The sequence below is a fragment of the Eurosta solidaginis genome, chromosome X (assembly GCF_040869045.1).
Source record: "Eurosta solidaginis isolate ZX-2024a chromosome X, ASM4086904v1, whole genome shotgun sequence".
Taxonomy (NCBI): domain Eukaryota; kingdom Metazoa; phylum Arthropoda; class Insecta; order Diptera; family Tephritidae; genus Eurosta; species Eurosta solidaginis.
This window is the reverse complement of record NC_090324.1, coordinates 51,882,120-52,026,298: the sequence shown is the minus strand read 5'-3', so window position 1 is coordinate 52,026,298 and position 144,179 is coordinate 51,882,120. Positions and strand designations below refer to the sequence as shown.

Sequence of the window (144,179 nt, the reverse complement as noted above, 5' to 3'; positions counted from 1 at the left end):
TGGAGCACATAATACATACATGAACATAAAGCGACGTATGAAAAAAATCGCCGCTAGGTGGCGCAAAGATCGAGATATTCACAAAAATCGTATTTGCGGTCCGATTTAGCTCATATTTGGAACACATAATACATATAAGAAAGAAAGCGAGCCATGAAAAAAATCGCCGATAGGTAGCGCAAGGATCGAGATATTCCCAAAAATCGTATTTGTGATCCGATCTGGCTCACATTTGCAAAAGATAATACATACATGAATAGAAAGCGACGTATGAAAAAACTAGCCGGTAGGTGGCGCAAGGATCGAGATATTCACAAAAATCGGATTCGTGATCCGATTTAGCTCATATTTGGAACACATAATACATATAAGAATAGAAAGCGAGCCATAAAAAATCGCCGCTAGGTGGCGCAAGGATCGAGGTATTCACAAAAAAAATGTATTTTTGATCCAATCTGGCTCATATTTGGAACACACAATACATATATGAATAGAAAGCGACGTACGAAAAAAATCGCCGCTAGGTGGCACAAGGATCGAGATATTCGCAAAAATCGTATTTGTGGTCCGATTTGGCTCATGTTTGAATCACATAATACATTCAAGTATAGAAAGCGGCCTATGAAAGAAAATCGCTGCTAGGTGGCGCAAGGATCGTATATTCACAAAAATCGTATTTGTGGTCCGATTTGGCTCATGTTTGAAACACATAATACATACCAGAAGAGAAAGCGACATATGAAAAAAATCGCCTCTAGGTGGCGCAAGGATCGAGATATTCACAAAAATCGGATTCGTGATCCGATTTAGCTCATATTTGGAACACATAATACATATAAGAATAGAAAGCGAGCCATAAAAAATCGCCGCTAGGTGGCGCAAGGATGAGGTATTCACAAAAATCGTATTTTTGATCCGATCTGGCTCATATTTGGAACACACAATACATATATGAATAGAAAGCGACGTACGAAAAAAAGCGCCGCTAGGTGGCAGAAGGATCGAGATATTCGCAAAAATCACATAATACATTCAAGTATAGAAAGCGACCTATGAAAGAAAATCGCTGCTAGGTGGCGCAAGGATCGTATATTCACAAAAATCGTATTTGTGGTCCGATTTTGGCTCATATTTGGAACACATAATACATACATGAACATAAAGCGACGTATGAAAAAAATCGCCGCTAGGTGGCGCAAGGATCGAGATATTCACAAAAATCGTATTTGCGGTCCGATTTAGCTCATATTTGGAACACATAATACATATAAGAATAGAAAGCGACGTATGAAAAAATCGCCTCTAGGTGGCGCAAGGATCTAGATATTCACAAAAATCGGATTCGTGATCCGATTTAGCTCATATTTGGAACACATAATACATATAAGAATAGAAAGCGAGCCATGAAAAAATTCGCCGCTAGGTGGAGCAAGGATCGAGGTATTCACAAAAATCGTATTTGTGATCCGATCTGGCTCATATTTCGAACACAGAATACATATATGAATAGAAAGCGACGTACGAAAAAAATCGTCTCTGGGTGGCACAAGGATCGAGATATTCGCAAAAATCGTATTTGTGGTCCGATTTGGCTCATGTTTGAATCAAATAATACATTCAAGTATAGAAAGCGACCTATGAAAGAAAATCGCTGCTAGGTGGCGCAAGGATCGTATATTCACAAAAATCGTATTTGTGGCCCGATTTTGGCTCATATTTGGAACACATAATACATACATGAATATAAAGCGACGTATGAAAAAATCGCCGCTAGGTGGCGCAATGATCGAGATATTCACAAAAATTGTATTTGTGGTCCGATTTGGCTCATGTTTGAATCACATAATACATTCAAGTATAGAAAGCGAACTATGAAAGAAAATCGCTGCTAGGTGGCGCAAGGATCGAGTTATTCACAAAAATCGTATTTGTGGTCCGATTTGGCTCATATTTGGAGCACATAATACATACATGAATAGAAATCGACGTATTTAAAAAATCGCTGCTAGGTGGCGCAAGGACCGAGATATTCACAAAAATCGGATTCGTGATCCGATTTAGCTCATATTTGGAACACATAATACATATAAGAATAGAAAGCGAGCCATGAGAGAAATCGCCGCTAGGTGGCGCAAGGATCGAGATATTCACAAAAATCGTATTTGTGGTCCGATTTGGCTCATATTGGGAACACATAATACATACATGAATAGAAAGCGACGTATGAAAAAAATCGCCGCTAGGTCGCGCAAGGACCGAGATATTCACAAAAATCGTATTTGTGATCCGATCTGGCTCATATTTGGAATACATAATACATACATGAATAAAAAGCGACATATGAAAAACCTCGCCACTAGGTAGCGCAAGGATCCAGATATTCACAAAAATCGATTTAGCTCATATTTGGAACACATAATACATATAAGAATAGAAAGCGACGTATGAAAAAAATCGCAGCTAGGTGACACAAGGATCGAGATATTCACAAAAATCGTATTTGTGTTCCGATTTGGCTCATGTTTGAAGCACATAATACATACAAGAAGAGAAAGCGACCTATGAAAAAAATCGCCTCTAGGTGGCGCAAGGATCGAGATATTCACAAAAATCGTATTTGTGGTCCGATTTGGCTCATATTTGGAACACGTAATACATTCAAGTATAGACAGCGACCTATGAAAGAAAATCGCTGCTAGGTGGCGCAGGGATCGAGATATTCACAAAAATCAGATTCGTGATCGGATATGGCTCATATTTGGAACACATAATACATACAAGAATAGAAAGCGACCTATGAAAATAATCGCAGCTAAGTGGCGCAATGGTCGAGAAATTCACAAAAATCTTATTTGTGGTCCGATTTGGCTCATGTTTGAAGCACATAATACATACAAGAAGAGAAAGCGACCTATGAAAAAATCGCCTCTAGGTAGCGCAAGGATCGAGATATTCACAAAAATCGGATTCGTGATCGGATTTAGCTCATATTTGGAACACATAATATATATAAGAATAGAAGCGAGCCATGAAAAAAATCGCCGCTAGGTCGCACAAGGATCGAGGTATTCACAAAAATCGTATTTGTGATCCGAACTGGCTCATATTTGGAACACATAATACATATATGAATAGAAAGCGAAGTACGAAAAAAAGCGCTGCTAGGTGGCACAAAGATCGAGATGTTCGCAAAAATTGTATTTGTGGTCCGATTTGGCTCATGTTTGAAACACATAATAATACAAGAAGAGAAAGCGACTTATGAAAAAATCGCCTCTAGGTGGCGCAAGGATCGAGATATTCACAAAAATCGGATTCGTGATCCGATCTGGTTCATATTTGGAACACATAATACATTCAAGTATAGAAAGCGACCTATGAAAGAAAATCGCTGTTAGGTGGCGCAAGGATCGTATATTCACAAAAATCGTATTTGTGATCAGATCTGGCTCATATTTGGAACACATAATACATATATGAATAGAAAGCGACGTACGAAAAAAATCGCTGCTAGGTGGCACAAGGATCGAGATATTCGCAAAAATCGTATTTGTGGTCCGATTTGGCTCATGTTTGAATCACATAATACATTCAAGTATAGAAAGCGACCTATGAAAGAAAATCGCTGTTAGGTGGCGCAAGGATCGTATATTCACAAAAATCGTATTTGTGATCAGATCTGGCTCATATTTGGAACACATAATTCATATAAGAAAGAGAGCGAGCCATGAAAAAAATCGCCGATAGGTCGCGCAAGGATCGATGTATTCACAAAAATCGTATATGTGATCCGATCTGGCTCATATTTGGAACACATAATACATATATGAATAGAAAACGACGTACGAAAAAAATCGCCGCTAGGTGGCGCAAGGATCGAAATATCCACAAAAATTGTATTTGTGTTCCGATTTAGCTCATATTTGGAACACATAATATATATAAGAATAGAAAGCGACGTATGAAAAAAAATCGCAAGGATCGAGATATTCACAAAAATCGGATACGTGATCCGATTTAGCTCATATTTGAATCATATAATACATTCAAGTATAGAAAGCGACCTATGAAAGAAAATCGCTGCTAGGTGGCGCAAGGATCGTATATTCACAAAAATCGTATTTGTGGTCCGATATTGGCTCATATTTGGAACACATAATACATACATGAATATAAAGCGACGTATGAAAAAAATCGCCGCTAGGTGGCGCAAGGATCGAGATATTCAAAAAAATCGTATTTGTGGTACGATTTGGCTCATGTTTGAATCATATAATACATTCAATTATAGAAAGCGGACTATGAAAGAAAATCGCTGCTAGGTGGCGCAAGGATCGTATATTCACAAAAATCGTATTCGTGATCCGATTTTGGCTCATATTTGGAACATATAATACATACATGAATATAAAGCGACGTATGAAAAAAATCGCCGCTAGGTGGCACAAGGATCGAGATATTCGCAAAAATCGTATTTGTGGTCCGATTTGGCTCATATTTCGAACACATAATACATACATGAATATAAAGCGACGTATGAAAAAAATCGCCGCTAGGTGGCACAAGGATCGAGATATTCGCAAAAATCGTATTTGTAGTCCGATTTGGCTCATGTTTGAATCACATAATACATTCAAGTATAGAAAGCGACCTATGAAAGAAATTCGCTGCTAGGTGGCGCAAGGATCTTATATACACAAAAATCGTATTTGTGGTCCGATTTAGCTCATATTTGGAACACATAATACATATAAGAATAGAAAGCGACGTATGAAAAAAATCGCCTCTAGGTGGCGCAAGGATCAAGATATTCACAAAAATAGTATTTGTGATCCGATCTAGCTCATATTTGGAACACATAATACATATATGAATAGAAAGCGACGTACGAAAACAATCGCCGCTAGGTGGCACAAGGATCGAGATATTCGCAAAAATCGTATTTGTGGTCCGATTTGGCTCATGTTTGAATCACATAATACATTCAAGTAAAGAAAGCGACCTATGAAAGAAAATCGCTGCTAGGTGGCGCAAGGATCGTATATTCACAAAAATCGTATTTGTGGTCCGATTTTGGCTCATATTTGAAACACATAATACATACATGAATATAAAGCGACGTATGAAAAAAATCGCCGGTAGGTGGTGCAAGGATCGAGATATTCACAAAAATCGTATTTGTGGTCCGATTTGGCTCATGCTTGAATCACATAATACATTCAAGTATAGAAAGCGACCTATGAAAAAAAATCGCTGCTAGGTGGCGCAAGGATCGTATATTCACAAAAATCGTATTTGTGATCCGATCTGGTTCATATTTGGTACACATAATACATATATGAATAGAAAGCGACGTACGAAAAAAATTGCCGCTAGGTGGCGCAAGGATCGAGATATCCACAAAAATTTTATTTGTGATCCGATTTAGCTCATATTTGGAACACATAATACATATAAGAGTAGAAAGCGACGTATGAAAAAAATTGCCTCTAGGTGGCGCAAAGATAGAGATATTCACAAAACTCGGATTCGTGATCCGATTTAGCTCATATTTGAATCACATAATACATTCAAGTATAGAAAGCGACCTATGAAAGAAAATCGCTGCTAGGTGGCGCAAGGATCGTATATTCACAAAAATCGTATTTGTGATCCGATCTGGCTCATATTTGGAACACATAATACATATATGAATAGAAAGCGACGTACGAAAAAAATCGCTGCTAGGTGGCACAAGGATCGAGATATTCGCAAAAATCGTATTTGTGTTCCGATTTGGCTCATGTTTGAATCACATAATACATTCAAGTATAGAAAGCGACCTATGAAAGAAAATCGCTGCTAGGTGGCGCAAGGATCGTATATTCACAAAAATCGTATTTGTGGTCCGATTTTGGCTCATATTTGGAACACATAATACATACATGAACATAAAGCGACGTATGAAAAAAATCGCCGCTAGGTGGCGCAAGGATCGAGATATTCACAAAAATCGTATTTGCGGTCCGATTTAGCTCATATTTGGAACACATAATACATATAAGAATAGAAAGCGACGTATGAAAAAATCGCCTCTAGGTGGCGCAAGGATCTAGATATTCACAAAAATCGGATTCGTGATCCGATTTAGCTCATATTTGGAACACATAATACATATAAGAATAGAAAGCGAGCCAAGAAAAAATTCGCCGCTAGGTGGAGCAAGGATCGAGGTATTCACAAAAATCGTATTTGTGATCCGATCTGGCTCATATTTGGAACACAGAATACATATATGAATAGAAAGCGACGTACGAAAAAAATCGCCGCTGGGTGGCACAAGGATCGAGATATTCGCAAAAATCGTATTTGTGGTCCGATTTGGCTCATGTTTGAATCACATAATACATTCAAGTATAGAAAGCGACCTATGAAAGAAAATCGCTGCTAGGTGGTGCAAGGATCGTACATTCACAAAAATCGTATTTGCGGTCCGATTTTGGCTCATATTTGGAACACATAATACATACATGAATATAAAGCGACGTATGAAAAAAATCGCCGCTAGGTGGCGCAATGATCGAGATATTCACAAAAATAGTATTTGTGGTCCGATTTGGCTCATGTTTGCATCACATAATACATTCAAGTATAGAAATCGACCTATGAAAGAAAATCGCTGCTAGGTGGCGCAAGGATCGAGATATCCACAAAAATTGTATTTGTGGTCCGAGTTAGCTCATATTTGGAACACATAATACATATAAGAATAGAAAGCGACCCATGAAAAAAATTGCCGCTAGGTGGCGCAAGGATCGAGATATCCACAAAAATTGTATTTGTGGTCCGATTTAGCTCATATTTGGAACACGTGATATATATAAGAATAGAAAGCGACGTATGAAAAATCGCCGTTAGGTGGCGCATGGATCGAGATATTCACAAAAATCGGATTCCTAATCCGATTTAGCTCATATTTGGAACACATAATACATACATGAATAGAAAGCAACGTATGAAAAAAATCGGCGCTAGGTGGCGCAAGGATCGAGGTATTCACAAAAATCGTATTTGTGATCCGATTTGGCTCATCTTTGAAACACATAATACATACAAGAGGAGAAAGCGACCTATGAAAAAAATCGCACCTAGGTGGCGCAAGGATCGAGATATTCACCAAAATCGTATTTGTGGACCGATTTGGCTCATATTTGGAACACATAATACATTCAAGTATAGAAAGCGACCTATGAAAGAAAATCGCTGGTAGGTGGCGCAACGATCGAGATATTCACAAAAATCGGATTCGTGATCCGATCTGGCTCATATTTGGAACACATAATACATATAAGAAAGAAAGCGAGCCATGAAAAAAATCACCGATAGGTAGCGCAAGGATCGAGATATTCCCAAAAATCGTATTTGTGATCCGATCTGGCTCACATTTGGAACAGATAATACCTACATGAATAGAAAGCGACGTATGAAAAAACTAGCCGGTAGGTGGCGCAAGGATCGAGATATTCACAAAAATCATATTTGTGGTCCGATTTGGCTCATATTTGGAACACATAATACATATATGAATAGAAAGCGACGTACGAAAAGAATGGCCGCTAGATGGTACAAGGATCGAGATATTCACAAAAATCGTATTTGTGGTCCGATTTGGCTCATGTTTGAAACACATAATACATACCAGAAGAGAAAGCGACATATGAAAAGAATCGCCTCTAGGTGGCGCAAGGATCGAGATATTCACAAAAATCGTATTCGTAATCCGATTTAGCTCATATTTGGAACACATAATACATATAAGAATAGAAAGCGAGCAATAAAAAATCGCCGCTAGGTGGCGCAAGGATCGAGGTATTCACAAAAATCGTATTTTTGATCCGATCTGGCTCATATTTGGAACACACAATACATATATGAATAGAAAGCGACGTACGAAAAAAAAACGCCGCTAGGTGGCACAAGGATCGAGATATTCGCAAAAATTGTATTTGTGGTCCGATTTGGCTCATGTTTGAATCACATAATACATTCAAGTATAGAAAGCGACCTATGAAAGAAAATCGCCGCTAGGTGGCGCAAGGATCTTATATACACAAAAATCGTATTTGTGGTCCGATTTAGCTCATATTTGGAACACATAATACATATAAGAATAGAAAGCGACGTATGAAAAAAATCGCCTCTAGGTGGCGCAAGGATCAAGATATTCACAAAAATCGGATTCGTGATCCGATTTAGCTCATATTTGGAACACATAATACATATAAGAATAGAAAGCGAGCCATGAAAAAATCGCCGCTAGGTGGCGCAAGGATCGAGGTATTCACTAAAATAGTATTTGTGATCCGATCTAGCTCATATTTGGAACACATAATACATATATGAATAGAAAGCGACGTACGAAAACAATCGCCGCTAGGTGGCACAAGGATCGAGATATTCGCAAAAATCGTATTTGTGGTCCGATTTGGCTCATGTTTGAATCACATAATACATTCAAGTATAGAAAGCGACCTATGAAAGAAAATCGCTGCTAGGTGGCGCAAGGATCGTATATTCACAAAAATCGTATTTGTGGTCCGATTTTGGCTCATATTTGAAACACATAATACATACATGAATATAAAGCGACGTATGAAAAAAATCGCCGGTAGGTGGTGCAAGGATCGAGATATTCACAAAAATCGTATTTGTGGTCCGATTTGGCTCATGCTTAAATCACATAATACATTCAAGTATAGAAAGCGACCTATGAAAGAAAATCGCTGCTAGGTGGCGCAAGGATCGTATATTCACAAAAATCGTATTTGTGGTCCGATTTTGGCTCATATTTGAAACACATAATACATACATGAATATAAAGCGACGTATGAAAAAAATCGCCGGTAGGTGGTGCAAGGATCGAGATATTCACAAAAATCGTATTTGTGATCCGATCTGGCTCATATTTGGTACACATAATACATATATGAATAGAAAGCGACGTACGAAAAAAATCGCCGCTAGGTGGCGCAAGGATCGAGATATCCACAAAAATTTTATTTGTGATCCGATTTAGCTCATATTTGGAACACATAATACATATAAGAATAGAAAGCGACGTATGAAAAAAATTGCCTCTAGGTGGAGCAAAGATCGAGATATTCTCAAAACTCGGATTCGTGATCCGATTTAGCTCATATTTGAATCACATAATACATTCAAGTATAGAAAGCGACCTATGAAAGAAAATCACTGCTAGGTGGCGCAAGGATCGTATATTCACAAAAATCGTATTTGCGATCCGATCTGGCTCATATTTGGAACACATAATACATATATGAATAGAAAGCGACGTACGAAAAAAATCGCTGCTAGGTGGCACAAGGATCGAGATATTCGCAAAAATCGTATTTGTGGTCCGATTTTGGCTCATATTTGGAACACATAATACATACATGAACATAAAGCGACGTATGAAAAAAATCGCCACTAGGTGGCGCAAGGATCGAGATATTCACAAAAATCGTATTTGCGGTCCGATTTAGCTCATATTTGGAACACATAATACATATAAGAATAGAAAGCGACGTATGAAAAAATCGCCTCTAGGTGGCGCAAGGATCTAGATATTCACAAAAATCGGATTCGTGATCCGATTTAGCTCATATTTGGAACACATAATACATATAAGAATAGAAAGCGAGCCATGAAAAAATTCGCCGCTAGGTGGAGCAAGGATCGAGGTATTCACAAAAATCGTATTTGTGATCCGATCTGGCTCATATTTGGAACACAGAATACATATATGAATAGAAAGCGACGTACGAAAAAATCGCCGCTGGGTGACACAAGGATCGAGATATTCGCAAAAATCGTATTTGTGGTCCGATTTGGCTCATGTTTGAATCACATAATACATTCAAGTATAGAAAGCGACCTATGAAAGAAAATCGCTGCTAGGTGGCGCAAGGATCGTATATTCACAAAAATCGTATTTGGGGTCCGATTTTGGCTCATATTTGGAACACATAATACATACATGAATATAAAGCGACGTATGAAAAAAATCGCCGCTAGGTGGCGCAATGATCGAGATATTCACAAAAATAGTATTTGTGGTCCGATTTGGCTCATGTTTGCATCACATAATACATTCAAGTATAGAAAGCGACCTATGAAAGAAAATCGCTGCTAGGTGGCGTAAGGATCGAGATATCCACAAAAATTGTATTTGTGGTCCGAGTTAGCTCATATTTGGAACACATAATACATATAAGAATAGAAAGCGACCCATGAAAAAAATTGCCGCTAGGTGGCGCAAGGATCGAGATATCCACAAAAATTGAATTTGTGGTCCGATTTAGCTCATATTTGGAACACGTGATATATATAAGAATAGAAAGCACCGTATGAAAAATCGCCGTTAGGTGGCGCATGGATCGAGATATTCACAAAAATCGGATTCCTAATCCGATTTAGCTCATATTTGGAACACATAATACATACATGAATAGAAAGCAACGTATGAAAAAAATCGGCGCTAGGTGGCGCAAGGATCGAGGTATTCACAAAAATCGTATTTGTGATCCGATTTGGCTCATCTTTGAAACACATAATACATACAAGAGGAGAAAGCGACCTATGAAAAAAATCGCACCTAGGTGGCGCAAGGATCGAGATATTCACAAAAATCGTATTTGTGGACCGATTTGGCTCATATTTGGAACAGATAATACATTCAAGTATAGAAAGCGACCTATGAAAGAAAATCGCTGGTAGATGGCGCAACGATCGAGGTATTCACAAAAATCGGATTCGTGATCCGATCTGGCTCATATTTGGAACACATAATACATATAAGAAAGAAAGCGAGCCATGAAAAAAATCACCGATAGGTAGCGCAAGGATCGAGATATTCCCAAAAATCGTATTTGTGATCCGATCTGGCTCACATTTGGAACAGATAATACCTACATGAATAGAAAGCGACGTATGAAAAAACTAGCCGGTAGGTGGCGCAAGGATCGAGATATTCACAAAAATCGTATTTGTGGTCCGATTTGGATTATATTTGGAACACATAATACATATATGAATAGAAAGCGACGTACGAAAAAAATGGCCGCTAGATGGTACAAGGATCGAGATATTCACAAAAATCGTATTTGTGGTCCGATTTGGCTCATGTTTGAAACACATAATACTTACCAGAAGGAAAGCGACATATGAAAAAAATCGCCTCTAGGTGGCGCAAGGATCGAGATATTCACAAAAATCGGATTCGTGATCCGATTTAGCTCATATTTGGAACACATAATACATATAAGAATAGAAAGCGAGCCATAAAAAATCGCCGATAGGTGGCGCAAGGATCGAGGTATTCACATATATTCATACATATATGAATAGAAAGCGACGTACGAAAAAAATCGCCGCTAGGTGGCACAAGGATCGAGATATTCGCAAAAATCGTATTTGTGGTCCGATTTGGCTCATGTTTGAATAACATAATACATTCAAGTATAGAAAGCGACCTATGAAAGAAAATCGCTGCTAGGTGGCGCAAGGATCGTATATTCACAAAAATCGTATTTGTGGTCCGATTTTGGCTCATATTTGGAACACATAATACATACATGAATATAGAGCGACGTATGAAAAAAATTGCCGCTAGGTGGCGCAATGATCGAGATATTCACAAAAATCGTATTTGTGGTCCGATTTGACTCATGTTTGGAACACATAATACATATAAGAAAGAAAGCGAGCCATGAAAAAAATCGCCGATAGGTAGCGCAAGGATCGAGATATTCCCAAAAATCGTATTTGTGATCCGATCTGGCTCACATTTGCAACAGATAATACATACATGAATAGAAAGCGACGTATGAAAAAACTAGCCGGTAGGTGGCGCAAGGATCGAGATATTCACAAAAATCGTATTTGTGATCCGATCTGGCTCATATTTGGAACACAGAATACACATATGAATAGAAAGCGACGTACGAAAAAAATCGCCGCTGGGTGGCACAAGGATCTAGATATTCGCAAAAATCGTATTTGTGGTCCGATTTGGCTCATGTTTGAATCACATAATACATTCAAGTATAGAAAGCGACCTATGAAAGAAAATCGCTGCTAGGTGGCGCAAGGATCGTATATTCACAAAAATCGTATTTGTGGTCCGATTTTGGCTCATATTTGGAACACATAATACATATAAGAATAGAAAGCGACGTATGAAAAAATCGCCTCTAGGTGGCGCAAGGATCTAGATATTCACAAAAATCGGATTCGTGATCCGATTTAGCTCATATTTGGAACACATAATACATATAAGAATAGAAAGCGAGCCATGAAAAAATTCGCCGCTAGGTGGAGCAAGGATCGAGGTATTCACAAAAATCGTATTTGTGATCCGATCTGGCTCATATTTGGAACACCGAATACACATATGAATAGAAAGCGACGTACGAAAAAAATCGCCGCTGGGTGGCACAAGGATCGAGATATTCGCAAAAATCGTATTTGTGGTCCGATTTGGCTCATGTTTGAATCACATAATACATTCAAGTATAGAAAGCGACGTATGAAAACAATCGCCGCTAGGTGGCGCAAAGATCGAGATAGTCACAAAAATCGTATTTGCGGTCCGATTTAGCTCATATTTGGAACACATAATACATATAAGAATAGAAAGCGACGTATGAAAAAATCGCCTCTAGGTGGCGCAAGGATCTAGATATTCACAAAAATCGGATTCGTGATCCGATTTAGCTCATGTTTGAATCACATAATACATTCAAGTATAGAAAGCGACCTATGAAAGAAAATCGCTGCTAGGTGGCGCAAGGATCGAGATATTCACAAAAATCGTATTTGTGGTCCGATTTTGGCTCATATTTGGAACACATAATACATACATGAATATAAAGCGACGTATGAAAAAATCGCCGCTAGGTGGCGCAAGGATCGAGATATTCACAAAAATCGTATTTGTGGTCCGATTTGGCTCATGTTTGAAACACATAATACATACCAGAAGAGAAAGCGACATATGAAAGAAAATCGCCTCTAGGTGGCGCAAGGATCGAGATATTCACAAAAATCGGATTCGTGATCCGATTTAGCTCATATTTGGAACACATAATACATATAAGAATAGAAAGCGAGCCATGAAAAAATCGCCGCTAGGTGGCGCAGGGATCGAGGTATTCACAAAAATCGTATTTTTGATCCGATCTGGCTCATATTTGGAACACGCAATACATATATGAATAGAAAGCGACGTACGTAAAAAATCGCCGCTAGGTGGCGCAAGGATCGAGATATTCGCAAAAATCGAATTTGTGGTCCGATTTGGCTCATATTTGAATTACATAATACATTCAAGTATAGAAAGCGACCTATGAAAGAAAATCGCTGCTATGTGGCGCAAGAATCGAGATATTCACAAAAATCGTATTTGTGGTCCGATTTTGGCTCATATTTGGAACACATAATACATACATGAATATAAAGCGACGTATGAAAAAAATCGCCGCTAGGTGGCGCAATGATCGAGATATTGACAAAAATCGTATTTGTGGTCCGATTTGGCTCATGTTTGAATCACATAATACATTCAAGTACCGAAAGCGACCTATGAAAGAAAATCGCTGCTAGGTGGCGCAAGGATCGAGATATTCACAAAAATCGTATTTGCGGTCCGATTTAGCTCATATTTGGAACACATAATACATATAACAATAGAACGCGACGTATGAAAAATCGCTTCTAGGTGGCGCAAGGATCTAGATATTCACAAAAATCGTATTTGTGGTCCGATTTGGCTCATGTTTGAAACACATAATACATACCAGAAGAGAAAGCGACATATGAAAGAAAATCGCCTCTAGGTGGCGCAAGGATCGAGATATTCACAAAAATCGTATTTGTGGTCCGATTTGGCTCATGTTTGAAACACATAATACATACCAGAAGAGAAAGCGACATATGAAAGAAAATCGTCTCTAGGTGGTGCAAGGATCGAGATATTCACAAAAATCGTATTTGTGGTCCGATTTGGCTCATGTTTGAAACACATAATACATACCAGAAGAGAAAGCGATATATGAAAGAAAATCGCCTCTAGGTGGCGCAAGGATCGAGATATTCACAAAAATCGGATTCTTGATCCGATTTAGCTCATATTTGGAACACATAATACTTATAAGAATAGAAAGCGAGCCATGAAAAATCGCCGCTAGGTGGCGCAGGCATCGAGGTATTCACAAAAATCGTATTTTTGATCCGATCTGGCTCATATTTGGAACACGCAATACATATATGAATAGAAAGCGACGTACGAAAAAAATCGCCGCTGGGTGGCAAAAGGATCGAGATATTCGCAAAAATCGTATTTGTGGTCCGATTTGGCTCATCTTTGAATCACATAATACATTCAAGTATAGAAAGCGACCTATGAAAGAAAATCGCTGCTAGGTGGCGCAAGGATCGTATATTCACAAAAATCGTATTTGTGGTCCGATTTTGGCTCATATTTGGAACACATAATACATACATGAATATAAAGCGACGTATGAAAAAAATCGCCGCTAGGTGGCGCAATGATCGAGATATTGACAAAAATCGTATTTGTGGTCCGATTTGGCTCATGTTTGAATCACATAATACATTCAAGTATAGAAAGCGACCTATGAAAGAAAATCGCTGCTAGGTGGCGCAAGGATCGAGATATTCACAAAAATCGTATTTGTGGTCCGATTTTGGCTCATATTTGGAACACATAATACATACATGAATATAAAGCGACGTATGAAAAAATCGCCGCTAGGTGGCGCAAGGATCGAGATATTCACAAAAATCGTATTTGTGGTGCGATTTGGCTCATGTTTGAATCACATAATACATTCAAGTATAGAAAGCGACCTATGAAAGAAAATCGCCGCTAGGTGGCGCAAGGATCGAGATATTCACAAAAATCGTATTTGCGGTCCGATTTAGCTCATATTTGGAACACATAATACATATAAGAATAGAAAGCGACGTATGAAAAAATCGCCTCTAGGTGGCGCAAGGATCTAGATATTCACAAAAATCGGATTCGTGATCCGATTTAGCTCATATTTGGAACACATAATACATATAAGAATAGAAAGCGAGCCATGAAAAAATTCGCCGCTAGGTGGAGCAAGGATCGAGGTATTCACAAAAATCGTATTTGTGATCCGATCTGGCTCATATTTCGAACACAGAATACATATATGAATAGAAAGCGACGTACGAAAAAAATCGCCGCTGGGTGGCACAAGGATCGAGATATTCGCAAAAATCGTATTTGTGGTCCGATTTGGCTCATGTTTGAATCACATAATACATTCAAGTATAGAAAGCGACCTATGAAAGAAAATCGCTGCTAGGTGGCGCAAGGATCGTATATTCACAAAAATCGTATTTGTGGTCCGATTTTGGCTCATATTTGGAACACATAATACATACATGAATATAAAGCGACGTATGAAAAAAATCGCCGCTAGGTGGCGCAATGATCGAGATATTCACAAAAATCGTATTTGTGGTCCGATTTGGCTCATGTTTGAATCACATAATACATTCAAGTATAGAAAGCGACCTATGAAAGAAAATCGCTGCTAGGTGGCGCAAGGATCGAGATATCCACAAAAATTGTATTTGTGGTCCGAGTTAGCTCATATTTGGAACACATAATACATATAAGAATAGAAAGCGACCCATGAAAAAAATTGCCGCTAGGTGGCGCAAGGATCGAGATATCCACAAAAATTGTATTTGTGGTCCGATTTAGCTCATATTTGGAACACGTGATATATATAAGAATAGAAAGCGACGTATGAAAAATCGCCGCTAGGTGGCGCATGGATCGAGATATTCACAAAAATCGGATTCCTAATCCGATTTAGCTCATATTTGGAACACATAATACATACATGAATAGAAAGCAACGTATGAAAAAAATCGGCGCTAGGTGGCGCAAGGATCGAGGTATTCACAAAAATCGTATTTGTGATCCGATTTGGCTCATCTTTGAAACACATAATACATACAAGAGGAGAAAGCGACCTATGAAAAAAATCGCACCTAGGTGGCGCAAGGATCGAGATATTCACAAAAATCGTATTTGTGGACCGATTTGGCTCATATTTGGAACACATAATACATTCAAGTATAGAAAGCCACCTATGAAAGAAAATCGCTGGTAGGTGGCGCAAGGATCGAGATATTCACAAAAATCGGATTCGTGATCCGATCTGGCTCATATTTGGAACACATAATACATATAAGAAAGAAAGCGAGCCATGAAAAAAATCGCCGCTAGGTGGCGCATGGATCGAGATATTCACAAAAATCGGATTCCTAATCCGATTTAGCTCATATTTGGAACACATAATACATACATGAATAGAAAGCAACGTATGAAAAAAATCGGCGCTAGGTGGCGCAAGGATCGAGGTATTCACAAAAATCGTATTTGTGATCCGATTTGGCTCATCTTTGAAACACATAATACATAAAAGAGGAGAAAGCGACCTATGAAAAAATCGCACCTAGGTGGCGCAAGGATCGAGATATTCACAAAAATCGTATTTGTGGACCGATTTGGCTCATATTTGGAACACATAATACATTCAAGTATAGAAAGCGACCTATGAAAGAAAAGCCCTGGTAGGTGGCGCAAGGATCGAGATATTCACAAAAATTGGATTCGTGATCCGATCTGGCTCATATTTGGAACACATAATACATATAAGAAAGAAAGCGAGCCATGAAAAAAATCGCCGATAGGTAGCGCAAGGATCTAGATATTCCCAAAAATCGTATTTGTGGTCCCATCTGGCTCACATTTGCAACAGATAATACATACATGATTAGAAAGCGACGTATGAAAAAACTAGCCGGTAGGTGGCACAAGGATCGAGATATTCACAAAAATCGTATTTGTGGTCCGATTTGGCTCATATTTGGAACACATAATACATACATGAACATAAAGCGACGTATGAAAAAAATCGCCGCTAGGTGGCGCAAGGATCGAGATATTCACAAAAATCGTATTTGCGGTCCGATTTAGCTCATATTTGGAACACATAATACATAAAAGAATAGAAAGCGACGTATGAAAAAATCGCCTCTAGGTGGCGCAAGGATCTAGATATTCACAAAAATCGGATTCGTGATCCGATTTAGCTCATATTTGGAACACATAATACATATAAGAATAGAAAGCGAGCCATGAAAAAATTCGCCGCTAGGTGTAGCAAGGATCGAGGTATTCACAAAAATCGTATTTGTGATCCGATCTGGCTCATATTTGCAACACAGAATACACATATGAATAGAAAGCGACGTACGAAAAAAATCGCCGCTGGGTGGCACAAGGATCGAGATATTCGCAAAAATCGTATTTGTGGTCCGATTTGGCTCATGTTTGAATCACATAATACATTCAAGTATAGAAAGCGACCTATGAAAGAAAATCGCTGCTAGGTGGCGCAAGGATCGTATATTCACAAAAATCGTATTTGTGGTCCGATTTTGGCTCATATTTGGAACACATAATACATACATGAATATAAAGCGACGTATGAAAAAAATCGCCGCTAGGTGGCGCAATGATCGAGATATTGACAAAAATCGTATTTGTGGTCCGATTTGGCTCATGTTTGAATCACATAATACATTCAAGTATAGAAAGCGACCTATGAAAGAAAATCGCTGCTAGGTGGCGCAAGGATCGAGATATTCACAAAAATCGTATTTGTGGTCCGATTTTGGCTCATATTTGTTACACATAATACATACATGAATATAAAGCGACGTATGAAAAAATCGCCGCTAGGTGGCGCAAGGATCGAGATATTCACAAAAATCGTAATTGTGGTCCGATTTGGCTCATGTTTGAAACACATAATACATACCAGAAGAGAAAGCGACATATGAAAGAAAATCGCCTCTAGGTGGCGCAAGGATCGAGATATTCACAAAAATCGTATTTGTGATCCGATCTGGCTCATATTTGCAACACAGAATACACATATGAATAGAAAGCGACGTATGAAAAAATCGCCGCTAGGTGGCGCAAGGATCGAGATATTCACAAAAATCGTAATTGTGGTCCGATTTGGCTCATGTTTGGAACACATAATACATATAAGAATAGAAAGCGAGCCATGAAAAAATCGCCGCTAGGTGGCGCAGGGATCGAGGTATTCACAAAAATCGTATTTTTTATCCGATCTGGCTCATATTTGGAACACGCAATACATATATGAATAGAAAGCGACGTACGTAAAAAATCGCCGCTAGGTGGCGCAAGGATCGAGATATTCGCAAAAATCGAATTTGTGGTCCGATTTGGCTCATATTTGGGACACATAATACATTCAAGTATAGAAACGACCTATGAAAGAAAATCGCTGCTATGTGGCGCAAGGATCGAGATATTCACAAAAATCGGATTCGTGATCCGATCTGGCTCATATTTGGAACACACAATACATACAAGAATAGAAAGCGACCTATGAAAAAGATCGCAGCTAAGTGGCGCAATGGTCGAGATATTCACAAAAATCTTATTTGTGATCCGATCTGGCTCATATTTGGAACACATAATACATATATGAATAGAAAGCGACGTACGAAAAAAATTGCCCCTAGGTGGCGCAAGGATCGAGATATTCACAAAAATCTTATTCGTGATCCGATCTGGTTCATATTTGGAACACATAATACATACATGAATAGAAACCGACGTATGAAAAAAATCGCCGCTAGGTGGCGCAAGGATCGAGATATCCACAAAAATTGTATTTGTGGTCCGAGTTAGCTCATATTTGAAAACCATAATACATATAAGAATAGAAAGCAACCCATGAAAAAAATCGCCGCTAGGTGGCGCAAGGATCGAGATATTCACAAAAATCGGATTCTTGATCCGATTTGGCTCATATTTGAAACACATAATACATACATGAATAGAAAGCGACGTATGAAAAAAATCGCCGCTAGGTGGCGCAAGGACCGAGATATCCACAAAAATTGTATTTGTGGTCCGAGTTAGCTGATATTTGAAACACATACTACATATAAAAATAGAAAGCGACCCATGAAAAAAATCGCCGCTAGGTGGCGCAAGGATCGAGATATCCACAACAATTTTATTTGTGGTCCGATTTAGCTCATATTTGGAACACGTGATACATATAAGAATAGAAAGCGAAGTATGAAAAAAAGCGCCGCTAGGTGGGGCATGGATCGAGATATTCACAAAAATCGTATTTGTGGTCCGATTTGGCTCATATTTGGAACACATAATACATATATGAATAGAAAGCGACGTACGAAAAAAATGGCCTCTAGGTGGCGCAAGGATCGAGATATTCACAAAAATCGGATTCGTGATCCGATTTGGCTCATATTTGGAACACATAATACATACATGAATAGAAAGCGACGTATGAAAACAATCGCCTCTAGGTGGCGCAAGGATCGAGATATTCACAAAAATCGGATTCGTGATCCGATTTAGCTCATATTTGGAACACATAATACATATAAGAATAGAAAGCGAGCCATGAAAAAAACCGCCGCTAGGTGGCGCAAGGATCGAGGTATTAACAAAAATCGTATTTGTGATCCGATCTGGCTCATATTTGGAGCACATAATACATATATGAATAGAAAGCGACGTACGAAAAAAATCGCCGCTAGGTGGCACAAGGATCGAGATATTCGCAAAAATCGTATTTGTGGTCCGATTTGGCTCATGTTTGAATCACATAATACATTTAAGTATAGAAAGCGACCTATGAAAGAAAATCGCTGCTAGGTGGCGCAAGGATCGAGATATTCACAAAAATCGTATTTGTGGTCCGATTTTGGCTCATATTTGGAACACATAATACATATAAGAATAGAAAGCGAGCCATAAAAAAATCGCCGCTAGGTGGCGCAAGGATCGAGGTATTCACAAAAATCGTATTTGTGATGCGAGCTGGCTCATATTTGGAACACACATTACATATATGAATAGAAAGCGACGTACGAAAAAAATCGCCGCTAGGTGGCACAAGGATCGAGATATTCGCAAAAATCTTATTTGTGGTCCGATTTGGCTCATGTTTGAATCACATAATAAATTCAAGTATAGAAAGCGACCTATGAAAGAAAATCGCTGCTAGGTGGCGCATGGATCGAGATATTCACAAAAATCGTATTTGTGGTCCGATTTTGGCTCATATTTGGAACACATAATACATATAAGAATAGAAAGCGACGTATGAAAAAAATCGCCTCTAGGTAGCGCAAGGATCGAGATATTCACAAAAATCGGATTCGTGATCCGATTTAGCTCATATTTGGAACACATAATACATATAAGAATAGAAGCGAGCCATGAAAAAATCGCCGCTAGGTCGCGCAAGGATCGAGGTATTCACAAAAATCGTATTTGTGATCCGATCTGGATCATATTTGGAACACATAATACATATATGAATAGAAAGCGACGTACGTAAAAAATCGCCGCTAGGGGGCGCAAGGATCGAGATATTCGCAAAAATCGAATTTGTGGTCCGATTTGGCTCATATTTGGGACACATAATACATTCAAGTATAGAAAGCGACCTATGAAAGAGAATCGCTGCTATGTGGCGCAAGGATCGAGATATTCACAAAAATCGGATTCTTGATCCGATCTGGCTCATATTTGGAACACACAATACATACAAGAATAGAAAGCGACCTATGAAAAAAATTGCAGCTAAGTGGCGCAATGGTCGAGATATTCACAAAAATCTTATTTGAGATCCGATCTGGCTCATATTTGGAACACATAATACATATATGAATAGAAAGCGACGTACGAAAAAAATGGCCTCTAGGTGGCGCAAGGATCGAGAAATTCACAAAAATCGTATTCGTGATCCGATCTGGTTCATATTTGGAACACATAATACATACATGAATAGAAACCGACGTATGAAAAAAATCGCCGCTAGGTGGCGCAAGGATCGAGATATCCACAAAAATTTTATTTGTGGTCCGAGTTAGCTCATATTTGAAACACATACTACATATAAGAATAGAAAGCGACCCATGAAAAAAATCGCCGCTAGGTGGCGCAAGGATCGAGATATTCACAAAAATCGGATTCGTGATCCGATTTGGCTCATATTTGGAACACATAATACATACATGAATAGAAAGCGACTTATGAAAAAAATCGCCGCTAGGTGGCGCAAGGACCGAGATATCCACAAAAATTGTACTTGTGGTCCGATTTAGCTCATATTTGGAACACGTGATACATATAAGAATAGAAAGCGACGTATGAAAAAAATCGCCGCTAGGTGGCGCATGGATCGAGATATTCACAAAAATCGTATTTGTGGTCCGATTTGGCTCATATTTGGAACACATAATGCATATATGAATAGAAAGCGACGTACGAAAAAAATGGCCTCTAGGTGGCGCAAGGATCGAGATATTCACAAAAATCGGATTCGTGATCCGATCTGGTTCATATTTGGAAAACATAATACATACATGAATAGAAAGCGACGTATGAAAAAAATCACCGCTAGGTGGCGCAAGGATCGAGATATTCACAAAAATCGGATTCGTGATCCGATTTGGCTCATATTTGGAACAAATAATAGATACAGGAATAGAAAGCGACGTATGAAAACAAACGCCTCTAGGTGGCGCAAGGATCGAGATATTCACAAAAATCGGATTCGTGATCCGATTTAGCTCATATTTGGAACACATAATGCATATAAGAATAGAAAGCGAGCCATGAAAAAAATCTCCGCTAGGTGGCGCTAGGATCAAAGTATTCACAAAAATCGTATTTGTGATCCGATTTGGCTTATCTTTGAAACACATAATACATACAAGAGGAGAAAGCGACCTATGAAAAATCGCACCTAGGTGGCGCAAGGATCGAGATATTCACAAAAATCGTATTTGTGGACTTGGCTCATATTTGGAACACATAATACATACATGAATATAAAGCGACGTATGAAAAAATCGCCGCTAGGTGGCGCAAGGATCGAGATATTCACAAAAATCGTATTTGTGGTCCGATTTTGCTCATGTTTGAAACACATAATACATACCACAAGAGAAAGCGACATATGAAAGAAAATCGCCTCTAGGTGGCGCAAGGATCGAGATATTCACAAAAATCGGATTCGTGATCCGATTTAGCTCATATTTGGACACATAATACATATAAGAATAGAAAGCGAGCCATGAAAAAATCGCCGCTAGGTGGCGCAAGGATCGATGTATTCACAAAAATCGTATTTGGAACACATAATACATACATGAATAGAAACCGACGTATGAAAAAAATCGCCCCTAGGTGGCGCAAGGATCGAGATATCCACAAAAATTTTATTTGTGGTCCGAGTTAGCTCATATTTGAAACACATAATACATATAAGAATAGAAATGAAAAAAATCGCCGCTAGGTGGCGCAAGGATCGAGATATTCACAAAAATCGGATTCGTGATCCGATTTCGCTCATATTTGGAACACATAATACATACATGAATAGAAAGCGACTTATGAAAAAAATCGCCGCTAGGTGGCGCAAGGACCGAGATATCCACAAAAATTGTATTTGTGGTCCGATTTAGCTCATATTTGGAACACGTGACACATATAAGAATAGAAAGCGACGTATGAAAAAAATCGCCGCTAGGTGGTGCATGGATCGAGATATTCACAAAAATCGTATTTGTGGTCCGATTTGGCTCATATTTGGAACACATAATGCATATATGAATAGAAAGCGACGTACGAAAAAAATGGCCTCTAGGTGGCGCAAGGATCGAGATATTCACAAAAATCGGATTCGTGATCCGATCTGGTTCATATTTGGAAAACATAACACATACATGAATAGAAAGCGACGTATGAAAAAAATCACCGCTAGGTGGCGCAAGGATCGAGATATTCACAAAAATCGGATTCGTGATCCGATTTGGCTCATATTTGGAACACATAATACATACAGGAATAGAAAGCGACGTATGAAAACAATCGCCTCTAGGTGGCGCAAGGATCGAGATATTCACAAAAATCGGATTCGTGATCCGATTTAGCTCATATTTGGAACACATAATACATATAAGAATAGAAGGCGAGCCATGAAAAAAAGCGCCGCTAGGTGGCGCTAGGATCAAGGTATTCACAAAAATCGTATTTGTGATCCGATTTGGCTCATCTTTGAAACACATAATACATACAAGAGGAGAAAGCGACCTATGAAAAATCGCACCTAGGTGGCGCAAGGATCGAGATATTCACAAAAATCGTATTTGTGGACCGATTTGGCTCATATTTGGAACACATAATACATACATGAATAGAAAGCGACGTATGAAAACAATCGCCTCTAGGTGGCGCAAGGATCGAGATATTCACAAAAATCGGATTCGTGATCCGATTTAGCTCATATTTGGAACACATAATACATATAAGAATAGAAAGCGAGCCATGAAAAAAATCGCCGCTAGGTGGCGCTAGGATCAAAGTATTCACAAAAATCGTATTTGTGATCCGATTTGGCTTATCTTTGAAACACATAATACATACAAGAGGAGAAAGCGACCTATGAAAAATCGCACCTAGGTGGCGCAAGGATCGAGATATTCACAAAAATCGTATTTGTGGACCGATTTGGCTCATATTTGGAACACATAATACATACATGAATAGAAAGCGACGTATGAAAACAATCGCCTCTAGGTGGCGCAAGGATCGAGATATTCACAAAAATCGGATTCGTGATCCGATTTAGCTCATATTTGGAACACATAATACATATAAGAATAGAAAGCGAGCCATGAAAAAAATCGCCGCTAGGTGGCGCTAGGATCAAGGTATTCACAAAAATCGTATTTGTGATCCGATTTGGCTCATCTTTGAAACACATAATACATACAAGAGGAGAAAGCGACCTATGAAAAAAATCGCACCTAGGTGGCGCAAGGATCGAGATATTCACAAAAATCGTATTTGTGGTCCGATTTGGCTCATATTTGGAACACACAATACATATATGAATAGAAAGCGACGTACGAAAAAAATGCCGCTGGGTGGCACAAGGATCGAGATATTCGCAAAAATCGTATTTGTGGTCCGATTTGGCTCATGTTTGAATCACATAATACATTCAAGTATAGAAAGCGACCTATGAAAGAAAATCGCTGCTAGGTGGCGCAAGGATCGTATATTCACAAAAATCGTATTTGTGGTCCGATTTTGGCTCATATTTGGAACACATAATACATACATGAATATAAAGCGACGTATGAAAGAAATCGCCGCTAGGTGGCGCAATGATCGAGATATTGACAAAAATCGTATTTGTGGTCCGATTTGGCTCATGTTTGAATCACATAATACATTCAAGTATAGAAAGCGACCTATGAAAGAAAATCGCTGCTAGGTGGCGCAAGGATCGAGATATTCACAAAAATCGTATTTGTGGTCCGATTTTGGCTCATATTTGGAACACATAATACATACATGAATATAAAGCGACGTATGAAAAAATCGCCGCTAGGTGGCGCAAGGATCGAGATATTCACAAAAATCGTATTTGTGGTCCGATTTTGCTCATGTTTGAAACACATAATACATACCACAAGAGAAAGCGACATATGAAAGAAAATCGCCTCTAGGTGGCGCAAGGATCGAGATATTCACAAAAATCGGATTCGTGATCCGATTTAGCTCATATTTGGACACATAATACATATAAGAATAGAAAGCGAGCCATGAAAAAATCGCCGCTAGGTGGCGCAAGGATCGAGGTATTCACAAAAATCGTATTTGGAACACATAATACATACATGAATAGAAACCGACGTATGAAAAAAATCGCCGCTAGGTGGCGCAAGGATCGAGATATCCACAAAAATTTTATTTGTGGTCCGAGTTAGCTCATATTTGAAACACATAATACATATAAGAATAGAAAGCGACCCATGAAAACAATCGCCGCTAGGTGCCGCAAGGATCGAGATATTCACAAAAATCGGATTCGTGATCCGATTTGGCTCATATTTGGAACACATAATACATACATGAATAGAAAGCGACTTATGAAAAAAATCGCCGCTAGGTGGCGCAAGGACCGAGATATCCACAAAAATTGTATTTCTGGTCCGATTTAGCTCATATTTGGAACACGTGATACATATAAGAATAGAAAGCGACGTATGAAAAAAATCGCCGCTAGGTGGCGCATGGATCGAGATATTCACAAAAATCGTATTTGTGGTCCGATTTGGCTCATATTTGGAACACATAATGCATATATGAATAGAAAGCGACGTACGAAAAAAATGGCCTCTAGGTGGCGCAAGGATCGAGATATTCACAAAAATCGGATTCGTGATCCGATCTGGTTCATATTTGGAAAATATAATACATACATGAATAGAAAGCGACGTATGAAAAAAATCACCGCTAGGTGGCGCAAGGATCGAGATATTCACAAAAATCGGATTCGTGATCCGATTTAGCTCATATTTGGAACACATAATACATATAAGAATAGAAGGCGAGCCATGAAAAAAATCGCCGCTAGGTGGCGCTAGGATCAAGGTATTCACAAAAATCGTATTTGTGATCCGATTTGGCTCATCTTTGAAACACATAATACATACAAGAGGAGAAAGCGACCTATGAAAAATCGCACCTAGGTGGCGCAAGGATCGAGATATTCACAAAAATCGTATTTGTGGACCGATTTGGCTCATATTTGGAACACATAATACATACATGAATAGAAAGCGACGTATGAAAACAATCGCTTCTAGGTGGCGCAAGGATCGAGATATTCACTAAAATCGGATTCGTGATCCGATTTAGCTCATATTTGGAACACATAATACATATAAGAATAGAAAGCGAGCCATGAAAAAAGCGCCGCTAGGTGGCGCTAGGATCAAGGTATTCACAAAAATCGTATTTGTGATCCGATTTGGCTCATCTTTGAAACACATAATAGCCGTGTTTTTTAACACGCGTATAGTCGTTTACGCTTAAACTTGATATGGACTGCTAATCGACAAACTTTAAATACACCTCTGAAATTGCTGCGCATAAATTTTGTCCTACTAAATTTCAATACGCATTATACTCAGATGTAACTGAAATATGTGTCTTTGTTTCACCCTGTACCCTAATTCTATGTATTCTTTCTGTGTCCACAATTCATCGCAACTGATTCAGCTATATGTTATACCCTATGGCCATCAGGGCGTTGCGTCTCTGCTTTTCGGTACACCCTGTTGCTGTGGCTAGTTGTTTAACCACAGCCGCTAGATGGGTCTCCTAAGCATTATCTAAGCGAAGATAGGCGTTTTTTAACAGGCGCAAACGAAACGTATACGCGCGTGTTAAAAAACACGGCTAATACATACAAGGGGAGAAAGCGACCTATGAAAAATCGCACCTAGGTGGCGCAAGGATCGAGATATTCACAAAAATCGGATTCGTGATCCGATTTAGCTCATATTTGGAACACATAATACATATAAGAATAGAAAGCGAGCCATGAAAAAAATCGCCGCTAGGTGGCGCTAGGATCAAGGTATTCACAAAAATCGTATTTGTGATCCGATTTGGCTCATCTTTGAAACACATAATACATACAAGAGGAGAAAGCGAGCCATGAAAAAAATCGCCGCTAGGTGGCGCTAGGATCAAGGTATTCACAAAAATCGTATTTGTGGTCCGATTTGGCTCATGTTTGAATCACATAATACATTCAAGTATAGAAAGCGACCTATGAAAGAAAATCGCTGCTAGGTGGCGCAAGGATCGTATATTCACAAAAATCGTATTTGTGGTCCGATTTTGGCTCATATTTGGAACACATAATACATACATGAATATAAAGCGACGTATGAAAGAAATCGCCGCTAGGTGGCGCAATGATCGAGATATTGACAAAAATCGTATTTGTGGTCCGATTTGGCTCATGTTTGAATGACATAATACATTCAAGTATAGAAAGCGACCTATGAAAGAAAATCGCTGCTAGGTGGCGCAAGGATCGAGATATTCACAAAAATCGTATTTAATTCATAATACATACATGAATATAAAGCGACGTATGAAAAAATCGCCGCTAGGTGGCGCAAGGATCGAGATATTCACAAAAATCGTATTTGTGGTCCGATTTTGCTCATGTTTGAAACACATAATACATACCACAAGAGAAAGCGACATATGAAAGAAAATCGCCTCTAGGTGGCGCAAGGATCGAGATATTCACAAAAATCGGATTTGTGATCCGATTTAGCTCATATTTGGACACATAATACATATAAGAATAGAAAGCGAGCCATGAAAAAATCGCCGCTAGGTGGCGCAAGGATCGAGGTATTCACAAAAATCGTATTTTTGATCCGATCTGGCTCATATTTGGAACACACAATACATATATGAATAGAAAGCGACGTACGTAAAAAATCGCCGCTAGGTGGCGCAAGGATCGAGATATTCGCAAAAATCGAATTTGTAGTTCGATTTGGCTCATATTTGGGACACATAATACATTCAAGTATAGAAAGCGACCTATGAAAGAAAATCGCTGCTATGTGGCGCAAGGATCGAGATATTCACAAAAATCGGATTCGTGATCCGATCTGGCTCATATTTGGAACACACAATACATACAAGAATAGAAAGCGACCTATGAAAAAGATCGCAGCTAAGTGGCGCAATGGTCGAGATATTCACAAAAATCTTATTTGTGATCTGATCTGGCTCATATTTGGAACACATAATACATATATGAATAGAAAGCGACGTACGAAAAAGATGGCCTCTAGGTGGCGCAAGGATCGAGATATTCACAAAAATCGTATTCGTGATCCGATCTGGTTCATATTTGGAACACATAATACATACATGAATAGAAACCGACGTATGAAAAAAATCGCCGCTAGGTGGCGCAAGGATCGAGATATCCACAAAAATTGTATTTGTGGTCCGAGTTAGCTCATATTTGAAACACATAATACATATAAGAATAGAAAGCAACCCATGAAAAAATCGCCGCTAGGTGGCGCAAGGATCGAGATATTCACAAAAATCGGATTCGTGATCCGATTTGGCTCATATTTGAAACACATAATACATACATGAATAGAAAGCGACGTATGAAAAAATCGCCGCTAGGTGGCGCAAGGACCGAGATATCCACAAAAATTGTATTTGTGGTCCGAGTTAGCTCATATTTGAAACACATAATACATATAAGAATAGAAAGCGACCCATGAAAAAAATCGCCGCTAGGTGGCGCAAGGATCGAGATATCCACAACAATTTTATTTGTGGTCCGATTTAGCTCATATTTGGAACACGTGATACATATAAGAATAGAAAGCGAAGTATGAAAAAAATCGCCGCTAGGTGGGGCATGGATCGAGGTATTCACAAAAATCGTATTTGTGGTCCGATTTGGCTCATATTTGGAACACATAATACATATATGAATAGAAAGCGACGTACGAAAAAATGGCCTCTAGGTGGCGCAAGGATGAGATATTCACAAAAATCGGATTCGTGATCTGATCTGGTTCATATTTGCAACATATAATACATACATGAATAGAAAGCGACGTATGAAAAAATCACCGCTAGGTGGCGCAAGGATCGAGATATTCACAAAAATCGGATTCGTGATCCGATTTGGCTCATATTTGGAACACATAATACATACATGAATAGAAGCGACGTATGAAAACAAGCGCCTCTAGGTGGCGCAAGGATCGAGATATTCACAAAAATCGGATTCGTGATCCGATTTAGCTCATATTTGGAACACATAATACATATAAGAATAGAAAGCGAGCCATGAAAAAAATCGCCGCTAGGTGGCGCAAGGATCGAGGTATTAACAAAAATCGTATTTGTGATCCGATCTGGCTCATATTTGGAGCACATAATACATATATGAATAGAAAGCGACGTACGAAAAGAATCGCCGCTAGGTGGCACAAGGATCGAGATATTCGCAAAAATCGTATTTGTTGACCGATTTGGCTCATGTTTGAATCACATAATAAATTCAAGTATAGAAAGCGACCTATGAAAGAAAATCGCTGCTAGGTGGCGCAAGGATCGAGATATTCACAAAAATCGTATTTGTGGTCCGATTTTGGCTCATATTTGGAACACATAATACATATAAGAATAGAAAGCGAGCCATAAAAAAATCGCCGCTAGGTGGCGCAAGGATCGAGGTATTCACAAAAATCGTATTTGCGATCCGATCTGGCTCATATTTGGAACACACAATATATATATGAATAGAAAGCGACGTACGAAAAGAATCGCCGCTAGGTGGCACAAGGATCGAGATATTCGCAAAAATCGTATTTGTGGACCGATTTGGCTCATGTTTGAATCACATAATAAATTTCAAGTATAGAAAGCGACCTATGAAAGAAAATCGCTGCTAGGTGGCGCAAGCATCGAGATATTCACAAAAATCGTATTTGTGGTCCGATTTTGACTCATATTTGGAACAAATAATACATATAAGAATAGAAGTGAGCCATGAAAAAAATCGCGCAAGGATCGAGGTATTCACAAAAATCGTATTTGTGATCCGATCTGGCTCATATTTGGAACAAATAATACATATATGAATAGAAAGCGACGTACGTAAAAAATCGCCGCTAGGTGGCGCAAGGATTGAGATATTCACAAAAATCGTATTTGCGGTCCGATTTAGCTCATATTTGGAACACATAATACATATAAGAATAGAAGCGAGCCATGAAAAAAATCGCCGCTAGGTCGCGCAAGGATCGAGATATTCACAAAAATCGTATTTGCGGTCCGATTTAGCTCATATTTGGAACACATAATACATATAAGAATAGAAGCGAGCCATGAAAAAAATCGCCGCTAGGTCGCGCAAGGATCGAGGTATTCACAAAAATCGTATTTGTGATCCGATCTGGCTCATATTTGGAACAAATAATACATATATGAATAGAAAGCGACGTACGTAAAAAATCGCCGCTAGGTGGCGCAAGGATCGAGATATTCGCAAAAATCAAATTTGTGGTCCGATTTGGCTCATATTTGGGACACATAATACATTCAAGTATAGAAAGCGACCTATGAAAGAAAATCGCTGCTAGGTGGCACAAGGATCGAGATATTCGCAAAAATCGTATTTGTGGTCCGATTTGGCTCATGTTTGAATCGCCATAATAAATTCAAGTATAGAAAGGACCTATGAAAGAAAATCGCCGCTAGGTGGCGCAAGGATCGAGATATTCACAAAAATCGTATTTGTGGTTCGATTTAGCTCATATTTGGAACACATAATACATATAAGAATAGAAAGCGACGTATGAAAAAAATCGCCTCTAGGTGGCGCAAGGATCGAGATATTCACAAAAATCGGATTCGTGATCCGATTTAGCTCATATTTGGAACACATAATACATATAAGAATAGAAGCGAGCCATGAAAAAATCGCCGCTAGGTCGCGCAAGGATCGAGGTATTCACAAAAATCGTATTTGTGATCCGATCTGGCTCATATTTGGAACACATAATACATATATGAATAGAAAGCGACGTACGTAAAAAATCGCCGCTAGGGGGCGCAAGGATCGAGATATTCGCAAAAATCGAATTTGTGGTCCGATTTGGCTCATATTTGGGACACATAATACATACAGGAATAGAAAGCGACGTATGAAAACAATCGCCTCTAGGTGGCGCAAGGATCGAGATATTCACAAAAAATCGGATTCGTGACCCGATTTAGCTCATATTTGGAACACATAATACATATAAGAATAGAAAGCGAGCCATGAAAAAAATCGCCGCTAGGTGGCGCTAGGATCAAGGTATTCACAAAAATCGTATTTGTGATCCGATTTGGCTCATCTTTGAAACACATAATACATACAAGAGGAGAAAGCGACCTATGAAAAATCGCACCTAGGTGGCGCAAGGATCGAGATATTCACAAAAATCGTATTTGTGGACCGATTTGGCTCATATTTGGAACACATAATACATACATGAATAGAAAGCGACGTATGAAAACAATCGCCTCTAGGTGGCGCAAGGATCGAGAAATTCACAAAAATAGGATTCGTGATCCGATTTAGCTCATATTTGGAACACATAATACATATAAGAATAGAAAGCGAGCCATGAAAAAAATCGCCGCTAGGTGGCGCTAGGATCAAGGTATTCACAAAAATCGTATTTGTGATCCGATTTGGCTCATCTTTGAAACACATAATACATACATGAGGAGAAAGCGACCTATGAAAAAAATCGCACCTAGGTGGCGCAAGGATCGAGATATTCACAAAAATCGTATTTGTGGTCCGATTTGGCTCATATTTGGAACACACAATACATATATGAATAGAAAGCGACGTACGAAAAAAATGCCGCTGGGTGGCACAAGGATCGAGATATTCGCAAAAATCGTATTTGTGGTCCGATTTGGCTCATGTTTGAATCACATAATACATTCAAGTATAGAAAGCGACCTATGAAAGAAAATCGCTGCTAGGTGGCGCAAGGATCGTATATTCACAAAAATCGTATTTGTGGTCCGATTTTGGCTCATATTTGGAACACATAATACATACATGAATATAAAGCGACGTACGTAAAAAATCGCCGCTAGGGGGCGCAATGATCGAGATATTGACAAAAATCGATCCGATTTGGCTGATGTTTGAATCACATAATACATTCAAGTATAGAAAGCGACCTATGAAAGAAAATCGCTGCTAGGTGGCGCAAGGATAGAGATATTCACAAAAATCGTATTTGTGGTCCGATTTTGGCTCATATTTGGAACACATAATACATACATGAATATAAAGCAACGTATGAAAAAATCGCCGCTAGGTGGCGCAAGGATCGAGATATTCACAAAAAATCGTATTTGTGGTCCGATTTTGCTCATGTTTGAAACACATAATACATACCACAAGAGAAAGCGACATATGAAAGAAAATCGCCTCTAGGTGGCGCAAGGATCGATATATTCACAAAAATCGGATTCGTGATCCGATTTAGCTCATATTTGGACACATAATACATATAAGAATAGAAAGCGAGCCATGAAAAAATCGCCGCTAGGTGGCGCAAGGATCGAGGTATTCACAAAAATCGTATTTGGAACACATAATACATACATGAATAGAAACCGACGTATGAAAAAAATCGCCGCTAGGTGGCGCAAGGATCGAGATATCCACAAAAATTTTATTTGTGGTCCGAGTTAGCTCATATTTGAAACACATAATACATATAAGAATAGAAAGCGACCCATGAAAAAAAATCGCCGCTAGGTGGCGCAAGGATCGAGATATTCACAAAAATCGGATTCGTGATCCGATTTGGCTCATATTTGGAACACATAATACATACATGAATAGAAAGCGACTTATGAAAAAAATCGCCGCTAGGTGGCGCAAGGACCGAGATATCCACAAAAATTGTATTTGTGGTCCGATTTAGCTCATATTTGGAACACGTGATACATATAAGAATAGAAAGCGACGTATGAAAAATGTCGCCGCTAGGTGGCGCATGGATCGAGATATTCACAAAAATCGTATTTGTGGTCCGATTTGGCTCATATTTGGAACACATAATGCATATATGAATAGAAAGCGACGTACGAAAAAAATGGCCTCTAGGTGGCGCAAGGATCGAGATATTCACAAAAATCGGATTCGTGATCCGATCTGGTTCATATTTGGAAAATATAATACATACATGAATAGAAAGCGACGTATGAAAAAAATCACCGCTAGGTGGCGCAAGGATCGAGATATTCACAAAAATCGGATTCGTGATCCGATTTGGCTCATATTTGGAACACATAATACATACAGGAATAGAAAGCGACGTATGAAAACAATCGCCTCTAGGTGGCGCAAGGATCGAGATATTCACAAAAATCGGATTCGTGATCCGATTTAGCTCATATTTGGAACACATAATACATATAAGAATAGAAGGCGAGCCATGAAAAAATCGCCGCTAGGTGGCGCTAGTATCAAGGTATTCACAAAAATCGTATTTGTGATCCGATTTGGCTCATCTTTGAAACACATAATACATACAAGAGGAGAAAGCGACCTATGAAAAATCGCTCCTAGGTGGCGCAAGGATCGAGATATTCACAAAAATCGTATTTGTGGACCGATTTGGCTCATATTTGGAACACATAATACATACATGAATAGAAAGCGACGTATGAAAACAATCGCTTCTAGGTGGCGCAAGGATCGAGATATTCACAAAAATCGGATTCGTGATCCGATTTAGCTCATATTTGGAACACATAATACATATAAGAATAGAAAGCGAGCCATGAAAAAAATCGCCGCTAGGTGGCGCTAGGATCAAGGTATTCACAAAAATCGTATTTGTGATCCGATTTGGCTCATCTTTGAAACACATAATACATACAAGAGGAGAAAGCGACCTATGAAAAATCGCACCTAGGTGGCGCAAGGATCGAAATATTCACAAAAATCGGATTCGTGATCCGATTTAGCTCATATTTGGAACACATAATACATATAAGAATAGAAAGCGAGCCATGAAAAAAAATCGCCGCTAGGTGGCGCTAGGATCGAGATATTGACAAAAATCGTATTTGTGGTCCGATTTGGCTCATGGTTGAATCACATAATACATTCAAGTATAGAAAGCGACCTATGAAAGAAAATCGCTGCTAGGTGGCGCAAGGATCGAGATATTCACAAAAATCGTATTTGTGGTCCGATTTTGGCTCATATTTGGAACACATAATACATACATGAATATAAAGCGACGTATGAAAAAATCGCCGCTAGGTGGCGCAAGGATCGAGATATTCACAAAAATCGTATTTGTGGTCCGATTTTGCTCATGTTTGAAACACATAATACATACCACAAGAGAAAGCGACATATGAAAGAAAATCGCCTCTAGGTGGCGCAAGGATCGAGATATTCACAAAAATCGGATTTGTGATCCGATTTAGCTCATATTTGGACACATAATACATATAAGAATAGAAAGCGAGCCATGAAAAAATCGCCGCTAGGTGGCGCAAGGATCGAGGTATTCACAAAAATCGTATTTTTGATCCGATCTGGCTCATATTTGGAACACACAATACATATATGAATAGAAAGCGACGTACGTAAAAAATCGCCGCTAGGTGGCGCAAGGATCGAGATATTCGCAAAAATCGAATTTGTGGTCCGATTTGGCTCATATTTGGGACACATAATACATTCAAGAATAGAAAGCGACCTATGAAAGAAAAATCGCTGCTATGTGGCGCAAGGATCGATATATTCACAAAAATCGGATTCGTGAACCGATCTGGCTCATATTTGGAACACACAATACATACATGAATATAAAGCGACGTATGAAAAAATCGCCGCTAGGTGGCGCAAGGATCGAGATATTCACAAAAATCGTATTTGTGGTCCGATTTTGCTCATGTTTGAAACACATAATACATACCACAAGAAAAAGCGACATATGAAAGAAAATCGCCTCTAGGTGGCGCAAGGATCGAGATATTCACAAAAATCGGATTTGTGATCCGATTTAGCTCATATTTGGACACATAATACATATAAGAATAGAAAGCGAGCCATGAAAAAATCGCCGCTAGGTGGCGCAAGGATCGAGGTATTCACAAAAATCGTATTTTTGATCCGATCTGGCTCATATTTGGAACACACAATACATATATGAATATAAAGCGACGTATGAAAAAATCGCCGCTAGGTGGCGCAAGGATCGAGATATTCACAAAAATCGTATTTGTGGTCCGATTTTGCTCATGTTTGAAACACATAATACATACCACAAGAGAAAGCGACATATGAAAGAAAATCGCCTCTAGGTGGCGCAAGGATCGAGATATTCACAAAAATCGGATTTGTGATCCGATCTGGCTCATATTTGGAACACATAATACATATATGAATAGAAAGCGACGTACGAAAAAGATGGCCTCTAGGTGGCGCAAGGATCGAGATATTCACAAAAATCGTATTCGTGATCCGATCTGGTTCATATTTGGAACACATAATACATACATGAATTGAAACCGACGTATGAAAAAAATCGCCGCTAGGTGGCGCAAGGATCGAGATATCCACAAAAATTGTATTTGTGGTCCGAGTTAGCTCATATTTGAAACACATAATACATATAAGAATAGAAAGCAACCCATGAAAAAATCGCCGCTAGGTGGCGCAAGGATCGAGATATTCACAAAAATCGGATTCGTGATCCATTTTGGCTCATATTTGAAACACATAATACATACATGAATAGAAAGCGACGTAATGAAAAAAATCGCCGCTAGGTGGCGCAAGGACCGAGATATCCACAAAAATTGTATTTGTGGTCCGAGTTAGCTCATATTTGAAACACATAATACATATAAGAATAGAAAGCGACCCACGAAAAAAAATCGCCGCTAGGTGGCGCAAGGATCGAGATATCCACAACAATTTTATTTGTGGTCCGATTTAGCTCATATTTGGAACACGTGATACATATAAGAATAGAAAGCGAAGTATGAAAAAAAGCGCCGCTAGGTGGGGCATGGATCGAGGTATTCACAAAAATCGTATTTGTGGTCCGATTTGGCTCATATTTGGAACACATAATACATATATGAATAGAAAGCGACGTACGAAAAAAATGGCCTCTAGGTGGCGCAAGGATCGAGATATTCACAAAAATCGGAATCGTGATCTGATCTGGTTCATATTTGCAACATATAATACATACATGAATAGAAAGCGACGTATGAAAAAATCACCGCTAGGTGGCGCAAGGATCGAGATATTCACAAAAATCGGATTCGTGATCCGATTTGGCTCATATTTGGAACACATAATACATACATGAATAGAAGCGACGTATGAAAACAAGCGCCTCTAGGTGGCGCAAGGATCGAGATATTCACAAAAATCGGATTCGTGATCCGATTTAGCTCATATTTGGAACACATAATACATATAAGAATAGAAAGCGAGCCATGAAAAAAATCGCCGCTAGGTGGCGCAAGGATCGAGGTATTAACAAAAATCGTATTTGTGATCCGATCTGGCTCATATTTGGAGCACATAATACATATATGAATAGAAAGCGACGTACGAAAAAAATCGCCGCTAGGTGGCACAAGGATCGAGATATTCGCAAAAAATCGTATTTGTGGTCCGATTTGGCTCATGTTTGAATCACATAATACATTTAAGTATAGAAAGCGACCTATGAAAGAAAATCGCTGCTAGGTGGCGCAAGGATCGAGATATTCACAAAAATCGTATTTGTGGTCCGATTTTGGCTCATATTTGGAACACATAATACATATAAGAATAGAAAGCGAGCCATAAAAAAATCGCCGCTAGGTGGCGCAAGGATCGAGATATTCACAAAAATCGTATTTGCGGTCCGATTTAGCTCATATTTGGAACACATAATACATATAAGAATAGAAGCGAGCCATGAAAAAAATCGGCGCTAGGTCGCGCAAGGATCGAGATATTCACAAAAATCGTATTTGCGGTCCGATTTAGCTCATATTTGGAACACATAATACATATAAGAATAGAAGCGAGCCATGAAAAAAATCGCCGCTAGGTCGCGCAAGGATCGAGGTATTCACAAAAATCGTATTTGTGATCCGATCTGGCTCATATTTGGAACAAATAATACATATATGAATAGAAAGCGACGTACGTAAAAAAATCGCCGCTAGGTGGCGCAAGGATCGAGATATTCGCAAAAATCAAATTTGTGGTCCGATTTGGCTCATATTTGGGACACATAATACATTCAAGTATAGAAAGCGACCTATGAAAGAAAATCGCTGCTAGGTGGCACAAGGATCGAGATATTCGCAAAAATCGTATTTGTGGTCCGATTTGGCTCATGTTTGAATCACATAATAAATTCAAGTATAGAAAGGACCTATGAAAGAAAATCGCCGCTAGGTGGCGCAAGGATCGAGATATTCACAAAAATCGTATTTGTGGTTCGATTGAGCTCATATTTGGAACACATAATACATATAAGAATAGAAAGCGACGTACGTAAAAAATCGCCGCTAGGGGGCGCAAGGATCGAGATATTCGCAAAAATCGAATTTGTGGTCCGATTTGGCTCATATTTTGAACACACAATACATACAAGAATAGAAAGCGACCTATGAAAAAAATTGCAGCTAAGTGGCGCAATGGTCGAGATATTCACAAAAATCTTATTTGTGATCCGATCTGGCTCATATTTGGAACACATAATACATATATGAATAGAAAGCGACGTACGAAAAAAATGGCCTCTAGTTGGCGCAAGGATCGAGATATTCACAAAAATCGGATTCGTGATCCGATTTAGCTCATATTTGGAACACATAATACATATAAGAATAGAAGCGAGCCATGAAAAAAATCGCCGCTAGGTCGCGCAAGGATCGAGGTATTCACAAAAATCGTATTTGTGGTTCGATTGAGCTCATATTTGGAACACATAATACATATAAGAATAGAAAGCGACGTATGAAAAAAATCGCCTCTAGGTGGCGCAAGGATCGAGATATTCACAAAAATCGGATTCGTGATCCGATTTAGCTCATATTTGGAACACATAATACATATAAGAATAGAAGCGAGCCATGAAAAAATCGCCGCTAGGTCGCGCAAGGATCGAGGTATTCACAAAAATCGTATTTGTGGTTCGATTGAGCTCATATTTGGAACACATAATACATATAAGAATAGAAAGCGACGTATGAAAAAAAATCGCCTCTAGGTGGCGCAAGGATCGAGATATTCACAAAAATCGGATTCGTGATCCGATTTAGCTCATATTTGGAACACATAATACATATAAGAATAGAAGCGAGCCATGAAAAAAATCGCCGCTAGGTCGCGCAAGGATCGAGGTATTCACAAAAATCGTATTTGTGGTTCGATTGAGCTCATATTTGGAACACATAATACATATAAGAATAGAAAGCGACGTATGAAAAAAATCGCCTCTAGGTGGCGCAAGGATCGAGATATTCACAAAAATCGGATTCGTGATCCGATTTAGCTCATATTTGGAACACATAATACATATAAGAATAGAAGCGAGCCATGAAAAAATCGCCGCTAGGTGGCGCAAGGATCGAGATATTCACAAAAATCGTATTTGTGGTTCGATTGAGCTCATATTTGGAACACATAATACATATAAGAATAGAAAGCGACGTATGAAAAAAATCGCCTCTAGGTGGCGCAAGGATCGAGATATTCACAAAAATCGGATTCGTGATCCGATTTAGCTCATATTTGGAACACATAATACATATAAGAATAGAAGCGAGCCATGAAAAAATCGCCGCTAGGTCGCGTAAGGATCGAGGTATTCACAAAAATCGTATTTGTGATCCGATCTGGCTCATATTTGGGACACATAATACATTCAAGTATAGAAAGCGACCTATGAAAGAAAATCGCTGCTATGTGGCGCAAGGATCGAGATATTCACAAAAATCTTATTCGTGATCCGATCTGGCTCATATTTGGAACACATAATACATATATGAATAGAAAGCGACGTACGAAAAAAATGGCCTCTAGTTGGCGCAAGGATCGAGATATTCACAAAAATCGGATTCGTGATCCGATCTGGTTCATATTTGGAACACATAATACATACATGAATCGAAAGCGACGTATGAAAAAAATCACCGCTAGGTGGCGCAAGGATCGAGATATTCACAAAAATCGGATTCGTGATCCGATTTGGCTCATATTTGGAACACATAATACATACATGAATAGAAAGCGACGTATGAAAACAATCGCCTCTAGGTGGCGCAAGGATCGAGATATTCACAAAAATCGGATTCGTGATCCGATTTAGCTCATATTTGGAACACATAATACATATAAGAATAGAAAGCGAGCCATGAAAAAAATCGCCGCTAGGTGGCGCAAGGATCGAGGTATTCACAAAAATCGTATTTGTGATCCGATCTGGCTCATATTTGGAGCACATAATACATATATGAATAGAAAGCGACGTACGAAAAAAATCGCGGCTAGGTGGCACAAGGATCGAGATATTCGCAAAAATCATATTTGTGGTCCGATTTGGCTCATGTTTGAATCACATAATACATTCAAGTATAGAAAGCGACCTATGAAAGAAAATCGCTGCTAGGTGGCACAATGATCGAGATATTCGCAAAAATCGTATTTGTGGTCCGATTTGGCTCATTTTTGAATCACATAATACATTCAAGTATAGAAAGCGACCTATGAAAGAAAATCGCTGCTAGGTGGCGCAAGGATCGTATATTCACAAAAATCGTATTTGTGGACCGATTTTGGCTCATATTTGGAACACATAATACATACATGAATATAAAGCGACGTATGAAAACAATCGCCTCTAGGTGGCGCAAGGATCGAGATATTCACAAAAATCGGATTCGTGATCCGATTTAGCTCATATTTGGAACACATAATACATATAAGAATAGAAAGCGAGCCATGAAAAAAATCGCCGCTAGGTGGCGCAAGGATCGAGGTATTCACAAAAATCGTATTTGTGGTCCGATTTTGGCTCATATTTGGAACACATAATACATACATGAATATAAAGCGACGTATGAAAAAAATCGCCGCTAGGTGGCGCAATGATCGAGATATTGACAAAAATCATATTTGTGGTCCGATTTGGCTCATGTTTGAATCACATAATACATTCAAGTATAGAAAGCGACCTATGAAAGAAAATCGCTGCTAGGTGGCACAATGATCGAGATATTCGCAAAAATCGTATTTGTGGTCCGATTTGGCTCATTTTTGAATCACATAATACATTCAAGTATAGAAAGCGACCTATGAAAGAAAATCGCTGCTAGGTGGCGCAAGGATCGTATATTCACAAAAATCGTATTTGTGGTCCGATTTTGGCTCATATTTGGAACACATAATACATACATGAATATAAAGCGACGTATGAAAAAAATCGCCGCTAGGTGGCGCAATGATCGAGATATTGACAAAAATCGTATTTGTGGTCCGATTTGGCTCATGGTTGAATCACATAATACATTCAAGTATAGAAAGCGACCTATGAAAGAAAATCACTGCTAGGTGGCACAAGGATCGAGATATTCGCAAAAATCGTATTTGTGGTCCGATTTGGCTCATGTTTGAATCACATAATACATTCAAGTATAGAAAGCGACCTATGAAAGAAAATCGCTGCTAGGTGGCGCAAGGATCGTATATTCACAAAAATCTTATTTGTGGTCCGATTTTGGCTCATATTTGGAACACATAATACATACATGAATATAAAGCGACATATGAAAAAAATCGCCGCTAGGTGGCGCACTGATCGAGATATTGACAAAAATCGTATTTGTGGTCCGATTTGGCTCATGTTTGAATCACATAATACATTCAAGTATAGAAAGCGACCTATGAAAGAAAATCGCTGCTAGGTGGCACAAGGATCGAGATATTCGCAAAAATCGTATTTGTGGTCCGATTTGGCTCATGTTTGAATCACATAATACATTCAAGTATAGAAAGCGACCTATGAAAGAAAATCGCTGCTAGGTGGCGCAAGGATCGTATATTCACAAAAATCGTATTTGTGGTCCGATTTTGGCTCATATTTGGAACACATAATACATACATGAATATAAAGCGACGTATGAAAAAAATCGCCGCTAGGTGGCGAAATGATCGAGATATTGACAAAAATCGTATTTGTGGTCCGATTTGGCTCGTGTTTGAATCACATAATACATTCAAGTATAGAAAGCGACCTATGAAAGAAAATCGCTGCTAGGTGGCGCAAGGATCGAGATATTCACAAAAATCGTATTTGTGATCCGATTTTGGCTAATATTTGGAACACATAATACATATAAGAATAGAAAGCGAGCCATAAAAAAATCGGCACTAGGTGGCGCAAGGATCGAGGTATTCACAAAAATCGTATTTGCGATCCGATCTGGCTCATATTTGGAACACACAATATATATATGAATAGAAAGCGACGTACGAAAAGAATCGCCGCTAGGTGGCACAAGGATCGAGATATTCGCAAAAATCGTATTTGTGGACCGATTTGGCTCATGTTTGAATCACATAATAAATTCAAGTATAGAAAGCGACCTATGAAAGAAAATCGCTGCTAGGTGGCGCAAGCATCGAGATATTCACAAAAATCGTATTTGTGGTCCGATTTTGACTCATATTTGGAACACATAATACATACATGAATATAAAGCGACGTATGAAAAAAATCGCCGCTAGGTGGCGCAAGGATCGAGATATTCACAAAAATCGTATTTGCGGTCCGATTTAGCTCATATTTGGAACACATAATACATATAAGAATAGAAGCGAGCCATGAAAAAAATCGCCGCTAGGTCGCGCAAGGATCGAGGTATTCACAAAAATCGTATTTGTGATCCGATCTGGCTCATATTTGGAACAAATAATACATATATGAATAGAAAGCGACGTACGTAAAAAAGCGCCGCTAGGTGGCGCAAGGATCGAGATATTCGCAAAAATCAAATTTGTGGTCCGATTTGGCTCATGTTTGAATCACATAATAAATTCAAGTATAGAAAGCGACCTATGAAAGAAAATCGCTGCTAGGTGGCGCAAGGATCGAGATATTCACAAAAATCGTATTTGTGGTTCGATTTAGCTCCTATTTGGAACACATAATACATATAAGAATAGAAAGCGACGTATGAAAAAAATCGCCTCTAGGTGGCGCAAGGATCGAGATATTCACAAAAATCGGATTCGTGATCCGATTTAGCTCATATTTGGAACACATAATACATATAAGAATAGAAGCGAGCCATGAAAAAATCGCCGCTAGGTCGCGCAAGGATCGAGGTATTCACAAAAATCGTATTTGTGATCCGATCTGGCTCATATTTGGAACACATAATACATACATGAATAGAAAGCGACGTACGTAAAAAATCGCCGCTAGGAGGCGCAAGAATCGAGATATTCGCAAAAATCGAATTTGTGGTCCGATTTGGCTCATATTTGGGACACATAATACATTCAAGTATAGAAAGCGACCTATGAAAGAAAATCGCTGCTATGTGGCGCAAGGATCGAGATATTCACAAAAATCGGATTCGTGATCCGATCTGGCTCATATTTGGAACACACAATACATACAAGAATAGAAAGCGACCTATGAAAAAAATTGCAGCTAAGTGGCGCAATGGTCGAGATATTCACAAAAATCTTATTTGTGATCCGACCTGGCTCATATTTGGAACACATAATACATATATGAATCGAAAGCGACGCATGAAAAAAATCACCGCTAGGTGGCGCAAGGATCGAGATATTCACAAAAATCGGATTCGTGATCCGATCTGGTTCATATTTGGAACACATAATACATACATGAATCGAAAGCGACGCATGAAAAAAAATCACCGCTAGGTGGCGCAAGGATCGAGATATTCACAAAAATCGGATTCGTGATCCGATTTGGCTCATATTTGGAACACATAATACATACATGAATAGAAAGCGACGTATGAAAACAATCGCCTCTAGGTGGCGCAAGGATCGAGATATTCACAAAAATCGGATTCGTGATCCGATTTAGCTCATATTTGGAACACATAATACATATAAGAATAGAAAGCGAGCCATGAAAAAAATCGCCGCTAGGTGGCGCAAGGATCGAGGTATTCACAAAAATCGTATTTGTGATCCGATCTGGCTCATATTTGGAGCACATAATACATATATGAATAGAAAGCGACATACGAAAAAAATTGCGGCTAGGTGGCACAAGGATCGAGATATTCGCAAAAATCATATTTGTGGTCCGATTTGGCTCATGTTTGAATCACATAATACATTCAAGTATAGAAAGCGACCTATGAAAGAAAATCGCTGCTAGGTGGCGCAAGGATCGTATATTCACAAAAATCGTATTTGTGGTCCGATTTTGGCTCATATTTGGAACACATAATACATACATGAATATAAAGCGACGTATGAAAAAAATCGCCGCTAGGTGGCGCAATGATCGAGATATTGACAAAAATCGTATTTGTGGTCCGATTTGGCTCATGTTTGAATCACATAATACATTCAAGTATAGAAAGCGACCTATGAAAGAAAATCGCTGCTAGGTGGCACAAGCATCGAGATATTCGCAAAAATCGTATTTGTGGTCCGATTTGGCTCATGTTTGAATCACATAATACATTCAAGTATAGAAAGCGACCTATGAAAGAAAATCGCTGCTAGGTGGCGCAAGGATCGTATATTCACAAAAATCGTATTTGTGGTCCGATTTTGGCTCATATTTGGAACACATAATACATACATGAATATAAAGCGACGTATGAAAAAAATCGCCGCTAGGTGGCGCAATGATCGAGATATTGACAAAAATCATATTTGTGGTCCGATTTGGCTCATGTTTGAATCACATAATACATTCAAGTATAGAAAGCGACCTATGAAAGAAAATCACTGCTAGGTGGCACAAGAATCGAGATATTCGCAAAAATCGTATTTGTGGTCCCATTTGGCTCATGTTTGAATCACATAATACATTCAAGTATAGAAAGCGACCTATGAAAGAAAATCGCTGCTAGGTGGCGCAAGGATCGTATATTCACAAAAATCGTATTTGTGGTCCGATTTTGGCTCATATTTGGAACACATAATACATACATGAATATAAAGCGACGTATGAAAAAAATCGCCGCTAGGTGGCGCAATGATCGAGATATTGACAAAAATCGTATTTGTGGTCCGATTTGGCTCATGTTTGAATCACATAATACATTCAAGTATAGAAAGCGACCTATGAAAGAAAATCGCTGCTAGGTGGCACAAGGATCGAGATATTCGCAAAAATCGTATTTGTGGTCCGATTTGGCTCATGTTTGAATCACATAATACATTCAAGTACAGAAAGCGACCTATGAAAGAAAATCGCTGCTAGGTGGCGCAAGGATCGTATATTCACAAAAATCGTATTTGTGGTCCGATTTTGGCTCATATTTGGAACACATAATACATACAAGAATAGAAAGCGACCTATGAAAAAAAAATCGCCGCTAGGTGGCGCAATGATCGAGATATTGACAAAAATCGTATTTGTGGTCCGATTTGGCTCATGTTTGAATCACATAATACATTCAAGTATAGAAAGCGACCTATGAAAGAAAATCGCTGCTAGGTGGCGCAAGGATCGAGATATTCACAAAAATCGTATTTGTGGTCCGATTTTGGCTCATATTTGGAACGTATGAAAAAATCGCCGCTAGGTGGCGCAAGGATCGAGATATTCACAAAAATCGTATTTGTGGTCCGATTTGGCTCATGTTTGAAACACATAATACATACCAGAAGAGAAAGCGACATATGAAAGAAAATCGCCTCTAGGTGGCGCAAGGATCGAGATATTCACAAAAATCGGATTCGTGATCCGATTTAGCTCATAGTTGGAACACATAATACATATATATATATAGAAAGCGAGCCATGAAAAAATCGCCGCTAGGTGGTGCAAGGATCGAGGTATTCACAAAAATCGTATTTTTGATCCGATGACATGAATATAAAGCGACGTATGAAAAAAATCGCCGCTAGGTGGCGCAATGATCGAGATATTGACAAAAATCCTATTTGTGGTCCGATTTGGCTCATGTTTGAATCACATAATACATTCAAGTATAGAAAGCGACCTATGAAAGAAAATCGCTGCTAGGTGGCGCAAGGATCGAGATATTCACAAAAATCGTATTTGTGGTCCGATTTTGGCTCATATTTGGAACGTATGAAAAAATCGCCGCTAGGTGGCGCAAGGATTGAGATATTCACAAAAATCGTATTTGTGGTCCGATTTGGCTCATGTTTGAATCACATAATACATTCAAGTATAGAAAGCGACCTATGAAAGAAAATCGCTGCTAGGTGGCGCAAGGATCGAGATATTCACAAAAATCGTATTTGTGGTCCGATTTTGGCTCATATTTGGAACGTATGAAAAAATCGCCGCTAGGTGGCGCAAGGATCGAGATATTCACAAAAATCGTATTTGTGGTCCGATTTGGCTCATGTTTGAAACACATAATACATACCAGAAGAGAAAGCGACATATGAAAGAAAATCGCCTCTAGGTGGCGCAAGGATCGAGATATTCACAAAAATCGGATTCGTGATCCGATTTAGCTCATATTTGGAACACATAATACATATAAGAATAGAAAGCGAGCCATGAAAAAATCGCCGCTAGGTGGCGCAAGGATCGAGGTATTCACAAAAATCGTATTTTTGATCCGATCTGGCTCATATTTGGAACACACAATACATATATGAATAGAAAGCGACGTACGTAAAAAAGCGCCGCTAGGTGGCGCAAGGATCGAGATATTCGCAAAAATCGAATTTGTGGTCCGATTTGGCTCATATTTGGGACACATAATACATTCAAGTATAGAAAGCGACCAATGAAAGAAAATCGCTATGTGGCGCAAGGATCGAGATATTCACAAAAATCGGATTCGTGATCCGATCTGGCTCATATTTGGAACACACAATACATACAAGAATAGAAAGCGACCTATGAAAAAGATCGCAGCTAAGTGGCGCAATGGTCGAGATATTCACAAAAATCTTATTTGTGATCCGATCTGGCTCATATTTGGAACACATAATACATATATGAATAGAAAGCGACGTACGAAAAAAATGGCCTCTAGGTGGCGCAAGGATCGAGATATTCACAAAAATCGTATTCGTGATCCGATCTGGTTCATACTAGGAACACATAATACATACATGAATAGAAACCGACGTATGAAAAAAATCGCCGCTAGGTGGCGCAAGGATCGAGATATCCACAAAAATTTTATTTGTGGTCCGAGTTAGCTCATATTTGAAACACAATACATATAAGAATAGAAAGCAACCCATGAAAAAAATCGCCGCTAGGTGGCGCAAGGATCGAGATATTCACAAAAATCGGATTCGTGATCCGATTTGGCTCATATTTGAAACACATAATAGATACATGAATAGAAAGCGACGTATGAAAAAACCGCCGCTAGGTGGCGCAAGGACCGAGATATCAACAAAAATTGTATTTGTGGTCCGAGTTAGCTCATATTTGAAACACATAATACATATAAGAATAGAAAGCGACCCATGAAAAAAATCGCCGCTAGCTGGCGCAAGGATCGAGATATCCACAACAATTTTATTTGTGGTCCGATTTAGCTCATATTTGGAACACGTGATACATATAAGAATAGAAATCGAAGTATGAAAAAAATCGCCGCTAGGTGGGGCATGGATCGAGATATTCACAAAAATCGTATTTGTGGTCCGATTTGGCTCATATTTGGAACACATAATACATATATGAATAGAAAGCGACGTACGAAAAAAATGGCCTCTAGGTGGCGCAAGGATCGAGATATTCACAAAAATCGGATTCGTGATCCGATCTGGTTCATATTTGCAACATATAATACATATATGAATGGAAAGCGACGTACGTAAAAAATCGCCGCTAGGTGGCGCAAGGATCGAGATATTCGCAAAAATCAAATTTGTGGTCCGATTTGGCTCATATTTGGGACACATAATACATTCAAGTATAGAAAGCGACCTATGAAAGAAAATCGCTGCTAGGTGGCACACGGATCGAGATATTCGCAAAAATCGTATTTGTGATCCGATCTGGCTCATATTTCGAGCACATAATACATATATGAATAGAAAGCGACGTACGAAAAAAATCGCTGCTAGGTGGCGCAAGGATCGAGATATTCACAAAAATCGTATTTGTGGTCCGATTTTGGCTCATATTTGGAACACATAATACATATAAGAATAGAAAGCGAGCCATAAAAAAATCGCCGCTAGGTGGCGCTAGGATCGAGGTATTCACAAAAATTGTATTTGTGATCCGATCTGGCTCATATTTGGAACACACAATACATATATGAATAGAAAGCGACGTACGAAAAAAATCGCCGCTAGGTGGCACAAGGATCGAGATATTCGCAAAAATCGTATTTGTGGTCCGATTTGGCTCATGTTTGAATCACATAATAAATTCAAGTATAGAAAGCGACCTATGAAAGAAAATCGCTGCTAGGTGGCGCAAGGATCGAGATATTCACAAAAATCGTATTTGTGGTCCGATTTTGGCTCATATTTGGTACACATAATACATACATGAATATAAAGCGACGTATGAAAAAATCGCCGCTAGGTGGCGCAAGGATCGAGATATTCACAAAAATCGTATTTGCGGTCCGATTTAGCTCATATTTGGAACACATAATACATATAAGAATAGAAGCGAGCCATGAAAAAAATCGCCGCTAGGTCGCGCAAGGATCGAGGTATTCACAAAAATCGTATTTGTGATCCGATCTGGCTCATATTTGGAACAAATAATACATATATGAATAGAAAGCGACGTACGTAAAAAATCGCCGCTAGGTGGCGCAAGGATCGAGATATTCGCAAAAATCAAATTTGTGGTCCGATTTAGCTCATAGTTGGAACACATAATACATATATATATATAGAAAGCGAGCCATGAAAAAATCGCCGCTAGGTGGTGCAAGGATCGAGGTATTCACAAAAATCGTATTTTTGATCCGATGACATGAATATAAAGCGACGTATGAAAAAAATCGCCGCTAGGTGGCGCAATGATCGAGATATTGACAAAAATCCTATTTGTGGTCCGATTTGGCTCATGTTTGAATCACATAATACATTCAAGTATAGAAAGCGACCTATGAAAGAAAATCGCTGCTAGGTGGCGCAAGGATCGAGATATTCACAAAAATCGTATTTGTGGTCCGATTTTGGCTCATATTTGGAACGTATGAAAAAATCGCCGCTAGGTGGCGCAAGGATCGAGATATTCACAAAAATCGTATTTGTGGTCCGATTTGGCTCATGTTTGAATCACATAATACATTCAAGTATAGAAAGCGACCTATGAAAGAAAATCGCTGCTAGGTGGCGCAAGGATCGAGATATTCACAAAAATCGTATTTGTGGTCCGATTTTGGCTCATATTTGGAACGTATGAAAAAATCGCCGCTAGGTGGCGCAAGGATCGAGATATTCACAAAAATCGTATTTGTGGTCCGATTTGGCTCATGTTTGAAACACATAATACATACCAGAAGAGAAAGCGACATATGAAAGAAAATCGCCTCTAGGTGGCGCAAGGATCGAGATATTCACAAAAATCGGATTCGTGATCCGATTTAGCTCATATTTGGAACACATAATACATATAAGAATAGAAAGCGAGCCATGAAAAAATCGCCGCTAGGTGGCGCAAGGATCGAGGTATTCACAAAAATCGTATTTTTGATCCGATCTGGCTCATATTTGGAACACACAATACATATATGAATAGAAAGCGACGTACGTAAAAAAGCGCCGCTAGGTGGCGCAAGGATCGAGATATTCGCAAAAATCGAATTTGTGGTCCGATTTGGCTCATATTTGGGACACATAATACATTCAAGTATAGAAAGCGACCAATGAAAGAAAATCGCTGCTATGTGGCGCAAGGATCGAGATATTCACAAAAATTGGATTCGTGATCCGATCTGGCTCATATTTGGAACACACAATACATACAAGAATAGAAAGCGACCTATGAAAAAGATCGCAGCTAAGTGGCGCAATGGTCGAGATATTCACAAAAATCTTATTTGTGATCCGATCTGGCTCATATTTGGAACACATAATACATATATGAATAGAAAGCGACGTACGAAAAAAATGGCCTCTAGGTGGCGCAAGGATCGAGATATTCACAAAAATCGTATTCGTGATCCGATCTGGTTCATACTAGGAACACATAATACATACATGAATAGAAACCGACGTATGAAAAAAATCGCCGCTAGGTGGCGCAAGGATCGAGATATCCACAAAAATTGTATTTGTGGTCCGAGTTAGCTCATATTTGAAACACAATACATATAAGAATAGAAAGCAACCCATGAAAAAAATCGCCGCTAGGTGGCGCAAGGATCGAGATATTCACAAAAATCGGATTCGTGATCCGATTTGGCTCATATTTGAAACACATAATAGATACATGAATAGAAAGCGACGTATGAAAAAACCGCCGCTAGGTGGCGCAAGGACCGAGATATCAACAAAAATTGTATTTGTGGTCCGAGTTAGCTCATATTTGAAACACATAATACATATAAGAATAGAAATCGACCCATGAAAAAAATCGCCGCTAGGTGGCGCAAGGATCGAGATATCCACAACAATTTTATTTGTGGTCCGATTTAGCTCATGTTTGGAACACGTGATACATATAAGAATAGAAATCGAAGTATGAAAAAAATCGCCGCTAGGTGGGGCATGGATCGAGATATTCACAAAAATCGTATTTGTGGTCCGATTTGGCTCATATTTGGAACACATAATACATATATGAATAGAAAGCGACGTACGAAAAAAATGGCCTCTAGGTGGCGCAAGGATCGAGATATTCACAAAAATCGGATTCGTGATCCGATCTGGTTCATATTTGCAACATATAATACATATATGAATAGAAAGCGACGTACGTAAAAAATCGCCGCTAGGTGGCGCAAGGATCGAGATATTCGCAAAAATCAAATTTGTGGTCCGATTTGGCTCATATTTGGGACACATAATACATTCAAGTATAGAAAGCGACCTATGAAAGAAAATCGCTGCTAGGTGGCACACGGATCGAGATATTCGCAAAAATCGTATTTGTGATCCGATCTGGCTCATATTTCGAGCACATAATACATATATGAATAGAAAGCGACGTACGAAAAAAATCGCTGCTAGGTGGCGCAAGGATCGAGATATTCACAAAAATCGTATTTGTGGTCCGATTTTGGCTCATATTTGGAACACATAATACATATAAGAATAGAAAGCGAGCCATAAAAAAATCGCCGCTAGGTGGCGCTAGGATCGAGGTATTCACAAAAATTGTATTTGTGATCCGATCTGGCTCATATTTGGAACACACAATACATATATGAATAGAAAGCGACGTACGAAAAAAATCGCCGCTAGGTGGCACAAGGATCGAGATATTCGCAAAAATCGTATTTGTGGTCCGATTTGGCTCATGTTTGAATCACATAATAAATTCAAGTATAGAAAGCGACCTATGAAAGAAAATCGCTGCTAGGTGGCGCAAGGATCGAGATATTCACAAAAATCGTATTTGTGGTCCGATTTTGGCTCATATTTGGTACACATAATACATACATGAATATAAAGCGACGTATGAAAAAATCGCCGCTAGGTGGCGCAAGGATCGAGATATTCACAAAAATCGTATTTGCGGTCCGATTTAGCTCATATTTGGAACACATAATACATATAAGAATAGAAGCGAGCCATGAAAAAAATCGCCGCTAGGTCGCGCAAGGATCAAGGTATTCACAAAAATCGTATTTGTGATCCGATCTGGCTCATATTTGGAACAAATAATACATATATGAATAGAAAGCGACGTACGTAAAAAATCGCCGCTAGGTGGCGCAAGGATCGAGATATTCGCAAAAATCAAATTTGTGGTCCGATTTGGCTCATATTTGGGACACATAATACATTCAAGTATAGAAAGCGACCTATGAAAGAAAATCGCTGCTAGATGGCACAAGGATCGAGATATTCGCAAAAATCGTATTTGTGGTCCGATTTGGCTCATGTTTGAATCACATAATAAATTCAAGTATAGAAAGGACCTATGAAAGAAAATCGCCGCTAGGTGGCGCAAGGATCGAGATATTCACAAAAATCGTATTTTTGGTTCGATTTAGCTCATATTTGGAACACATAATACATATAAGAATAGAAAGCGACGTATGAAAAAAAGCGCCTCTAGGTGGCGCAAGGATCGAGATATTCACAAAAATCGGATTCGTGATCCGATTTGGCTCATATTTGGAACACATAATACATACATGAATAGAAAGCGACGTATGAAAAAAATCGCCGCTAGGTGGCGCAAGGACCGAGATATCCACAAAAATTGTATTTGTGGTCCGATTTAGCTCATATTTGAAACACATAATACATATAAGAATAGAAAGCGACCCATGAAAAAAATCGCCGCTAGGTGGCGCAAGGATCGAGATATTCACAAAAATCGGATTCGTGATCCGATTTGGCTCATATTTGGAACACATAATACATACATGAATAGAAAGCGACGTATGAAAAAAATCGCCGCTAGGTGGCGCAAGGGACCGAGATATCCACAAAAATTGTATTTGTGGTCCGATTTAGCTCATATTTGGAACACGTGATACATATAAGAATAGAAAGCGACGTATGAAAAAAATCGCCGCTAGGTGGCGCATGGATCGAAATATTCACAAAAATCGTATTTGTGTCCCATTTGGCTCATATTTGGAACACATAATGCATATATGAATAGAAAGCGACGTACGAAAAAAATGGCCTCTAGGTGGCGCAAGGATCGAGATATTCACAAAAATCGGATTCGTGATCCGATCTGGTTCATATTTGGAACACATAATACATACATGAATAGAAAGCGACCTATAAAAAAAATCGCAGCTACTTGGCGCAATGGTCGAGAAATTCACAAAAATTTTATTTGTGCCCGATTTGGCTCATATTTGGAACACATAATACATACAAGAATAGAAAGCGACCTATAAAAAAACTCGCAGCTAAGTGGCGCAATGATCGAGATATTCACAAAAATCGTATTTGTGGTCCGATTTAGCTCATATTTGGAACACATAATACATATAAGAATAGAAAGCGACGTATGAAAAAAATCGCCTCTTGGTGGCGCAAGGATCGAGATATTCACAAAAATCGGATTCGTGATCCGATTTAGCTCATATTTGGAACACATAATACATATAAGAATAGAAGCGAGCCATGAAAAAAATCGCCGCTAGGTCGCGCAAGGATCGAGGTATTCACAAAAATCGTATTTGCGATCCGATCTGGCTCATATTTGGAACACATAATACATATATAAATAGAAATCGACGTACGAAAAAAATCGCCGCTAGGTGGCACAACGATCGAGATATTCGCAAAAATCGTATTTGTAATCCGATTTGGCTCATATTTGGAACACATAATACATTCAAGTATAGAAAGCGACCTATGAAAGAAAATCGCTGCTAGGTGTCGCAAGGATCGAGATATTCACAAAAATCGGATTCGTGATCCGATCTGGCTCATATTTGGAACACACAATATATACAAGAATAGAAAGCGACCTATGAAAAAAATCGCAGCTAAGTGGCGCAATGGTCGAGATATTCACAAAAATCTTATTTGTGTCCGATTTGGCTCATATTTGGAACACATAATACATACAAGAATAGAAAGCAACCTATGAAAAAGATCGCCGCTAGGTGGCGCAAGGATCGAGATATTCACAAAAATCTTATTTGTGGTCCGATTTGTCTCATATTTGGAACACATAATACATATAAGAATAGAAAGCAACCGACCCATGAAAAAAATCGCCGCTAGGTGGGGCAAGGATCGAGATATTCACAAAAATCGGATTCGTGATCCGATCTTGCTCATATTTGGAACACATAATACATACATGAATAGAAAGCGACGTATGAAAAAAATCGCCGCTAGGTGGCGCAAGGACCGAGATATTCACAAAAATCGTATTTGTGATCCGATCTGGCTCATATTTGGAACACATAATACATACATGAATAAAAAGCGACATATGAAAAAACTCGCCTCTAGGTGGCACAAGGATCCAGATATTCACAAAAATCGTATTTGTGGTCCGATTTGGCTCATATTTGGAACACATAATACATGCAAGTGTAGAAAGCGACCCATGAAAGAAAATCGCCGCTAGGTGGAGCAAGGGTCGAGATATTCACAAAAATCGTATTTCTGATCCGTTCTGGCTCATATTTGGAACACATAATACATACATGAATAAAAAGCGACATATGAAAAAACTCGCCTCTAGGTGGCACAAGGATCCAGATATTCACAAAAATCGTATTTGTGGTCCGATTTGGCTCATATTTGGAACACATAATACATGCAAGTGTAGAAAGCGACCCGTGAAAGAAAATCGCCGCTAGGTGGAGCAAGGGTCGAGATATTCACAAAAGTCGTATTTGTGGTCCGATTTTGGCTCATATTTGGAACACATAATACATACATGAATAGAAAGCAACGTATGAAAAAAATCGCCGCTAGGTGGGGCAAGGATCGAGATATTCACAAAAATCGTATTTGTGATCCGTTCTGGCTCATATTTGGAACACATAATACATACATGAATAAAAAGCGACATATGAAAAAACTCGCCTCTAGGTGGCACAAGGATCCAGATATTCACAAAAATCGTATTTGTGGTCCGATTTGGCTCATATTTGGAACACATAATACATGCAAGTGTAGAAAGTGACCCATGAAAGAAAATCGCCGCTAGGTGGAGAAAGGGTTGAGATATTCACAAAAATGGGATTCGTGATCCGATCTGGCTCATATTTGGAACACATAATACATGCAAGAAGAGAAAGCGACCTATGAAAAAAATCGCCTCTAGGTGGCGCAAGGATAGAGATATTTGGCTCACATCTGGAACACATAATACATTCAAGTATAGAAAGCGACCTATGAAAGAAAATCGCTGCTAGGTGGCGCAAGGATCGAGATATTCACAAAAATGGGATTCGTGATCCGATCTGGCTCATATTTGGAGCACATAATACATATATGAATAGAAAGCGACGTACGAAAAAAATCGCCGCTAGGTGGCACAAGGATCGAGATATTCACAAAGATCGTATTTGTGGCCCGATTTGGCTCATGTTTGAAACACATAATACATGCAAGAAGAGAAAGCGACATATGAAAAAATTGCCTCTAGGTGGCGCAAGGATAGAGATATTTGGCTCATATCTGGAACACATAATACATTCAAGTATAGAAAGCGACCTAAGAAAAAAATCGCAGCTAAGTGGCGCAATGGTCGAGAAATTCACAAAAATCTTATTTGTGTCCGATTTGGCTAATATTTGGAACACATAATACATACAAGAATAGAAAGCAACCTATGAAAAAGATCGCCGCTAGGTGGCGCAAGGATCTAGATATTCACAAAAATCTTATTTGTGGTCCGATTTGTCTCATATTTGGAACACATAATACATAAAAGAAAATAAAGCGACCTACGAAAAAAATCGCATCTAAGTGGCGCAATGGTCGAGATATTCACAAAAATGGGATTCGTGATCCGATCTGGCTCATATTTGGAACACATAATACATACAAGAATAGAAAGCGACCTATGTAAAAAATCGCAGCTAAGTGGCGCAATGGTCGAGAAATTCACAAAAATCTTATTTGTGTCCGATTTGGCTGATATTTGGAACACATAATACATATAAGAATAGAAAGCGAGCCATGAAAAAAATCGCCGCTAGGTGGCGCAAGGATCGAGATATTCACAAAAATCGTATTTGTGGTCCGATTTGGCTCAAATTTGCAACACATAATACATACATGAATAGAAAGCGACGTATGAAAAAATCGCTGCTAGGTGGCGCAAGGACCGAGATATTCACAAAAATCGGATTCGTGATCCGATTTAGCTCATATTTGGAACACATAATACATATAAGAATAGAAAGCGAGCCATGAAAAAAATCGCCGCTAGCTGGCGCAAGGATCGAGATATTCACAAAAATCGTATTTGTGGTCCGATTTGGCTCATATTTGCAACACATAATACATACATGAATAGAAAGCGACGTATGAAAAAAATCACCGCTAGGTGGCGCAAGGACCGAGATATTCACAAAAATCGTATTTGTGGTCCGATTTGGCTCATTTTTGAAACCCATAATACATACAAGAGGAGAAAGCGACCTATGAAAAAAATCGCCCCTAGGAGGAGCAAGGATCGAGATATTCACAAAAATCGTATTTGTGGACCGATTGGGCTCATATTTGGAACACATAATACATTCAAGTATAGAAAGCGACCTATGAAAGAAAAGCGCTCCTAGGTCGCGCAAGGATCGAGATATTCACAAAAATCGGAATCGTGATCCGATCGGGCTCATATTTGGAACACATAATACATATAAGAATAAAAAGCGAGCCATGAAAAAAATCGCAGCTAGGTGGCGCAAAGATCTAGATATTCACAAAAATCCTATTTGTGGTCCGATTTGGCTCATATTTGGAACACATAATACATGCAAGTGTAGAAAGCGACCCATGAAAGAAAATCGCCACTAGGTGGCGCAAGGGTCGAGATATTCACAAAAATCGTATTTGTGGTCCGATTTTGGCTCATATTTGGAACACATAATACATGCAAGTGTAGAAAGTGACCCATGAAAGAAAATCGCCGCTAGGTGGAGCAAGGGTCGATATATTCACAAAAGTCGTATTTGTTGGCCGATTTTGGCTCATATTTGGAACACATAATACATACATGAATAGAAAGCAACGTATGAAAAAAATCGCCGCTAGGTGGCGCAAAGATCGAGATTTTCACAAAAATCGTATTTGTGGTCCGATTTAGCTCACATTTGGAACACATAATACATATAAGAATAGAAAGCGAGCCATGAGAAAAATCGCCGCTAGGTGGCGCAAGGATCGAGATATTCACAAAAATCTTATTTGTGTCCGATTTGGCTAATATTTGGAACACATAATACATACAAGAATAGAAAGCAACCTATGAAAAAGATCGCCGCTAGGTGGCGCAAGGATCGAGATATTCACAAAAATCGTATTTGTGGTCCGATTTGGCTCATATTTGCAACACATAATACATACATGAATAGAAAGCGACGTATGAAAAAAATCGCTGCTAGGTGGCGCAAGGACCGAGATATTCACAAAAATCGGATTCGTGATCCGATTTAGCTCATATTTGGAACACATAATACATATAAGAATAGAAAGCGAGCCATGAGAAAAATCGCAGCTAGATGGCGCAAGGATCGAGATATTCACAAAAATTGTATTTGTGGTCCGATTTGGCTTATATTGGGAACACATAATACATACATGAATAGAAAGCGACGTATGAAAAAAATCGCCCCTAGGTGGCGCAAAGACCGAGATATTCACAAAAATCGTATTTGTGATCCGATCTGGCTCATATTTGGAACACATAATACAGATATGAATAGAAAGCGACGTACCTAGCGCCGCTAGGTGGCACAAGGATCGAGATATCCACAAAAATTTTATTTGTGGTCCGATTTAGCTCACATTTGGAACACATAATACATATAAGAATAGAAAGCGAGCCATGAGAAAAATCGCCGCTAGGTGGCGCAAGGATCGAGATATTCACAAAAATCTTATTTGTGTCCGATTTGGCTCATATTTGGAACACATAATACATATAATAGAAAGCGACCCATGAAAAAATCGCCTCTAGGTGGGGCAAGGATCGAGATATTCACAAAAATAGTATTTGTGATCCGATCTGGCTCATATTTGGAACACATAATACATACATGAATAAAAAGCGACATATGAAAAAATTCGCCACTAGGTGGCGCAAGGATCCAGATATTCACAAAAATCGTATTTGTGGTCCGATTTGGCTCATATTTGGAACACATAATACATGCAAGTGTAGAAAGCGACCCATGAAAGAAAATCGCCACTAGGTGGCGCAAGGGTCGAGATATTCACAAAAATCGTATTTGTGGTCCGATTTTGGCTCATATTTGGAACACATAATACATGCAAGTGTAGAAAGTGACCCATGAAAGAAAATCGCCGCTAGGTGGAGCAAGGGTCGAGATATTCACAAAAATCGTATTTGTGGTCCGATTTGTCTCATATTTGGAACACATAATACACACAAGAAAAGAAAGCGACCTACGAAAAAAATCGCAGCTAAGTGGCGCAATGGTCGAGAAATTCACAAAAATCTTATTTGTGTCCGATTTGGCTCATATTTGGAACACATAATACATACAAGAATAGAAAGCAACCTATGAAAAAGATCGCCGCTAGGTGGCGCAAGGATCTAGATATTCACAAAAATCTTATTTGTGGTCCGATTTGGCTCATATTTGCAACACATAATACATACATGAATAGAAAGCGACGTATGAAAAAATCACCGCTAGGTGGCGCAAGGACCGAGATATTCACAAAAATCGGATTCGTGATCCGATTTAGCTCATATTTGGAATACATAATACATATAAGAATAGAAAGCGACCTATGAAAAAATCGCAGCTAAGTGGCGCAATGGTCGAGAAATTCACAAAAATCTTCTTTGTGTCCGATTTGGCTCATATTTGGAACACATAATACATATAAGAATAGAAAGCGAGCCATGAAAAAAATCGCCGCTAGGTGGCGCAAGGATCGAGATATTCACAAAAATCGTATTTATGGTCCGATTTGCCTCATATTTGCAACACATAATACATACATGAATAGAAAGCGACGTATGAAAAAAATCGCTGCTAGGTGGCGCAAGGACCGAGATATTCACAAAAATCGGATTCGTGATCCGATTTAGCTCATATTTGGAATACATAATACATATAAGAATAGAAAGCGAGCCATGAAAAAAATCGCCGCTAGCTGGCGCAAGGATCGAGATATTCACAAAAATCGTATTTGTGGTCCGATTTGGCTCATATTTGCAACACATAATACATACATGAATAGAAAGCGACGTATGAAAAAAATCACCGCTAGGTGGCGCAAGGACCGAGATATTCACAAAAATCGGATTCGTGATCCGATTTAGCTCATATTTGGAACACATAATACATATAAGAATAGAAAGCGAGCATTGAAAAAAATCGCCGCTAGGTGGCGCAAGGATCGAGATATTCACAAAAATCGTATTTATGGTCCGATTTGGCTCATATTTGCAACACATAATACATACATGAATAGAAAGCGACGTATGAAAAAAATCGCTGCTAGGTGGCGCAAGGACCGAGATATTCACAAAAATCGGATTCGTGATCCGATTTAGCTCATATTTGAAACACATAATACATCTAAGAATAGAAAGCGGCCCATGAAAAAAATCGCCGCTAGGTGGCGCAAGGATCGAGATATCCACAAAAATTGTATTTGTGGTCCGATTTGGTTCATATTTGGAACACATAATACATAAAAGAATAGAAAGCGGCACATGAAAAAAATCGTCGCTAGGTAGCACAAGGATCGAGATGTTCACAAAAATCGTATTTGTGGTCCGATTTGGCTCATTTTTGAAACACATAATACATACAAGAAGAGAAAGCGACCTATGAAAAAAATCACCCCTAGGTGGAGCAAGGATCGAGATATTCATAAAAATTGTATTTGTGGACCGATTGGGCTCATATTTGGAACACATAATACATTCAAGTATAGAAAGCGACCTATGAAAGAAAATCGCTGCTAGGTCGCGCAAGGATCGAGATATTCACAAAAATCGGACTCGTGATCCGATCGGGCTCATATTTGGAACACATAATACATATAAGAATAAAAAGCGAGCCATGAAAAAAATCGCAGCTAAGTGGCGCAATGGTCGAGATATTCACAAAAATCTTATTTGTGTCCGATTTGGCTCATATTTGGAACACATAATACATACAAGAATAGAAAGCAACCTATGAAAAAGATCGCCGCTAGGTGGCGCAAGGATCTAGATATTCACAAAAATCTTATTTGTGGTCCGATTTGTCTCATATTTGGAACACATAATACATACAAGAAAAGAAAGCGACCTACGAAAAAAATCGCAGCTAGGTGGTGCAAGGATCGAGATGTTCACAAAAATCGTATTTGAGGTCCGATTTGGCTCATCTTTGAAACACATAATATATACAAGAGGAGAAAGCGACCTATGAAAAAAACCGCCCCTAGGTGGAGCAAGGATCGAGATATTCACAAAAATCGTATTTGTGTACCGATTGGGCTCATATTTGGAACACATAATACATTCAAGTATAGGAAGCGACGTATGAAAAAAAGCGCTGCTAGGTGGCGCAAGGACCGAGATATTCACAAAAATCGGATTCGGGATCCGATTTAGCTCATATTTGGAACACATAATACATATAAGAATAGAAAGCGAGCCATGAGAAAAATCACCGCTAGGTGGCGCAAGGATCTAGATATTCACAAAAATCGTATTTGTGGTCCGACTTGGCTTATATTGGGAACATATAATACATACATGAATAGAAAGCGACGTATGAAAAAAATCGCCGCTAGGTGGCGCAAGGATCGAGATATTCACAAAAATCGTATTTGTGATCCGATCTGGCTCATATTTGGAACACATAATACATATATGAATAGAAAGCGACGTACGAAAAAAATCGCCGCTAGGTGGCACAAGGATCGAGATATCCACAAAAATTTTATTTGCGGTCCGATTTAGCTCATATTTGGAACACATAATACATATAAGAATAGAAAGGGACCCATGAAAAAAATCTCCGCTAGGTGGGGCAAGGATCGAGATATTCACAAAAATAGTATTTGTGATCCGATATGGCTCATATTTGGAACACATAATACATACATGAATAGAAAGCGACGTATGAAAAAAATCGCCGCTAGGTGGCGCAAGGATCGAGATGTTCACAAAAATCGTATTTGAGGTCCGATTTGGCTCATCTTTGAAACACATAATATATACAAGAGGAGAAAGCGACCTGTGAAAAAAGTCGCCCCTAGGTGGAGCAAGGATCGAGATATTAACAAAAATCGTATTTGTGGACCGATTGGGCTCATATTTGGAACACATAATACATTCAAGTATAGAAAGCGACCTATGAAAGAAAATCGCTGCTAGGTGGCGCAAGGATCGAGATATTCACAAAAATCGGATTCGTGATCCCATCGGGCTCATATTTGGAACACATAATACATATAAGAATAAAAAGAGAGCCGTGAAAAAAATCGCAGCTAAGTGGCGCAATGGTCGAGATATTCACAAAAATCTTATTTGTGTCCGATTTGGCTCATATTTGGAACACATAATACATACAAGAATAGAAAGCAACCTATGAAAAAGATCGCCGCTAGGTGGCGCAAGGATCGATATATTCACAAAAATCGTATTTGTGATCCGATCTGGCTCATATTTGGAACACATAATACATATAAGAATAGAAAGCGACGTACGAAAAAAATCGCCGCTAGGTGGCACAAGGATCGAGATATCCACAAAAATTTTATTTGTGGTCCGATTTAGCTCATATTTGGAACACATAATACATATAAGAATAGAAAACGACCCATGAAAAAAATCTCCGCTAGGTGGGGCAAGGATCGAGATATTCACAAAAATAGTATTTGTCTCATATTTGGAACACATAATACATACATGAATAAAAAGCGACATATGAAAAAACTCGCCCTAGGTTGCGCAAGGATCCAGATATTCACAAAAATCGTATTTGTGGTCCGATTTGGCTCATATTTGGAACACATAATACATGCAAGTGTAGAAAGCGACCCATGAAACAAAATCGCCGCTGGGTGGCGCAAGGGTCGAGATATTCACAAAAATCGTATTTGTGGTCCGATTTTGGCTCATATTTGGACACGTAATAGATACATGAATAGAAAGCGACGTATGAAAAAAATCGCCGCTAGGTGGCGCAAGGATCGAGATTTTCACAAAAATCGTATTTGTGGTCCGATTTATCTCATATTTGGAACACATAATACATATAAGAATAGAAAGCGACGTGTGAAAACAAATCCCGCTAGGTGGCACAAGGATCGAGATATTCACAAAAATCGTATTTGTGGTCCGATTTGGCTCATGTTTGAAGCACATAATACATACAAGAAAAGAAAGCGACCTACGAAAAAATCGCAGCTAAGTGGCGCAATGGTCGAGATATTCACAAAAATGGGATTCGTGATCCGATCTGGCTCATATTTGGAACACACAATACATACAAGAATAGAAAGCAACCTATGAAAAAGATCGCCGCTAGGTGGCGCAAGGATCTAGATATTCACAAAAATCTTATTTGTGGTCCGATTTGTCTCATATTTGGAACACATAATACATATAAGAAAAGAAAGCGACCTACGAAAAAAATCGCAGCTAAGTGGCGCAATGGTCGAGATATTCACAAAAATGGGATTCGTGATCCGATCTGGCTCATATTTGGAACACATAATACATATATGAATAGAAAGCGACGTACGAAAAAAATCGCCGCTAGGTGGCACAAGGATCGAGATATTCACAAAAATCCTATTTGTGGCCCGATTTGGCTCATGTTTGAAACACATAATACATGCAAGAAGAGAAAGCGACCTATGAAAAAATCGCCTCTAGGTGGCGCAAGGATAGAGATATTTGGCTCATATCTGGAACACATAATACATTCAAGTATAGAAAGCGACCTATGAAAAAAATCGCAGCTAAGTGGCGCAATGGTCGAGAAATTCACAAAAATCTTATTTGTGTCCGATTTGGCTCATATTTGGAACACATAATACATACAAGAATAGAAAGCAACCTATGAAAAAATCGCCGCTAGGTGGCGCAAGGATCTAGATATTCACAAAAATCTTATTTGTGGTCCGATTTGTCTCATATTTGGAACACATAATACATACAAGAAAAGAAAGCGACCTACGAAAAAAATCGCAGCTAAGTGGCGCAATGGTCGAGATATTCACAAAAATGGGATTCGTGATCCGATCTGGCTCATATTTGGAACACATAATACATACAAGAATAGAAAGCGACCTATGAAAAAAATCGCAGCTAAGTGGCGCAATGGTCGAGAAATTCACAAAAATCTTATTTGTGTCCGATTTGGCTCATATTTGGAACACATAATACATATAAGAATAGAAAGCGAGCCATGAAAAAAATCGCCGCTAGGTGCCGCAAGGATCGAGATATTCACAAAAATCGTATTTATGGTCCGATTTGCCTCATATTTGCAACACATAATACATACATGAATAGAAAGCGACGTATGAAAAAAATCGCTGCTAGGTGGCGCAAGGACCGAGATATTCAGAAAAATCGGATTCGTGATCCGATTTAGCTCATATTTGGAACACATAATACATATAAGAATAGAAAGCGAGCCATGAAAAAAATCGCCGCTAGCTGGCGCAAGGATCGAGATATTCACAAAAATCGTATTTGTGGTCCGATTTGGCTCATATTTGCAACACATAATACATACATGAATAGAAAGCGACGTATGAAAAAAATCACCGCTAGGTGGCGCAAGGACCGAGATATTCACAAAAATCGGATTCGTGATCCGATTTAGCTCATATTTGGAACACATAATACATATAAGAATAGAAAGCGAGCCATGAAAAAAATCGCCGCTAGGTGGCGCAAGGATCGAGATATTCACAAAAATCGTATTTGTGGTCCGATTTGGCTCATATTTGCAACACGTAATACATACATGAATAGAAAGCGACGTATGAAAAAATCGCTGCTAGGTGGCGCAAGGACCGAGATATTCACAAAAATCGGATTCGTGATCCGATTTAGCTCATATTTGGAACACATAATACATATAAGAATAGAAAGCGGCCCATGAAAAAAATCGCCGCTAGGTGGCCCAAGGATCGAGATATCCACAAAAATTGTATTTGTGGTCCGATTTGGTTCATATTTGGAACACATAATACATAAAAGAATAGAAAGCGGCACATGAAAAAAAGCGTCGCTAGGTGGCAGAAGGATCGAGATGTTCACAAAAATCGTATTTGTGGTCCAATTTGGCTCATTTTTGAAACACATAATACATACAAGAGGTGAAAGCGACCTATGAAAAAAATCACCCCTAGGTGGAGCAAGGATCGAGATATTCACAAAAATTGTATTTGTGGACCGATTGGGCTCATATTTGGAACACATAATACATTCAAGTATAGAAAGCGACCTATGAAAGAAAATCGCTGCTAGGTCGCGCAAGGATCGAGATATTCACAAAAATCGGATTCGTGATCCGATCGGGCTCATATTTGGAACACATAATACATATAAGAATAAAAAGCGAGCCATGAAAAAAATCGCAGCTAAGTGGCGCAATGGTCGAGATATTCACAAAAATCTTATTTGTGTCCGATTTGGCTCATATTTGGAACACATAATACATACAAGAATAGAAAGCAACCTATGAAAAAGATCGCCGCTAGGTGGCGCAAAGATCTAGATATTCACAAAAATCTTATTTGTGGTCCGATTTGTCTCATATTTGGAACACATAATACATACAAGAAAAGAAAGCGACCTACGAAAAAAATCGCAGCTAAGTGGCGCAATGGTCGAGATATTCACAAAAATCGAATTCGTAATCCGATCTGGCTCATATTTGGAACACATAATACATACAAGAATAGAAAGCGACCTATGAAAAAAATCGCAGCTAAGTGGCGCAATGGTCGAGAAATTCACAAAAATCTTATTTGTGTCCGATTTGGCTCATATTTGGAACACATAATACATATAAGGATAGAAAGCGAGCCATGAAAAAAATCGCCGCTAGGTGGCGCAAGGATCGAGATATTTACAAAAATCGTATTTGTGGTCCGATTTGGCTCATATTTGCAACACATAATACATACACGAATAGAAAGCGACGTATGAAAAAAATCGCTGCTAGGTGGCGCAAGGACCGAGATATTCACAAAAATCGAATTCGTGATCCGATTTAGCTCATATTTGGAACACATAATACATATAAGAATAGAAAGCGAGCCATGAGAAAAATCGCAGCTAGGTGGCGCAAGGATCGAGATATTCACAAAAATTGTATTTGTGGTCCGATTTGGCTTATATTGGGAACACATAATACATACATGAATAGAAAGCGACGTATGAAAAAAATCGGCGCTAGGTGGCGCAAGGACCGAGATATTCACAAAAATCGTATTTGTGATCCAATCTGGCTTATATTTGGAACACATAATACAGATATGAATAGAAAGTGACGTACGAAAAAAATCGCCGCTAGGTGGCACAAGGATCGAGATATCCACAAAAATTTTATTTGTGGTCCGATTTAGCTCATATTTGGAACACATAATACATATAATAGAAAGCGACCCATGAAAAAAATCGCCTCTAGGTGGGGCAAGGATCGAGATATTCACAAAAATAGTATTTGTGATCCGATCTGGCTCATATTTGGAACACATAATACATACATGAATAAAAAGCGACATATGAAAAAATTCGCCACTAGGTGGCGCAAGGATCCAGATATTCACAAAAATCGTATTTGTGTGTCCGATGTGGCTCATATTTGGAACACATAATAAATGCAAGTGTAGAAAGCGACCCATGAAAGAAAATCGCCACTAGGTGGCGCAAGGGTCGAGATATTCACAAAAATCGTATTTGTGGTCCGATTTTGGCTCATATTTGGAACACATAATACATACATGAATAGAAAGCGACGTATGAAAAAAAGCGCCGCTAGGTGGCGCAAGGATCGATATTTCACAAAAATCGTATTTGTGATCCGATCTGGCTCATATTTGGAACACATAATACATACATGAATAAAAAGCGACATATGAAAAAATTCGCCACTAGGTGGCGCAAGGATCCAGATATTCACAAAAATCGTATTTGTGTGTCCGATGTGGCTCATATTTGGAACACATAATACATGCAAGTGTAGAAAGCGACCCATGAAAGAAAATCGCCACTAGGTGGCGCAAGGGTCGAGATATTCACAAAAATCGTATTTGTGGTCCGATTTTGGCTCATATTTGGAACACATAATACATGCAAGTGTGGAAAGTGACCCATGAAAGAAAATCGCCGCTAGGTGGAGCAAGGGTCGATATATTCACAAAAGTCGTATTTGTTGGCCGATTTTGGCTCATATTTGGAACACATAATACATACATGAATAGAAAGCAACGTATGAAAAAAATCGCCGCTAGGTGGCGCAAAGATCGAGATTTTCACAAAAATTGTATTTGTGGACCGATTGGGCTCATATTTGGAACACATAATACATTCAAGTATAGAAAGCGACCTATGAAAGAAAATCGCTGCTAGGTCGCGCAAGGATCGAGATATTCACAAAAATCGGAATCGTGATCCGATCGGGCTCATATTTGGAACACATAATACATATAAGAATAAAAAGCGAGCCATGAAAAAAATCGCAGCTAGGTGGCGCAAAGATCTAGATATTCACAAAAATCCTATTTGTGGTCCGATTTGGCTCATATTTGGAACACATAATACATGCAAGTGTAGAAAGCGACCCATGAAAGAAAATCGCCACTAGGTGGCGCAAGGGTCGAGATATTCACAAAAATCGTATTTGTGGTCCGATTTTGGCTCATATTTGGAACACATAATACATGCAAGTGTAGAAAGTGACCCATGAAAGAAAATCGCCGCTAGGTGGAGCAAGGGTCGATATATTCACAAAAGTCGTATTTGTTGGCCGATTTTGGCTCATATTTGGAACACATAATACATACATGAATAGAAAGCAACGTATGAAAAAAATCGCCGCTAGGTGGCGCAAAGATCGAGATTTTCACAAAATCGTATTTGTGGTCCGATTTAGCTCACATTTGGAACACATAATACATATAAGAATAGAAAGCGAGCCATGAGAAAAATCGGCGCTAGGTGGCGCAAGGATCGAGATATTCACAAAAATCTTATTTGTGTCCGATTTGGCTAATATTTGGAACACATAATACATACAAGAATAGAAAGCAACCTATGAAAAAGATCGCCGCTAGGTGGCGCAAGGATCGAGATATTCACAAAAATCGTATTTGTGGTCCGATTTGGCTCATATTTGCAACACATAATACATACATGAATAGAAAGCGACGTATGAAAAAAATCGCTGCTAGGTGGCGCAAGGACCGAGATATTCACAAAAATCGGATTCGTGATCCGATTTAGCTCATATTTGGAACACATAATACATATAAGAATAGAAAGCGAGCCATGAGAAAAATCGCAGCTAGATGGCGCAAGGATCGAGATATTCACAAAAATTGTATTTGTGGTCCGATTTGGCTTATATTGGGAACACATAATACATACATGAATAGAAAGCGACGTATGAAAAAAATCGCCCCTAGGTGGCGCAAAGACCGAGATATTCACAAAAATCGTATTTGTGATCCGATCTGGCTCATATTTGGAACACATAATACAGATATGAATAGAAAGCGACGTACCTAGCGCCGCTAGGTGGCACAAGGATCGAGATATCCACAAAAATTTTATTTGTGGTCCGATTTAGCTCACATTTGGAACACATAATACATATAAGAATAGAAAGCGAGCCATGAGAAAAATCGCCGCTAGGTGGCGCAAGGATCGAGATATTCACAAAAATCTTATTTGTGTCCGATTTGGCTCATATTTGGAACACATAATACATATAATAGAAAGCGACCCATGAAAAAATCGCCTCTAGGTGGGGCAAGGATCGAGATATTCACAAAAATAGTATTTGTGATCCGATCTGGCTCATATTTGGAACACATAATACATACATGAATAAAAAGCGACATATGAAAAAATTCGCCACTAGGTGGCGCAAGGATCCAGATATTCACAAAAATCGTATTTGTGGTCCGATTTGGCTCATATTTGGAACACATAATACATGCAAGTGTAGAAAGCGACCCATGAAAGAAAATCGCCACTAGGTGGCGCAAGGGTCGAGATATTCACAAAAATCGTATTTGTGGTCCGATTTTGGCTCATATTTGGAACACATAATACATGCAAGTGTAGAAAGTGACCCATGAAAGAAAATCGCCGCTATGTGGAGCAAGGGTCGAGATATTCACAAAAATCGTATTTGTGGTCCGATTTGTCTCATATTTGGAACACATAATACACACAAGAAAAGAAAGCGACCTACGAAAAAAATCGCAGCTAAGTGGCGCAATGGTCGAGAAATTCACAAAAATCTTATTTGTGTCCGATTTGGCTCATATTTGGAACACATAATACATACAAGAATAGAAAGCAACCTATGAAAAAGATCGCCGCTAGGTGGCGCAAGGATCTAGATATTCACAAAAATCTTATTTGTGGTCCGATTTGGCTCATATTTGCAACACATAATACATACATGAATAGAAAGCGACGTATGAAAAAAATCACCGCTAGGTGGCGCAAGGACCGAGATATTCACAAAAATCGGATTCGTGATCCGATTTAGCTCATATTTGGAATACATAATACATATAAGAATAGAAAGCGACCTATGAAAAAATCGCAGCTAAGTGGCGCAATGGTCGAGAAATTCACAAAAATCTTCTTTGTGTCCGATTTGGCTCATATTTGGAACACATAATACATATAAGAATAGAAAGCGAGCCATGAAAAAAATCGCCGCTAGGTGGCGCAAGGATCGAGATATTCACAAAAATCGTATTTATGGTCCGATTTGCCTCATATTTGCAACACATAATACATACATGAATAGAAAGCGACGTATGAAAAAAATCGCTGCTAGGTGGCGCAAGGACCGAGATATTCACAAAAATCGGATTCGTGATCCGATTTAGCTCATATTTGGAATACATAATACATATAAGAATAGAAAGCGAGCCATGAAAAAAATCGCCGCTAGCTGGCGCAAGGATCGAGATATTTACAAAAATCGTATTTGTGGTCCGATTTGGCTCATATTTGCAACACATAATACATACATGAATAGAAAGCGACGTATGAAAAAAATCACCGCTAGGTGGCGCAAGGACCGAGATATTCACAAAAATCGGATTCGTGATCCGATTTAGCTCATATTTGGAACACATAATACATATAAGAATAGAAAGCGAGCATTGAAAAAAATCGCCGCTAGGTGGCGCAAGGATCGAGATATTCACAAAAATCGTATTTATGGTCCGATTTGGCTCATATTTGCAACACATAATACATACATGAATAGAAAGCGACGTATGAAAAAAATCGCTGCTAGGTGGCGCAAGGACCGAGATATTCACAAAAATCGGATTCGTGATCCGATTTAGCTCATATTTGGAACACATAATACATCTAAGAATAGAAAGCGGCCCATGAAAAAAATCGCCGCTAGGTGGCGCAAGGATCGAGATATCCACAAAAATTGTATTTGTGGTCCGATTTGGTTCATATTTGGAACACATAATACATAAAAGAATAGAAAGCGGCACATGAAAAAAATCGTCGCTAGGTAGCACAAGGATCGAGTTGTTCACAAAAATCGTATTTGTGGTCCGATTTGGCTCATTTTTGAAACACATAATACATACAAGAAGAGAAAGCGACCTATGAAAAAAATCACCCCTAGGTGGAGCAAGGATCGAGATATTCATAAAAATTGTATTTGTGGACCGATTGGGCTCATATTTGGAACACATAATACATTCAAGTATAGAAAGCGACCTATGAAAGAAAATCGCTGCTAGGTCGCGCAAGGATCGAGATATTCACAAAAATCGGATTCGTGATCCGATCGGGCTCATATTTGGAACACATAATACATATAAGAATAAAAAGCGAGCCATGAAAAAAATCGCAGCTAAGTGGCGCAATGGTCGAGATATTCACAAAAATCTTATTTGTGTCCGATTTGGCTCATATTTGGAACACATAATACATACAAGAATAGAAAGCAACCTATGAAAAAGATCGCCGCTAGGTGGCGCAAGGATCTAGATATTCACAAAAATCTTATTTGTGGTCCGATTTGTCTCATATTTGGAACACATAATACATACAAGAAAAGAAAGCGACCTACGAAAAAAATCGCAGCTAGGTGGTGCAAGGATCGAGATGTTCACAAAAATCGTATTTGAGGTCCGATTTGGCTCATCTTTGAAACACATAATATATACAAGAGGAGAAAGCGACCTATGAAAAAAACCGCCCCTAGGTGGAGCAAGGATCGAGATATTCACAAAAATCGTATTTGTGTACCGATTGGGCTCATATTTGGAACACATAATACATTCAAGTATAGGAAGCGACGTATGAAAAAAAGCGCTGCTAGGTGGCGCAAGGACCGAGATATTCACAAAAATCGGATTCGGGATCCGATTTAGCTCATATTTGGAACACATAATACATATAAGAATAGAAAGCGAGCCATGAGAAAAATCACCGCTAGGTGGCGCAAGGATCTAGATATTCACAAAAATCGTATTTGTGGTCCGACTTGGCTTATATTGGGAACATATAATACATACATGAATAGAAAGCGACGTATGAAAAAAATCGCCGCTAGGTGGCGCAAGGATCGAGATATTCACAAAAATCGTATTTGTGATCCGATCTGGCTCATATTTGGAACACATAATACATATATGAATAGAAAGCGACGTACGAAAAAAATCGCCGCTAGGTGGCACAAGGATCGAGATATCCACAAAAATTTTATTTGTGGTCCGATTTAGCTCATATTTGGAACACATAATACATATAAGAATAGAAAGGGACCCATGAAAAAAATCTCCGCTAGGTGGGGCAAGGATCGAGATATTCACAAAAATAGTATTTGTGATCCGATATGGCTCATATTTGGAACACATAATACATACATGAATAGAAAGCGACGTATGAAAAAAACCGCCCCTAGGTGGAGCAAGGATCGAGATATTCACAAAAATCGTATTTGTGTACCGATTGGGCTCATATTTGGAACACATAATACATTCAAGTATAGGAAGCGACGTATGAAAAAAAGCGCTGCTAGGTGGCGCAAGGACCGAGATATTCACAAAAATCGGATTCGGGATCCGATTTAGCTCATATTTGGAACACATAATACATATAAGAATAGAAAGCGAGCCATGAGAAAAATCACCGCTAGGTGGCGCAAGGATCTAGATATTCACAAAAATCGTATTTGTGGTCCGACTTGGCTTATATTGGGAACATATAATACATACATGAATAGAAAGCGACGTATGAAAAAAATCGCCGCTAGGTGGCGCAAGGATCGAGATGTTCACAAAAATCGTATTTGAAGTCCGATTTGGCTCATCTTTGAAACACATAATATATACAAGAGGAGAAAGCGACCTGTGAAAAAAGTCGCCCCTAGGTGGAGCAAGGATCGAGATATTAGCCGTGTTTTTTAACACGCGTATATCCGTTTACGCTTAAACTTTATATTGACTGCTAAGGGACAAACTATAAATACACCTCTGAAATTGCTGCGCATAAATTTTGTCCTACTAAATTTCAATACGCATTATACTCAGATGTAACTGAAATATGTGTCTTTGTGTCACCCTCTACACTAATTCTATGTATTCTATGTGTGTCCACAATTCATCGCAACTGATTCAGCTATATGTTATACCATATGGCCATCAGAGCGTTGCGTCTCCGCTTTTCGGTACACCGTGTTGCTGTAGCTAGTTGTCTAACGACAGCCGCTAGATGGGTCTCCTAAGCATTATCTAAGCGAAGATAGGCGTTTTTTAACACGCGCAAACGAAACGTATACGCGCGTGTTAAAAAACACGGCTATTAACAAAAATCGTATTTGTGGACCGATTGGGCTCATATTTGGAACACATAATACATTCAAGTATAGAAAGCGACCTATGAAAGAAAATCGCTGCTAGGTGGCGCAAGGATCGAGATATTCACAAAAATCGGATTCGTGATCCCATCGGGCTCATATTTGGAACACATAATACATATAAGAATAAAAAGCGAGCCGTGAAAAAATTCGCAGCTAAGTGGCGCAATGGTCGAGATATTCACAAAAATCTTATTTGTGTCCGATTTGGCTCATATTTGGAACACATAATACATACAAGAATAGAAAGCAACCTATGAAAAAGATCGCCGCTAGGTGGCGCAAGGATCGATATATTCACAAAAATCGTATTTGTGATCCGATCTGGCTCATATTTGGAACACATAATACATATGAGAATAGAAAGCGACGTACGAAAAAAATCGCCGCTAGGTGGCACAAGGATCGAGATATCCACAAAAATTTTATTTGTGGTCCGATTTAGCTCATATTTGGAACACATAATACATATAAGAATAGAAAACGACCCATGAAAAAAATCTCCGCTAGGTGGGGCAAGGATCGAGATATTCACAAAAATAGTATTTGTCTCATATTTGGAACACATAATACATACATGAATAAAAAGCGACATATGAAAAAACTCGCCCTAGGTTGCGCAAGGATCCAGATATTCACAAAAATCGTATTTGTGGTCCGATTTGGCTCATATTTGGAACACATAATACATGCAAGTGTAGAAAGCGACCCATGAAACAAAATCGCCGCTGGGTGGCGCAAGGGTCGAGATATTCACAAAAATCGTATTTGTGGTCCGATTTTGGCTCATATTTGGACACGTAATAGATACATGAATAGAAAGCGATGTATGAAAAAAATCGCCGCTAGGTGGCGCAAGGATCGAGATTTTCACAAAAATCGTATTTGTGGTCCGATTTATCTCATATTTGGAACACATAATACATATAAGAATAGAAAGCGACGTGTGAAAACAAATCCCGCTAGGTGGCACAAGGATCGAGATATTCACAAAAATCGTATTTGTGGTCCGATTTGGCTCATGTTTGAAGCACATAATACATACAAGAAAAGAAAGCGACCTACGAAAAAATCGCAGCTAAGTGGCGCAATGGTCGAGATATTCACAAAAATGGGATTCGTGATCCGATCTGGCTCATATTTGGAACACACAATACATACAAGAATAGAAAGCAACCTATGAAAAAGATCGCCGCTAGGTGGCGCAAGGATCTAGATATTCACAAAAATCTTATTTGTGGTCCGATTTGTCTCATATTTGGAACACATAATACATATAAGAAAAGAAAGCGACCTACGAAAAAAATCGCAGCTAAGTGGCGCAATGGTCGAGATATTCACAAAAATGGGATTCGTGATCCGATCTGGCTCATATTTGGAACACATAATACATATATGAATAGAAAGCGACGTACGAAAAAAATCGCCGCTAGGTGGCACAAGGATCGAGATATTCACAAAAATCCTATTTGTGGCCCGATTTGGCTCATGTTTGAAACACATAATACATGCAAGAAGAGAAAGCGACCTATGAAAAAATCGCCTCTAGGTGGCGCAAGGATAGAGATATTTGGCTCATATCTGGAACACATAATACATTCAAGTATAGAAAGCGACCTATGAAAAAAATCGCAGCTAAGTGGCGCAATGGTCGAGAAATTCACAAAAATCTTATTTGTGTCCGATTTGGCTCATATTTGGAACACATAATACATACAAGAATAGAAAGCAACCTATGAAAAAATCGCCGCTAGGTGGCGCAAGGATCTAGATATTCACAAAAATCTTATTTGTGGTCCGATTTGTCTCATATTTGGAACACATAATACATACAAGAAAAGAAAGCGACCTACGAAAAAAATCGCAGCTAAGTGGCGCAATGGTCGAGATATTCACAAAAATGGGATTCGTGATCCGATCTGGCTCATATTTGGAACACATAATACATACAAGAATAGAAAGCGACCTATGAAAAAAATCGCAGCTAAGTGGCGCAATGGTCGAGAAATTCACAAAAATCTTATTTGTGTCCGATTTGGCTCATATTTGGAACACATAATACATATAAGAATAGAAAGCGAGCCATGAAAAAAATCGCCGCTAGGTGCCGCAAGGATCGAGATATTCACAAAAATCGTATTTATGGTCCGATTTGCCTCATATTTGCAACACATAATACATACATGAATAGAAAGCGACGTATGAAAAAAATCGCTGCTAGGTGGCGCAAGGACCGAGATATTCAGAAAAATCGGATTCGTGATCCGATTTAGCTCATATTTGGAACACATAATACATATAAGAATAAAAAGCGAGCCATGAAAAAAATCGCCGCTAGCTGGCGCAAGGATCGAGATATTCACAAAAATCGTATTTGTGGTCCGATTTGGCTCATATTTGCAACACATAATACATACATGAATAGAAAGCGACGTATGAAAAAAATCACCGCTAGGTGGCGCAAGGACCGAGATATTCACAAAAATCGGATTCGTGATCCGATTTAGCTCATATTTGGAACACATAATACATATAAGAATAGAAAGCGAGCCATGAAAAAAATCGCCGCTAGGTGGCGCAAGGATCGAGATATTCACAAAAATCGTATTTGTGGTCCGATTTGGCTCATATTTGCAACACATAATACATACATGAATAGAAAGCGACGTATGAAAAAATCGCTGCTAGGTGGCGCAAGGACCGAGATATTCACAAAAATCGGATTCGTGATCCGATTTAGCTCATATTTGGAACACATAATACATATAAGAATAGAAAGCGGCCCATGAAAAAAATCGCCGCTAGGTGGCGCAAGGATCGAGATATCCACAAAAATTGTATTTGTGGTCCGATTTGGTTCATATTTGGAACACATAATACATAAAAGAATAGAAAGCGGCACATGAAAAAAAGCGTCGCTAGGTGGCAGAAGGATCGAGATGTTCACAAAAATCGTATTTGTGGTCCAATTTGGCTCATTTTTGAAACACATAATACATACAAGAGGAGAAAGCGACCTATGAAAAAAATCACCCCTAGGTGGAGCAAGGATCGAGATATTCACAAAAATTGTATTTGTGGACCGATTGGGCTCATATTTGGAACACATAATACATTCAAGTATAGAAAGCGACCTATGAAAGAAAATCGCTGCTAGGTCGCGCAAGGATCGAGATATTCACAAAAATCGGATTCGTGATCCGATCGGGCTCATATTTGGAACACATAATACATATAAGAATAAAAAGCGAGCCATGAAAAAAATCGCAGCTAAGTGGCGCAATGGTCGAGATATTCACAAAAATCTTATTTGTGTCCGATTTGGCTCATATTTGGAACACATAATACATACAAGAATAGAAAGCAACCTATGAAAAAGATCGCCGCTAGGTGGCGCAAAGATCTAGATATTCACAAAAATCTTATTTGTGGTCCGATTTGTCTCATATTTGGAAGACATAATACATACAAGAAAAGAAAGCGACCTACGAAAAAAATCGCAGCTAAGTGGCGCAATGGTCGAGATATTCACAAAAATCGAATTCGTAATCCGATCTGGCTCATATTTGGAACACATAATACATACAAGAATAGAAAGCGACCTATGAAAAAAATCGCAGCTAAGTGGCGCAATGGTCGAAAAATTCACAAAAATCTTATTTGTGTCCGATTTGGCTCATATTTGGAACACATAATACATATAAGGATAGAAAGCGAGCCATGAAAAAAATCGCCGCTAGGTGGCGCAAGGATCGAGATATTTACAAAAATCGTATTTGTGGTCCGATTTGGCTCATATTTGCAACACATAATACATACACGAATAGAAAGCGACGTATGAAAAAAATCGCTGCTAGGTGGCGCAAGGACCGAGATATTCACAAAAATCGAATTCGTGATCCGATTTAGCTCATATTTGGAACACATAATACATATAAGAATAGAAAGCGAGCCATGAGAAAAATCGCAGCTAGGTGGCGCAAGGATCGAGATATTCACAAAAATTGTATTTGTGGTCCGATTTGGCTTATATTGGGAACACATAATACATACATGAATAGAAAGCGACGTATGAAAAAAATCGGCGCTAGGTGGCGCAAGGACCGAGATATTCACAAAAATCGTATTTGTGATCCAATCTGGCTTATATTTGGAACACATAATACAGATATGAATAGAAAGTGACGTACGAAAAAAATCGCCGCTAGGTGGCACAAGGATCGAGATATCCACAAAAATTTTATTTGTGGTCCGATTTAGCTCATATTTAGAACACATAATACATATAATAGAAAGCGACCCATGAAAAAAATCGCCTCTAGGTGGGGCAAGGATCGAGATATTCACAAAAATGTATTTGTGATCCGATCTGGCTCATATTTGGAACACATAATACATACATGAATAAAAAGCGACATATGAAAAAATTCGCCACTAGGTGGCGCAAGGATCCAGATATTCACAAAAATCGTATTTGTGTGTCCGATGTGGCTCATATTTGGAACACATAATAAATGCAAGTGTAGAAAGCGACCCATGAAAGAAAATCGCCACTAGGTGGCGCAAGGGTCGAGATATTCACAAAAATCGTATTTGTGGTCCGATTTTGGCTCATATTTGGAACACATAATACATACATGAATAGAAAGCGACGTATGAAAAAAAGCGCCGCTAGGTGGCGCAAGGATCGATATTTTCACAAAAATCGTATTTGTGATCCGATCTGGCTCATATTTGGAACACATAATACATACATGAATAAAAAGCGACATATGAAAAAATTCGCCACTAGGTGGCGCAAGGATCCAGATATTCACAAAAATCGTATTTGTGTGTCCGATGTGGCTCATATTTGGAACACATAATAAATGCAAGTGTAGAAAGCGACCCATGAAAGAAAATCGCCACTAGGTGGCGCAAGGGTCGAGATATTCACAAAAATCGTATTTGTGGTCCGATTTTGGCTCATATTTGGAACACATAATACATACATGAATAGAAAGCGACGTATGAAAAAAAGCGCCGCTAGGTGGCGCAAGGATCGATATTTTCACAAAAATCGTATTTGTGATCCGATCTGGCTCATATTTGGAACACATAATACATACATGAATAAAAAGCGACATATGAAAAAATTCGCCACTAGGTGGCGCAAGGATCCAGATATTCACAAAAATCGTATTTGTGTGTCCGATGTGGCTCATATTTGGAACACATAATAAATGCAAGTGTAGAAAGCGACCCATGAAAGAAAATCGCCACTAAGTGGCGCAAGGATCGATATTTTCACAAAAATCGTATTTGTGGTCCGATTTATCTCATATTTGGAACACATAATACATATAAGAATAGAAAGCGACCCATGAAAAAAATCTCCGCTAGGTGGGGCAAGGATCGAGATATTCACAAAAATAGTATTTGTCTCATATTTGGAACACATAATACATACATGAATAAAAAGCGACATATGAAAAAACTCGCCACTAGGTTGCGCAAGGATCCAGATATTCACAAAAATCGTATTTGTGGTCCGATTTGGCTCATATTTGGAACACATAATACATGCAAGTGTAGAAAGCGACCCATGAAACAAAATCGCCGCTGGGTGGCGCAAGGGTCGAGATATTCACAAAAATCGTATTTGTGGTCCGATTTTGGCTCATATTTGGACACGTAATACATACATGAATAGAAAGCGACGTATGAAAAAAATCGCCGCTAGGTGGCGCAAGGATCGAGATTTTCACAAAAATCGTATTTGTGGGCCGATTTATCTCATATTTGGAACACATAATACATATAAGAATAGAAAGCGACGTATGAAAAAAAATCCCGCTATGGGGCACAAGGATCGAGATATTCACAAAAATCGTATTTGTGGTCCGATTTGGCTCATGTTTGAAGCACATAATACATACAAGAAAAGAAAGCGACCTACGAAAAAATCGCAGCTAAGTGGCGCAATGGTCGAGATATTCACAAAAATGGGATTCGTGATCCGATCTGGCTCATATTTGGAACACACAATACATACAAGAATAGAAAGCAACCTATGAAAAAGATCGCCGCTAGGTGGCGCAAGGATCTAGATATTCACAAAAATCTTATTTGTGGTCCGATTTGTCTCATATTTGGAACACATAATACATATAAGAAAAGAAAGCGACCTACGAAAAAAATCGCAGCTAAGTGGCGCAATGGTCGAGATATTCACAAAAATGGGATTCGTGATCCGATCTGGCTCATATTTGGAACACATAATACATATATGAATAGAAAGCGACGTACAAAAAAAATCGCCGCTAGGTGGCGCAAGGACCGAGATATTCACAAAAATCGGATTCGTGATCCGATTTAGCTCATATTTGGAACACATAATACATATAAGAATAGAAAGCGAGCCATGAAAAAAATCGCCGCTAGGTGGCGCAAGGATCGAGATATTCACAAAAATCGTATTTGTGGTCCGATTTGGCTCATATTTGCAACACATAATACATACATGAATAGAAAGCGACGTATGAAAAAATCGCTGCTAGGTGGCGCAAGGACCGAGATATTCACAAAAATCGGATTCGTGATCCGATTTAGCTCATATTTGGAACACATAATACATATAAGAATAGAAAGCGGCCCATGAAAAAAATCGCCGCTAGGTGGCGCAAGGATCGAGATATCCACAAAAATTGTATTTGTGGTCCGATTTGGTTCATATTTGGAACACATAATACATAAAAGAATAGAAAGCGGCACATGAAAAAAAGCGTCGCTAGGTGGCAGAAGGATCGAGATGTTCACAAAAATCGTATTTGTGGTCCAATTTGGCTCATTTTTGAAACACATAATACATACAAGAGGAGAAAGCGACCTATGAAAAAAATCACCCCTAGGTGGAGCAAGGATCGAGATATTCACAAAAATTGTATTTGTGGACCGATTGGGCTCATATTTGGAACACATAATACATTCAAGTATAGAAAGCGACCTATGAAAGAAAATCGCTGCTAGGTCGCGCAAGGATCGAGATATTCACAAAAATCGGATTCGTGATCCGATCGGGCTCATATTTGGAACACATAATACATATAAGAATAAAAAGCGAGCCATGAAAAAAATCGCAGCTAAGTGGCGCAATGGTCGAGATATTCACAAAAATCTTATTTGTGTCCGATTTGGCTCATATTTGGAACACATAATACATACAAGAATAGAAAGCAACCTATGAAAAAGATCGCCGCTAGGTGGCGCAAAGATCTAGATATTCACAAAAATCTTATTTGTGGTCCGATTTGTCTCATATTTGGAAGACATAATACATACAAGAAAAGAAAGCGACCTACGAAAAAAATCGCAGCTAAGTGGCGCAATGGTCGAGATATTCACAAAAATCGAATTCGTAATCCGATCTGGCTCATATTTGGAACACATAATACATACAAGAATAGAAAGCGACCTATGAAAAAAATCGCAGCTAAGTGGCGCAATGGTCGAAAAATTCACAAAAATCTTATTTGTGTCCGATTTGGCTCATATTTGGAACACATAATACATATAAGGATAGAAAGCGAGCCATGAAAAAAATCGCCGCTAGGTGGCGCAAGGATCGAGATATTTACAAAAATCGTATTTGTGGTCCGATTTGGCTCATATTTGCAACACATAATACATACACGAATAGAAAGCGACGTATGAAAAAAATCGCTGCTAGGTGGCGCAAGGACCGAGATATTCACAAAAATCGAATTCGTGATCCGATTTAGCTCATATTTGGAACACATAATACATATAAGAATAGAAAGCGAGCCATGAGAAAAATCGCAGCTAGGTGGCGCAAGGATCGAGATATTCACAAAAATTGTATTTGTGGTCCGATTTGGCTTATATTGGGAACACATAATACATACATGAATAGAAAGCGACGTATGAAAAAAATCGGCGCTAGGTGGCGCAAGGACCGAGATATTCACAAAAATCGTATTTGTGATCCAATCTGGCTTATATTTGGAACACATAATACAGATATGAATAGAAAGTGACGTACGAAAAAAATCGCCGCTAGGTGGCACAAGGATCGAGATATCCACAAAAATTTTATTTGTGGTCCGATTTAGCTCATATTTAGAACACATAATACATATAATAGAAAGCGACCCATGAAAAAAATCGCCTCTAGGTGGGGCAAGGATCGAGATATTCACAAAAATGTATTTGTGATCCGATCTGGCTCATATTTGGAACACATAATACATACATGAATAAAAAGCGACATATGAAAAAATTCGCCACTAGGTGGCGCAAGGATCCAGATATTCACAAAAATCGTATTTGTGTGTCCGATGTGGCTCATATTTGGAACACATAATAAATGCAAGTGTAGAAAGCGACCCATGAAAGAAAATCGCCACTAGGTGGCGCAAGGGTCGAGATATTCACAAAAATCGTATTTGTGGTCCGATTTTGGCTCATATTTGGAACACATAATACATACATGAATAGAAAGCGACGTATGAAAAAAAGCGCCGCTAGGTGGCGCAAGGATCGATATTTTCACAAAAATCGTATTTGTGATCCGATCTGGCTCATATTTGGAACACATAATACATACATGAATAAAAAGCGACATATGAAAAAATTCGCCACTAGGTGGCGCAAGGATCCAGATATTCACAAAAATCGTATTTGTGTGTCCGATGTGGCTCATATTTGGAACACATAATAAATGCAAGTGTAGAAAGCGACCCATGAAAGAAAATCGCCACTAGGTGGCGCAAGGGTCGAGATATTCACAAAAATCGTATTTGTGGTCCGATTTTGGCTCATATTTGGAACACATAATACATACATGAATAGAAAGCGACGTATGAAAAAAAGCGCCGCTAGGTGGCGCAAGGATCGATATTTTCACAAAAATCGTATTTGTGATCCGATCTGGCTCATATTTGGAACACATAATACATACATGAATAAAAAGCGACATATGAAAAAATTCGCCACTAGGTGGCGCAAGGATCCAGATATTCACAAAAATCGTATTTGTGTGTCCGATGTGGCTCATATTTGGAACACATAATAAATGCAAGTGTAGAAAGCGACCCATGAAAGAAAATCGCCACTAAGTGGCGCAAGGATCGATATTTTCACAAAAATCGTATTTGTGGTCCGATTTATCTCATATTTGGAACACATAATACATATAAGAATAGAAAGCGACCCATGAAAAAAATCTCCGCTAGGTGGGGCAAGGATCGAGATATTCACAAAAATAGTATTTGTCTCATATTTGGAACACATAATACATACATGAATAAAAAGCGACATATGAAAAAACTCGCCACTAGGTTGCGCAAGGATCCAGATATTCACAAAAATCGTATTTGTGGTCCGATTTGGCTCATATTTGGAACACATAATACATGCAAGTGTAGAAAGCGACCCATGAAACAAAATCGCCGCTGGGTGGCGCAAGGGTCGAGATATTCACAAAAATCGTATTTGTGGTCCGATTTTGGCTCATATTTGGACACGTAATACATACATGAATAGAAAGCGACGTATGAAAAAAATCGCCGCTAGGTGGCGCAAGGATCGAGATTTTCACAAAAATCGTATTTGTGGGCCGATTTATCTCATATTTGGAACACATAATACATATAAGAATAGAAAGCGACGTATGAAAAAAAATCCCGCTATGGGGCACAAGGATCGAGATATTCACAAAAATCGTATTTGTGGTCCGATTTGGCTCATGTTTGAAGCACATAATACATACAAGAAAAGAAAGCGACCTACGAAAAAATCGCAGCTAAGTGGCGCAATGGTCGAGATATTCACAAAAATGGGATTCGTGATCCGATCTGGCTCATATTTGGAACACACAATACATACAAGAATAGAAAGCAACCTATGAAAAAGATCGCCGCTAGGTGGCGCAAGGATCTAGATATTCACAAAAATCTTATTTGTGGTCCGATTTGTCTCATATTTGGAACACATAATACATATAAGAAAAGAAAGCGACCTACGAAAAAAATCGCAGCTAAGTGGCGCAATGGTCGAGATATTCACAAAAATGGGATTCGTGATCCGATCTGGCTCATATTTGGAACACATAATACATATATGAATAGAAAGCGACGTACAAAAAAAATCGCCGCTAGGTGGCACAAGGATCGAGATATTCACAAAAATCCTATTTGTGGCCCGATTTGGCTCATGTTTGAAACACATAATACATGCAAGAAGAGAAAGCGACCTATGAAAAAATCGCCTCTAGGTGGCGCAAGGATAGAGATATTTGGCTCATATCTGGAACACATAATACATTCAAGTATAGAAAGCGACCTATGAAAAAAATCGCAGCTAAGTGGCGCAATGGTCGAGAAATTCACAAAAATCTTATTTGTGTCCGATTTGGCTCATATTTGGAACACATAATACATACAAGAATAGAAAGCAACCTATGAAAAAGATCGCCGCTAGGTGGCGCAAGGATCTAGATATTCACAAAAATCTTATTTGTGGTCCGATTTGTCTCATATTTGGAACACATAATACATACAAGAAAAGAAAGCGACCTACGAAAAAAATCGCAGCTAAGTGGCGCAATGGTCGAGATATTCACAAAAATGGGATTCGTGATCCGATCTGGCTCATATTTGGAACACATAATACATACAAGAATAGAAAGCGACCTATGAAAAAAATCGCAGCTAAGTGGCGCAATGGTCGAGAAATTCACAAAAATCTTATTTGTGTCCGATTTGGCTCATATTTGGAACACATAATACATATAAGAATAGAAAGCGAGCCATGAAAAAAATCGCCGCTAGGTGGCGCAAGGATCGAGATATTCACAAAAATCGTATTTATGGTCCGATTTGCCTCATATTTGCAACACATAATACATACATGAATAGAAAGCGACGTATGAAAAAAATCGCTGCTAGGTGGCGCAAGGACCGAGATATTCAGAAAAATCGGATTCGTGATCCGATTTAGCTCATATTTGGAACACATAATACATATAAGAATAGAAAGCGAGCCATGAAAAAAATCGCCGCTAGGTGGCGCAAGGATCGAGATATCCACAAAAATTGTATTTGTGGTCCGATTTGGTTCATATTTGGAACACATAATACATAAAAGAATAGAAAGCGGCGCATGAAAAAAAGCGTCGCTAGGTGGCACAAGGATCGAGATGTTCACAAAAATCGTATTTGTGGTCCGATTTGGCTCATTTTTGAAACACATAATACATACAAGAGGAGAAAGCGACCTATGAAAAAAATCACCCCTAGGTGGAGCAAGGATCGAGATATTCACAAAAATTTTATTTGTGGACCGATTGGGCTCATATTTGGAACACATAATACATTCAAGTATAGAAAGCGACCTATGAAAGAAAATCGCTGCTAGGTCGCGCAAGGATCGAGATATTCACAAAAATCGGATTCGTGATCCGATCGGGCTCATATTTGGAACACATAATACATATAAGAATAAAAAGCGAGCCATGAAAAAAATCGCAGCTAAGTGGCGCAATGGTCGAGATATTCACAAAAATCTTATTTGTGTCCGATTTGGCTCATATTTGGAACACATAATACATACAAGAATAGAAAGCAACCTATGAAAAAGATCGCCGCTAGGTGGCGCAAAGATCTAGATATTCACAAAAATCTTATTTGTGGTCCGATTTGTCTCATATTTGGAACACATAATACATACAAGAAAAGAAAACGACCTACGAAAAAAATCGCAGCTAAGTGGCGCAATGGTCGAGATATTCACAAAAATCGAATTCGTAATCCGATCTGGCTCATATTTGGAACACATAATACATACAAGAATAGAAAGCGACCTATGAAAAAAATCGCAGCTAAGTGGCGCAATGGTCGAGAAATTCACAAAAATCTTATTTGTGTCCGATTTGGCTCATATTTGGAACACATAATACATATAAGGATAGAAAGCGAGCCATGAAAAAAATCGCCGCTAGGTGGCGCAAGGATCGAGATATTTACAAAAATCGTATTTGTGGTCCGATTTGGCTCATATTTGCAACACATAATACATACACGAATAGAAAGCGACGTATGAAAAAAATCGCTGCTAGGTGGCGCAAGGACCGAGATATTCACAAAAATCGTATTTATGGTCCGATTTGCCTCATATTTGCAACACATAATACATACATGAATAGAAAGCGACGTGTGAAAAAAATCCCTGCTAGGTGGCGCAAGGACCGAGATATTCAGAAAAATCGGATTCGTGATCCGATTTAGCTCATATTTGGAACACATAATACATATAAGAATAGAAAGCGAGCCATGAAAAAAATCGCCGCTAGGTGGCGCAAGGATCGAGATATCCACAAAAATTGTATTTGTGGTCCGATTTGGTTCATATTTGGAACACATAATACATAAAAGAATAGAAAGCGGCACATGAAAAAAAGCGTCGCTAGGTGGCACAAGGATCGAGATGTTCACAAAAATCGTATTTGTGGTCCGATTTGGCTCATTTTTGAAACACATAATACATACAAGAGGAGAAAGCGACCTATGAAAAAAATCACCCCTAGGTGGAGCAAGGATCGAGATATTCACAAAAATTGTATTTGTGGACCGATTGGGCTCATATTTGGAACACATAATACATTCAAGTATAGAAAGCGACCTATGAAAGAAAATCGCTGCTAGGTCGCGCAAGGATCGAGATATTCACAAAAATCGGATTCGTGATCCGATCGGGCTCATATTTGGAACACATAATACATATAAGAATAAAAAGCGAGCCATGAAAAAAATCGCAGCTAAGTGGCGCAATGGTCGAGATATTCACAAAAATCTTATTTGTGTCCGATTTGGCTCATATTTGGAAGACATAATACATACAAGAATAGAAAGCAACCCATGAAAAAGATCGCCGCTAGGTGGCGCAAAGATCTAGATATTCACAAAAATCTTATTTGTGGTCCGATTTGTCTCATATTTGGAACACATAATACATACAAGAAAAGAAAGCGACCTACGAAAAAAATCGCAGCTAAGTGGCGCAATGGTCGAGATATTCACAAAAATCGAATTCGTAATCCGATCTGGCTCATATTTGGAACACATAATACATACAAGAATAGAAAGCGACCTATGAAAAAAATCGCAGCTAAGTGGCGCAATGGTCGAGAAATTCACAAAAATCTTATTTGTGTCCGATTTGGCTCATATTTGGAACACATAATACATATAAGGATAGAAAGCGAGCCATGAAAAAAATCGCCGCTAGGTGGCGCAAGGATCGAGATATTTACAAAAATCGTATTTGTGGTCCGATTTGGCTCATATTTGCAACACATAATACATACACGAATAGAAAGCGACGTATGAAAAAAATCGCTGCTAGGTGGCGCAAGGACCGAGATATTCACAAAAATCGAATTCGTGATCCGATTTAGCTCATATTTGGAACACATAATACATATAAGAATAGAAAGCGAGCCATGAGAAAAATCGCAGCTAGGTGGCGCAAGGATCGAGATATTCACAAAAATTGTATTTGTGGTCCGATTTGGCTTATATTGGGAACACATAATACATACATGAATAGAAAGCGACGTATAAAAAAATCGGCGCTAGGTGGCGCAAGGACCGAGATATTCACAAAAATCGTATTTGTGATCCAATCTGGCTCATATTTGGAACACATAATACAGATATGAATAGAAAGTGACGTACGAAAAAAATCGCCGCTAGGTGGCACAAGGATCGAGATATCCACAAAAATTTTATTTGTGGTCCGATTTAGCTCATATTTGGAACACATAATACATATAATAGAAAGCGACCCATGAAAAAAATCGCCTCTAGGTGGGGCAAGGATCGAGATATTCACAAAAATAGTATTTGTGATCCGATCTGGCTCATATTTGGAACACATAATACATACATGAATAAAAAGCGACATATGAAAAAATTCGCCACTAGGTGGCGCAAGGATCCAGATATTCACAAAAATCGTATTTGTGTGTCCGATGTGGCTCATATTTGGAACACATAATAAATGCAAGTGTAGAAAGCGACCCATGAAAGAAAATCGCCACTAGGTGGCGCAAGGGTCGAGATATTCACAAAAATCGTATTTGTGGTCCGATTTTGGCTCATATTTGGAACACATAATACATACATGAATAGAAAGCGACGTATGAAAAAAAGCGCCGCTAGGTGGCGCAAGGATCGATATTTTCACAAAAATCGTATTTGTGGTCCGATTTATCTCATATTTGGAACACATAATACATATAAGAATAGAAAGCGACGTATGAAAAAAATCGACGCTAGGTGGCACAAGGACCGAGATATTCACAAAAATCGTATTTGTGGTCCGATTTGGCTCATGTTTGAAGCACATAATACATACAAGAAGAGAAAGCGACCTATGAAAAAAATCACCTCTAGGTGGCGCAAGGATCGAGATATTCACAAAAATCGTATTTGTGGTCCGATTTGGCTCATATGTGGAAAACAAAATACATTCAAGTATAGAAAGCGACCTATGAAAGAAAATCGCTGCTAGGTGGCGGAAGGATCGAGATATTCACAAAAAACGGATTCGTGATCCGATCTGGCTCATATTTGGAACACATAATACATACAAGAATAGAAAGCGACCTATGAAAAAAATCGCAGCTAAGTGGCGCAATGGTCGAAAAATTCACAAAAATCGTATTTGTTGTCCGATTTGGCTCATATTTGGAACAAATAATACATGCAAGTATAGAAAGCGACGCTAGGTGGCACAAGGATCGAGATATTCACAAAAATCGTATTTGTGGTCCGATTTGGCTCATGTTTGAAGCACATAATACATACAAGAAGAGAAAGCGACCTATGAAAAAAATCGCCTCTAGGTGGCGCAAGGATCGAGATATTCACAAAAATCGGATTCGTGATCCGATTTAGCTCATATTTGGAACACATAATACATATATTAATAGAAAGCGACGTACGAAAAAAATCGCCCCTAGGTGGAGCAAGGATCGAGATATTCACAAAAATCGGATTCGTGATCCGATTTAGCTCATATTTGGAACACATAATACATACAAGAATAGAAGCGAGCCATGAAAAAAATCGCCGCTTGGTCGCGCAAGGATCGAGGTATTCACAAAAATCGTATTTGTGATCCGATCTGACTCATATTTGGAACACATAATACATATATGAATGGAAAGCGACGTACGAAAAAAATCGCCGCTAGGTGGCACAAGGATCGAGATATTCACAAAAATCGGATTCGTGATCCGATTTAGCTCATATTTGGAACACATAATACATACAAGAATAGAAGCGAGCCATGAAAAAAATCGCCGCTTGGTCGCGCAAGGATCGAGGTATTCACAAAAATCGTATTTGTGATCCGATCTGACTCATATTTGGAACACATAATACATATATGAATGGAAAGCGACGTACGAAAAAAATCGCCGCTAGGTGGCACAAGGATCGAGATATTCACAAAAATCGTATTTGTGGTCCGATTTATCTCATATTTGGAACACATAATACATATAAGAATAGAAAGCGACGTATGAAAAAAATCGACGCTAGGTGGCACAAGGACCGAGATATTCACAAAAATCGTATTTGTGGTCCGATTTGGCTCATGTTTGAAGCACATAATACATACAAGAGGAGAAAGCGACCTGTGAAAAAAATCGCCCCTAGGTGGAGCAAGGATCGAGATATTCACAAAAATCGTATTTGTGGACCGATTGGGCTCATATTTGGAACACATAATACATTCAAGTATAGAAAGCGACCTATGAAAGAAAATCGCTGCTAGGTGGCGCAAGGATCGAGATATTCACAAAAATCACACAATACATACAAGAATAGAAAGCGACCTATGAAAAAAATCGCAGCTAAGTGGCGCAATGGTCGAGATATTCACAAAAATCTTATTTGTGTCCGATTTGGCTCATATTTGGAACACATAATACATACAAGAATAGAAAGCAACCTATGAAAAAGATCGCCGCTAGCTGGCGCAAGGATCGAGATGTTCACAAAAATCGTATTTGTGGTCCGATTTGGCTCATATTTGCAACACATAATACATACATGAATAGAAAGCGACGTATGAAAAAAATCGCTGCTAGGTGGCACAAGGACCGAGATATTCACAAAAATCGGATTCGTGATCCGATTTAGCTCATATTTGGAACACATAATACATATAAGAATAGAAAGCGAGCCATGAGAAAAATCGCCGCTAGGTGGCGCAGGGTCGAGATATTCACAAAAATCGTATTTGTGGTCCTATTTGGCTTATATTGGGAACACATAATACATACATGAATAGAAAGCGACGTATGAAAAAAATCGCCGCTAAGTGGCGCAAGGACCGAGATATTCACAAAAATCGTATTTTTGATCCGATCTGGCTCATATTTGGAACACATAATACATATATGAATAGAAAGCGACGTACGAAAAAAATCGCCGCTAGGTGGCGCAAGGATCGAGATATCCACAAAAATTGTATTTGTGGTCCGATTTGGCTCATATTTGAAACACATAATACATATAAGAATAGAAAGCGGCCCATGAAAAAAATCGTCGCTAGGTGGCGCAAGGATCGAGATATCCACAAAAATTGTATTTGTGGTCCGATTTGGCTCATATTTGGAACATATAATACATATAAGAATAGAAAGCGGCCCATGAAAAAAACCGTCCCTAGGTGGCGCAAGGATCGAGATATCCACAAAAATCGTATTTGTGGTCCGATTTCGCTCATCTTTGAAACACATAATACATACAAGAGGAAAAAGCGACCTATGAAAAAAATCGCCCCTAGGTGGAGCAAGGATCGAGATATTCACAAAAATCGTATTTGTGGACCGATTGGGCTCATATTTGGAACACATAATACATTCAAGTATAGAAAGCGACCTGTGAAAAAAATCGCCCCTAGGTGGAGCAAGGATCGAGATATTCACAAAAATCGTATTTGTGGACCGATTGGTCTCATATTTGGAACACATAATACATTCAAGTATAGAAAGCGACCTATGAAAGAAAATCGCTGCTAGGTGGCGCAAGGATCGAGATATTCACAAAAATCGGATTCGTGATCCGATCTGGCTCATATTTGGAACATATAATACATATATGAATAGAAAGCGACGTACGAAAAAAATCGCCGCTAGGTGGCACAAGGATCGAGATATCCACAAAAATTTTATTTGTGGTCCGATTTAGCTCATATTTGGAACACATAATACATATAAGAATAGAAAGCGAGCCATGAGAAAAATCGCCGCTAGGTGGCGCAAGGATCGAGATATTCACAAAAATCGTATTTGTGGTCCGATTTGGCTTATATTGGGAACATATAATACATACATGAATAGAAAGCGACGTATGAAAAAAATCGCCGCTAGGTGGCGCAAGGATCGAGATATTCACAAAAATCGTATTTGTGATCCGATCTGGCTCATATTTGGAACACATAATACATATATGAATAGAAAGCGACGTACGAAAAAAATCGCCGCTAGGTGGCACAAGGATCGAGATATCCACAAAAATTTTATTTGTGGTCCGATTTAGCTCATATTTGGAACACATAATACATATAAGAATAGAAAGCGACCCATGCAAAAAATCTCCGCTAGGTGGGGCAAGGATCGAGATATTCACAAAAATAGTATTTGTGATCCGATATGGCTCATATTTGGAACACATAATACATACATGAATAGAAAGCGACGTATGAAAAAAATCGCCGTTAGGTGGCGCAAGGATCGAGATGTTCACAAAAATCGTATTTGAGTTCCGATTTGGCTCATCTTTGAAACACATAATATATACAAGAGGAGAAAGCGACCTGTAAAAAAAATCGCCCCCAGGTGGAGCAAGGATCGAGATATTCACAAAAATCGTATTTGTGGACCGATTGGGCTAATATTTGGAACACATAATACATTCAAGTATAGAAAGCGACCTATGAAAGAAAATCGCTGCTAGGTGGCGCAAGGATCGAGATATTCACAAAAATCGGATTCGTGATCCGATCGGGCTCATAGTTGGAACACATAATACATATAAGAATAAAAAGCGAGCCGTGAAAAAAATCGCAGCTAAGTGGCGCAATGGTCGAGATATTCACAAAAATCTTATTTGTGTCCGATTTGGCTCATATTTGGAACACATAATACATACAAGAATAGAAAGCAACCTATGAAAAAGATCGCCGCTAGGTGGCGCAAGGATCTAGATATTCACAAAAATCTTATTTGTGGTCCGATTTGTCTCATATTTGGAACACATAATACATACAAGAAAAGAAAGCGACCTACGAAAAAAATCGCCGCTAGGTGGCGCAAGGATCGAGATGTTCACAAAAATCGTATTTGAGGTCCGATTTGGCTCATCTTTGAAACACATAATATATACAAGAGGAGAAAGCGACCTATGAAAAAAACCACCCCTAGGTGGAGCAAGGATCGAGATATTCACAAAAATCATATTTGTGTACCGATTGGGCTCATATTTGGAACACATAATACATTCAAGTATAGAAAGCGACCTATGAAAGAAAATCGCTGCTAGGTGGCGCAAGGATCGAGATATTCACAAAAATCGGATTCGTGATCCGATCGGGCTCATATTTGGAACACATAATACATATAAGAATAAAAAGCGAGCCGTGAAAAAAATCGCAGCTAAGTGGCGCAATGGTCGAGATATTCACAAAAATCTTATTTGTGTCCGATTTGGCTCATATTTGGAACACATAATACATACAAGAATAGAAAGCAACCTATGAAAAAGATCGCCGCTAGGTGGCGCAAGGATCTAGATATTCACAAAAATCTTATTTGTGGTCCGATTTGTCTCATATTTGGAACACATAATACATACAAGAAAAGAAAGCGACCTACGAAAAAAATCGCAGCTAAGTGGCGCAATGGTCTTGATATTCACAAAAATGGGATTCGTGATCCGATCTGGCTCATATTTGGAACACATAATACATACATGAATAGAAAGCGACCTATGAAAAAAATCGCAGCTAAGTGGCGGAATGGTCGAGAAATTCACAAAAATCTTATGTGTGTCCGATTTGGCTCATATTTGGAACACATAATACATATAAGAATAGAAAGCGAGCCATGAAAAAAATCGCCGCTAGGTGGCGCAAGGATCGAGATATTCACAAAAATCGTATTTGTGGTCCGATTTGGCTTATATTGGGAACATATAATACATACATGAATAGAAAGCGACGTATGAAAAAAATCGCCGCTAGGTGGCGCAAGGATCGAGATATTCACAAAAATCGTATTTGTGATCCGATCTGGCTCATATTTGGAACACATAATACATATATTAATAGAAAGCGACGTACGAAAAAAATCGCCGCTAGGTGGCACAAGGATCGAGATATCCACAAAAATTTTATTTGTGGGCCGATTTAGCTCATATTTGGAACACATAATACATATAAGAATAGAAAGCGACCCATGAAAAAAATCTCCGCTAGGTGGGGCAAGGATCGAGATATTCACAAAAATAGTATTTGTGATCCGATATGGCTCATATTTGGAACACATAATACATACATGAATAAAAAGCGGCATATGAAAAAACTCGCCACTAGGTTGCGCAAGGATCCAGATATTCACAAAAATCGTATTTGTGGTCCGATTTGGCTCATATTTGGAACACATAATACATATAAGAATAGAAAGCGAGCCATGAAAAAAATCGCCGCTGGGTGGCGCAAGGGTCGAGATATTCACAAAAATCGTATTTGTGGTCCGATTTTGGCTCATATTTGGACACGTAATACATACATGAATAGAAAGCGACGTATGAAAAAAATCGCCGCTAGGTGGCGCAAGGATCGAGATTTTCACAAAAATCGTATTTGTGGTCCGATTTATCTCATATTTGGAACACATAATACATATAAGAATAGAAAGCGACGTATGAAAAAAAATCCCGCTAGGTGGCGCAAGGATCGAGATATTCACAAAAATCGGATTCGTGATCCGATCTGGCTCATATTTGGAACACATAATACATATAAGAATAGAAAGCGAGCCATGAAAAAAATCGCCGCTAGGTGGCGCAAGTATCGAGATATTCACAAAAATCGTATTTGTGGTCCGATTTGGCTCATATTTGCAACACATAATACATACATGAATAGAAAGCGACGTATGAAAAAAAATGGCGCAAGTAACGAGATATCCACAAAAATTGTATTTGTGGTCCGATTTAGCTCATATTTGGAACACATAATACATATAAGAATAGAAAGCGGCCCATGAAAAAAATCGCCGCTAGGTGGTGCAAGGATCGATATATCCACAAAAATTGTATTTGTGGTCCGATTTAGCTCATAATTGGAACACGTGATACATATAAGAATAGAAAGCGACCTATGAAAAAGATCGCCGCTAGGTGGCGCAAGGATCTAGATATTCACAAAAATCTTATTTGTGGGCCGATTTGTCTCATATTTGGAACACATAATACATACAAGAAAAGAAAGCGACCTACGAAAAAAATCGCAGCTAAGTGGCGCAATGGTCGAGATATTCACAAAAATCGGATTCGTGATCCGATCTGGCTCATATTTGGAACACATAATACATACAAGAATAGAAAGCGACCTATGAAAAAAATCGCAGCTAAGTGGCGCAATGGTCGAGAAATTCACAAAAATCTTATTTGTGTCCGATTTGGCTCATATTTGGAACACATAATACATATAATAATAGAAAGCGAGCATGAAAAAAATCCCGCTAGGTGGCGCAAGGATCGAGATATTCACAAAAATCGGATTCGTGATCCGATCTGGCTCATATTTGGAACACATAATACATATAAGAATAGAAAGCGAGCCATGAAAAAAATCGCCGCTAGGTGGCGCAAGTATCGAGATATTCACAAAAATCGTATTTGTGGTCGATTTGGCTCATATTTGCAACACATAATACATACATGAATAGAAAGCGACGTATGAAAAAAAATGGCGCAAGTAACGAGATATCCACAAAAATTGTATTTGTGGTCCGATTTAGCTCATATTTGGAACACATAATACATATAAAGGAATAGAAAGCGAGCCATGGGAAAAATCGCCGCTAGGTGGCGCAAGGATCGAGATATTCACAAAAATCGTATTTGTGGTCCGATTTGGCTCATGTTTGTAGCACATAATACATACAAGAAGAGAAAGCGACCTATGAAAAAAATCGGCCTCTAGGTGGCGCAAGGATCGAGATATTCACAAAAATCGTATTTGTGGTCCGATTTGGCCCATATTTGGAACACATAATACATTCAAGTATAGAAGCGACCTATGATCCGATCTGGTTCATAATTGGAACACATAATACATACATGAATAAAAATCGACGTATGAAAAAAATCGCCGCTAGGTGGCGCAAGGATCGAGATATTCACAAAAATCGGATTCGTGATCCGATTTGGCTCATATTTGGAACACATATACATACATGAATAGAAAGCGACCTATGAAAAAAATCGCAGCTAAGTGGCGCAATGGTCGAGATATTCACAAAAATCGGATTCGTGATCCGATCTGCTCATATTTGGAACACATAATACATACAAGAATAGAAAGCGACCTATGAAAAAAATCGCAGCTAAGTGGCGCAATGGTCGAGAAATTCACAAAAATCTTATTTGTGTCCGATTTGGCTCATATTTGGAACACCAATAATACATATAATAATAGAAAGCGAGCCATGAAAAAAATCGCCGCTAGGTGGCGGCAAGGATCGAGATATTCACAAAAATCGTATTTATGGTCCGATTTGACTCATATTTGCAACACATAATACATACATGAATAGAAAGCGACGTATGAAAAAAAGCGCTGCTAGGTTACGCAAGGACCGAGATATTCACAAAAATCGGATTCGTGATCCGATTTAGCTCATATTTGGAATGTGTTCCATAATAATACATATAAGAAATAGAAAGCGAGCCATGGGAAAAATCGCCGCCTAGGTGGCGCAAGGATCGAGATATTCACAAAAAATCGTATTTGTGGTCCGATTTGGCTTATATTGGGAAACACACTAATACATACATGAATAGAAAGCGACGTATGAAAAAATCGCCGCTAGGTGGCGCAAGACCCGAGATCTTCACAAAAATCGTATTTGTGATCCGATCTGGCTCATATTTGGAACACATAATACATATAGGAATAGAAAGCGACGTACGAAAAAAATCGCCGCTAGGTGGCACAAGGATCGAGATATCCAAAAAAAATTTTATTTGTGGTCCGATATTAGCTCATATTTGGAACACATAATACATATAAGAATAGAAAGCGACCCATGAAAAAAATCTCCGCTAGGTGGGCAAGGATCGAGATATTCACAAAAATAGTATTTGTGATCCGTTCTGCTCATATTTGGAACACATAATACATACATGAATAAAAAGCGACATATGAAAAAACTCGCCACTAGGTGGCGCAAGGATCCAGATATTCACAAAAATCGGTTTTGTTGTCCGATTTGCTCATATTGGGAACACATAATACATGCAAGTGTAGAAAGCGACCCATGAAAGAAAATCGCCGCTGGGTGGCGCAAGGGTCGAGATATTCACAAAATCGTATTTGTGGTCCGATTTTGGCTCATATTTGGAACACGTAATACATACATGAATAGAAGCTACGTATGAAAAAAATCGCCGCTAGGTGGCGCAAGGATCGAGATTTTCACAAAAATCGTATTTGTGGTCCGATTTATCTCATATTTGGAACACCATAATACATATAAGAATAGAAAGCGACCTATGAAAAAAATCGCCTCTAGGTGGCGCAAGGATCGAGATATTCACAAAAATCGGATTCGCGATCCGATCTGGTTCATATTTGGAACACATAATACATACATGAATAGAAATCGACGTATGAAAAAAATCGCCGCTAGGTGGCGCAAGGATCGAGATATTCACAAAAATCGGATTCGTGATCCGATTTGGCTCATATTTGGAACACATAATACATACATGAATAGAAAGCGACGTATGGAAAAAATGGCGCAAATATCGAGATATCCACAAAAATTGTATTTGTGGTCCGATTTAGCTCATATTTGGAACACATTATACATATAATAATAGAAAGCGACCTATGAAAAAAATCGCCGCTGGGTGGCGCAAGGGTCGAGATATTCACAAAAATAGTATTTGTGATCCGTTCTGGCTCATATTTGGAACACATAATACATACATGAATAAAAAGCGACATATGAAAAAACTCGCCACTAGGTGGCGCAAGGATGCAGATATTCACAAAAATCGGTTTTGTTGTCCGATTTGGCTCATATTTGGAACACATAATACATGCAAGTGTAGAAAGCGACCCATGAAAGAAAATCGCCGCTGGGTGGCGCAAGGGTCGAGATATTCACAAAAATCGTATTTGTGGTCCGATTTTGGCTCATATTTGGAACACGTAATACATACATGAATAGAAAGCTACGTATGAAAAAAATCCGGCTAGGTGGCACAAGGATCGAGATATTCACAAAAATCGTATTTGTGGTCCGATTTGGCTCATGTTTGAAGCACATAATACATACAAGAAGAGAAAGCGACTTTTGAAAAAAATCGCCTCTAGGTGGCGCAAGGATCGAGATATTCACAAAAATCGTATTTGTGGTCCGATTTGGCTCATGTTTGAAGCACATAATACATACAAGAAGAGAAAGCGACTTATGAAAAAAATCGCCTCTAGGTGGCGCAATGATCGAGATATTCACAAAAATCGGATTTGTGATCCGATCTGGCTCATATTTGGAACACATAATACATACAAGAATAGAAAGCGACCTATCAAATAAATCGCAGCTAAGTGGCACAATGGTCGAGAAATTCACAAAAATCTTATTTGTTGTCCGATTTGGCTCATATTTGGAACACATAATACATACAAGAAGAGAAAGCGACCTATGAAAAAAATCGCCTCTAGGTGGCGCAAGGATCGAGATATTCACAAAAATCGGATTCGTGATCCGATTTATTTCATATTTGGAACACATAATACATACAAGAATAGAAGCGAGCCATGAAAAAAAATCGCCGCTAGGTCGCGCAAGGATCGAGGTATTCACAAAAATCGTATTTGTGATCCGATCTGGCTCATATTTGGAACACATAATACATACATGAATAGAAAGCGACGTATGGAAAAAATGGCGCCAATATCGAGATATCCACAAAAATTGTATTTGTGGTCCGATTTAGCTCATATTTGGAACACATAATACATATAAGAATAGAAAGCGGCCCATGAAAAAAATCGCCGCTAGGTGGCGCAAGGATCGGGATATCCACAAAAATTGTATTTGCGGTCCGATTTATCTCATATTTGGAACACATAATACATATAAGAATAGAAAGCGACGTATGAAAAAAATCCGGCTAGGTGGCACAAGGATCGAGATATTCGCAAAAATGTATTTGTGGCCCGATTTGGCTCATGTTTGAAACACATAATACATACAAGAATAGAAAGCGACCTATGAAAAAAATCGCCTCTAGGTGGCGCAAGGATCGAGATATTCACAAAAATCGGATTCGCGATCCGATCTGGTTCATATTTGGAACACATAATACATACATGAATAGAAATCGACGTATGAAAAAAATCGCCGCTAGGTGGCGCAAGGATCGAGATATTCACAAAAATCGGATTCGTGATCCGATTTGGCTCATATTTGCAACACATAATACATACATGAATAGAAAGCGACGTATGGAAAAAATGGCGCAAATATCGAGATATCCACAAAAATTGTATTTGTGGTCCGATTTAGCTCATATTTGGAACACATAATACATATAATAATAGAAAGCGGCCCATGAAAAAAATCGCCGCTAGGTGGCGCAAGGATCGGGATATCCACAAAAATTGTATTTGTGGTCCGATTTAGCTCATATTTGGAACACGTGATACATATAAGAATATAAAGCGACGTTTGAAAAAAATCGCCGCTAGGTGGTGCATGGATCGAGATATTCACAAAAATCGGATTCGTAATCCGATTGAGCTCATATTTGGAACACATAATACATACATGAATAGAAAGCGACGTATGAAAAAAATCGCCGCTAGGTGGCACAAGGATCTAGATGTTCACAAAAATCGTATTTGTGGTCCGATTTGGCTCATCTTTGAAACACATAATACATACAAGAGGAGAAAGCGACCTATGAAAAAGGATCAAGATATTCACAAAAATCGTATTTGTGGACCGATTTGGCTCATATTTGGAACACATAATACATTCAAGTATAGAAAGCGACCTATGAAAGAAAATCGCTGCTAGGTGGCGCAAGGATCGAGATATTCACAAAAATCGGATTCGTTATCCGATCTGGCTCATATTTGGAACACATAATACATATAAGAATAGAAAGCGAGCCATGAAAAAAATTGCCGATAGGTATCGCAAGGATCGAGATATTCACAAAAATCATATTTGTTATCCGATCTGGCTCACATTTGGAACACATAATACATACATGAATAAAAAGCGACGTATGAAAAAACTAGCCGGTAGGTGGCACAAGGATCGAGATATTCGCAAAAATCGCATTTGTGGTCCGATTTGGCTCATGTTTGAAACACATAATACATACAAGAAGAGAAAGCGACCTATGAAAAAAATCGCTCCTAGGTGGCGCAAGGATCAAGATATTCACAAAAATCGTATTTGTGGACCGATTTGGCTCATATTTGGAACGCATAATACATTCAAGTATAGAAAGCGACCTATGAAAGAAAATCGCTGCTAGGTGGCGCAAGGATCGAGATATTCACAAAAATCGGATTCGTGATCCGATTTGGCTCATATTTGGAACACAATACATACATGAATAGAAAGTGACGTATGAAAAAAATTGCCGCTAGGTGGCGCAAGGATCGAGATATTAACAAAAATCGTATTTGTGGTCCGATTTGGCTCATATTTGGAACACATAATACATATAAGAATAGAAATCGACCAATGAAAAATTCGCCGCTACGTGGCGCAAGGATCGATATATTCACAAAAATCGTATTTGTGATCCTATCTGGCTCATATTTAGAACACAATACATACATGAATAGAAAGCGACGTATGAAAAACTCGCCGCTAGGTGGCGCAAGGGTCAAGATATTCACAAAAATCGTATTTGTGGACCGATTTGGCTCATATTTGGAACACATAATACATTCAAGTATAGAAAGCGACCAATGAAAGAAAATCGCTGCTAGGTGGCGCAAGGATCGAGATATTCACAAAAATCGGATTCGTGATCCGATTTGGCTCATATTTGGAACACAATACATACATGAATAGAAAGTGACGTATGAAAAAAATCGCCGCTAGGTGGCGCAAGGATCGAGATATTCACAAAAATCGGATTCGTGATCCGATTTGGCTCATCTTTGAAACACATAATACATACGAGAGGAGAAAGCGACCTATGAAAAAAATCGCCCTAGGTGGCGCAAGGATCAAGATATTCACCAAAATCGTATTTGTGGACCGATTTGGCTCATATTTGGAACACATAATACATTCAAGTATAGAAAGCGACCTATGAAAGAAAATCGCTGCTAGGTGGCGCAAGGATCGAGATATTCACAAAAATCGGATTCGTGATCTGATCTGGCTCATATTTGGAACACATAATACATATAAGAATAGAAAGCGACCCATGAAAAAAATCTCCGCTAGGTGGGGCAAGAATCGAGATATTCACAAAAATCTTATTTGTTGTCCGATTTGGCTCATATTTGGAACACATAATACATACAAGAAGAGAAAGCGACCTATGAAAACAATCGCCTCTAGGTGGCGCAAGGATCGAGATATTCACAAAAATCGGATTCGTGATCCGATTTAGCTCATATTTGGAACACATAATACATACAAGAATAGAAGCGAGCCATGAAAAAAATCGCCGCTAGGTCGCGCAAGGATCGAGGTATTCACAAAAATCGTATTTGTGATCCGATCTGGCTCATATTTGGAACACATAATACATATATGAATAGAAAGCGACGTACGAAAAAAATCGGCGCTAGGTGGCACAAGGATCGAGATATTCGCAAAAATGTATTTGTGACCCGATTTGGCTCATGTTTGAAACACATAATACATACAAGAAGAGAAAGCGACCTATGAAAAAAATCGCCTCTAGGTGGCGCAAGGATCGAGATATTCACAAAAATCGGATTCGCGATCCGATCTGGTTCATATTTGGAACACATAATACATACATGAATAGAAAGCGACGTATGGAAAAAATGGCGCAAATATCGAGATATCCACAAAAATTGTATTTGTGGTCCGATTTAGCTCATATTTGGAACACATAATACATATAAGAATAGAAAGCGGCCCATGAAAAAAATCGCCCCTAGGTGGCGCAAGGATCGGGATATCCACAAAAATTGTATTTGTGGTCCGATTTAGCTCATATTTGGAACACGTGATACATATAAGAATAGAAAGCGACGTTTGAAAAAAATCGCCGCTAGGTGGTGCATGCATCGAGATATTCACAAAAATCGGATTCGTAATCCGATTTAGCTCATATTTGGAACACATAATACATACATGAATAGAAAGCGACGTATGAAAAAAATCGCCGCTAGGTGGCGCAAGGATCGAGATGTTCACAAAAATCGTATTTGTGGTCCGATTTGGCTCATCTTTGAAACACATAATACATACAAGAGGAGAAAGCGACCTATGAAAAAAATCGCCCCTAGGTGGCGCAAGGATCAAGATATTCACAAAAATCGTATTTGTGGACCGATTTGGCTCATATTTGGAACACATAATACATTCAAGTATAGAAAGCGACCTATGAAAGAAAATCGCTGCTAGGTGGCGCAAGGATCGAGATATTCACAAAAATCGGATTCGTGATCCGATCTGGCTCATATTTGGAACACATAATACATATAAGAATAGAAAGCGAGCCATGAAAAAAATCGCCGATAGGTATCGCAAGGATCGAGATATTCACAAAAATCGTATTTGTGATCCGATCTGGCTCACATTTGGAACACATAATACATACATGAATAAAAAGCGACGTATGAAAAAACTAGCCGGTAGGTGGCACAAGGATCGAGATATTCGCAAAAATCGTATTTGTGGTCCGATTTGGCTCATGTTTGAAACACATAATACATACAAGAAGAGAAAGCGAACTATGAAAAAAATCGCTCCTAGGTGGCGCAAGGATCAAGATATTCACAAAAATCGTATTTGTGGACGGATTTGGCTCATATTTGGAACACATAATACATTCAAGTATAGAAAGCGACCTATGAAAGAAAATCGCTGCTAGGTGGCGCAAAGATCGAGATATTCACAAAAATCGTATTCGTGATCCGATTTGGCTCATATTTGGAACACAATACATACATAAATAGAAAGTGACGTATGAAAAAAATCGCCGCTAGGTAGCGCAAGGATCGAGATATTCACAAAAATCGTATTTGTGGTCCGATTTGGCTCATATTTGGAACACATAATACATATAAGAATAGAAATCGACCAATGAAAAATTCGCCACTACGTGGCGCAAGGATCGATATATTCACAAAAATCGTATTTGTTATCCTATCTGGCTCATATTTGGAACACAATACATACATGAATAGAAAGCGACGTATGAAAAACTCGCCGCTAGGTGGCGCAAGGGTCAAGATATTCACAAAAATCGTATTTGTGGACCGATATGGCTCATATTTGGAACACATAATACATTCAAGTATAGAAAGCGACCTATGAAAGAAAATCGCTGCTACGTGACGCAAGGATCGAGATATTCACAAAAATCGGATGCGTGATCCGATCTGGCTCATATTTGGAACACATAATACATGCAAGTGTAGAAAGAGACCCATGAAAAAAATCGACGCTAGGTGGGGCAAGGATTGAGATATTCACAAATTCGTATTTGCGATCCGATCTCGCCCATATTTGGAACACATAATACATATAAGAATAGAAAGCGACCCATGAAAAAAATCGACGCTAGGTGGGGCAAGGATCGAGATATTCACAAAAATCGTATTTGCGATCCGATCTCACCCATATTTGGAATACATAATACATACATGAATAGAAAGCGAGGTATGAAAAAACTCGCCACTAGGTGGCGCAAGGATCAAGATATTCACAAAAATCGGATTCGTGATCCGATCTGGCTCATATTTGGAACACATAATACATGCAAGTGTAGAAAGAGACCCATGAAAAAAATCGACGCTAGGTGGGGCAAGGATCGAGATATTCACAAAATCGTATTTGCGATCCGATCTCGCCCATATTTGGAACACATAATACATATAAGAATAGAAAGCGACCCATGAAAAAAATCGCCGCTAGGTGGCGCAAGGATCTAGATATTCACAAAAATCGTATTTGTGGTCCGATTTAGCTCATATTTGGAACATATAATACATATAAGAATAGAAAGCGACGTATGAAAAAAAGCGCCGCTAGGTGGCGCAAGGATCGAGATATTCACAAAAATCCTATTTGTGATCCGATCTGGCTCATATTTGGAACACATAATACGTATATGAATAGAAAGCAACGTACGGAAAAAATCGCCGCTAGGTGGCACAAGGATCGAGATATTCACAAAAATCGTATTTGTGGTCCGATTTGGCTCATGTTTGAAACACTAAATCATACAAGAAGAGAAAGCGACCTATAAAAAAAAATCACCTCTAGGTGGCGCAAGGATCGAGATATTTACAAAAATCGTATTTGTGGTCCGATTTGGCTCATATTTGGAACACATAATACATTCAAGTATATAAAGCGACCTATGAAAAAAAATCGCAGCTAAGTGGCGCAATGGTCGAGAAATTTACAAAATTTGATTTGTGGTCCGATTTGGCCCATATTTGGAACACATAATACATGCAAGCATAGAAAGCGACCTATGGAAGAAAATCGCCGCTAGGTGGCGCAAGGATCGATATATTCACAAAAATCGTATTTGTGATCCGATCTGGTTCATATTTGGAACACATAATACATACAAGAATAGAAAGCAAAAAAAAAAAAAATAAATGTAAGGCGCGATAATCTCCGAAGAGACCTAAGGCCGAGCTTCTCTTCCAATTTGCGCCGTGCTCCTCTTGATTTTCCCTACAAATTGGCCGGACGGGACCTACATGTTTTATGCCGACTCCGAACGGCATCTGCAAGGCAGATGAGTTTTCACTGAGAGCTTTTCATGGCAGAAATACAATCGGAGCGCTTGCCAGACACTGCCGAGGGGCGACCCCGCTTAGAAAAATTTTCTTCTAATTGAAAAATCTTATTTCTAAAATTTTGATGTTGCTTTGCCCGGGAGTTGAACCCAGGGCATACGGTGTGATAGGCGGAGCACGCTACCATCACACCACGGTGGCCGAATAGAAAGCAACCTATGAAGAAAGATCGCCGCTAGGTGGCGCAAGGACCGAGATATTCACAAAAATCGTATTTGTGGTCCGATTTGTCTCATATTTGGAACACATAATACATACAAGAAAAGAAAGCGACACATGAGACAAAAATCGCCGCTAGGTGGCGCAAGCATCGAGATATTCACAAAAATCGTTTTTGTGGTCCGATCTGGCTCATATTTGGAACACATACGTACGGAAAAAATCGCCGCTAGGTGGCGCAAGGATCGAGATATTCACAAAAATCGTATTTGTGATCCGATCTGGCTCATATTTGGAACACATAATACATGCAAGTGTAGAAAGCGACCCATGAAAGAAAATCGCCGCTAGGTGGCGCAAGGATCGAGATATTCACAAAAATCGTATTTGTGTTCCGATTTGGCTCATATTTGGAACACATAATACATACATGAATAGAAAGCGACGTATGAAAACCGCCGCTAGGTGGCGCAAGGGTCGAGATATTCACAAAAATATTTGTGGTCCGATTTGGCTCATATTTGGAACACATAATACATACAAGTATAGAAAGCGACCTATGAAAGAAAATCGCCGCTAGGTGGCGCAAGGATCGAGATATTCGCAAAAATCGTATTTGTGATCCGATATGGCTCATATTTGGAACACATAATACATACATGAATAGAAAGCGACGTATGAAAAAACTCGCCGCTAGGTGGCGCGAGGATCCAGATATTCACAAAAATCGTATTTTTGGCCGATTTGGCTCACATTTGGAACCATCCGATTTGGCTCATGTTTAAATTTCACTTAGGTTGCGGGTACCTATGGGTTACTTACTTGCCACTTTTCTTTTACTTTAATTTCAATTTAAACACTTACACCTTTTTTTCTATAACAAATTCACATTTTTATTGAGGATTGTGTTTGAAAAATGCAAATTACAATTTAGGATTCGCGCTCAACGATAACGATAACTGACTAACTCCATTTTGCCGCTGACAGTTTAGCCTTTGGTTTTTTACCTCTTTACGTATGTATATGTACAGATGTATACTTAAGGTACGTACATGACAAAGAAGAGGTATTCTTCCAATTTGATTTAATATATTTTACATTAGGGCGTTCGAATTTATGATATAAAAATGTTTAGGTGAGTATGAATTTACGGGTGAGTATGAATTTAAGGTAAGTATATGTATATATGTATTTTATTTCATTAAATTAGTTCATTGGCTATATATACATACATGTAGGAATAGTTAATTTTTATAGAATTCAGGTAAGTATAAGCGTAGATTTACATATATAAAATTTGAAAATTATCATGTTTTACAATTCAATTAAATTTTCTTCCTCCATGTCTTCAACATGGCGCCGGGCCTGCGAAGTGGACGAATGCAGGAGTTCTTGAAGCTGATAGAGCGTACTCTTCGCTTGGTTGGCTAACTTCCTCAGATGACGTTGGTTGGCGCTGCGGCTCTGTAAGCGCGCCGCTGGTCGTTCAAATGCACGCTGCCTGGTTCTTCCACGTCGATCATCACACCTATGGCGTATGGGTGGTGGAGGTGACGGACGTCGATTACGTGTTGCTGTTGCAATATTAGGCCAGTGCAACAGCGTGTGATGAGCTCTGCCTCTGTGGCGGCAGCTGCCGGTGGAAGTGCACGCCCCTATGCCCGCGTGCAGACTCATATCGCTCTGCTGGAGTCATGGCCAAAAACGCATGGCAATGGCGCAAAGAGTGGGGGCGGCAGCACAGCCTGCATTTTCCGCGCTCCATTATGAGCTCTGTGGAGAAATTTGAGAGAACAGAAAAAAAGAGAACGAAAACAGAGGAATTAGTTGTGATATTAAAAGAGAAGGGTGGCAAGGGGATTTGGAGGGATAGGGAACAGGACGCGTGTGAGAGGGGGGCTATGACATGGGTAATAAACATATCTTTGTAATGTTGCGCCTAATTGTGCCGTTCTGGGTGTGAATGTCTACGACGCGGACTTTCTCGTCAGGTCCTACATGTAGGTTTGAAATTCGACCTAGTCGCCATTCGTTGGGAGGCAGAAGGTCGTCTTTGATGACGACTAGGTCCCCTACCTGGACGTTGGGTTCTCGGGCCTTCCATTTTTGACGCTTATGCAATTCCTTTAAATATTCGTTTTTCCAGCTATTGCTGAACTGATGGTGAAGGACTTTCAGTTTTTGCCATCGGTGGAGGAGGCTAAGATTGTCGGGATTGGGTTCTGGGAGAGGCAGCAGGGGGGCTACCCGCAAAAAGTGGCCTGGGGTTAAGACGAGTAAATCATGGGGTCTTCGGACATTGGAGAGAGCGGTCTAGAATTGAGGACCGCTTCAATTCGAACTAGAAGTGTCGAGAACTCTTCAAACGAGAATTTATGGTTTCCGGCAACTTTGTGGAAGTGTATTTTGAAGCTCTTCACTGCTGCTTCCCAGAGACCGCCCATGTGAGGAACGTAAGGGGGGATGAACTGCTAAGAGAGGCCATGCAGAGCGTATTTGTAGGCTATGTCCGAGGCGGCTTCACGTAGAAAAGACGATAGTTCTTTCTGCATTGCTCGTTGAGCCCCGACGAACGTTTTTCCATTATCTGACATCATCTTATCAGGCCGACCGCGGCGACCGGCAAAGCGAGCAAAAGCGGCTCTAAATGCTTCCGTTGATAGGTCCGAACAGGCTTCTAGGTGAATAGCCTTGGTAGAGAAGCAGACAAACACACAGACGTAAGCCTTTGTGTGGGAAGCTCGACGTAGTGGGGATGTTTTGACGAGAGACGGGCCGGCAAAATCGACACCTGTTGTTTGAAAGGGTAAGGTGTATGTCGTCCTTTCCGCTGGTAGAGCCGCCATTATCTGCGACTTCATCTTTTGCTTGTACACCGTACATGGTTTGCACTAAGAAATACAGGATTTTATTTTGAGCTTTAATTTAGGGATGTAGTATTCTTGTTGTACCATTCGGACCATGTTTTTCTGCATGGAGAAGCGTTGAGTGTAGGAAATTGAGAAACAGTATGCAGAACCTGGAAGTTTCCGGAATTATTATAGGGTAACGCTCGTTGTCGCTCATAGGCGCCTTACTGAGCCGCCCATTCACGCGTAGGAGGCCCTTGGCGTCGAGCATGGGATTCAGGGATAAGAGAGAGCATTTTTTACTTATGGGTTTAGATGCTTTTAATAGTGAGATCGTGTCACCATAATGCATTTGTTGCGCTTGGAGGATAAGCCGTTCCTTTGTGTGTGTGATTTCCGCGTGAGAAACCGAGCTTGTCGGGGGGATTGGGAGTCCTTTTGCCTAATGAATGAAGCGATAGACGAAGGACATTACGCGCAGCGCACGCGCATAGGAGGAGAAGCGTTCCATCAAATCGATGCTTTCAGTGGTGTGAAGAGTGACGATTGGTTTCTGTTCTAGGGGGGATGTCGGTTTAGGCGTGGTGTCTGGCCAGAACTGAGAGGGTTTGGCTAACCATTCGGGTCCGTTCCACCAGAGTGGGCAGTCGACTAAGTCTTGGGGCCGAAATCCTCGAGTTCCTAGATCAGCTTGGTTGTCCTTGCTGGCTACATGTTTCCAACCGCGTTGTTTAGATTTTTGATGATCTGAGAGGTGCGGTTTGCAACGTAGGTTTTCCACATATGGGGTGGCTTTTCTAGCCATGCTAACACTATTGAAGAATCCGTCCATAATGTTAGTTCGTGAGGGGGTAGTTTTAGCTGAAGTTGAACTTGTTTTATTAATTTAGAGAGAAGAACTGCTCCGCAAAGTTCCAGTCGAGGGAAACTGACCGTTTGTAAGGGAGCGACTTTACGTTTCGCCACAAGCAGGTGACAAGCGTAGACGTTTGGAGATTGCTGTGTTCTTATGTATACACAGGCGCAGAAGGCTTTTTCAGAGGCGTCTGAGAAACCGTGTAATTGAGTGGGTATATAGGGAGAGAGTTGAACCCAACGGGGAATTTTTATGTCGCTTATTGCCGTGAGGTTTTCGTGAAAAGCCGTCCATGTTTGAAGAGCGCCGGCTTTTACTTCTTCATCCCAGTCAGTTCCCTCCATCCATAGTTGCTGCAGTAGGATTTTTGCTGTGATCATAATTGGCGATAGCCATCCTGCCGGGTCGAAAAGTTTCGCTACCGCCGACAGAATTTGCCTTTTCGTTCGCGAATTATTCGACGGACTGGGGTCGTAGGAGTACGTGAAGGAATCTGTAGGGGCATTCCATCTTATTCCAAGCGTTTTGGTGGAGCTGGAGTTCTGGAATTTGAGGAAATATATGTCCAAGAGATCTGAGTGGGATATGCCTTCGAGTAGTTTTGGGTTGTTGGCCGTTATTTTTCTGAGAGGGAATCCTCCCGATTTGAGCGCTTCGATGACTTGGGTCATGGAGTCGAGTTTGGACTGTATTTCATATCCGCCGGTGAGGATGTAATCTACATATGTTTCATGCGGAAGTACATTGTTGGCAAGCGGGTATTCTTCTTTGGTGTCTTCTGCTAATTGGCGGAGTGTTCTAATCGCGAGATAGGGTGAGCAGTTGACACCGAAGTTGACTGTTTTTAACTTGAAATCTTCAATCTTGGAGTTAGAAGATCTACGAAAGAGGATTCGTTGATAATCTTGATCTTCTGGGTAGACGATAATTTGGCGGTACATTTTTTCTATGTCACCGCTGAAAACAAATTTATAGAGGCGCCACTGTAGGATTATCAGCATTAAGTCATTTTGAAGTGTGGGGCCTGTGTGTAATATGCCATTCAATAAGTTTCCGGAGTGAGTTGGTTTGGAGGCATTGAAGACTACTCGAACCTTTGTGGTTTTACTATCGGGTTTTATAACAGCGTGGTGAGGCAAATAGAAGGGGAAGTATTTGCCTTTGTTAATAACTTCGCGGGGTGAAGTTGGCTCCATGTGGTCCAGAGTTAAGTATTCTTCTGATACTTCAGAGTACCTTTCTCTTAACTCTGGTTTTTTCTCTAGGGTTCTTTCTACGCTGATATATTGCTGCTGGGCTGCGGGTCGAGAGTGGCCGAGAGCTATAGTTTCGAGAAAACCTTGTTTGAAGGGGAGTTTGACCATGTATCTACCGTCTCCTTTCCGAACGGTGGTTTTTTTGTACAGCTCTTCGCAGAATTTATCATCGTCTGTTATGGATGAGGAAGTTGGAACCTCTTCTTGTTCCCAGAATCTTTTGAGCAGTTCATTTAGAGAATTATCTGGATTATCAATTACGTGGGTGGAGAATGCCGAAATTTGTTCGTTAACCGGACCACTTAGTATCCATCCAAATATTGTGCGATAAGAGTTCCTGCCACGTTAGTTTCCAGGCCGTTTAGCAGAATTTGAGGGATTACATCACTACCAAGCACCATGTCAATTCTTTCTGGGGAGAAGCAATTGGGGTCTGCCAGAGATAGTGAAGAGAACTTCTGTAAGTCCACGTTTTTGGCTTTGAATGATGGCAAGAAGTGAGTTAATTGCTGCAGGATTATCGCATGAGTTGGGATTTGAGTTGCTAAGTCGTCTGAGCAAATAGTCATCAGACAAGTCTTATTTGAATCCTGGACTACGCGTCCGCCCATCCCTGATATTTGGTAACTGCTTTTTTGTGTGGGTAGACCAAGTAGCTTTTGTATACGCGAGGACACAAAAGTTTTTTCGGAGCCTTGGTCTATTAGTGCGCGGAGCTTGTATATTTCTCCTCGGTGGAGGTTGGGAACCATCGCGGTTGGCAGTAGGGTTTTTGCCTTGCTGCTAGCGAAGTGAGAGTGAACATTATTCTCATTTTGAGAGGTTGAGGCTTGATTTTGTGCTGCCTTATTTTGGAGCTTTGCGGCTTGCGCGGAGGTAGACGGAGCCTCGTTGATGTTTTGCTCTTGAGGTTTAAGCCTTGTTTTGTTATTGCGTGACGAGGGACGATGATTGTTGGAGTTGACCGATGGAGTGGTCTGATAGTGAAGGAGAGAGTGGTGTCTCTTTTGGCAATATACACATTTGAAGTTGCTCTTGCACTCGGACTCCAGATGAGAAAATGCTAAGCATTTTTTGCAATAATGGTTTTGTTTAACAAAATTGTTCCGCTCTGCGACACTGAGTTGTTTAAATTTTATGCAATTCATCATAGAATGATTCGAATTGCACAATTTACAGGACGCCTGTCGAGTCGATTCGCTATGATATGAGTGGGACTTATTTTTGAAGTTATTCGGCTGATTTTGGGGTGTTGAAGCTCGGTTGTTGAAGCTCGCATTTGGGTGGCGAGGCTTGCTTGGCCGATACGTACTAAGCCGTTCAACTACTTCGTAGCGCGTCGTTAGGAACTTGTCCATTTCAGACCAGAGTGGGAGCTCTTTCCTGGACTCTAGCGATTGTTCCCATAAGGCGAGAGTTTCATTGGGGAGTTAGAGGCGCATAAATATATAAGGATGTGATCCCAGTTGTTGGTGGGGACGTTGTTTAAATTTAGAGTTGAGATGCAGTTATTTATCGTGGTTTGGATCTCTTGGATCCTTTCACCATTTTCATAAAACACGGGCTGCATATTAAAAAGAGTCTTTAATTGGCTGTCTACGAGAATTCTATGATTCTCGTATCTGGACTTGAGTGCCCACCAGGCTAGCTCGAAATTTTGATCGTTGAGGGGATATTTTTGGATTATTAGGGCTGCTTTACCACGGGTTTTTTGTCTCAAGTGGTACAGTTTTTGTGCAGGGGATAATTTGGGGTGGTTTATGTAAACCGCTGTAAACATGTCCCTAAATGACGGCCATGTTTCGTAGCCCCCATGGAACACTTCAGTATCGCATGCAGGAACTTTGAGATAGGGTTCAGACCTTGGTATTATCAGTGGCACCATAGGTTGTCCTTGGCTGATGGGGTTCGGCTCCAGTTGCGCGAGCCGGTCGTTCATCCTGGTCCTTGTGTTCAGTGTGGTCTCCAACACTTTGTCATAATTTTCGTCCAGTGTTGACAGGGCGCTGGCATCTGTGACGTTCATATGTGCTGCTTCGTATGACCGTTCTACTGCGATTATGAGTCTGTTGAGTTCCTCCATATATGTCTGCAAACCGGGTTTGGTGTGATCGTCCTCAGAGATATTCCACCATTTGTCGCATATCCTGTCGAGTTTTCCTATTTCGAAAAGGGATTTCCTCAACAATTCTTCTTCTTCTGTCTGGGACCTGCTCCGAGTCTTGGTACCTTTGGGTAGAGCTAGTTTCTCTGTTTTGTGTTCAATCATTCCGATGCTGATGGTTTTTGCTCATAATACAAAAACTAGTTGCGAGACTCTTTGATTTGGGAGGTCAAAGCTAATTTTCGCTTATGTATGCGACAGGAAGTGTATCAGAGGTACACGAGAGGGTATTTTCGAGATGTGTATTTGAAGTAAACACAAAATATTACTATGCGAAAGCTTGTTTATTATATAAAATATATTTAAGGATATATTTCTATAATTGCTTTAGGGGTTGGGGTTTATTTTGAAAAAATTAATAAAAATGTTTCCTTCGCTTTTATGTGCTTTTGTCCCACTGTATTTTTGATACAAATTTTATTTGCTGTGGCCCACTTTGGGAATTTTGTTAGCGGCTCTTAATTCAGTGACTATATATATGTATGTACAAGTATATTGGTGCACTTAATTGCTATGTTAACGGGGATGTGTTCGTGCACTTGGCTCAGCGCTTCTGAGTCCAAGTGTATGTACGTATATATGTATGTTACAATTATGGAGTTGAGCGGAATTGCTATGCTAATGGTGCTGAGGTTATGCACTTGTCTCAACGCTTCTGAGCACAAATGAATATATGTAATATATATGTGTATAGAGCTTATATAGTTTAACGGAGGTAAAATTATGCACTTGTCTCAGCGCTTCTGAGTACAAGCCAAATATGTAAGAAAATGATTTTTCTTCTTTTGAAGCTAATGAGGCAAGAGTATTAATAGGCGAATATTATTGAACCGAATTTAAGTCTTTGGTAAATGGCTGCATACATATGTAAGTATGCAAAAATTTTGGCCGTTGTTGGGCTAGACTGATGTAAAAAACCAACGGAAAATATGTGTACGGTTGAGTTAATAATTTGTTGAGGTAAATAAGGGGTTTTTAATCGTTTCTTTTCAGGGGCATTCAAGGGAAGGCAAACGGGGTATATACGTGGTTTATATATGTATATACATATATATGTAAGTATTTGAAACTGTGTGATTTATATATCTTAGCGGATTATAGAGGCTTGTGTTGGGGGGATTAAGAGATTTTTTTTGAGTTTATATTTTATATAACAAATATGAGAACATGAGAGGTTTCTCGAGAAATGCTTTAGAGGTCCGCTAGGTTATATAAATCTGTGTATGTGTAGTAGGAAAATTTTTTCTGCACTTACTTTTTGCCTGGGATACCTTCTATTCACCGTACGCTGCTGTTCCGAGATATTTCTGGTGTTGGTAATGGGGAAATGCTGCTAGTGCTGTTAACGGGATCTACTGCTGGTGCTGGTATCGGATCCGCTGCTTGTGTGGATAGCGGGTTATTCTGTCTGTGCTGGTAACTTTTCCTGCTTCTTGTGGACTGTACCTTCCGCTCGGCTGTTCGATGATTAAACACATTTTTTTTATTGTCTGATTTTTATTTTATTGTTTCAGGTTCGGTACCCTCCTTTGATTGTCACTTTTAAATTTTCAGATTTTTGTGTTGGGCTCACTGACCTCTTTTGTTCGCACTGAGCTTGCTAATCTTATTTATTTTTAGCTCTTTTAAAGAATTTTGCAATTTTTTGATTTTTTTTTCGTTTTTATATCAACTCACTTTAAACGTATTATTGTTGTGCAGTTTTTACTGAGCACCTTACCTTTACTTTCTTTGTATTTTCAGGTTTTCACGAGCACCCTATTTTTATTTTCTGGGTTTTTTATGAGCACCTTATTTTTATGTTTTCAGGTTTTCACAAGCTCATTTATTTTTCTATATTCTTTGTATTTTTCAGGCTTTTTCGGAGCACCTTATTAAAATATTTTCTTTATATTTTCAGGTTGTACGAGCACCTTATTAAAAATATTTTCCTTTTATTTTCAGGTTTTACGAGCACCAAAATATTTTCCTCTTATTTTCAGGTTTTCACAGTTCCCCTTATTTTTCTTTCAGGTTTTTTTGAAGACCGCACTTCAGATATTTTTCGTAGCACCTTATTGTTTAATATTAAATTTGCTTTTGTTTTTCAGATTTCTTAACACAGCTTTTTGGTTTTCTTTATCAATTTAAATTACCTTTTTCTTTTTCCGATTTATTGGTATTCCGCAGCACTTTAATTTTTGGGCACTTTTTCAGGTTTTCGGAGCACCTTAGTGTTTAATATAAAATTTGCTTTTCTTTTTCCGATTTTTCGACACCGCTTTTTTCAGTTTTATATTCTTCAGCACTTCAGTTTTTTGACACTTTTCGCTTATTTTCAGCTTTTTTCTTTTAAAAATGTTCCCTTAGGGCAAATTATAGTCTTTTCTAGGGCTTCTTTTTTTTTTTTTTTGGTTTAAATTTATATTTTGGCTCGCGAGAGGACCATGTTCAATATAAATTTTCTGCCTCCATGTCTTCAACAGCTCATATTTGGAACACATAATACATATAAGAATAGAAAGCGAGCCATGAAAAAAACCGCCGCTAGGTGGCGCAAGGATCGAGATATTCACAAAAATCGTATTTGTGATCCGATCTGGCTCATATTTGGAACACATAATACATACATGAATAGAAAGCGACGTATGAAAAAACCCGCCGCTAGGTGGCGCAAGGATCGAGATATTCGAAAAATCGTATTTGTGATCCGATTTAGCTCATATTTGGAACACATAATACATATAAGAATTGAAAGCGAGTCATTAAAAAAATTCGCCGCTAGGTGGCACATGAATAGAAAGCGACGTATGAAAAAACCCACCGCTAGGTGGCGCAAGGATCGAGATATTCGCAAAAATCGTATTTGTGATCCGATTTGGCTCATATTTGGAACACATAATACATATAAGAATTGAAAGCGAGCATGAAAAAAATTCGCCGCTAGGTCGCGCAAGGATCGAGATATTCACAAAAATCGTATTTGTGATCCGATCTGGCTCATATTTGGAACACATAATACATACATGAATAGAAAGCGACGTATGAAAAAACCCGCCGCTAGGTGGCGCAAGGATCGAGATATCCACAAAAATTGTATTTGTGGTACGATTTAGCTCATATTTGGAACGCATAATACATATAAGAATGGAAAGCGACCCATGAAAAAATCGCCGCTAGGTGGCGCAAGGATCGAGATATCCACAAAAATTTTATTTGTGGCCCGATTTAGCTCATATTTGGAACGCATAATACATATAAGAATGGAAAGCGACCCATGAAGAAATCGCCGCTAGGTGGCGCAAGGATCGAGATATTCACAAAAGTCGTATTTGTGATCCGATCTGGCTCATATTTGGAACACATAATACATATAAGAATAGAAAGCGACCCATGAAAAATTCGCCGCTACGTGGCGCAAGGATCGATATATTCACAAAAATCGTATTTGTGATGCTATCTGGCTCATATTTGGAACACATAATGCATACATGAATAGAAAGCGACGTATGAAAAAACTCGCCGCTAGGTGGCGCGAGGATCGAGATATTCAGAAAAATCTTATTTGTGATCCGATCTGGCTCATATTTGGAACACATAATACATATAAGAATAGAAAGCGACCCATGAAAAAAATCGCCGCTAGGTGGCGTAAGGATCGAGATATCCACAAAAATTTTATTTGTGGTCCGATTTAGCTCATATTTGGAACGCATAATACATATAAGAATGGAAAGCGACCCATGAAAAAATCGCCGCTAGGTGGCGCAAGGATCGAGATATTCACAAAAATCGTATTTGTGATCCGATCTGGCTCATATTTGGAACACATAATACATATAAGAATAGAAAGAGACCCATGAAAAATTCGCCGCTACGTGGCGCAAGGATCGAGATATTCACAAAAATCGTATTTGTGATCCGATTTGGCTCATATTTGGAACACATAATACATATAAGAATAGAAAGCGAGCCATGAAAAAAACCGCCGCTAGGTGGCGCAAGGATCGAGATATTCACAAAAATCGTATTTGTGATCCGATCTGGCTCATATTTGGAACACATAATACATACATGAATAGAAAGCGACGTATGAAAAAACCCGCCGCTAGGTGGCGCAAGGATCGAGATATTCGCAAAAATCGTATTTGTGCTCCGATTTGGCTCATATTTGGAACACATAATACATATAAGAATAGAAAGCGACCCATGCAAAAAAGCGCCGCTAGGTGGCGCAAGGATCCAGATATCCACAAAAATTTTATTTGTGGTCCGATTTAGCTCATATTTGGAACGCATAATACATATAAGAATGGAAAGCGACCCATGAAAAAATCGCCGCTAGGTGGCGCAAGGATCGAGATATTCACAAAAATCGTATTTGTGATCCGATCTGGCTCATATTTGGAACACATAATACATATAAGAATAGAAATCGACCAATGAAAAATTCGCCGCTACGTGGCGCAAGGATCGATATATTCACAAAAATCGTATTTGTGATCCTATCTGGCTCATATTTGGAACACATAATACATACATGAATAGAAAGCGACGTATGAAAAAACTTGCCGCTAGGTGGCGCGAGGATCGAGATATTCAGAAAAATCTTATTTGTGGTCCGATTTAGCTCATATTTGGAACGCATAATACATATAGGAATGGAAAGCGACCCATGAAAAAATCGCCGCTAGGTGGCGCAAGGATCGAGATATTCACAAAAATCGTATTTGTGATCCGATCGGGCTCATATTTGGAACACATAATACATATAAGAATAGAAAGAGACCCATGAAAAATTCGCCGCTACGTGGCGCAAGGATCGAGATATTCACAAAAATCGTATTTGTGATCCGATTTGGCTCATATTTGGAACACATAATACATACATGAATAGAAAGCGACGTATGAAAAAACCCGCCGCTAGGTGGCGCAAGGATCGAGATATTCGCAAAAATCGTATTTGTGATCCGATTTGGCTCATATTTGGAACACATAATACATATAAGAATAGAAAGCGACCCATGCAAAAAAGCGCCGCTAGGTGGCGTAAGGATCGAGATATCCACAAAAATTTTATTTGTGGTCCGATTTAGCTCATATTTGGAACACATAATACATACATGAATAGAAAGCGACGTTTGAAAAAACTCGCCGCTAGATGGCGCGAGGATTGAGATATTCACAAAAATCGTATTTTTGGTCCGATTTGGCTCAAATTTGGAACACATAATACATACATGAATACAAAGCGACGTATGAAAAAAATCGCCTCTAGGTGGCGCAAGGATCAAGATATTCCCAAAAATCGTATTTGTGGTCCGATTTGGCTCATATTTGGAACACATAATACATATAAGAATAGAAAGCGACCCATGAAAAATTCGCCGCTACGTGGCGCAAGGATCGATATATTCACAAAAATCGTATTTGTGATCCTATCTAGCTCATATTTGGAACACATAATACATATATGAATAGAAAGCGACGTATGAAAAAACTCGCCGCTAGGTGGCGCGAGGATCGAGATATTCAGAAAAATCTTATTTGTGATCCGATCTGGCTCATATTTGGAACACATAATACATACATGAATAGAAAGCGACGTAGGAAAAAATCGCCGCTAGCTGTAGCGAGGATTGAGATATTCACAAAAATCGTATTTGTGGTCCGATTTGGCTCATATTTGGAACACATAGTGCATATGAGAATATAAAGCGAGCCATGAAAAAAATCGCCGCTAGGTGGCCCAAGGATCGAGATATTCACAAAAATCATATTTGTGGTCCGATTTAGCTCATAATTGGAACACATAATACATATAAGAATAGAAAGTGACATATGAAAAAAAATCGCCGCTAGGTGGCGCCAGGATCGAGATATTCATAAAAATCTTATTTGTGATCCGAATTGGCTCATATTTGGAACACATAATACATACATGAATAGAAAGCGACGTATGAAAAAATCGCGGCTAGCTGGCGCAAGGATCGAGATATTCACAAAAATCGTATTTTTGATCAGATCTGGCTCATATTTAGACCACATAATACATATATGAATAGAAAGCGACGTACGAAAAAAATCGCCTCTAGGTGGCACAAGGATCGAGATATTCACAAAAATCGTATTTGTGGTCCGATTTGGCTCATGTTTGAAACACATCGATCGAGATATTCACAAAAATTGGATTCGTGATCCGATCTGGCTCATATTTGGAACACATAATACATGCCAGTATAGAAAGCTACCTATGAAAGAAAATCGCCGCTAGGTGGCGCAAGGATCGAGATATCCACAAAAATTGTATTTGTGATCCGATTTAGCTCATATTTGGAACACATAATACATATAAGAATAGAAAGCGACCCATGAAAAGAAAGCGACGTATGAAAAAAATTGCCGCTAGGTGGCATAAGGATCGAGATATTCACAAAAGTCGTATTTGTGTTCCGATTTGGCTCATGTTTGAAACACATAATACATACAAGAATAGAAAGCGACCTATGAAAAAAATCGCCTCTAGGTGGCGCAAGGATCGAGATATTTACAAAAATTGTATTTGTGGTCCGATTTGGCTCATGTTTGAAACACATAATACATACAAGTATAGAAAGCGACCTGTGAAAAAAATCGCCTCTAGGTGGCGCAAGGATCGAGATATTCCCAAAAATCGTATTTGTGGTCCGATTTGGCTCATATTTGGATCACATAATACATATAAGAATAGAAAGCGACCCATGAAACATTCGCCGCTAGGTGGCGCAAGGATCGAGATATTCACAAAAATCGTATTTGTGATCCGAACTTGCTCATATTTGGAACACATAGTAAATACATGAATAGAAAGCGACGTATGAAAAAGCTCGTTGCTTGGTGGCGCGAGGATCGAGATATTCACAAAAATCGTATTTGCGGTCCGATTTAGCTCATATTTGGAACACATAATGCATATAAGAATAGAAAGTGACCTATGGAAAAAATCGCCGCTAGGTTGCGCAAGGATCGAGATATTCAGAAAAATCTTATTTGTGATCCGATCTGGCTCATATTTGGAACACATAATACATACATGGATAGAAAGCGACGTATGAAAAAAATCGCCCCTAGCTGGCGCAAGGATCGAGATATTGACAAAAATCGTATTTGTGATGCGATCTGGGTCATATTTGGAACACATAATACAGATATGAATAGAAAGCGACGTACGAAAAAAATTGTATTTGTGGTCCGATTTGGCTCATGTTTGAAACACATAATACATACAAGTATAGAAAGCGACCTGTGAAAAAAATCGCCTCTAGGTGGCGCAAGGATCGAGATATTCCCAAAAATCGTATTTGTGGTCCGATTTGGCTCATATTTGGATCACATAATACATATAAGAATAGAAAGCGACCCATGAAACATTCGCCGCTAGGTGGCGCAAGGATCGAGATATTCACAAAAATCGTATTTGTGATCCGAACTTGCTCATATTTGGAACACATAGTAAATACATGAATAGAAAGCGACGTATGAAAAAGCTCGTTGCTTGGTGGCACAAGGATCGAGATATTCACAAAAATCGTATTTGTGGTCCGATTTGGCTCATGTTTGAAACACATAATACATACAAGAATAGAAAGCGACCTATGAAAAAAATCGGCTCTAGGTGGCGCAAGGATCGAGATGTTCACAAAAATCTTATTTGTGATCCGATCTGGCTCATATTTGGAACACATAATACATACATGAATAGAAAGTGACGTATGAAAAAAATTGACGCTAGCTGCCGCAAGGATCGAGATATTCACAAAAATCGTATTTGTGGTCCGATTTGGCTCATGTTTGAAACACATAATACATACAAGAATAGAAAGCGACCTGTGAAAAAAATCGCCTCTAGGTGGCGCAAGGATCGAGATATTCCCAAAAATCGTATTTGTGGTCCGATTTGGATCAAATTTGGAACATATAATACATATAAGAATAGAAAGCGCCCCATGAAAAATTCGCCGCTAGGTGGCGCAAGGATCGAGATATTCACAAAAATCGTATTTGTGATCCGATCTTGCTCATATTTGGAGCACATAGTACATACATGAATAGAAAGCGACGTATGAAAAAAGTCGTCGCTAGGTGGCGCGAGGATCGAGATATTCACAAAAATCGTATTTGTGGTCCGATTTGGCTCATATTTGGAACACATAATACATATAAGAATAGAAAGCGAGTCATTAAAAAAATCGCCGCTAGGTGACGCAAGGATCGAGATATTCACAAAAATCGTATTTGTGGTCCTATTTAGCTCATATTTGGAACACATAATACATAGAAGAATAGAAAGTGACCTGTGAAAAAAAATCGCCGCTAGGTGGCGCAAGGATCGAGATATTCAGAAAAATCTTATTTGTGATCCGATCTGGCTCATATTTGGAACACATAATACATACATGAATAGAAAGCGACGTATGAAAAAAATCGCCCCTAGCTGGCGCAAGGATCGAGATATTCACAAAAATCGTATTTGTAATGCGATCTGGCTCATATTTGGAACACATAATACACATATCGGCGGCCACCGTGGTGTGATGGTAGCGTGCTCCGCCTATCACACCGTATGCCCTGGGTTCAACTCCCGGGCACATCAAAATTTTAGAAATAAGATTTTTCAATTAGAAGAAAATTTTTCTAAGCGGGGTCGCCCCTCGGCAGTGTCTGGCAAGCGCTCCGATTGTATTTCTGCCATGAAAAGCTCTCAGTGAAAACTCATCTGCCTTGTAGATGCCGTTCGGAGTCGGCATAAAACATGTAGGTCCCGTCCGGCCAATTTGTAGAGAAAAATCAAGAGGAGCACGACGCAAATTGGAAGAGAAGCTCGGCCTTAGATCTCTTCGGAGGTTATCGCGCATTACATTTTTTTTTTTAATACATATATGAATACAAAGCGACGTACGAAAAAAACGCCGCTAGGTGGCACAAGGATCGAGATATTCACAAAAATCCTATTTGTGGTCCGATTTGGCTCATGTTTGAAACACATAATACATACAAGAATAGAAAGTGACCTATGAAAAAAATCGCCTCTAGGTGGCGCAAGGATCGAGATGTTCACAAAAATCGTATTTTTGGTCAGATTTGTCTCATATTTGGAACACATAATACATGCAAGTATAGAAAGCGACTGTAACGTCAGCCTGTCTCCATACTGGCTTGAATGGGTGACAGCGTGTATATGTGTCTATGTATTTATGTGTTTTATGTCCAGGTCCGTGCCTTAGCCGCAATGTTGCATAACATGATATTAACATAATAACCTTAACATTGACAACATTGTACCTACAGTAGACACTATGTTGCAGCGGAAATAAGATGTTGCGCTTGGCATCATGCTGTTAGAATAAATAAAATGGCACCATGCTGCTAACAACTTAAAATCGTATTTGTGGTCCTATTTAGCTCATATTTGGAACACATAATACATAGAAGAATAGAAAGTGACCTATGAAAAAAAATCGCCGCTAGGTGGCGCAAGGATCGAGATATTCAGAAAAATCTTATTTGTGATCCGATCTGGCTCATATTTGGAACACATAATACATACATGAATAGAAAGCGACGTATGAAAAAAATCGCCCCTAGCTGGCGCAAGGATCGAGATATTCACAAAAATCGTATTTGTAATGCGATCTGGCTCATATTTGGAGTCAATAATACATATATGAATACAAAGCGACGTACGAAAAAAATCGCCGCTAGGTGGCACAAGGATCGAGATATTCACAAAAATCGTATTTGTAGTCCGATTTGGCTCATGTTTGAAACACATAATACATACAAGAATAGAAAGCGACCTATGAAAAAAGTCGCCTCTAGGTGGCGCAAGGATCGAGATGTTCACAAAAATCGTATTTTTGGTCCGATTTAGCTCATATTTGGAACACATAATACATGCAAGTATAGAAAGCGACTGTAACGTCAGCCTGTCTCCATACTGGCTTGAATGGGTGACAGCGTGTATATGTGTCTATGTATTTATGTGTTTTATGTCCAGGTCCGTGCCTTAGCCGCAATGTTGCATAACATGATATTAACATAATAACCTTAACATTGACAACATTGTACCTACAGTAGACACAATGTTGCAGCGGAAATAAGATGTTGCGCTTGGCATCATGCTGTTAGAATAAATAAAATGTCACCATGCTGCTAACAACTTAGCAAGATTGGTGAATGCCATGCACCTATGTGTTTGTGTTGTTCTGTATTATGTATGGGGATGTGTATTTGTGCAAGGCTATGAGCGTGTGAATGCATCAGTGTGAGCGGTCAAGGCACGAACCGAATGTATCTGTGTAGGTGTTCCTGACTGTATGGATGAAAAATACGGAAAGCCGAAAAGAAGGTTTAGCTTGTATAGGTAGGAATTTTCCGTTTCTGGGTAACGTTTCTTACCACGGCGGTGGCTATAAGAAGGGGGAAAATCAGCCAACGGTCCAAAGTAGCATTTTATCAGTGCCAGTGCGTGGAAGTGCAAAGTGTGAAAACCGACATATGTAGCAAATATCATTATCCCCACTAATTTGTAATGCTAGCGATTTCACAGGAATAACCTTCTTTTCGTATCCTAACAGGGCACTCACTGCTGGAAAGCACCACTGGGCACGTATATTGGCGGCGTACCGCCAAAAAGCAAATACATTATACTTGGCGGTCAACACAACAACAACAACTACCACGCACTACACTAAAATTTTAATTTGTTAGCGCACTCCACAACAACAACCACTATAGCATTTTTATATTGGCGATATAGGGCTGCAACAACCACAACAGCATTTTTTTTTATATTGGCGGCGTAACGCCCAACAACAACTACATCACATTGGCGACATACCGCTCAACACCAACTATACCATCTCCATTACATTGGCGACGCAACACCAACAACAAAAACATCATACTGGTGACATTCCGGCGAAAAATAATTGCCACGGATCCACAAACTCTACATTATATTTAATTCGTTGTATGCGCACACCACAACAACAACTGCAAAAACACAGTAAAATTGGCAACATCGATAGCACTTTCCACCGGCGGCATTGAGCCGCAACCACAACAACAGCCACGTCAACACATACGACAAGAAAAAAGGGTACTAGACGATTTTTGGCAAAACGACACTAAAGAAAGACTCCAGCAACAACCACAACACGTTTTGTAAAATTTTGGGCCGGCGCATGTAGTACTGGTAACCTAAACAACAGCAAACACCCGCGGAGGGAGAAGCTGTTCCGGAATCAGATTTGGTCATAGTATTATGTTTGTATATATTTATATATTATAATATTTTTTTTATTTTTTTATTTAAATACCATCATAGAGGGCATAATCTTCGTAATGAATGGGCAAAAGGGTCATTTCTTTACCGGGGCAAAGCATTTTGTTGTTAGGAGATATATAGCTTTTTTTTTATAATTTAACTCCATATTTCAGGAATTAATGGTGGCACTCCTATCTCCATCCCTTTTCTTTTTGTTCTAGATTATATTTTTTTTTTGTCATTTCCTCCTCGGTTTGACATTTCATTTTTTTTATCTTTTGGTGAATTTATCTTTTACCATATACACATTTCTTTATTAACACATGTTTTCTGCTACCCATGGTAGAACTGCACCAACAAAAAAAAAAAAATTTTCTGAATTTTTGAATTTTTGTTTTTTTTCTGTTTTCTTTAAGAATTATTGGGAAAACCAATTCCAACATACCTTTTCCTTGCCACCCCGAGATTATACACAATCGTGTGTCCTCCGCACCAAAGAAGTTTTTTTGTAAATTGCACATTTTTTTTTTTATATATAATCGTTGCATTCGATCATCACGCGGTTAAAATTGACACTGGCAAAACACTCAATAACCAAGATTGCAAGGGAGCGATCTGGCTGAGTGATTGAGGGTGGCTACCATAAGTGTGGTCATAGGTACATATGTATGTTTGAGTTTTTTTTGTTTCAGCTACTCAACTGCAGCGGCGCTGTTGGATAAGAAGATTATCTTGGTGAGTGTTTTGAGTGAAACATTAAAATTTATCAAAATACACCTGTTTAGTTGTATGTACATGTGTTAGCACAGATTCCTGTTCTTGCAAAAATAGAACAGGAATTAGCAAATCAGAAAAATAAAAAAAACAGATTGCAACGAACATATGTACATGCATGAAAAACGTCACAAAAGTACATTTGCACTTACATACATACCTTTTGTTTTCATAAACATATAAATTCTTTTGCTTTGATGACCTACTTTTGCGTTGTACATATTTGATCTTATGTTTACTTGAGCTGTTGCGGTAGGTCAGGGATTAGGGTACTTGCATTTTTTTGTTCGCCCTCTTATTTTATTTTATTTGAATTTTTATCTTTAGAATTAGCTCCTATTAATAATATTGCATTAGGGTAGCCCTAAAAGTTTAATTTTTTTATTTAAGGCCAGACACTTTGTTTATTAGTCGTAAGTATTTTTTTTTTATTGAATCGAATTTGAAATGTATCTACCTACTTCTTCTTGCACTCTCATGAATTTTTAATGTTCATTAGTAATAAAAAAATTTAGCATTAAGTTTGAGCAATTTTTTTATTGTTACTTTGAGTAAATTTTTGGAATCCCTGTTTTTGGAATTGCTGAACTAGTAGCAGGGTGTTAGTTGATAATTTGGAAACAAACAATTTTGTAAATAAATTAGAAGAATTATGTTTGGATGAAATTTTAATAGATTCATTATGCAGGGCTAGGCTGGCAATATTTGCTGTTGGTGCTGCGCTTGTGCGTGGCCAGGTAAGTGTTTAGGGAAAATGACTGATCGACAGTGGACAGATTAGTGTCAGGCTTGGGGGCGCTGTAAGGAAATAGGAGTCAGCACAGCGCCCATGGTTCAGCGCAAGTTGTGCTGAAGAGGGAGGGTAGACTCCACCTGACAGGACAGGCCTCCAGCTTTTTCTGCCCCTTATGCTTTCCTCTTCTAACTTTGCCCCTCACGTCCATTTATATCTTTTTCAGCTTTCCTTTCCTTTTTTCTCATCATGCAGGTATGAACCCCTATTTTGTTCATGTGGCTGGGGGTGAGGTCGGTGGTGCAATACCCCGCCCAAGACGACGAGCTAGCCTGGGCCCGGAAGCATACCTGCTTGCCGCCGCTCCTCGCCATCCAACCAGTTAAGTGCACCAAAATTTGGGAAGCTCAGTATCTCGTCCTGCTCCGCAGAAAAATTGGCAACTGGGCGGCTCGGCATCAAATACTTTCCGACCGTCCAATCGTCGGAACCATCTCAGGGCCCCTAACACCAGCACACCGTATACGCGGAAAGAGCCTAATCAAGCTGAGGAGAGCAACCTGCTATTGCAAACGACCATATTCGATATGGCCATTTCCGGTGCCACGACAGGCTAGCAGTAGCAACATCTTTCATTTTTATACTCAGCTGAGCAGAGCTCACTGAGTATATTAATTTTGTTCGCATAACGGTAATCCGTAACGGCAAAAACTAATCGAGATAGATATAGACTTCTATATATCAAAATGAGCGAAAAAGAAATTTATTTAGCCATGTCCGTCCGTCCGTCCGTAAACACGATAACTTGAGTGAATTTTGAGGTATCTTGATGAAATTTGGTATGCAGTTTCCTGGGCACTTATCTCGGATCGCTATTTAAAATGAACGAAATCGGACTATAACCACGCCCACTTTTGCAATATCGAAAATTTCGAAAAACCGAAAAAGTGCGATAATACATAACCAAAGACGGATAAAGCGATGAAATTTGGTAGGTCGATTATTCATATGACGTAGAAGAGAAAACTAGTAAAATGTTGGACAATGGACGTGGCACCGCCCACTTTTGAAAGAAGTTAATTCGAAAGTTTTGCAAGCTATAATTTAGCAGTCGTTGAAAATGTCATGATGAAACTTGGCAGGCGCGTTACTCCTACTCCTATATGTGTGCTAAACAAAAATCGGGTGACGAACACGCCCATTAAAAAAAAAAAAATTTAGTCAAATTTTAACAAAACATTAAATATCTTTACAGTATATAAGTAAATTATGTCAACATTCAACTCCAGTAATGATATGGTGCGACAAAATACAAAAATAAAAGAAAATTTAAGAATGGGACTGGCTCCGCCCTTTTCGTTTAAATTGTCTAGAATAATTTTAATGCCATAAGTCGAACCAAAATTTGCCAATCCTTGTGAAATTTGGTAGAGGCATAGATTCTATTACGGTAACTGTTTTCTGTGAAAATGGGCGAAATCGGTTGAAGCCACGCCCAGTTTTATACACAGTCGACCGTCTGTCCTTCCGCTCCGCCGTTACACGATAGGTTAGGAACACTATGGTAACAGCTCACTACTTGGGCCACCAATGGGCCCCTTGTAATACCCTATACGGTCTCAAAAGAGGACCCCTACCCTGCCTAAAGCGGGTCAAACCACCTCGTGAAAATTATAAATTTTGCCAAAGCCTTTACTTCATAGCAAGAGACCTCAGCGAGGTCATGTAGAAAAGGTTTACCAAGGATAGCCATCCTACGCCTACTAAGCGCTGGACAGTGACAGAGAAGGTGCTGGACGCTCTCTTCCTCTTCTGTACATCTGCAGCTGCGACAATAGTCGAAGGCCAGAAGGATAGCCTCGGTGGTGCCTCTTCTGGCCAGCTCGTCTGCCCTGCAATTGCCTTCGATATCCCTGTGCCCAGGTACCAATATAAGGCTGATACTGAAGTCCTGAGCCATCTCGTTAAGAGATCTGTGGCATTCAGTGACCGACTTTGCGTTGTCGACGAATAAGTACCGAGCCTTTAAGGCGGCCTGGCTGTCTGAGAAAATAAACACCCGTTTACCATCCTTAGGCATAGACCCTAGATGGTTCACAGCCCTGTGTATCGCCAGCATTTCCGCTTGGCAAACACTACAGTAATATGGTAGGCGAAAAGAGACCTCTAGATCCAGATCCGGCGAAAAGAGGCCTGCTCCCACCTTCCCGTCAAGCTTAGAACCATCCGTGAATATGTTGATGGCACCCGATACCGTATGTTGTCTGGTATTCCAGTCCTGTCGCGATGGTATATATGTAGTATAATTTTTAACGAAGACGTTATTTGGCGTGCAGTAGTCAGTGCGCACCGGTATTGGAACTGGGGCGCTCGTGCCCAGGATTGTCGCGTTTCCACTAGATCCATTTGACCAGAGACCTGTTTCCCTTATGCGTAGAGCGGCGATGGCCGCTATTTCCTTCGCCACCAGGTCAGGAGGTGAAAGGTATAGCATTGTGTTGTTGTTGTTGTAATTATTTTGTTATTAATACCGGTAACGGCTAACACCAGCCGAGAGCTAACTTTGAAGGGGAAAAACTCAACGAAAGTTAGCTATCGCAGGTGCCGCGGACTTGTTCGCGGTCTTGGCTCCTTGTTCTATTTTGGAACGTTCACGAGCCAGCAGCTAGCCCAAGGTGAGTTATACAAACCAACCATTTTCCACATTTTTCATTTTTTCCTAAGTTGCGATTCTTATTATAATTAATATTTGAAATTACTAATTTTCCTACATGTGAATTTGCCAAATGCATAGTAAAGTGTGCTGTAATTAATTCCCTGCTTTGTGGGGTTATATATTTTTACAATTTAATATTTGCGATTGTTATTGAATCTAGATTTCCAATTAATCATTTGCCTAAATTTAAATGTGCACATGCCCTTTGGATTTGAATTAATTTGAATTTATTAAACCCCTTGCAATAAACAAAGCAAAGAGTGTTCTCTTTAATATAGTGAATAAAAATTGTTATTGTGTGATACTAACTCGGTCTTTTCTTTTCTTTTATTTGCGACGCACCCGCCCGACTTCCTGGGTCTACACTGCCCCGCAAAACATTGCTCCTTACGCGCCGAGGAAATTAATATCAAGACGCTAAACGTCAAAACCCCAGAGAAAAGAGCACCTATTTAAAATTTTGCCAATTTGCCATAATTTGGATAAAGCAAAATTATTTATAAAATTATTAAACTCAACCAGCATTGGAAAAAGTAATCAGCGAAACAAAACAAACGAGCACACATATAGTCCAAATGGTCATAACACACATACAGCCACAGATCATCACGTACAGTCTATTGACATCGAGATCACATCACTCATACACTCAACTAATCGTCAAATCGAAATCACATCACGTCAGCGCACAACATCAAACAGTCCACTCATCTACATCACATACAATCCATTAATCATCACAGATCATAACATCACATAGAGTCTATCAACATCACAACATCACACAGTCCATTATTATCGCATACAGTCCATTATTATATTACTATCACTCATACAGTCCAGTGGCATCACATCGAAAACACAAGGTACGTGGTTGCTTGGTATTGCACACATTTTTTTAAATTTAATTTACGTGTTTTACGTAAAAAGTTCACTCCGTGATAGTTATAAAAAGAGGCAAAGCAAGTGAAATTGTTAGATTTCGTGTTTACTAAGCACACAACGCCTTTTGACGATCGGGTAATTCCCCCCACCAGTGGTAAGGGTTACTCGACACCGCTCAAGGCAGACAGTCAGTGAATTTTTTTTAGTTTTTTTTCGCACTCATCACTGCACTGTGTTGTACCCCCTCGTCGTCACATACGTTGACAAAACTTGCTGCAGGTACCATATTTTCACTTGGTTGATAGCCTTAGCTTATCTATCACGGAATTCACTTTAGTAATCAGTTTGCGAGCTGAAATAATACCAAAAGCCAAAAAATTAGCACTGCGTTGGGTGGCTAGTGGCTTGATCACACAAATAAACTATATCACTATATTATATAGCTTGTATTTTTCTCATTTTTTCTTAATAATACTTTAAATTGTAATTTTCCACAGTAAGTTGGATAAACAAATTTATTTTTTTATATTGGGAAAGATCCCTGGATCACTTTCACTTTGTATACACATTAAATCCTCGTTAGGATTTCTATCTGTGTTTCATATCACTAGGTACACACATTAAATCCTCATCGGGATTTCTATCTGCGGTTGAAATTTCTAGAATTACACACATTAAATCCAGAGGATTTCGATTTGTATCTTAAATCTCGAGGTTGACAACACAATATCCACATCGGGATTACATCTGCTTTTTTTTAAACTTTTTTAAACACGCCAAATTTTTGGAAAATATTTCTATCTGTGTCCAACACACCTGTTAAGACACATTAAATATTTGCAGATGATTCTCTTCTCCGCACTGCACATCACTGCAGACACATTAAATCCTTTCAGGATTTCTATCTGTGTTTGATATCACTTTGTACACACTAGAACCTTTCAGGATTTCTATATGTGCTACATATCACTACATGCATATTAAATCCTCGTCAGGATTTCTATCTATATCACTGTATACACATTAAATCCTCGTCAGGATTTCTATCTGTGGCTTACATAATCTTCGTGAGGATCTCTATAAGTGGTTCATATCACTGGCCACACATTACATTCACGTCAAGATTTACATCTGAGTCATTTTTGTCGCTTATCACTAAATTCACATAAGATTGCTTTCTGTGTTAACTCATACAATCAGTTCAGAGTTTCAATCTGTGTGTTTTTAAAGATTTTTCTTATACAGCACAATCACAGCAGGATTGATAGCTGGGCTACGTTCAAAAAACGAAACACACTTTTAATTTTTGCTGCGGTTAGGTACACACCAACGCCACTAAGTATTTTGCCTCCAAGCTCGAAACTTTTAAAGAATCAAGATATTCAAATTAATAAAATCAATGCAGACTTATATTAGATTGGCTGATTCCATAGCCGAGTTTGAACAAGATTTCAACTCCACCCCGGCCGAATCCCGGAACAAGCACACACTTGCACTACTGCAAGAGGAGCTAAGGGCACTATGGCAGAAGACCAAGTCCACATATGAAAGTCTTCTCAGCAATTCTGAGCTGTCCAAAGACGAGCTCAGCTCACTAAGAAAGAAAAATAAAAGTTGCTTCGCATGCTACCTGCAATGCATGTCTGCTGTGGCGGCTGAAGCCGAAGCCATCACCCCACAGCCGGCAAAGGATGAAACAAAGGATGAAGAATCTTCGCGCCGTGGATATAAAATGCGGCTGCCGCCTTGTGACACCGATGTATTTAAAGGCGACTGACTACCTTTCCTGGTCAGCTTTTAGAGATATGTTCACGGGGATTACATCCACAATACTGATCAAAAAGATGTCGAGAAATTATATTATTTAAAACAAAAAACGCAAGGGGAGGCAAAAGAAATAGTGGGAAGGTGCTCACTAACAAACGAGGGTTTTGCAACCGCCTGGAAAAATCTAAGCGACAGGTACGAAAATAAACGTATCCTCGCAAAGACACAACTCAAACTTTTATTTAATCTGACGGCCGTCGAGCAGGAGTGTGGAACATCAATTAAAAAATTGCAACGTGAGATCAACAATTGCATTTCTGCGCTACAATGTCATAATATTGACATCACAAATTAGGATGCAATTATAACTTATGCTCCACAAAACTCCCTGAATCTACACTCGCTCTTTGGGAACAGACCGTAGAACGAAAAACACATATTCCGAAATGGGAGGATATGGACAAATTCCTGTCCAATCGCTTCCAGACATTAGAGACGGTTTCTGATCTTAGGGGTAACAAAACTACAAAAGCACCCAAAAGTCAAAATTTGAAGTCTAGGGAAAATTCTACAAAACTTGGGGTTTACCAAGCCAGCGTACCCAAATCAGCCGGTAAGATATGCAACAGTACAGTAATTCCGTAGGTTGTCCACGTCAGGAAAAATCGAATTTGTCAAAAACAATAGTTACTGTCTGAATTGTCTGTCGGGTGGACACACCGTGACACGATACACTAGCCAATTCAATTGCAGCACGTTCCACGCAAGGCACAACACCTTGCTCCATCTTCCGACAGCACAACCAAAGACAACTCCCCAAAGGTGGACTCAAAACGCCACCGACAATACACCTTCAACCTCACAACAGGCTAGGGCAAGGATGGAGTCTGATAAAAGACAAGATAGTACTACCAACGTCACGTCGTGTCATGCTAACACAACAAAGGGGGTGTTATTAGGAACAGCGCGGGTTAACATAATCCACAACGGAGATAAATTTTCCGCCAGAGCGCTGACAGAATCTGGGTCCGAATGCTCTTTCATAACTGAAAGACAGCTAAAGGAATCATGTTCGATTAACTTAGGTTCGCTTACAGATCCCTTAGTAAGCATCAATACAGTGGCCCTAGTTCTGCCTCAATTAACAGGGGACCTTCCGACTTGCCAAGTGAGCGCAACGACTCGGCAAGCGCTCCCTGATCTAATTCTGGCGGATAAGAGGTTCTTTATTAATGAACCAGTCGACCTCATACTTGGAGGCGACATTTATCCCCAGATAATACTGAACGGTATACGGAAGAACGTTCTAAATACGCTTCTCGCCCAAGAAACCGTCTTCGGTTGGATTTTAACGGGTCGTGCAGATGCACCTCACCCAACCAATACCCGAGTATCCTTTTTAACGAAGTTAGCCTAGACAAGCAACTAACAGCTTTCTGGGAAATTGAAAACATACCAACAAAAAAGCCCTGACGGAAGACAATGCCAATTGCGAGGCACTATATAAGAACACGACGGAAAGGAATTCAGATGGAAGATATACTGTCGCCCTTCCATTCAAACAAGACTTCCCAAAAACGGTCTGTTTGGGCCCATTTCTTAAGAGCGTCTGCTCTCAGTTCTATCGGAACGAGACACGCCTAGCCAAGAAACCGGCCCTACAGACGGAATACAATAGGGTACTGACAGAATACGTCACGTTAGGGCACATGTCTAAGGTGCACACCGTAGTACCACCACAATCATCTGATTGCTACTTCTTGCCGCATCATGCGGTTATCAAAGAGAAAAGTACAACGACTAAAGTGAGGGTCGTGTTCAACGCGTCGTGCCCGACTTCCAATGGCACAATCCTGAACGATGTGCTATACACCGGCCCAGTACTCCAATCCGACTTAACAATACTGCTCCTCCGATGGAGATTCTACAAGTACGTCTTCAACAGCGACATTGAGAAGATGTACAGGAAAATTTGGGTAAAGGAAACTCAAACCCAATACCAAAGAATAGTTTTTCGACTCAAAACAGAGGACCCTGTCAGCGTGTTTGAGCTCAACACGGTAACCTTTGGGGTAAACTGTGCCCCCTATCTAGCGATAAGAACCCTACATCAACTTGCAGATGACGTCGAGGCATCTCTGCCAACCGCAGCGCACATCTTGCGAAACAGTATGTACGTCGATGACGTTCTTGCAGGGGGCATAGCATCGAGGCAGCAATCGCGGCTCGCGATGAAATAACAGCTGCATTAAAGTCAGCAGGGTTCCCTCTGCGAAAGTGGACGTCTAATTGCAGTAGGATACTACAGGGCATACCCAAACCTCACAGGCTTACGGAAGACTTTCTGGAGTTCGAGGACGCGATCATGGTAAAAACCCTAGGCATCCGATGGAACGCGCATTCCGACTATTTTTATTTCACAGCGAAACCAATCGAAAACCAGGACATCTTAACAAAGAGGGCGATCCTATCTGCCACCGCCAAACTCTTCGACCCGTTAGGCTGGCTTGCTCCAGTTATCATCGTAGCCAAGATACTAATGCAGAACATTTGGCTGGAGGGGACAGACCGGTATCCGCAATGACTTTAGATCGTAGGCAAACCTTTATGCAGGAGTACCCCGCCATTAACCGGATTCGTATACCTCGGTGGGTGCACTTCACCCCAACCAACGATATAGAAACTCACGGCTTCTGTGACGCGTCAGAAAAAGCCTACGCGGCTACGGTTTACGTGCGAGCTAAAATCAACGATAGGATCTACGTTAGTCTACTCATGGCAAAAACAATGGTGGCACCAGTAAAAACAATTTCACTACCAAGATTGGAGTTATACGGTGCCGTCTTGCTGGCTGAGACTTTGGAAACTGTCATGGATAACCTGAACTTAGGCACATTTAACATTCACCTATGGACAGATTCAACCATCGTCCTAGCATGGATTCGAAAACCCCCTTGTTCCTGGTCAACATTTGTAGCTCACAGGGTAACAAAAATCGTGGAGAAGGTAGGAACTAAAGCATGGCATCATGTCGAGTCTGCATCAAATCCAGCGGACTTAGCCAGCAGAGGACTTCCAGCCACGGACCTAGTCGACAACTCTTTGTGGTGGCAGGGACCTTCTTGGCTGCAAGAAGGCAAAGCGAAATGGCCATCTCAAGGCGAACAGGAGTACCACACAAACATCGAAGAAAAACCAGTACAAGTGCATGCAGCAACAAACATCAACAATAACGAGGATATTCTTGATCGGTTTTCCAATCTATCAAGAGCGTTGCGGGTAATCTCCTACATTATAAGATTCGCCAATAGAACCCATCCAAAAACTAAACCGTCTTTTAGAGCAGAGTCGCACCCGATTTCGCCTGACAAAATCAAGGCTACGACTAGCCGCCTCATTAGGATATCGCAAACAAATCACTATACCGAAGAAATAAGCTCTCTGAGAGCTAGGAAACCCATCGCGGCCAAAAGGGAGATCCTCTCCCTAGACCCCTTTATCGACGAATATAATGTCCTTCGGGTGGGGGGTCGTCTCAACGCATCCAGGGACGTTCCAGTCGACGAGCGTCACCCGATAATCCTCCCTTATGCCTGCCGACTCACCCTTCTCCTAGTCCAGTTTGTCCACACCATTTCCGTACATGGCGGAAACCAACTGATGCTGCGGCTCCTACGCACGCAATATTGGATACCTCGGGTCAAAAACATGATCAGATCCATCATACACAACTGCAAGGCCTGTACGCTATTCCGCAAACTTTCCCCGACGCAACTCATGGGAACCCTCCCTGCGGAACGCACTACCTTTAGCAGGGCATTTACCAACACCGGGGTGGATTTCGCAGGACCGTTTGACATCAAATCTTACAGCGGACGAGGATGCCGCAGCTCTGAGGGTTACGTCTGCTTTGCGACTAATGCGATCCACTTAGAGGCGACTAGCGACCTCAGCACCGCCGCGTTTCTAGCAGCATTTAGTCGGTTTGTCGCCAGACGGTGATGCCCGAAAAACCTCTATTCCGACAACGGAACGAACTTTGTCGGTGCGTCGAGGGCTCTCCGCTCAGAGTTCAAGGCATTCCTCGTTGATGCGCGCAACCAAACCCTCTCTAAATATGACCACCAAACCCTTACATGGCATTTCATACCAGCAGCTCCTCCTCATATGGGTGGGCTATGGGAAGCGGGAGTCAAGAGTTTCAAAACCCATTTCAAAAAGATCGCATCGGATCATAAATTTACTCTCGAGGAGTTTAGCACCCTCCTGTGCAGGATTGAATCCTGTCTCAACTCCCGACCCCTGAGCCCATCGTCAAATTACCCGTCTAACTTGGAGCCACTTACTCCAGGCCATTTCCTCGTGGGAGGGCACCTGTTAGCTCCACCGGAGATCGACGTCAGCGAGAATCGCGCATCACTCGTCAATCTATGGGAAAAACTCAAGGCGCTGCATCAAACCTTCTGAAAACGGCGGAAAACGGAGTATCTCACCGAATTGCAGAAGCGCGTTAAGTGGAAGCATCCACAATCAAATCTTAAACAGGGAGACCTAGTCGTCATTAAGGAGGATAATCTGCCCCCTAACGAATGGAGACTAGGTCGGATAGCCAACCTTCATTATGGCCCCGATAACCGAGTTCGAGTTGTCGAACTGGATACGGAAAGGGGACAAACCACCAGACCAATCACGAAATTGGTCCTACTACCACCCTCCAGTGAGGGTGTGGAAGATCTGTAACTCCCAACCGTTCTAACAAACTCCGTAACCCAGCTCTCGTTAACCACGAACGAGGCCAACAAATCCCATAACCCAGCACTCGTTCACCCCGAACGACGCCAACAAACCACTTAAACCCGCTCTCGTTCACCCCGAACGAGACCAACAGAACCCTACCGCAGATTCACTATCTTCCACAGCATACCAGTGAATCAATAATCACGATTTTGTCTTAAAACATCTAATATTTTATTACCGTAAGGTAATATCGTTTAACATCATATACCTTTTAAATCTGCTTGCGTATCAACCTCCGTTATGTTTTGCGCAGGTTCTGCCATGCTCCATTAGGTTGTGCGCAGGTTCTGCTGGTTCCTGTGGTTTTGACTGTAGTAGCATTTGAAGCAGCTGTTTTGTTAAACGTTGTTTCACCTTTAAATTAACTGATTTGAAATTAAGGTGATTTAGCTATCATTACTACCTACTTACCATCATAAATTAATTCCAATCATCGGGTTGCTTGTATTCTGATAGAACTGGTAGATACAGCATGATACTCATATGTCGTCCTCCGAGAGCAGCAACAGCCAGGCGCCAGCAGACAAATAGACACCCAAAAATCCAACCGCCAAAATCGCATAAAACCATGTCTTGCCAATAAGGTTGCTGAAATTCGGCACTTTTGGCATGTAGTTGCCCATTACAGAGACGGCTGTGGCAAAGAGACGACCCCAATCTGCGATGATGGTAAGTGTAAATGGAATACCAACCAGCGCAAAGCAAATGCAAAAGACGCGTCCACCCATTGTTACGGGCACAATGTTGCCACAACCTATTGCTGTTAACACAGGTGATGAAAAGAACACAGCTTGTAAAATGTTCCATCGCATCCATTGGTTTACATGGTTGTATCAAAATATCCACACCCAGCGCAATAAGTTCCAAGATAACAGGAGGCGTATAAGCGCCTGGCAACATTTTTGGTTTATCAATCGGCAGTTCATTTAAGCAATGTTTCATAATTGTAATTAATTGATTAGTATCTACTTCTGTGGCGCTTAAACCATAGTTATGAAAACCTTCAAAAATGTAGCCTCCAACAAAGCTATGCTGATCCCCTTTCGCTTTAGCATGTTTAATAGAATCGGAACGCGCAAACGTACTATATCCACCAACGATTGGCACGAATAATGTGTTATTTCGTAGAACTTTGGAGTTTTTATGTAGTTCACAACATATATCCATAAATTTTTGGTTGTGTTCAACACTTTTTACTAAACGCCCTTTAGAACCTTGTAAATTTGTATCAGCATCACAGAGGCCTTGATATATATCTGGTCTCCACCTTTCCATATATTTCATGTAACTTTTGGCGTCCAGTGTCTCCTTTCCGTGTATAGTAAATAGCGGTACTATATCTTTGTCATTATGCCCACTCGGTGTGATCTCACAAGGATCTCGTATAATCAGCATTGTTAAAGTATCTGGATCAGGATACCCCACATAGCTTCCAAGTAAGCTATGGTACAGCAGTTTTGATTCTGTCATACGTTCAATGGTTGAGAATGACAATAGCAACGTCGAAGCTTCTTGGGTGATATATCCAAATACTTCGCTACTTAGATATGGAATGCTTCCGCCTTTAGTTGTTTGTACTAGCATAGGTGTTCTTCTTTGTTTGTTTGTTTCCGTATGAATTAGGATCCCAAGACGAGCGGAAGATTTACTTGCATTCTTAACAACAAATCTTATTTTCATAACAACAAAACAACCTTTTAATTAATAAGTATTTACTAAATCACATCAACACGAACCAGCTCATTGTAAATTTTACCAACCAGTTTTACGCGACAATTCGTTAATTAAACGTTCCAATTCCGCAGGACGTTCAAGTTGACGGAAGATCTTAAATTTACTGCCGCATTTGTATGGCCTTCGACTAGCCTTCACCGTGGCAATTGCTCTTTATAAAAAATTCCTTTCGTGACTATGCATTATTTTGATATTTCTAATCACCAAAATAGAAGAGCCATATTTCATCTCTGCAGGTTAATACAGAGTGGTACGAGGCACATGAGTATAGCCTTTTCGTAAACGTGCCAGCCAAACATGAAGGAAGCGCATGAACAGATAACGACGGCTCGTAACAAATTGATTTTGATCGGCTCTTCGTTGTAGCCAAAATCAGTTGTACAACTTTATCGGCTGTATTGTAAAGTGCCCAAAAGTTGGCGCCCATCATGCATGGGTTAGGCCCCGCTTAAATGGAAATAAACGACTTAAAACCTACGGCAATTGTCTGTAGAAAGGACCAAATGAAGCAACAAAAGGCGTGAAACCAACCACCTTTTACCAACACAAACAACTGGATTACGCCTGCTTTGGAAACAGTAAAATTTCAGGAAATAAACAGCTAATGCCGGCGCCATATACAAAAATATGTGCTTAAAATAGAGTAGCGTTGCAAATATGAATGCTGAAACCAAATAACGCTCCTCCAGCAAGTAGCTAATACTCAGAAGCAATATACCGAATAGAAAGAGGCCCATTATATTGAAAATGAATATGATCCACAAAAATCAAACCCACATTGTATAGCATGAGAAGCTCTGCAGCAAAGTGGCGCTGTGACTTCTTGGGTACATTTAAAATTTGCAGACATCGTACCACACCGAATGCGGACATCAACTCCACAAATATTTCTGTTCCGCGTTGAAAATATGTATATAGTTGCCGTTGATGCATAATTAAGATTTGTAACAATCAGCATTTAAGGATCCACATAATGTGCCACTTTCGCTAGTATCCATTCAAAATAAGAAAATAAAGGTGGAGAATCGAGTGTCCATTCGCTTGTCGAATCATAATACCATTGATTGAAAGGTAGAGAATGTGTTATAGCCAACCGATTGCGATGTACTTCGAAATCTGTGGAATGGAGAGCAGGTACAAGCACCAGTTTTATTGCGCTAGATATAGCGAATAACTTCCAGAATTGGCTTTCCATGTCCTAACCAGTTTATTACCAAAGAAGTCCACCTGGTCCACAACAACCAATATTTTTGCACTTAGGTGGTGCCAGCAAACCACCCAAGTTGTAGCAGGGTACCTGAAAATAAAGAGTAAATAAAAAGGAAAGGAGATTGAATAATTTTTGCAGAATTATAAAACGGGAACGATACCAATGTACTTACCATTACAAGTTTTTCTTCATAATGAAAATTCATTCAAAAATGTCTCTATACTCATTTCCATGAATGAATGTCATTTTGAATGAACGAAACAAGGTTGCCACTCGATGACATTTGCTTTGTTTTCGGTTCTTACGCAGTAAGAACATTGCACGCGATCCAAAGGGTATCACAACTCAGATCCAACACTCCCGAGTGTTAGTCCGTGAACAAAATCAGAATGCATATATATAATAGCGAAAATATAGACCTAGATAAGAAGGCGCGCTCTGGTTTGTTTATCATGGGCTTCCTTTTATCAAAAACAAAAAAAAACATTAAAAAAAAATAAGCAAAATAGTTATTTTCCTTTAATCAGTTTGCCATTATTATTTTCAAGCCTTTCAACGTTGTTTAGTAGCGTAAACTTAACGGTGGAAGAGCTAATGGGAGATTACAATACAATCTTTTAGATTGATAAAATAATTAAAGGAAGGGTCAGACATTTTTTATGAAATAGTAATTCAACAAAATCAACTTTATGGGAAAACCCAAAACAAAAAAAAAAAAAAATGAAAAATTTCCAGAAATAATTATCAGCGTTGAGGTCGCGTCAGAACTCATGTCGTGAAAGTGCTCGAGGACAAAAATGCCATAGATACTACAAACAAAGGAGATATTAAAACTTTAGAAAAGACTATAAATTTTATGTCGCGTCATGACTCAGACGCGAGCTGTCCCTAAATAATTGCTTGACATGACCATTATTTATCATTACACTGCAATGGGCAGCACGGCACAGCTGTCTCATTCCAATGATTGGAAGAGTGAGCAGCTGACAGCTCTACAAATTACCACACTCGATAGTGTAGGCTATTTCCGCCAGGATGTGTTGAAATCAACAAACACACCACAATTTGTGATTCTCACACAACATGGCCCAAATCAACAAAAAAAGTGTTCCCAGACAGCGAATAAAGGCCTCTTTACATCTGTCGCACATTTTATCTGCACGACGTCATTTGACTAGTCATTTTACAGTCATTCATAGGTTATATTCATAGCCACATTTGCATGGGCGTCGGGTAAGTTTTATGACCAAATTTTTGTAGGGCAATTACAAGGAGCTGTGACAACACACGGGTTTACCGTGATACCATATGCATTCCACATGAATCCCTTATCCCGAGTACGCCAACCAATATGTCAGCCAGAATCGAGCCCTGGTCTCCGGCCATTAGCCACCCAACCAACCGGTGCAGCGATATTACTAAACGCTACCATTTCCAGCCATGCCTGGATTTGCATTCAAACGCTCCAAAACCGAGGCACGCCCCAATGCATTCACCATCGCTTGCCGTCTGTGCACCAAACCGCACGGAGTGCGATTGTGCCCAATCTACCATGGTATGTCGACTGAGGAGCGACTACGTGCAGTACTCATTCATCGCTATTGTCCCAACTGCCTATCCCCGTTCCACCGCCTGGAAATATGCCCCAGCCAAGACCGATGCCGACGTTGCAGTGAACGACATCACACGATGCTACATATGGACGAGGATCAGCCGTCGCCACCTCAAAGCAAGCACGACGACGACGATGCGATCTCGGATGGGGTCCTCTCCATCCATGTCACGGAGCAAACGAAATAATGGGCCCAGTAAGTCCAGGAGGAAGAGAAAGAAGAGAGGCTGGCCAATGCAGTAGAGGTAGCCCAATCGGGCAGCTTAGAAACGCCGAGATTCCGGCCACCACTACGTCACGAGAGACCCGAGAACCGCCTATGCACGGCGCTTTCGCGCGCTTACAAATCGGGGATGGCGCGGAGACACGTCCTTTCCGCCCATCGCACCGCCCTACTGGTAAACTGCGTGACGACGCGGAACCGCGTCCGTCCCGCTCGTCACGACAGTTCACTGGGAGGGCGGCCCCTAATAAGATGCGCAACAACCATCGAGCTCTCGTGAGGCAACAAAAAACCCCCACTGGCTTCAGGAGTGGTAGACTCCGGAACAATTTAGCGGCACCGACTACAACTCGAGCATTTATAGCCATCGTGCCGACAGCCATAGTCCGAATTGAGGCAGGAGGTCGTTTACACCTGGTCCGCGCCCTGTTAGATGCCTGCGCTCCCACCAGCATTATCGATGCCAATCTGTGCAAGGATATACACCTGGAGCGTAACAATACCGCACGTCTTTCGAGGTGCACCGTCGTTCTTTGAGGGAAGTATGGGGTAGCGGGAAAGATCACTACCCAAGCCACCGTAATAGCAAATTATGCCAGGTTAAACCCCACGGCAAATCTGGACCCGTCGGTAGCGGCCCCATTCCAGTTCATGAAGCTGGCCGATCCGACATTTTACCGATCGTCGCCAGTGTTGCTCACTTTGGGCGCCGAATTACAGAATAGTTGTGAAATTGGCCGATGAAGGAATTTAGCAGTTCCCGAAATGGATCTATACAACGAGCTTTGGCAGTTGTCTAAATTTTTTTCTTTCTTCTATTCTAATTTAAAATTTTTTCAATTAAGAAAAAATATGTTATAACAATAATAATGATAAAATAATTATTGTTAGGCCTTGAGCTCGATATTAACTCGCGATATTACAAATCAGTAGGCCGATATAACAACAAAAATTGTTAATACATCCCAGAGCACGGGGAAAAAGTGTCAATAAAATATGACACTATGGCATCATCGCCATAAACAAAGTCCAATTTCACAACTATTCTGTAACAGATGTCGCAGTGCTGTGAATATCAATTGGCAAGAACCAGAATTGAAGTAGGAATAATGAAGACAAACAAAAAACCGCTGTGATGGCTGAATGGTTATAGCAGCGGCGCCTAAACGTTGCCGATGAAGGAATTTAGCAGTTCCAGAAATGGATCTATACAACGAGCTTTGGCAGTTGTCTAAATTTTTTTCTTTCTTCTATTCTAATTTAAAATTTTTTCAATTAAGAAAAAATATGTTATAACAATAATAATGATAAAATAATTATTGTTAGGCCTTGAGCTCGATATTAACTCGCGATATTACAAATCAGTAGGCCGATATAACAACAAAAATGGTTAATACATCCCAGAGCACGGGGAAAAAGTGTCAATAAAATATGACACTATGGCATCATCGCCATAAACAAAGTCCAATTTCACAACTATTCTGTAACAGATGTCGCAGTGCTGTGAATATCAATTGGCAAGAACCAGAATTGAAGTAGGAATAATGAAGACAAACAAAAAACCGCTGTGATGGCTGAATGGTTATAGCAGCGGCGCCTAAACGTTGCCGATGAAGGAATTTAGCAGTTCCCGAAATGGATCTATACAACGAGCTTTGGCAGTTGTCTAAATTTGTTTCTTTCTTCTATTCTAATTTAAAATTTTTTCAATTAAGAAAAAATATGTTATAACAATAATAATGATAAAATAATTATTGTTAGGCCTTGAGCTCGATATTAACTCGCGATATTACAAATCAGTAGGCCGATATAACAACAAAAATTGTTAATACATCCCAGAGCACGGGGAAAAAGTGTCAATAAAATATGACACTATGGCATCATCGCCATAAACAAAGTCCAATTTCACAACTATTCTGTAACAGATGTCGCAGTGCTGTGAATATCAATTGGCAAGAACCAGAATTGAAGTAGGAATAATGAAGACAAACAAAAAACCGCTGTGATGGCTGAATGGTTATAGCAGCGGCGCCTAAACGTTGCCGATAAAGGAATTTAGCAGTTCCCGAAATGGATCTATACAACGAGCTTTGGCAGTTGTCTAAATTTTTTTCTTTCTTCTATTCTAATTTAAAATTTTTTGAATTAAGAAAAAATATGTTATAACAATAATAATGATAAAATAATTATTGTTAGGACTTGAGCTCGATATTAACTCGCGATATTAATAACTACTTTTTAACCGAAGTGTTATTTTGACATAATTAAGCTTACATCCATGGCCATCAATCACTATCATGCGTAAGTTGATTTTCAGACAAAGCTAGCAGCCATTTTGAAAGTAAGTAAATGAAGATGAATTCATACACATTTAGTTACATAACTTATTTATGAAGACATATTTTGTTATTTTAATAATAGCCTTTGCTAGCCATTAGTGTCGACGAAAATAATTGTTATAATGAAATAAATAATAAATTGTATGTGACAAACTCACAACTGGAATTATGCACATATGTACGTAATTATATGAAACATTGTTCAACAACAATATGCAATTTATAACTGTGTGACATTCACCTCCCTCACATACTAATTATATATAAGTACGTATATGCGTACATCACTGATTGGCGCTTAACCGCCTTAGTGGCGTCTACCTATAGAACTCCCTCATAAAATACTCTTTAATGCCTTTCATTTGATACACATGTCATACAAACACATTCCAGGGTTTCCCTCGGTTCATTTTCCTACATGGTTATTTTCCCTTATGTTGTCACCATAGCTCTCAACTGAGTATGTAATGTTCGGTTACACCCGAACTTAACCTTCCTTACTTGTTTTATTTTATTTTTATTTTATTTTATTTTAATTCATTTTATTTTATTTTAAGTTGATTTTATTTTATTTTGTTTTATTTTATTTTATTTTATTTAATTTAATTTTATTTTATTTTGTTTTATTTTATTTTATTTTGTTTTATTTTATTTTATTTTTTTCTTCTTTATCGCTCGTCGCTTTTCGGTGAGACCACGCCCACTTTTAAAAAAATATTTTTTTTAAAAGTCAAATTTTAACAAAAAATTTAATATCTTTACTGTATATAAGTAAATTATGTCAACATTCAATTCCAGTAATGATATGGTGCAACAAAGCACAAAAATAAAAGAAAATTTCAAAATGGGCCTGGCTCCGCCCTTTTTCATTTAGTTTGTCTAGAATACTTTTAATGCCATAAGTAGAACAAAAATTCACCAATATTTCTGAAATTTGGTAGAGGCATATATTCTATGACGGTAACTGTTTTCTGTGAAAATGGGCGAAACCGGTTGAAGCCACGCCCAGTTTTTATACACAGTCGACCGTCTGTCCTTCCGCTCGGCCGGTAAAACTATAACTTGAGCAAAACCCGATATATCTTTACTAAACTCAGTTCGCGTACTTATCTGAACTCACTTTATCTTGGTACAAAAAATGGCCGAAATCCGACTATAACCGCGCCCAGTTTTTCGAAATCTAAAATTACGAAAAATGAAAAAAATGCCATAATTCTATACCAAATATGAAAAAAGGGATGAAACATGGTAATTTGATTGGTTTATTGACGCAAAAAATAACTTTAGAAAAACTTTGAAAAATGGGTGTGACCCCTACCATATTAAGTAGAAAAAAATGAAAAAGTTCTGCAATCAGAAGCCCTTGGAATCTTGGCAGGAATACTGTTCGTGGTATTACATATATAAATAAATTAGCGGTACCCGACAGATGATGTTCTGGTTCACATCTCCTTAATTTCGTGTGCCAGACTTTGAATTTTCTGAGCTTCTCCGCATAGCACTCCTATAGGTTGTGTGTATTTGGAACACCTATGTCTGTTACGTAAGCCTGATTCTCCTGCTTATTTACGATCATTATATCAGGTCGGTTATGTGGCATGGTACGATCTGTTAGAATAGGCCGGTCCCAATACATTTTGAAAGCGCTGTTTTCTAGCGTTGCCTCTGGGGTATATGTGTAGTATGGGCATTCCGCTGTAATTAGATCACAACGCAGAGCTAGTGTTTGATGTACGATCTTTCCTACCTGATTATGCCTTGTTAAACATTCGGTAGCCGCCAATGTGACACATTCACCGGTTATGTGGTGAATTGTTTCGGGATGTCTTTGGCATCGTCTACAATTATCATTTTCAATAAGAGCTCGCATTATATAATTGCAGTGGTTCCTTGTTGCAATAACCTGGTCTTGGATGGCCAGCATGAACCCCTCGGTTTCAGCGTAAATACCAGAGTGACATAACTACTCATTGGATGCTGATTTGTCCACTTCTGCATGTTCCAGAGCATATGCATGTCTTCCATGAATAGCTTTAATTTTGCACTCTTGTATCAGAGACTGTATGTGCTCTCGATCGGAGGAGAGCTCGTGCGTCGTAACATCATGCAGGTTTAGTGGGGAATACTTCAAATCCGCCTTGCATATCGTTTCTAAGAGGGGGCTGTGTTGGTTTTGGAAGTATATGCGTAGCTTATAAACACATTTCTTGTGCAGATGTTTTATATCTACCATGCCTCGGCCATCATCCTGGCGTGGCAAGTAGAGGCATTCTATCACAGATTTAGGATGATGCGCACCAAGTTTTGTTAGCAGCGTGCTTGTTGCTCTTTTCACGCCCTCCTACTCTGTGTCCGACCATTTGATTGTTCCGAAAGTGTATGTGAGTACAGGGATCGCGTATGTATTAATGGCTTTATAAAGGTTGTTTCCATTTAAGCATGACTTAAGTAAGCTCCTGACACTATCCATGTATTCATGTAACATTCACTTTCAGACATGCCGTTTATAGTCTGGCCATCGCATAGCTGAAAGTTTCACAGTACAGGTCTCCCGTTTTCTACACTCAGTCTGCGGTGTTTATAAATTACAAATGGCATTCTAATATCATTAGAAAAATTCTCTGTAAGCTCCAGCAGTGTGTTTATTTGACGCTCGTTTTCGCCATACAGCTTAATGTCATCCATATATAGCAGGTGTGGCAGTTTGTAATGCATCAGATGTGGGGATTTAATGGTAAACCCATAGTTGGTTTCTTTTAGGATGGTTGATAATGGGTTTAAAGCGAGGTAGAACCATAGTGGACTTAGTGTCCCTGAAAAATTCCTCTTTTAATAGGTATAGGAGACGATTTTATGAGGCCGTTTCTTTGACTTATATTTAATTTAATTTCCCACAAGGAGGAGAGATGGCGCAGCAATTTCTTAATGTTTGGTGCTATCTTATATATGTCTAGTACTTATAGCAGCCAGGAGTGTGGGACGCTGTCGAAAGCTTTATCAAAGTCAATATAGGCGGTATAGATATTCCTTTGCTTGTGATATGCTTGTTCCATAACAACCGAGTCAATGATGAGCTGCTCCTTACAACCTTTGCTTATTTTTGTACACCCTTTTTGTTCGCTGTACATGATTTCATTGGCCTCGATGTGGTGGTAGATTTTATCGGCCAAGCTGGATGCTAATACCTTGTACAGCGTACAGAGACATGCAATTGGGCTATACTTGGATGGGTTTTCTGTATTTTTTGGGTCATTTTGAAGTAGATATGTTTGGCCTTTCGTTAAAAATGCTGGGATAATTAATCCTGTTTGCAGGAAAGTTGTATAGTGGTGAGCTAATGCACAACGTGTTGTTGTAGAGAAGTTATGGATACCGCCTGGTCCTGGGGATATCCAATTATGTGCGTTTCGCACTGCTTTTCTCACATCTTCTTCGTTTAAGGCTATGCTGCTCATCTCGCTTAGGTTTTCCATCCTACTACGTTCAATCCACGGGGTGTTTTTGGCATGCTCGCTAACGACCGACCATATGGACCGCCAATATGCCCCTACTCGATGAATATTTGGTGGGTCAGTATTTTGATTAATTTGGTTTTCTCTAAGTTTCCTGTAGAATACTCTCTCATTATTTTGCAAGGACTTGTTTTCAGTCCTCCTCTTTTCTGAGAGTAGATATTTTCGCAGGCGGCTCGATTGAACGGCTAGTTTTTGTCGTAGAGTGTCTAGATATTGCACCATTGTGCCGTTTGATGGATCTTGTCTGGAGTGCGTCTTATACTGGACTTTGAAACCTTCAAGCCGTTTCAGAACTTTTCTAGAGCGATTGCCCTTTATGTATTGCGTAAGTCGACCGAGGTCAGCCCTTAGCTTTTTTTATTTGATTAAGCAGCCTATGTTGACAAGGTTGGGTGTAGGACTTAGGCTTACCGTATGCTTTTCGGCGGACTAGCCTGCCGCCAGTGGAACGAATTATTGCTGCTGCAGCTGCATATATTGCGGTCTGAAGTTCTTCAAATGAATTTCCATTTTGTTGTATGTACGCTGGAAGGATTTCGTTGTTTATGCATACAACAACAATCGCCAAATTCTTTGTGGCTTTCTGCCTGAGTAAATTTGGTCTTAGTAGTGGGTCCGTACCATAAAACTCTAGCAGAGCGCTTTGGAACTCAATTTTTAAAACTTTCGTGCTCTTATTTTCAACAATAACATTAACGACGGCTTCCATTTGATTTGATTCCTCCGTGCCTATATTTTCGATCGTATTATTAACTATGCAGTTTTACGTGGCCTGATGGCTGCAGCCTCTGTAGTTAATTCATTCATCGCTTCTTGTTTAAGTTCATTCAGCCTCCTGATACATATATATTTATTTCTTACTATTGCACTTCGTTGATCGCCTATCCTTTGAACTGAAACTTGATCATCTGGGAAAGCCTTTTGAAAAGATTCGTGTAGTTTCGTTCGGTATCCACTTTTGCTTGTTTCGTGCTTACTAAAAGTAATTATATAGTAGCTTCGCATTATGTGCTCATTAATTTCTTTAGTCCATTTCATGCGTTGTCCAGGTGATGCCGCGTTTGTGGTTACCGAATGACTCGGTTATTTTATTTTATTTGGTTTTATTTTATTATGTTTTATTTTATTTTATTTTGTTTTATTTTATTTTATTTTATTTTGTTTTTTTTTTTTTTATTTTTTTTAATTTTATTTTATTTTATTTTATTTTATTTTGTTTTATTTTATTTTATTTTATTTTATTTTGTTTTATTTTATTTTATTTTAATTTATTTTGTTTTATTTTATTTTATTTATTTTATTTACTTTTTTATTGTTATTTTGTTTTGCTTCATTTTATTTTTATTTTATTTTACCTATTTTATTTTATTTTTTTATTTTATTATATTATATTACTTTTACTTTAATTTTGCTTTATTTGATTTATTTTATAAATTTTTTTTTAATTTTTACTTCCTTATATTTTATTATATTAGGTCGGTTGAATGTTTGTCCGCTTTTCATACAAATTTTGCAATCGATTTTTAAGAGACTTCTCATTGAGCTACAAACGTGAAACTTTACAGATAGGATAAGACGCCGAGGAAATTTAAGAAAAGGTGGAATTCCGTTAGGTGGCGCACGGATCGAAATATTTAGATAAGAATTTGAAAATTTGGTGTTTTGAGATCGATTTTAAAGTAAATTCTCATTGAGCTACAAACATGAAACCTCAGAAACAAATTAAGACACCGTGACAAAGGAAGAAAGGTAGAAAAAAATTTCGTTAGGTGGCGCACAGATCGAAAAAATTAGATAATAATTTGGAAATTTGAAGCCGGGTTTCAATAACTTATCGATGAGCTAAAGGTTAAAAATTTAGAGCTTAATTCAGAGGTCGATGACAGCCGATGACACAATAAAGTTTCGCTATGGGGCGCACGGACTGAGATATTTAGAAAAATCAAACCGAACGGAGGGAATTTCGGGATTGATTTTTATGTAAGTTCTCATTGGGCTACAAGCGTAAAACTTAACAGAGAGGTTAAGACGCCGAGAAAATGTAAGAAAATGACAAAATAAAAATAAAATAAAAAATTTTCCTTCCTTTATATAAATGGACAAAAATCAGCGGAAAATGTCTCCATATATAAAGACATATTCTTGCTAAACTTTGATTTTTAAATTTTGACATAGAAATTGCAAAAATATTTATGAGAAGTA

The 144,179-nt window shown here is 39.3% G+C and overlaps 1 protein-coding gene and 1 pseudogene across 1 annotated transcript; both read right to left on the bottom strand.

Annotated features, from left to right (window-relative positions):
- Positions 1 to 131,823: 131,823 nt before the first annotated feature.
- On the bottom strand, positions 131,824 to 133,024 carry LOC137234926 (queuine tRNA-ribosyltransferase accessory subunit 2-like). Its single transcript, XM_067758239.1, has 2 exons — positions 132,169 to 133,024; positions 131,824 to 132,104 (listed from the first exon to the last, which is right to left on the bottom strand). Exons 1-2 carry the CDS (start codon positions 133,022 to 133,024, stop codon positions 131,824 to 131,826), a joined length of 1,137 nt encoding a protein of 378 aa, XP_067614340.1.
- A 278-nt stretch (positions 133,025 to 133,302) lies between these two features.
- On the bottom strand, positions 133,303 to 134,273 carry LOC137234925 (probable dolichyl pyrophosphate Glc1Man9GlcNAc2 alpha-1,3-glucosyltransferase; annotated as a pseudogene).
- Positions 134,274 to 144,179: the final 9,906 nt, after the last annotated feature.

Bases quoted from the DNA above. Each gene is read 5' to 3' on its own strand.
- LOC137234926 (XM_067758239.1), bottom strand. From the start codon at position 133,024: ATGAAAATAAGATTTGTTGTTAAGAATGCAAGTAAATCTTCCGCTCGT. The intron at 132,105-132,168 runs GTAAACCAATGG...CTGTGTTAACAG, and splicing joins GGATATTTTGATACAACCAT to CAATAGGTTGTGGCAACATT.